Source organism: Palaemon carinicauda, chromosome 29, assembly GCF_036898095.1.
Source record: "Palaemon carinicauda isolate YSFRI2023 chromosome 29, ASM3689809v2, whole genome shotgun sequence".
NCBI lineage: Eukaryota > Metazoa > Arthropoda > Malacostraca > Decapoda > Palaemonidae > Palaemon > Palaemon carinicauda.
Genome location: NC_090753.1, coordinates 79221111 through 79365289, shown reverse-complemented (window position 1 = coordinate 79365289; position 144179 = coordinate 79221111). Strand labels below are relative to the sequence as shown.

General features: G+C 41.5%; 1 protein-coding gene across 3 annotated transcripts; it reads right to left on the bottom strand.

Moving 5' to 3' along the window:
• Positions 1 to 81625: 81625 nt before the first annotated feature.
• On the bottom strand, positions 81626 to 143345 carry Synd (protein kinase C and casein kinase substrate in neurons protein Synd). 3 transcript variants are annotated; one of them, XM_068352842.1, is made up of 13 exons: positions 143237 to 143345; positions 131514 to 131628; positions 128719 to 128875; positions 128034 to 128182; positions 127478 to 127669; positions 109829 to 109942; positions 108702 to 108814; positions 108014 to 108134; positions 105830 to 105943; positions 100343 to 100500; positions 95035 to 95100; positions 89455 to 89588; positions 81626 to 84400 (listed from the first exon to the last, which is right to left on the bottom strand). In XM_068352842.1, the coding sequence occupies exons 2-13, from the start codon at positions 131568 to 131570 to the stop codon at positions 84294 to 84296; spliced, it is 1482 nt and encodes a 493-aa protein (XP_068208943.1). In that variant the 5' UTR covers positions 131571 to 131628; positions 143237 to 143345; the 3' UTR covers positions 81626 to 84293. The 3 variants fall into 3 exon arrangements, with proteins under 3 accessions (XP_068208943.1, XP_068208944.1, XP_068208945.1); XM_068352843.1 differs by lacking the exon at positions 95035 to 95100; XM_068352844.1 differs by lacking the exon at positions 105830 to 105943.
• Between the last annotated feature and the right edge of the window lie 834 nt (positions 143346 to 144179).

Here is a 144179-nt window from a genome sequence, read left to right as displayed (position 1 = left end):
GGTTTATGCAGGGTAACATGAACATCAGGATCCTTTAAGGGTCCTAGGTCGGTGACGTAGGTAATTGCAAAGCTGAAGGCTCAAAACTCATCCCCATCTACCTGCCCGTCCATGGGGTCGTCGTCCAACCTTAGAGAGGACACTCTGAGGAGATAGGGACCTCTAGATGGAGCATTTCTTCCCAACCTTGATACCCAAGGGCGGAGAGCCTCTCTTGCAGGCCAGAGAGATTCATCATCATCCTGACGGGAACCATGTAGGCGAACCTTCTGTAACAGAAAGGGGACATAAGTCTGGATGTTCCTTGAACTTTGGGTAGTGATCCTATTCACAGGCTGGGATCAGCTGTATAACTCATAAAAATCAATTTTTCAATATTTAACTTAGCCGGTGATTATAATAGCTCTGCAACTCTGTTGCTCGACAGAAAAACTCTACGTAAAAATTCGCCAGCGATCGCTACACAGGTAGGGGGTGTACTCAACAGCGCCATCTGTCGTTCAGATACCCATTACTCATTGTAAACAAAGAACTCAATTTTCTCTCTGTCGGGCTACCGGCAAGACCTACTAATTCGCTGTTGCTAACTGGATTTGTTTTCACAACTATTTGGTGAAGTACACTATTCTAGTTTTGAGCTTTCGCTATGCAGGTGTTTTATCTTTATCTTAAAACTTGAACTCGTTTTGGATAGATTTAATTATGGTGACAAAGAGAGTATGGACTTTCTTTCACTTTTAAATGGCCGACCCTTCCCTTAGACGGAAGTGTGTTTAGGCTTTTAGTAATTATCTTATCACATTATAGATTTTCCTATATATATTTTATATCTCTCCGCCTTTATTAGGCCTCTTCGATTAACTTTCCATTTTTTATAAACATATAAAAATAAATTTTAATGCTTTGTTTATATAGACCTTTCCTGAGAGTAGGCGGTCCTAACTTGGAAACCGAAGTTAATCAACGTTGAGCCCTTTATATCGTCTTTAGCTTTTAAAGAGCTAAGGATTTAAAACTTTTTAAATGTAATTTTTTATGAAAGAATTTCTTTGATAGTCTTCGTACTGTTTTCAAAGATGAACTAACGTTTAGTTTTTTATGCTACGCAGTTGTTGACGTTCAGGACGTTCAACATGCGCTCTATCGTTACGATAGAGAGAGAGTGTATCACGGTTTCACTTTGCAGTAAGAGTAAATCGATTCTGACGTTTTGTTCATTCTTTCTTAGCTTAAATGTTTTAAATTTTAATTTAAAGGAACTTTTTATTTGAAAAACCTTTCAGTTTTTTCCTTTAGTCAAATAACATGTTTTTTTGACGATATATAATTGGGCTCTTCTCTTAGGTGCGAAATCAAGAGAGAAAGAGAGAGAGAGAGATAGAGACGGAGGGAGAGAGAGGAGAGAAAACGTTCCGTTCAGGCGGGTAACGTTGTTCTCGTGTTACTCACGTCCCTAGTCGCTGTACGGGGAGGAAGGATAAAACGTTTTTAGGTTTTTATTCTCGTCCCCAGGCTATGTGCGGTGAGAGATTGAAAACGTAGTTATATGAACTAGTGTTTAGTCTCTTTCCCAGCCACTGATTTTTCTTTTTATCTTAAAATATGTTTTCTGTTTTTTGCTGGTATTATGAGCCTGCATTATACGACTAATTTCGCAATTACTACCTTTTAATGAAGGGTAGAATTGCGTGTTTCAGGTAGAAATAAGTGCAAAACAGAAAATCGAAGTGATAAAGTGATATGCGCAAAGTGTTACAGTGTTGCGTCCGAGGCGCAAAGTGTTACAGTGTTGCGTCCGAGGGTTCGTCTGTTTGTGCCTGTCGTTCACCTAGTCCGGGACCTCTTACAAGCTCCCAAGCCCAGTGTAGAAGTAATGTCAAACGACTTATGGGTTCGAGAGGCCTTGACCAACGAACAGACGTTTTCCCTCTATGGTATCCGGTGTATCTTACCAAGATCTCCCCTACCATAAGACGAGAGAGACGTTGTTTCTCCTCGCCATCCGTAGGCTTTTCGCATAAGAAACCTGTCACAAGGTTTCGGAGCCCTTAAGCGAAAGTCAGTCCTTTCAGGACAGGTCCATCGTCCTGGTTACAGCCATGAGGACAGCTCTGACCCTATGCAGTCATCGGATAACTTCTCGCCGCCTAACAAAAGCGTAACACAGACTCCGAGAGTCTTTTTTTGTAGGCAAAGTGTTGCGGTCACAGACGTTACCCTCGTCTATTACCACAACCATTTCCGTTGATCCTTAAGGGGTTGTATGGCAAAACATGCAGTATATGCTTGCCTCCCTTATGGAAGACTATTCTGCCGATTAGTCCGTTGAGTCTAGCCGTTTATCTCATCGATATCCTGGCTTTCAGCCAACCTAACGTTCCTTGGTGCTTACTGTTGACGTTGGCGTAGCTTAGTCACGTCAGTCAGGTTGTTTAGAACCACACTCGATGCGGTCTCGTGTGGATTTTCAGCCGCATTTGGACGTTAGGCCACTGGCTGATGCTCCTGTTGACGTTCAAGACGTTCACTAACAATCGGAGTTGACTTGTTTTGACGCTGTGCGTCAACCTCCGCATTCTAGAGTTGTTTTGACTGCTCAGTCTAGGCAGTCAAAGCAGCTCGAGTGGACGCTGTGCGTCCTCACGCATCTGTTGTGGTTGACAGTTCAGTTGTTGACAGTTCACAGACTGTCAAGCAGTTACATGACGTTGCGTTCTGGTCCGCTACTAATGCTCCAGTGAGAGACTCAGCTTTTATCGGACAAGGTTCCTGTAAATGAGGAAGTTGCTGTTCTCCCTCCTACTGATATTCCCTTGAGGACTCTGTCAGATGGAGAGGAGCCTAAAGCTGCTTAGCCTCCTATGGACTTTAATTAAATCAGGATGATTTTTTTAAGGATCTTCGTCCGGATCTTTTTGTAACTGCTGCTCCTCGTTCGCCTAAACGTCAGAGCTTACACTAGGCCTAGCTACTTCGAAGCCGTTGTTTTTAAGCTAGTGCTCTCTCGCTCTCCTAGAGAGCGTTACATTGGCTAGGCGACTGGTTTTTCACCAGGAGGAGTTTTAGGGATACAGCCTTTGCTTTCCCTTCTTTTAAACTGGTTTATAGAGCGAGAGTCTGATATGACACGAGAGAAGTTCTCGGCTTGGGAGTTCATGCCTCTGCCCAGATAGACTTCTCAATTCTGGTAGACTCTCCCTGGCGCCTAGCCAGGAGACGCTCCAAGTTGTTTACAGGTCAACTTCACAGCTGTTGTCGAGCCTTTGAAGTTTTGCTGTACTATTATGTCACACATAACAAGGCTTTCAGGGATGGTAAACGGTTCCGCCTCAGTAGCTAACCCCGTCTGTTGCCACACCTGCTCCCGTAGACCCTAAATGGGCTTTGCTGCAAGACATGCAGTCCAAGCTTGTATCCTTGATAGAGGACTTAAATGCGGAAAAGAACCTTCTGGCCAACAACCTTCCAACCGGTCGGTTGTGCGCCCTGTTGACCCTGAGGTAACCTACTCGCGTCTGCCAGTTGAGGTGGTTACTCCACCGATGCGACCCAGTGTGGGTTGCCAGCCGCACGTTGACATTAAGCGACGCTCGGAGGTGGTTTTTGACGTTCAGGACGTTCAACAACCAGCAGAGGTGACTTGTTTTGACGCAGTGCGTCAACCTCAGCAACCCGGTAGGGTGTTGACTGCACAACCCAGACGGTCTAGACAGTCTCGGGTTGACGCTGTGCTTCCTCGTGCACCCATGGTTGTTGACAGTTCACAGACTGTGCAGCAGTTCCATGATATTGCGTCCGGCTCCGTCACGCATCCACCAGTGCGACCGGATTCAGCGAGCCAGACGTTGCCCACTTCGTTGCCGTTTCCTCATCAGTTTCGGATGAGGAACCCTCTGATGAGGACGTTGCTGAACAACAAGACGATCAGCCCCCAGCCCTGCTATCCATCCAGAAGATGCTGAAGAAGGAACGCTGCTCAGTCAGGCTGTGGATGAGTCTGGTAAGGACACTGTCATCCGTGGATCAATTTGTGTCACTAGGAAGACTACACCTCCGTCCTCTTCAATACCATCTAGCTTTTCACTGGAAAAAGGACAAGACGCTAGAAGCGGTCTCGATCCCGGTTTCCGAAAAGATAAAGTCTTGTCTGACTTGGTGAAAGGACAATATCAACCTAAGAGAGGGTCTTCCCCTGGCTGTTCAGACTCCCAACCACGTTCTCTTCTCGGACGCATCGGACGTAGGCTGGGGTGCGACATTAGACGGTCGGGAATGCTCGGGGATATGGAACTCGAGTCAAAGGACAATGCATTTCAACTGCAAGGAGCTACTGGCAGTACGTCTGGCCTGGAAAAGCTTCAGGTCTCTCCTTCAAGGCAAAGTGGTGGAGGTGAACTCGGACAACACCACGGCTTTGGCGTACATCTCCAAGCAAGGAGGGACCTACTCTCTGACGTTGTACGAGATCGCAAGGGACCTCCTCACCTGGTCAAAAGGTCAAGACATATCACTAGTAACGAGGTTCATCCAAGGCAACTTGAATGTCATGGCAGATTGTCTCAGTCGGAAGGGACAAATAATTCCAACAGAATGGACCCTCCACAAGGATGTATGCAAGAGACTTTGGGCCACCTGGGGTCAGCCAACCATAGATCTCTTCGCAACCTCGATGACCAAGAGGCTCCCAATATTTTGCTCTCCAATCCCGGACCCAGCAGCAGTTCATATAGATGCCTTTCTCCTAGATTGGTCACATCTAGATCTATATGCATTCCCTCCGTTCAAGATTGTCAACAAGGTACTGCAGAAGTTCGCCTCTCACGAAGGGACAAGGTTGACGCTAGTTGCTCCCCTCTGGCCCGCGAGAGAATGGTTCACCGAGGTACTTCGATGGCTAGTAGACGTTCCCAGAACACTTCCCCTAAGGGTGGACCTTCTACGTCAGCCACACGTAAAGAAGGTACACCAAGGCCTCCACGCTCTTCGTCTGACTGTCTTCAGACTATCGAAAGACTCTCGAGAGCTAGAGGTTTTTCGAAGGAGGCAGCCAGTGCGATTGCTAGAGCAAGGAGAACATCCACCCTTAGAGTCTACCAATCGAAGTGGGAAATCTTCCGAAACTGGTGCAAGTCAGTATCCGTATCCTCGACCAGTACCTCTGTAACTCAAATAGCTGACTTCCTCTTATATCTGAGGAAAGAACGATCTCTTTCAGCTCCCACTATCAAGGGTTACAGAAGCATATTGGAATCAGTCTTCCGTCACAGAGGCTTAGATCTTTCCAACAATAAAGATCTACAGGACCTCCTTAAGTCTTTTGAGACCACGAAGGAGCGTCGTTTGGTTACACCTGGTTGGAATTTAGACGTGGTACTAAGATTCCTTATGTCAGACAGGTTCGAGCCGCTACAATCACCCTCCCTGAAAGATCTCACCTTAAAGACTCTTTTCCTGGTATGCTTAGCCACAGCTAAAAGAGTCCGTGAGATTCATGCCTTCAGCAAGAACATCGGATTCTCATCTGAAACGGCTACATGTTCTCTACAACTTGGTTTTCTAGCCAAAAACGAGCTGCCTTCTCGACCTTGGCCAAAATCGTTCGATATTCCAAGCTTATCGTATGGTTGGAAATGAACTAGAAAGATTCTTATGCCCTGTAAGAGCTCTTAAGTTCTATTTAAAACGAACTAAACCTTTACGAGGCCCGTCTGAAGCTTTATGGTGTTCAGTTAAGAAACCATCTTTGCCTATGTCAAAGAATGCTTTATCCTATTTTATCAGACTGTTAATACGAGAAGCTCATTCCCATCTGAATGAGGAAGACCAAGCTTTGCTGAAGGTAAGGACACACGAAGTTAGAGCTGTCGCAACTTCCGTGGCCTTTAAACAAAATAGATCTCTGCGAAGTATAATCGACGCAACCTATTGGAAAAGCAAGTCAGTGTTCGCGTCTTTATATCTTAAGGATGTCCAGTCTCTTTACGAGAACTGCTACACTCTGGGACCATTCGTAGCAACGAGTGCAGTAGTGGGTGAGGGCTCAACCACTACAATTCCCTAATTCCATAACCTTTTTAATCTTTCTCTTGAAATGTTTTTATTGTTTTTGGGTTGTCCGGAAGGCTAAGAAGCCTTTCGCATCCTAGTTGATTTGGCGGGTGGTCAAAGTCATTTCTTGAGAAGCGCCTAGATTAGAGGTTTTGATGAGGTCCTGTTGTATGGGTTGCAACCCTTGATACTTCAGCTCCTAGGGGTCGCTCAGCATCCTAAGAGGATCGCGAGGCTCCGTAAGGAAGACGTACTTAAAAAGGCAGAGTAATTGTTCAAGTCGACTTCCTTACCAGGTACCTATTTATTTTGTTTAGTTATTTTGATAACTTCTAAAATGAAATAAAAATTCTTAGCTCATATGATGTAAACATTTTTCAATATTAAACTTACCCGATGATCATATAGCTGTCAGCTCTGCTGCCCGACAGAAAAACCTACGGGCGGAATACGCCAGCGATCGCTATACAGGTGGGGGTGTACATCAACAGCGCCATCTGTCAAGTAGGTACTCAAGTACTCGATGTCAACACAGAACCAATTTTCTCTCTGTCGTGCCACTGGCAAGACCTACTAAATACGCTGTTACTAACTGGATTTGTTTTCACAACTATTTGGTGAAGTACACTATTCCAGTTTTGAGCTTTCGCTATGCAGGGGTTTTATCTTCATTTCAAAACTTGAACTCGTTTTGGATAGATTTAATTATGGTGACAAAGAGAGTATGGACTCTCTTTCACTTTTAAATGGCCGACCCTTCCCTTAGACGGAAGTGTGTTTAGGTTTTTAGTAATTTTGCTTAACACGTTATAGATCTATATATTTTATATCTCTCCGCCTTTATTAGGCCTTTTCGATTAACTTTCCTTTTATTATAAACATATAAAAATAAATTTTTATGTTTTGTTTATATGCGACCTTTCCTGATAGTAGGCGGTCCTAACTTGGAACCGAAGTTAATCAACGTTGAGCCCGTTATATCGTATTTAACCTTTAAAGAATTTAAAACTTTTTAAATTTAATGTTTTATGAAAGAATTTCTTTGATAGTCTCGTACTGTTTTCAAAGATGAACTAACGTTTAGTTTTTTAGTCTACGCAGTTGTTGACGTTCAGGACGTTCAACATGCGCTCTATCGTTACGATAGAGAGAGAGTGTATCACGGTTTCACTTTGCAGTAAGAGTAAACCGATTCTAGCGTTTCGTTCATTCTTTCTTAGCTTAAATGGTTTAAATTCTAAATTAAAGGAACTTTTTTTTTTGGAAAACCTTTCAGTTTTTTCCTTTAGCAAATAACATGTTTTGACGATATATAATTGGGCTCTTCTCTCAGGTGCGAAATCTAGAGAGAAGAGAGAGATAGAGACGGAGGGAGAGAGAGGAGAAAAAACGTTTCGTTCAAGCGGGTAACGTTGTTCTCGTTTTACTCTCCTCCCTAGTTGCTGTAGGGGAAGAAGGTAAAACGTTTCTAGGGTTTTATTCTTGTTCCCAGGCTATGTGCGGTGAGAGATTGTAAACGTAGTTTATTTGAACTAGTGTTTAGTCTCTTTTCCAGCCACTGAATTCTTTATCTTTATATATGTTTTCTGTTGCATTATACGACTGTTTTCGCAATTACTACCTTTTAATGAAGGGTAGGATTGCGTGTTTCAGGTAGAAATCAGTAAAAGTTTCGATTTCAGTGAAATAAGTGCAAAACAGAAAATCAAAGTGATAAAGTGATATGCGCAAAGTGTTACAGTGTTGCGTCCGAGGGTTCGTCTGTTCGTGCCTGTCGTTCACCTAGTCCGGGACCTCTTGCAAGCTCCCAAGCCCAGGGGAGAAGTAATGTCGAACGACTTATGGGTTCGTCAGGCCTTGATCAACGAACAGACGTTTTTCCCTCCGTGGTTTCGGGCGTATCTACCCAAGATCGCCCCACCCACACAAAGACGAGAGAGCCCATTTACTTTTCGTCTGCGGAAGAGGTTTCTCGTAAGAAACCTTGGACCAAGGTCTCGCAGCTTATTAAGTGCAAGTCGGTCCCTTCCGCGCAAGTCCAACGGCCCAGGTGTAGCCACTGGGTCAGTTCGGACTCGCTGCAGTCTTCCGATGACTGCACACCTCCTAAGAGAGGTAAAGCGGTACCGCAACAGGCAGTAACACCGTCTGTTGCCGCACCTGCTGCTGTAGACCCTAAGTGGTCTTTGCTACAGTCTATGCAGACACAGTTAGCATCATTTTTGCAGGAGTATCGTGCGGAGAAGGTTGACGCTGCACCCGTTAGCCTACGACCTACCACGGTTGTGCGCCCAGCAGGCGCTGTGGCTGCCTGCTCCCACACTCCAGCTGTGAGAGCTCCTCCACCCATGCGCAGTCGACCCTGCCAGACGCATGCTGACGTTCACAGACGCACCCGTTAGCCTACAACCTACCACGGTTGTGCGCCCAGCAGACGCTGTGGCTGCCTGCTCCCACACTCCAGCTGTGAGAGCTCCTCCACCCATGCGCAGTCGACCCTGCCAGACGCATGCTGACGTTCACAGACGCACGGAACCCTCCGTTGACGTGCGTGTGCTACCACAACAACAGGAGGGTGGAGTTAAGCTGCCGTGTTTTGACACGGTGCGTCAGCCTCCGCAACCCACTGTGGTTACCGCCACTCGCCCGCAGCAGACTAGTCAGTCAGGAGTTGAGGCTTCCCCACACAGCTTTGGTTGTTGCCAGCTCACAGACTGTCAAGCAGTTACTTGAAGTTGCCTTCTGGTCTGCTACTAATGCACCAGTGCTGTATGTCCTCACGCACCTGTTGTGGTTGACAGTTCAGTTTTTTGACAGTTCACAGACTGTCAAGCAGTTACATAACGTTGCCTTCTGGTCTGCTGCTAATGCACCAGTGCTGTATGTCCTCACGCACCTGTTGTGGTTGACAGTTCAGTTTTTGACAGTTCACAGACTGTCAAGCAGTTACATAACGTTGCCTTCTGGTCTGCTGCTAATGCACCAGTGAGACCCTCACTGAGATAACCTAGCTTTTCTCGGACAAGGTTCCTGTAGATGAGAAAGTGCTGTTCTCCCTCCTACTGATATTCCTTTGAGGACTCTGTCATTTGAAGAGGAGCCTTAAGCTGCTTAGCCTCCTATGGACTTTAATTAAATCATGATGATTTTTTAAGGATCTTCGTCCGGATCTTGTAACTGCTGCTCCTCGTTCGCCTCACGTCAGAACTTACACTAGGCCTAGCTACTTCGAAGCCGTTGTTGTTAAGCTAGTGGTCTCTCGCTCTCCTAGAGAGCGTTACGTCGGCTAGGCGACTGGTTTTTGCACCAGGAGGAGTTTTAGGGATACAGCCTTTTGATTTCCCTTCTTTTTATCTGGCTTATAGAGCGAGAGTCTGATAGGACACGAGAGAAGTTCTCAGCTTGGGAGTTCATGCCTCTGCCCAGGTAGACTTCTCAATTCTGGTAGACTCGGCCAGGCGCATAGCCAGGAGACGCTCCAGTTGTTTACAGGTCAGCTTCTCAACTTTTGTCGAGCCTTTGAAGTTTTGCTGTACTATTATGTCACACATAACAAGGCTTCCAGGGATGGTAAATGGTTCCGCTTCAGTCGCTAACCCCGTCTGTTGCCACACCTGCTCCCGCAGACCCTAATGGGCTTTGCTGCAAGACATGCAGTCCAAGCTTGTGTCCTTGATAGAGGACTAAATACGGAGAAGAACCTTCTGGCCAACAACCTTCCTACCGGTTGGTTGTGCGCCCTGTTGACGCTGAGGTATCCTACTCGCGTCCGCCAGTTGAGGTGGTTCCTCCACCGATGCGACCCAGTGTGGGTTGCCAGTCGCACGTTGACGTTAAGCAACGCTGGGAGGTGGTTGTTGACGTTCAGTGTGTCACTAGGAAGACGTTCAACAACCAGCAGAGGTGACTTGTTGTGACGCAGTGCGTCAACCTCAGCAACCCGGTAGGGTGTTGACTGCACAACCCTGACAGTCTAGACAGTTTCGGGTTGACACTGTACTTCCTCGCGTCCCCATGGTTGTTGACATTTCACAGACTGTGCAGTAGTACCATGATATTGCGTCCGGCTCCGTCACGCATCCACCAGTGCGACCGGATTCAGCGAGTCAGACGTTGCCCACTCCGTTGCCGTTTCCTCATCAGTTTCGGATGAGGAACCCTCTGATGAGGACGTTGCTGAACAAGACGATCAACCCCCAGCCCTGCTATCCATCCAGAAGATGCTGAAGAAGGAACGCTGCTCAGTCAGGCTGTGGATGAGTCTGGTAAGGACACTGTCATCCGTGGTTCAATTTGTGTCACTAGGAAGACTACACCTCCGTCCTCTTCTATACCATCTAGCTTTTCACTGGAAAAAGGACAAGACGCTAGAAGCGGTCTCGATCCCGGTTTCCGGAAAGATAAAGTCTGGTCTGACTTGGTGAAAGGACTTTATCAACCTTAGAAAGGGTCTTCCCCTGACTGTTCAGACTCCCAACCACGTTCTCTTCTCGGACGCATCGGACGTAGGCTGGGGTGCGACATTAGACGGTAGGGAATGCTCGGGATTATGGAACTCGAGTCAAAGGACAGTGCATTTCAACTGCAAGAAGCTACTGGCAGTACGTCTGACCTGGAAAAGCTTCAGGTCTCTCCTTCAAGGCAAAGTGGTGGAGGTGAACTCGGACAACACACGGCTTTGATGTACATCTCCAAGCAAGGAGGGACCTACTCTCTGACATGGTACGAGATCGCAAGGGACCTCCTCACCTGGTCAAAAGGTCTAGACATTTCACTAGTAACGAGGTTCATCCAAGGCAACTTGAATGTCATAGCAGATTGTCTCAGTCGGAAGGGACAAATAATTCCAACAGAATGGACCCTCCACAAGGATGTATGCAAGAGACTTTGGGCCACCTGGGGCCAGCCAACCATAGATCTCTTCGCAACCTCGATGACCAAGAGGCTCCCAATAGTTTGCTCACCTATCCCGGACCCAGCAGTAGTTCATATAGATGCCTTTCTACTAGATTGGTCACATCTAGATCTATATGCATTCCCTCCGTTCAAGATTGTCAACAAGGTACTGCAGAAGTTCGCCTCTCACGAAGGGACAAGGTTGACGCTAGTTGCTTCCCTCTGGCCCGCGAGAGAATGACTCACCGAGGTACTTCGATGGCTAGTAGACGTTCCCAGAACTCTTCCCCTAAGGGTGGACCTTCTACGTCAGCCACCCGTAAAGAAGGTACACCAAGGCCTCCACGCTCTTCGTCTGACTGCCTTCAGACTATCGAAAGACTCTCGAGAGCTAGAGGCTTTTCGAAGGAGGCAACCAGAGCGTTTGCTAGAGCAAGGAGAACATCCACCCTCTGAATCTACCAATCGAAGTGGGAAATCTTCCGAAACTGGTGCAAGTCAGTATCCGTATCCTCGACCAGTACCTCTGTAACTCAAATAGCTGACTTTCTCTTATATCTGAGGAAAGAACGATCTCTTTCAGCTCCCACTATCAAGGGTTACAGAAGCATGTTGGCATCAGTCTTCCGTCACAGAGGCTTAGATCTTTCCAACAATAAAGATCTACAGGACCTCCTTAAGTCTTTTGAGACCACGAAGGAGCGTCGTTTGGTTACACCTGGTTGGAATTTAGACGTGGTACTAAGATTCCTTATGTCAGACAGGTTCGAACCGCTTCAATCAGCCTCCCTGAAAGATCTCACCTTTAAGACTCTTTTCCTGATATGCTTAACCACAGCTAAAAGAGTCAGTGAGATTCATGCCTTCAGCAAGAACATCGGATTCTCATCCGAAACGGCTACATGTTCTACAACTTGGTTTTCTAGCCAAACTCGAGCTGCCTTCTCGGCCTTGACCAATATCGTTCGATATTCCAAACTTATCGTATGGTTGGAAATGAACTAGAAAGAGTATTATGTCCTGTAAGAGCTCTTAAGTTCTATTTAAAAACCTTTACGAGGCCCGTCTGAAGCTTTATGGTGTTCAGTTAAGAATCCATCTTTGCCTATGTCAGAGAATGCTTTATCCTATTTTATCAGACTTAATACGAGAAGCTCATTCCCATCTGAATGAGGAAGACCAAGCTTTGCTGAAGGTAAGGACACACGAAGTTAGAGCTGTCGCAACTTCCGTGGCCTTTAAACAAAATAGATCTCTGCAAAGTATATTCGACGCAACCTATTGGAAAAGCAAATCAGTGTTCGCGTCTTTTATCTTAAGAATGTCCAGTCTCTTTACGAGAACTGCTACACTCTGGGACCATTCGTAGCAACGAGTGCAGTAGTGGTGAGGGCTCGACCACTACAATTCCCTAATTCCATAACCTTTTTTTTTTTTTTAATCTTTCTCTTGAAATGTTTTATTATTGTTTTTGGGTTGTCCGGAAGGCTAAGAAGCCTTTCGCATCCTACTTGATTTGGCGAGTGGTCAAAGTCATTTCTTGAGAAGCGCCTAGATTAGAGGTTTTGATGAGGACCTTTAGTATGGGTTGCAACCCTTCATACTTCAGCTCCTAGGAGTCGCTCAGCATCCTATGAGGATCGCGAGGCTCAGTAAGGAAGACGTACTTAAAAAGGCAGAGTAATTGTTCAAGTCGACTTCCTTACCAGGTACGTATTTATTTTATGTTTGTTATTTTGAATAACTGCTAAAATGAAATACGGAATACTTAGCTCATAATAATGTCAACATGTAATGCTGGTCTCTACCCACCCCCCTGGGTGTGAATCAGCTATATGATCATCGGGTAAGTTTAATATTGAAAAATTTTATTTTCATTAGTAAAATAAATTTTTGAATATACTTACCCGATGATCATAAATTAAAGGACCCACCCGTCCTCCCCAATAGAGACCCAGTGGACCGAGGAGAAAATTGGTTCTGTGTTGACATCGAGTACTTGAGTACCTACTTGACAGATGGCGCTGTTGATGTACACCCCCACCTGTATAGCGATCGCTGGCGTATTCCGCCCGTAGGTTTTTCTGTCGGGCAGCAGAGCTGACAGCTATATGATCATCGGGTAAGTATATTCAAAAATTTATTTTACTAATGAAAATAACATATTTTGCTGGTCTCTACCCACCCCCCTGGGTGTGAGTCAGCTATTATAATCACCGGCTAAGTTAAATATTGAAAAATGTTATTTTGATAATAAAATAAATTTTTGAATATACTTACCCGGTGATTATAAATTAAAGGACCCTCCCTTCCTCCCCAATAGAGACACAGTGGACCAAGGAGAAAATTGAGTTCTTTGTTTACAATGAGTAATGGGTATCTGAACGACAGATGGCGCTGTTGAGTACACCCCCTACCTGTGTAGCGATCGCTGGCGAATTTTTACGTAGAGTTTTTCTGTCGAGCAACAGAGTTGCAGCTACTGTATTATAATCACCGGGTAAGTATATTCAAAAATTTATTTTATTATCAAAATAACATTTTTCAATATTTAACTTAGCCGGTGATTATATAGCTACAACTCTGTTGCTCGACAGACAACTCTACGGAAAAACTCGCCAGCGATCGCTACACAGGTTGCGGGTGTGCCCAACAGCGCCATCTGTCGACCAGATACCCAGCTCTCATGTAAACAAAGACTCAATTTTCTCTCTGTCGAGGTGTCGACAAGACGTACTTTACTCGCTGTTGCTAAACTGGAGTTTTTCACATCTAATTGGTGAAGTACTATATTCTAGTTTTGAGCTTTTGCTGTGCAGGGTTTTTCTTCACACAAATCCTTGAACTCTTTTTGATATCGGATTCTTTGTTGATGACATTTTGATCGTTTTTTGGAATTTCCCTTGACCAATTCAAAATGGCTGACCCTTCACAAGTCCCCAAATTTAGGAAATGCAATGCTAGGGACTGTTCTAGGCGTTTTCCGAAGGCTTCTATCGACCCTCACACTGTTTGTTCCAATTGTCGGGATAAAACCTGTCAATTGGAAGTTCGGTGTGAGGAGTGCGTTGGCCTTTCGGAATTCGATTTTATCGAATTTCAAAAGTACACACGTAGGCTAGAGAGAGATAGAGTTAGGAGAAGTTCTTCTCGTTCTATTGATATATCCTCTCCTCATGCCCCACAACCTATTCCTTCCCCTGTAGTGGTTGCTCCTAACCCCCCTCCTGGCACTCAGGAACCATCGATGGCTGATATGATGCGTGCCATCCAGGCTCTGGGTGAGAGAGTTGAGTCCCTTGCTAGTGACCGTAATCAGCTCATGGCGGATGTGAAGGAGCTTAAGTGCCAAAGTGCAGTGGGAAGTGCTAAAGTGCCAAGTGATAGTGTTGTGGACAGTGTTGCGCTTGAGGGTTCATCTGTTCGTGCCTGTCGTCCTCCTAGTCCGGGACCTCTTGCAAGCTCCCAAGTCCAGGGGAGAAGCAATGTCGTACGACGCATGGGTTCGAGAGGCTTTAATCAGCGAACAGACGTTCCCTCCGTGGTATCGGGCGTATCTACCCAAGATCGCTCCTACCTACCTAAGACGAGAGAGCCCATTTATACCTCGTCTTCTGAAGGTGTTTCTCGCAAGAAACTTTGGACCAAGGTCTCGCGACCGTTAAAACGTAAATCGGTCCCTTCAGCACAAGTCCAACGGCCTGGTTGTAGCCACTGGGTCAGTTCGGACTCGTTGCCGTCATCCGATGACTGCTCACCGCCTAAGAGAGGCAAAGCGGTACCGCTTCAGACAGTAACACCGTCTGTCGCCGCATCTGCTCCTGTAGACCCTAAGTGGTCTCTACTGCAAGACATGCAGTCTAAACTTACGTCTCTGATGCAGGACTTTCGTGCGGAGAAGGTTGCTGCCGTACCAGCTAGTGCAGTACCTAGCCTACAACCCTCCACGCGATCGGTTGTGCGTCCTGTGGACGCTGAGGTAACCTTCTCACGCACACCAGTTGAGAGAGTTCCTCCACCCATGCGTTCCAGTGTGATCTGCCAGCCGCATGTTGACGTTAAGCGACGCACGGAGGTTGCCGTTGACGTTCTGGATGTTCAACAACCGTCAGAGTTGCCTTGTTTTGACGCGGTGCGTCAACCTCCGCAACCCAGTGTGGTTTCCACTGCGCAACCCCATCAGTCTAGACAGTCTGGTGTAGACGCTGTGCGTCCCCGCGCTACCATGGTTGTTGCCAGCTCACAGACTGGGCAGCAGTTCCATGACGTTGCGTCCGGCTCAGTCACGCATGCACCAGTGCGACCGGACTCAGCGAACCAGCCGTTACCCACTCCGTTGCCGTTTCCTCATCAGTTGTCGGATGAGGAACTTTCTGATGATGATGTTGCTGCACATATAGATGAACCACAATCAGAATTGGACGAGCCTAAGTCTACTCAACCCTCTTTGGACTTTAGAAAAGTTTTGGCCATTTTCAAAGAGCTGTTTCCTGACCAGTTTGTTTCTGTGGCTCCTCGTTCTCCGCCTTCAGAGTTTGTTTTAGGCATGCCGTCTACTACTCCTGCCTTTACTAGACTCGTCCTCGCACGCTCGTCCAAGAGAGCTCTGCGGGTGATAGGAGAATGGTTGCAGTCCAAGAAGAGCTTAGGGAAGACAGCCTTTGCTTTTCCCCCTGCTAGACTCTCTTCTAGATCGAGCGTCTGGTATGCCACGGGAGAAGTTCTCGGCTTGGGAGTTCCTGCCTCTGCCCAGGGCGACTTCTCAAGTCTTGTAGACTCTCCCCGCCGCCTTGCCATGAGACGCTCAAAGATATGTTGGTCATCATCGGACCTGGACCACCTTTTGAGAGGAATCTTTAGGGCCTTTGAAGTTTTTAACTTCTTAGACTGGTGTCTAGGAGCCCTAAGCAGGAAGATCTCTTCGACAGATAAAGAGACTTCCTTGCTCATTATGTCCTGCATGGACAAGGCCGTACGTGATGGGTCTAATGAGCTTGCTGCATCATTTGTGTCCGGAGTCCTAAAAAAGCGAGAAAATCTCTGCTCATTCCTTTCTGCTGGAGTTACACCGTGCCAGAGATCTGAGCTTCTCTTTGCTCCTCTTTCCAAGTGCCTTTTTCCAGAAGTCCTGATTAAGGAAATAGCTGCTTCGTTAGTGCAGAAGGACACTCACGATCTTGTTGCGTCCTCAGCTCGCAAAGCTCCCCCTTTGCCTACCTTGTCAGCTAGACCAAGGATGGACACTCCAGCGTCTCGATTTATTCCGCCCTTTCGTGGCAGAGCCTCCAGCAGAGGAGGTGCTCGTGCCGAAGGGAAGCGAGGGAAGAAGAAAGGATCCAAGTCCTATAAGGGCAGAGTCTGACTGCCCGCATCTTCAGACAGCAGTGGGAGCCAGACTCAAGAACTTCTGGCAGACCTGGGAGAAGAGAGGCGCAGATGCACAATCTGTGAAGTTGCTCAGAGAGGGGTACAAGATCCCTTTTGTACGGAAACCCCCTCTAGCAACGTCTCCCATCGATCTCTCTCCCAGGTACAGAGAGGAAGACAAGAGACGAGCCTTGAAACGGGAAGTGTCTCTTTTGCTAGAGAAGGGAGCGGTGGTCAAAGTCTCGGACCTTCAATCTCCGGGATTCTACAACCGCCGCCTCTTGGTTTCAAAGAAGACAGGAGGGTGGAGGCCGGTGCTAGACGTCAGTGCTCTGAATGTCTTTGTCACAAAGCAGACGTTCTCCATGGAGACCACAAAGTCAGTCTTAGCAGCGGTCAGAAGGGAAGACTGGATGGTCTCGTTAGACCTAAGGGACGCCTACTTCCACGTCCCCATCCACCCGGACTCCCAACCTTTTCTGAGATTCGTTTTCGAAAAGGTGGTCTACCAGTTTCGGGCCCTGTGCTTTGGCCTAAGCACAGCTCCTCTTGTGTTTACGAGGCTGATGAGGAATGTAGCCAAATTCCTCCATTTATCGGACATCCGAGCCTCCCTTTATTTAGACGACTGGCTTCTCAGAGCCTCTTCCAGTCGTCGCTGTCTGAAGGATCTAAAGTGGACTCTAGATCTGACCAAGGAATTGGGTCTCCTTGTCAATATGGAAAAGTCGCAACTGGTCCCATCCCAAACTATTGTGTATTTAGGGATGGAGATTCACAGTCTAGCTTTTCGGGCTTTTCCGTCGGCCCCCAGAATAAGCCAAGCCCAGTTATGCATCCAGAACATGCTGAAGAAGGAACACTGCTCAGTCAGGCAGTGGATGAGTCTGGTAGGGACGCTATCATCCCTGGAACAATTTGTGTCATTAGGAAGACTACACCTCCGTCCTCTTCAATACCATCTAGCTTTTCACTGGAAAAAGGACTAGACGCTAGAAGCGGTCTCGATCCCCATTTCCGAAAAGATGAAGTCTTGTCTGACTTGGTGGAAGGACAGTATCAACCTAAGAGAGGGTCTTCCCCTGGCTGTTCAGACTCCCAACCACGTTCTCTTCTCGGACGCATCGGACGTAGGCTGGGGCGCGACATTAGACGGTCGGGAATGTTCAGGACTGTGGAACTCGAGTCAAAGGATCATGCATATCAACTGCAAGGAGCTGCTGGCAGTACATCTGGCCTTGAAAAGCTTCAGGTCTCTCCTTCGAGGCAAAGTGGTGGAAGTGAACTCGGACAACACCACTGCCTTGGCGTACATCTCCAAGCAAGGAGGGACCCACTCACTGACGTTGTACGAGATCGCAAGGGACCTGCTCATCTGGTCAAAAGGTCAAGACATAACACTAGTAACGAGGTTCATCCAAGGCAACTTGAATGTCATGGCAGATTGTCTCAGTCGGAAAGGGCAAGTAATTCCAACAGAATGGACCCTCCACAAGGATGTATGCAAGAGACTTTGGGCCACTTGGGGCCAACCAACCATAGATCTCTTTGCAACCTCGCTGACCAAGAGGCTCCCAATATATTGCTCACCAGTCCCAGACCCAGCAGCAATACATATAGATGCCTTTCTCCTAATTGGTCACATCTAGATCTATACGCATTCCCACCGTTCAAGATTGTCAACAAGGTACTGCAGAAGTTCGCCTCTCACGAAGGGACAAGGTTGACGCTAGTTGCTCCCCTCTGGCCCGCGAGAGAATGGTTCACCGAGGTACTTCGATGGCTAGTAGACGTTCCCAGAAGTCTTCCTCTAAGGGTGGACCTTCTACGTCAGCCACACGTAAAGAAGGTACACCAAAGCCTCCACGCTCTTCGTCTGACTGCCTTCAGACTATCGAAAGACTCTCGAGAGCTAGAGGCTTTTCGAAGGAGGCAGCCAGTGCGATTCCTAGAGCAAGGAAAGCATCCACCCTTAGAGTGTACCAATCGAAGTGGGAAGTCTTCCGAGACTGGTGCAAGTCAGTCTCTGTATCCTCGACCAGTACCTCTGTAGCTCAAATAGCTGACTTTCTCTTATACCTGAGAAAAGGACGATCCCTTTCAGCTCCCACTATCAAGGGCTACAGAAGCATGTTGGCATCGGTCTTCCGGCATAGAGGCTTAGATCTTTCCAACAATAAAGATCTTCAGGACCTCCTTAAGTCTTTTGAGACCACGAAGGAGCGTCGTTTGGTTACACCTGGTTGGAATTTAAACGTGGTACTAAGATTCCTCATGTCAGACAGGTTTGAGCCGCTACAATCAGCCTCCCTGAAAGATCTCACTTTAAAGACACTTTTCCTGGTATGCTTAGCCACAGCTAAAAGAGTCAGTGAGATTCATGCCTTCAGCAAGAACATCGGATTTTCGTCAGAAAAAGCTACATGTTCGCTACAACTTGGTTTTCTAGCCAAAAATGAGCTGCCTTCTCGACCTTGGCCGAAATCGTTCGATATTCCCAGCTTATCGAATATTGTAGGCAATGAACTAGAAAGAGTCTTATGCCCTGTGAGAGCTCTTAAGTTCTATTTAAAGCGAACTAAACCTTTACGAGGCCAATCTGATGCTTTATGGTGTTCAGTTAAGAAACCATCTTTGCCTATGTCAAAGAATGCTTTATCCTACTTTATCAGACTGTTAATACGAGAAGCTCATTCACATCTGAGTGAGGAAGACCAAGCATTGCTTAAGGTGAGGACACACGAAGTTAGAGCTGTAACAACTTCCGTGGCCTTTAAGCAGAATAGATCTCTGCGAAGTATAATGGACGCAACCTATTGGAGAAGCAAGTCAGTGTTTGCGTCTTTTTATCTAAAGGATGTCCAGTCTCTTTACGAGGACTGCTACACACTGGGACCATTCGTAGCAGCGAGTGCAGTAGTGGGTGAGGGCTCAACCACTACAGTTCCCTAATTCCATACCCTTTTTAATCTTTCTCTTGAAATGTTTTTATTGTTGTTTTTTGGGTTGTCCGGAAGGCTAAGAAGCCTTTCGCATCCTGGTTGATTTGGCGGGTGGTCAAAGTCATTTCTTGAGAGCGCCTAGATTAGGGGTTTGATGAGGTCCTGTTGTATGGGTTGCAACCCTTGATACTTCAGATCCTAGGGGTCGATCAGCATCCTAAGAGGATCGCGAGGCTCCGTAAGGAAGACGTACTTAAAAGGCAGAGTAATTGTTCAAGTCGACTTCCTTACCAGGTACCTATTTATTTTGTTTTTGTTATTTTGATAACTTCTAAAATGAAATAAAAAACTCTTAGCTCATAAAAGTGTAAACATATATTACTGGTCTCTACCCACCATCCTGGGTGTGAATCAGCTATATAATCACCGGCTAAGTTAAATATTGAAAAATGTTATTTTGATTATAAAATAAATTTTTGAATATACTTACCCGGTGATTATAAATTAAATGACCCTCCCTTCCTCCCCAATAGAGACGCAGTGGGACGAGGAGAAAATTGAGTCTTTGTTTACATGAGAGCTGGGTATCTGGTCGACAGATGGCGCTGTTGGGCACACCCGCAACCTGTGAAGCGATCGCTGGCGAGTTTTTCCGTAGAGTTGTCTGTCGAGCAACAGAGTTGCAGCTATATAATCACTGGGTAAGTATATTCAAAAATTTATTTTATAATCAAAATAACATTTTAAAGAAAAGTCATTCAATGTACTATCTTTTGGGGTATAGTTCGACACTTGTATTCATGAAATGTGACACTGTTGGCGCATTCGCCACAGGTTGGCCACCCCTGACTCAGACGTTCAGAACCGGGTCTAATATATTTACTGGATATTAGTATTCTATTGATTCATCTGTTCACTGACCAGAGTTTCAAGGAACAGTAGATAGCCTCTCATGGCATGGTTGGTCTCGACCCGGCCCTTCATTAGAAGGGGCCAACGTTCGGTTCCCAGTACTGAGTGGAAACTTATTTCTATTTGAACACTATGTTGTATGGATATTTATTCATATTTAGGCATAGTTAGAATTGAATATGCATAAATATAGGCATAATCAATTTATTTCTATTTGAACACGATGTTGTATGGATATTTATTCATATTTAGGCATAGTTAGAATTGAATATGCATAAATATAGGCATAATCAATTAATTCTATTTGAACACGATGTTGTATGGATATTTATCCATATTTATACATAGTTAGAATTAAATATATGCATAAATATAGGCATAGTTATGTTCATATATTTTTATTAGGACTTTCAAGAATAGCTAATGAATATTACCAACGCAAATTCAAAGTGTCATTAAAGTAAGTACAGTTTACTTTGTATTCATGTTAAATCCTTTCCTTTACAGCAAAACAAAAGATTGGCCACCCGTGGTCTGAGTGATCTCTGTCTGTACCGGAGCTCCGGTAACAATCTCCGGTACAAAGGTCCGTCATAGTGACAACGTGAACACCAGAGGAAAACTAATATTAACCTCAATGCTGATCGCCTGTACGATATCCGGTTAAGCCGGAGATTCGATGAAAAGGATCATAATAACGATATTGTGATTATTCATGAAAAAGGGTTCATACCCTGATTCTGATCGACTGATTGATCTCTGTTTGTACCGGAGAACCAGTGACAAAGGTCTGTCATCGTGAAAACGTGATCCTCAGCGGTACGATAACATTCTCTAATACTGAATGTCTGTGTTATCTCCAGTGAAGCCGGAGATTCGATGAAAAAGGGACCGTAATAACGAAACTGTGAAATCTTCATCGGTATCACATTGTTAACTCCGGTTCTGGACGTCTGCTTGATCTCTGTTTGTACCGGAGATCCGGTAGCAAAGGCCCGTCACCGTGATATCGTGACCGTCCCCGGTACGATAACATTAACCTCAATGAATGTTTGTGTTATCTCCAGCGAAGCCGGAGATTCGATGAAAAAAAGTTCTGGACGTCTGCTTGATCTCTGTTTGTACCGGAGATCCGGTAGCAAAGGCCCGTCATCGTAATATCGTGACCGTCTCCGGTACGATAACATTAACCTCAATGAATGTGTTATCTCCAGTGAAGCCGGAGATACGATGAAAAAGGGAGCCGTAACGGTGTAATTATGATCAAACATGACAAAGGTTCGTGTGTAAAAGGCTTCAGCCGGAGTCCGAGTGCCGGATTTCACTGTTGCACTCCAAAAATCTGCTCCTGTACGATAACTAGTTCTCACCCAATGAGTATCCATTATAGCGGAGCATAACTCAAGGCGGAGCTAAGGGTGTCGGTATAAAACGACCCCAATTAATGACTCATACACTAACGTACCTATTAATAGTGTTAGCTATATTAACAGTAACCACATCAATAAAAACTTTTATAATATTAAACGTACTATCATCAACTCTGATACTAAGAGGAGGCCTGAATAACTCGTGATCGTATAAAAACGGAGAACGGGAAATTCACCTCTCTTACTCGAGCTAACAAAGAAAACTAGAGAAGGGATAACTCATATCTGTAGAACAGGGAACGAGCACTCTCTGTTTTCGCTCTCAAGGTTACATAATATAAAACTAACATCACACAATAAAACAAGAAAATTAATAAAATTGATTGCTTTTCTTAGTAATCGTAATAACCAAGAACGAAGAATAACGACAACGTAACAAATAAACAAGGATATAGTCTAAATCGAAGCCTCTGAGGCGAGTACAAACTAACAGACTAAATCGCTAAACTTTAATTCGCTATTCTTTAAATCGCTATTCTTCGTAGGTCCAAATTGGACTTGCAAGCAAATAAATACCATAGTAAAAACTAATAAAAATTAATGATAACACAAAAAGGCCATAAAACGTAAGTGATATAACCTAGATGACAGAGTACCAGATGGGCAAAAATAACTAGAATATTTACCGAAGCGAACATAACCCAAAATGGCTGCCGATACCTCGGCAGGACAATCGCTTCCAAAACTAAAAACCACCATATTGGAAACAGAACAAATGCCCGGTACTGTCAAAAGCTGCCAAAACAAACTATGGTACTTAACATTGGTAAGGGTGAAGTAGCAACGTCAGTCATGTTGAAATAACGAGAAACTTCGAAAAAACAGTGCCCAAAAAACTCAACTTGTTTGCAAGTTCCAAATCAGAAGGATGACCTGGTGAGCTCGAGTGGTAGGTGTCGGTAGGGTAACCCAACTGTATTCTCTAGGGCCTGTCACGGCCCTCCCCCTTTGATGAAGGGATTATCTAAATGGAAGACAGCCTGTGAATAGTGTTTTACAAACGCCCTTGTTAGATATACGACACCAACAAGGTGCTCACGCGGGGGTTGTAACCTCTGCATTCCATGCTTTTAATTTTCTCTGGTATATTTGGAAGATTTATATCAGAAAAAGTACAAAGAAGGACTTTTCACCGGCCGTCACAGGTCGACCCAGAACATAGTTTTTTCATCCATTTTGCAATGGAATTGTCAGGGTTTGAGGGCCAAATATGAAGAACTTAAGCTCTTAATTCACGAGCATTCCCCCATAATTGTATGTCTCCAGGAGAGCAAGCTTGATGCTAATACCCCTTGTCCTCGCGAATATATTAGTTATAAGACACCTGATGATCACGGAGTAGGGAGCCATGGTGGAAGTCTCATGTACATTCGTCGAGATGTTCCCCAAATACCTATATCTATACGTACAACCCTGCAGGCAGTTGTTGTACAAATTGATATAGGGAGAAAATATACAATATGCTCTCTGTACTTACCTCCAAATGATAATATTTTATATGATGATTTAGCAGAGGTCATTCAACAACTCCCTCAACCTTTTCTCTTACTGGGAAATATGAATGGTAGACATCCTTTATGGGGGTGATGTTTTGGCCAACACAAGGGGCAATATTATCTCATCAATTGTGGAGAATGAGGATGTGGGACTCCTTAATACAGGAGAGCCCACACACTTCCATGTTCAGACAGGTACTTTTGTCATGCATTGACCTTTCAATTGCAAGCTCTAACTGCCTTCTTGATTTTGATTGGAGGACATTAGATGATTGGCATACTAGTGATCATGCACCAATCATTATAAACACCAACAAGGGTCCGCCTTTGCAAAGATCGTCACGTTGTAATCTAGACAAGGCAGACTTGGTTAAATTCTCTGAGCTAAGTGAAATCGAAGGGAGAGCAGAACAGTTTGAAAGTATTGATGATGCCATAGACCTACTGAATGGAACTCTTCATACAGCAGGAATCAATTTGATTCCCAAATCCACAGGACTATTCAAAAGACGACCAGTCCCGTGGTGGTCCTCAGAATTAACAGCCTTGCACAGAGCCACCAGAAAATCCCTGACTAGATTGCGTAGACGCCGTACTGATGAAAATTTGATTTTTCAATATTAATATTACCCGATAATCATGTAGCTGTCAACTCAGTTGCCGACAGAAATCTACGGTCGGGATACGCCAGCGATCGCTATACAGGTGGGGGTGAACACAACAGTGCCATCTGTGGTCAGGTACTCCAGTACTTCTTGTCAACACCACCTCAATTTTTCCTCTGTCGTGCCTCCGGCTAAACCTACATGGATACGCTGTTGATTCTGGAGTTATTGCTCACGATTTGGTGATGTATTTGCTCTAGAGTTTAGCCTTCGCTATTCAGGAAGCTTTATCATTAGCTTAGCAAGTTTTTGGAATTAATTTGATTTAATTTTTGATTTAATTTTGGTGACGAAGAGAGTATGAACTCTCTTTCACTTTTAATGGCCGACCCTTCCCTTAGACGGAAGTGTTGGTGTCGAAGAGAGTATAGACTCTCTTTCTTAATTTTGCTTAACAAAAGTTATAGATTTATTTTATATCTCCGCCTTTTATAGGCCTCTTCGATTAACTTCCTTTTATTATAAACTTATTAAAATTAATTTTTATATTTGTTTATATTCGACCTTTCCTAATAGTAGGCGGTCTTTTCTTGGAACCGAAGTTAATTAACATTGAGCCCGTCATTTCGTTTTTTCCTGTTAACATATTATGCTATTTTAATGTTTTTGAAAGAATTTCTTTGATAGTCTCGTACTGTTTTCAAAGTTGAACTAACGTTTTGTTTTGTCTCTGCAGTTGTTGACGTTCAGAACGTTCAACATGCGCTCTATCGTTACGATAGAGAGAGAGTATTTCACGGTTTCACGTTGCAGTAAGAGTAAACCGATTCTAGCGTTTTGTTCATTCTTTCTTAGCTTAAATGGTTTTAATTCTAATAAAGGAACTTTTTATTTGGGAAATCTTTCAGTTTTTTTCCTTTAACAATAATATGTTTTAACGATATATAATAATTGGGCTCATCTCTCAGGTTCTAAGTCAAGAGAGAGAGAGAGAGAGAGATAGAGACGGAGGGAGAGAGAGGAGGATAAACGTTTCGTTCAAGCGGGTAACGTTGTTATCGTTTTTGCTCTTCTCCCTAGTCTCTTGAGGGGAAGAAGGTAAACGTTTCTAGAGTTTTATTCTTGTTCCCAGGCTTTATGCGGTGAGAGATTTTAAACGTAGTTTATTTGATCTAGTGTTTAGTCTCTTTTCCAGCCACTGAATTATTTATCTTTCATTATGTTTTTCTGTTACAGTACATTGTAATACTGTTTTCGCAATTACTAACTTTTAATGAAGGATAGAATTGCGTGTTTCAGGTACAAACCACTTAAAGTTTCGAGTTCAGTGAAATAAGTGCAAACAGAAAATCAAAAGTGATAAAGTGATAAGCGCAAAGTGTTACAGTGTTGCGTTCGAGGGTTCGTCTGTTCGTGCCAGTTGTTCGCCTAGTCTGGGACCTCTTACAAGCTCCCAAGCCCAGGGGAGAAGTAACGTCGAAGGACTTATGGGTTCATCAGGCCTTGATCGACGAACAGACGTTTCCCTCCGTGGTTTCGGGTGTAACCAACTCACGTAGCCGACGTGATCACCCCACCCACACAAAGACGAGAGAGCCCATTTATTCCTCGTCTGCGGAAGAGGTTTCTCGCAGAAACCATGGACCAAATCTTGCAGCTTTTAAGTGCAAGTCGGTCCCTTCTGCGCAAGTCCAACTCCTAGGTGGAGCCATTAGCGCTGGGTCAGTTCGGACTTGCTGCAGTACGACAACTGCACACCTCCCAGAGAGGCAAGGTGGTACCGCAACAGGCAGTAACTCCGTCTGTTGCCGCACCAGCTGTTTTAGACCCTCAGTCTCAACGGACAGTAGCTCCGTTTGTTGTTGTCTTTCTTAGACTCTAGTGGTCTATGCTGCAGACAATGCAGTCTCAGCTTGCGGTGTTGATGCAGGAGTTTCAGGCAGAGAAGGTTAGCACACCTCCTCCTGCGAGCGCTCCCCCACCTCTGCGCAGTCCATCCTGCCAGACGTATGATGTTGAGGCTCCTCCTGCCTCCATGCGTGAGCTGCCGCATTGGGAGTTGCCAGGTACCAGCGCTATGCAGCAACCTCCACTTTCCTTGAGGCAGGAGCCTCTTGCTATGCGGCAACCTCCTCAACCCTTGAGGCAGGAGCCTCATGCTTTGCAGCAACCTCCTCTTCCCTTGAGGCAGGAGCCTCATGCGTTGCGGCAACCTCCTCCATCCTTGAGGCAGCAGCCTCATGCGTTGCAGCAACCTCCACCATCCTTGAGGCAGCAGCCTCAGGCTATGCGGCAACCGCCTCAACTCTTGAGGCAAGAGCCTCAACTCTTGAGGCAAGAGCCTCAACTCTTGAGGCAAGAGCCTCAACTCTTGAGGCAAGAACCTCAACTCTTGAGGCAAGAGCCTCAACTCTTGAGGCAAGAGCCTCTCTCTGCGCAGCTACCTCCTCAACCCTTGAGGCAGACGCAACTCTTGAGGCAGGAACCTCATGCTATGCGGGAACCTCCTCTAACCATGAGGCAGGAGCCTCATGCTATGAGGAGCCTCATGCTATGCGGCATCCTCCTCAAACCATGAGGCAGGAGCCTCATGCTATGCGGCATCCTCCTCAACCCATGAGGCAGGAGCCTCATGCTATGCGGCATCCTCCTCAACCCATGAGGCAGGGACCTCATGCTATGAGGAGCCTCATGCTATGCGGCATCCTCCTCAACCCATGAGGCAGGAGCCTCATGCTATGCGGCAACCTCCTCTACCCATGAGGCAGGAGCCTCATGCTATGCGGCATCCTCCTCAACCCATGAGGCAGGAGCCTCATGCTATGCGGCATCCTCCTCAACCCATGAGGCAGGAGTCTCATGCTATGAGGAGCCTCATGCTATGCGGCATCCTCCTCAAACCATGAGGCAGGAGCCTCATGCTATGCGGCAACCGCCTCAACCCATGAGGCAGGAGCCTCATACTATGCGGCATCCTCCTCAACGCATGCGGCATGAGCCTCATCCCTTGCAGCATGAGCCTCATCCCATGCAGCATGAGCCTCATACCAGCATGAGCCTCATCCCATGCAGCATAAGCCGCACGCCATGCAACATGCTCTGCTTACCTTACAGCATGCTCTACATACAGCATGCTCTGCATACCTTACCGCATGCTCCTCAGTCACACATCTTTGGTTGTTGCCAATTCACTAGACTGTCAAGCAGTTTCATAACGTTGCCTTCTAGTCTGCTGCTTTTGCACCAGTGAAACCCTCACTGAGAGAACTTAGCTTTTCTCGGATATGGTTCCTGTAGATGAGAAAGTGCTATTCTCCCTCCTTCTGATATTCCCTTGAGGACTCTGTCATTTGGAGAGGAGCCTTTAGCTGCTTAGCCTCCTATGGACTTTTATTTAAGCATAACATGCTTCCAGGGAGGGTAATGGTTCCACTTCAGTCGCTAACCCCGTCTGTTACCACACCTGCTCCCATAGACCTTGAGCTTTGTTGCAAGACATGCAGTCCAAGCTTAGTCCTTGTTAGAGGATTTTTTTGTTTACGGAGTCAGTGTGTCACTGGGAAGACGTTCAACAACCAGCAGAAGTGACTTGTTGTGACGCAGTGCGGCAACCTCAGCAACCCGATAAGGAGTTGTCTGTACGACCCAGACAGTCTAGACAGCTTCGGGTTGTCGCTGTACTTCCTCGCTTCCCCATGGTTGACAGTTCACAGACTGTGCAGCAGTACCATGATCTTGTGTCCGGCTCCGTCAGACGACTAGCTTTTAAGAGCTCCCACAAGTCGTCGCTGTCTGGAGATTCTCAGATGGACTATGGATCTGACCAAGGAACTGGGCCTCCTGGTCAATTTTGAGGAGTCCCAGCTCGTCCCATCCCAGACCATTGTCTACCTGGGTATGGATCTTCAGAGTCGAGCTTTTCGGGCTTTTCCGTCGGCCCCAAGGATCTACTAAGCCCTAGAATGCATCCAGAGCATGCTGAGAAGGAACCGATGCTCAGTCAGGTAGTGGATGAGTCTAACAGGGACACTTTCATCGCTGGCCCTGTTCATCGAGTTAGGGAGACGCCACCTCCTCCCCCTTCAGTATCATCTAGCGGCTCACTGGATAAAGGACATGACGCTAGAGACGGTCTCAGTTCCTGTTTCCGAAGAGAGGAGGTCTACTCTCACGTGGTGAAAGAACAGCTTTCTTCTCAAGGAAGTCTACCTTTGGCTGTTCAGAAACCCGACCGCCGTCTCTTCTCTGACGCATCAGACACGGACTGGGGTGCGACTTTGGACGGACAGGAATGCTCGGGAACATGGAATCAGGAGCTAAGGACACTTCACATCTATTGCAAGGAGCTGTTGGCGGTTCATCTGGCCTTGATAAACTTCAAGTCCCTCCAGCTTAACAAGGTGGTGGAGGTGGACTCTGACAACACCACAGCCTTGGCTTACATCTCCAAGCAGGGAGGGACTCATTCGTGGAAGTTGTTCTAGATCGCAAGGGACCTCCTCAACTGGTCAAAAGATCGAAAGCTCACGCTGGTAACGAGGTTCATTCAGGGCGATATGAATGTCATGGCAGATCGCCTTAGCCGGAAGGGTCAGGTCATCCCCACAGAGTGGACCCTTCACAAGAATGTTTGCATCAGACTTTGGGCCCTGTGGGGTCAGCCAACCATAGATCTGTTCGCTACCTCGATAACCTAGAGGCTCCCGTTGTATTGTTCTCCGATTCCAGACCCAGCAGCAGTTCACGTGGATGCTTTTCTGCTGGATTGGTCCCATCTCGACCTGTATGCATTCCCGCCGTTCTAGATTGTCAACAGGGTACTTCAGAAGTTCGCCTCTCGCAAAGGGACACAGCTGACGTTGGTTGGCTCCGCTCTGGCCCGCGAGAGAATGGTTCATAGAGGTACTGCAATGGCTGGTCGACATTCCCAGGACTCTTCCTCTAGGAGTGGACCTTCTACGTCTACCTCACGTAAAGAAGGTACACCCAAACCTCCACGCTCTTCGTCTGACTGCCTTCAGACTTTCGAAAGACTCTCAAGGGCTAGGGGCTTTTCGAAGGAGGCAGCCAGAGCGATTGCCAGAGCAAGGAGGACATCCACTCTCAGAGTCTATCAGTCTAAAGGGGAAGTCTTCCGAAGCTGGTACAAGGCCAATGCAGTTTCCTCAACCAGTACCACTGTAACCCAGATTGCTGACTTCCTGTTACATCTAAGGAACGTAAGATCCCTTTCAGCTCCTACGATTAAGGGTTACAGAAGTATGTTGGCAGCGGTTTTCCGCCACACAGGCTTGGATCTTTCCACCAACAAAGATCTACAGGACCTCCTTAGGTCTTTTGAGACCTCAAAGGAACGTCGGTTGTCCACTCCAGGCTGGAATCTAGACGTGGTCCTAAGGTTCCTTATGTCATCAAGATTTGAACCTCTCCAATCAGCCTCTTTTAAGGACCTCACATTAAAAACTCTTTTCCTCGTGTGCTTGACAACAGCTAAAAGAGTAAGTGAGATCCACGCCTTCAGCAGGAACATAGTTTTCACATCTGAAACGGCTACATGTTCCTTGCAGCTCGGTTTTTTGCTAAACGAGCTTCCTTCACGTCCTTGGCCTAAGTCGTTCGAGATCCCAAGCCTGTCCAACTTGGTGGGGGACGAACTGGAGAGAGTACTTTGCCCAGTTAGAGCTCTTAGGTACTATCTAAAAAGGTCATAACCTTTACGAGGACAATCAGAAGCCTTATGGTGTGATATCAAGAAGCCTTCTCTTCCAAGGTCTAAGAACTCAGTTTCTTACCTATTCAGGCTCCTGATTAGGGAAGCACATTCTCATCTGAAGGAAGAAGACCTTGCTTTGCTGAAGGTAAGGACACATGAAGTGAGAGCTGTGGCTACTTCAGTGGCCTTCAAACAGAACCGTTCTCTGCAGAGTGTTATGGATGCAACCTATTGGAGAAGCAAGTCAGTGTTCGCATCATTCTATCTCAAAGATGTCCAGTCTCTTTACGAGAACTGCTACACCCTGGGACCATTCGTAGCAACGAATGCAGTAGTAGGCGGGGGCTCAGCCACTACATTCCCATAATCCCATAACCCTTTTAACCTTTCTCTTGAATACTTTTTATGGGTTGTACGGTCGGCTAAGAAGCCTTCCACATCCTTGTTGATTTGGCGGGTGGTCAATTCTTTCTTGAGAAGCGCCGAGGTTAAAGGTTGTGATGAGGTCCTTTAGTATGGGTTGCAGCCCTTTATACTTCAGCACCTAAGAGTCGTTCAGCATCCTAAGAGGACCGCTACGCTCAATAAGGAAGACGTACTTAATAAAGGCAGAGTAATGGTTCAAGTCGTCTTCCTTACCAGGTACTTATTTATTTTATGTTATTTTTTAATAACTAATAAAATAAAATACGGGATACTTAGCTTCTTTGTTAACATGTATGCTGGTCTCCACCCACCACCCTGGGTGTGAATCAGCTACATGACTATCGGGTAAGATTAATATTGAAAAATGTTATTTTCATTAGTAAAATAAATTTTTGAATATACTTACCCGATAATCATGATTTAATTGACCCACCCTTCCTCCCCATAGAGAACCAGTGGACCGAGGAAAAAATTGAGGTGGTGTTGACAAGAAGTACTGGAGTACCTGACCACAGATGGCGCTGTTGTGTTCACCCCCACCTGTATAGCGATCGCTGGCGTATCCCGACCGTAGATTTCTGTCGGCAACAGAGTTGACAGCTACATGATTATCGGGTAAGTATATTCAAAAATTTATTTTACTAATGAAAATAACATATCATACAAAAAGTGTAGAGCACAGTTCCGTCGTGCCATGAAAGAAGCTAGACGCCAATCTTGGGTGGCTTTTGTTTCCTCCATTAATAGTAGAACACCACCATCTTCTGTATGGAGGAAAATAAAAAAAATTGCAGGAAAATTTACCCCGAACCTACCACCAGTGTTGAAAGTGAATGGTCAGTTTGTGACTGAAGGAAATGAAGTTAGCAATGCCCTGGCTGACCATTTTTCAAATGTATCGTGCAAGAGTGTAGCAGCTCCTGGTCACCAGTACAGGAGCATTGAAGAAATGAAAATTTTAAATTTTGCAACAGGAAGGGAAGAATCGTATAATTCTCCTTTTACTGAAAGAGAACTTGATTCCGCACTCGCTACTTGCAACGATACAGCTCCTAGACCCGATGAAATTCCATATGCAATGGTTAAACATGTACATTTTAATACAAAGTTATTTATTTTAAGTATTATTAATAGAATATGGCATGATCATAGTTACCCAAGTGTTTGGGAACTAGCCATTATTTTAGCCTTTTTAAAACCCGGTAAGGACAAGTTTTTAGCAGCAAGCTATCGACCTATTGCATTGACTTCGCGTTTATGTAAAATCATGGAGATGGTCAATGTAAGGTTGATGTGGTAAATTGAAAAGAAGGGTATTTTATCACCGATTCAATGTGGATTCAGAAAAATGCACTCAACAACTGATGTGTTAATAAGACTAGTCCTCTATTTGTGAAGCCTTTGCTTCCAAACAGCACCATGTGACAGTTTTTTTCGACTTTGAAAAGGCATATGATACCACATGGAGATATGGTATACTTAAAACAATTCATGAACTAGGATTAAAAGGGGAACTACCACTATTTATTCAGGCATTTCTTTCACATAGAGTTTTTCAAGTGAGAGTGGGGGAAACTCTATCAGAGAGTAAGTGTCAGGAAGGAGTTCCTCAGGGGAGTGTGCTGAGTATAACCCTGTTTGCACTAGCAATTAATGGGATATCCTCAGTCATTCCCCGGGATGTTCTCTCAACATTATTTGTGGATGATCTCTCAATATCATTTGCTGGCACTAGAATGGCAATGGTTGAGAGAAAAATCCAACTCTCTATTGATAAAATTATCCAGTGGGCTGACATGAATGGATTTAAGTTCTCGACAAGTAAAACTACTATTGTCCGTTTTTGTCGTATCCGGGGAGTACATCCAGACCCGGATATATACATTAAAGGTCAACGGATACCATGTGCAAGTGAAGCTAAATTTTTAGTTGTTCTGTAACCGAAATACAAACCACGCTATTTACATTGGGTTTACCTTTTAGCGCAGCTGAAATGACGAGCCAATAGTTTTAACGAGGGTTAATTACCCCCGCGCTAGTTAGCGGGGGGTAGGGGAAGGGTAGCTTGCTACCCCCCCTCCCCCCCCCCCCCCACACACACACACACACCGGTGACTTGCCCCACTTCACTTTTGGCTTGGTGGTGATCAGACGTGTATGTTCATCGTCCTCGTGACAGCCTTTAATTTTTCTGCTTTTTCTTTCTACAGCGTGTGTGTTGGTTGGAAGTTGACCTTCATTATTATTATTTTACAATGCGTACATGCCCTGGTGTTGCCGGTCGTCCTTGTGGGACCTTTATGTCGGACGTAGCTACGGACCATCACACCCTTTGCCCTCAGTGTCGGGGCCGACGGTGTGACCAGGAGAACATGTGCCGTGAGTGCAGGGAGTGGTCTGCCTCCCAGTGGGAGAGGTTTGGCCGCCGGCGTAAGAAGAAGTCCAAGAGAGACCGTTCTCCTTCGGGGTTTGCCTTGAAGGAGGAAGGTTCTCGGGATTCTTCTTCCGCCGCCCAAACCTCCTCCGAAGCTCCCCCTTGTCCGGCTCCTAAGGAGAGTCGGCCGAGTGGTAGCGCAGGCCCTAGTTCTGTTTCCTGACCTTGGGTGGGGGGAGAGGGCGTCGCCTCCCATAGCGAGGCGGTTCCCCCTCCTCCTCCGGGGGAGGTTGTTGATAATGCTTTAACTAATGATGATCTTTTGCAGATTTGGTCTTCCCTGGGGCTTAAGGGCTTGCCCTCCAGGGTCGCCTTTATTGGCCTTGTCTCGTTGGGGGCCGCTGTTAAGCAGTCGCCGGCGGTAGCAGAGGTAGACCCTCTGTCTATCGTCGACGTCGTGGTGGCAGAGGCCTCCGATGTGGCTGGGCAATCCTCCGCAGGTGCTGTTGAGGATGATGGTGCTGAGGGCTCTCCTCCCCCTTCCGTACATCCTTTGAAGGGGGAAGTGAGTCCTTCGGTCTCTGCTGCTGCTCAGCTTCCTTCTAAGGGAAATGCTTTGACTGAGACTCCCCTTCGGAGGACCGATGGTCCCGATGATCTTCCCCGAGGCCGCCTCCGCCGTAAGGCTCACCGTCCGCTACGTCGCAAGGGCCTCCCTTCCCCTTATAAGGGGGTTAAGAGGCGCCTTTTTGGATCTTCTTCCTCCGAAGGGGACTCTAATCGTCGGCCTCAACCTACAGCTCCGTCTCCCTTGGACCTCTCTGCAGACCGTTCACCAACTCCTGCCAGATCTTCACCTTCTGCAGAACTCGTCACCCGACGGGCAACGGTCCCTTCGGGGCAAAGGGATTCTTCCCTTCCACGAGCAGTGCTAGCGCACAGGTGCTCTCCTGCTCGTCAGCGCTCTCCTGCTCATCAGCGCTCTCCTGATCGTCAGCGCTCTCCTGCTCGTCAAGGCTCTCCTGCTCGTCGGCGCTCTCCTGATGTTCACCCTCCTCGTCAGCGCTCTCCTGCTCGTCAGCTCTCTTCTGAGCATCAGCGCTCATTTGAGGATCATCGCCCTGCGGTCTCTGACCATCCTACAGTTCCTGCTGAGCTCCCTGCACGCCATCAGTCTTCTGAGCTCTTTCATCCTGTGGCTACGCAACATCGTTCAGCACATGTTCGCCAACGCGCCTGCGATCTTCCTGTTCCTGCTCATGAACGCGACGCGCCACCTGTCCCTTCACAGGATCTCTCGCGTCGACCTCCTGCTCGCCAGCGATCACCTACGCGCCAGCGATCACCTGCTCGCCAGCGCGCACAGGCGATTTTGGTATCGCCTATTCGCCAGCGTTCTCCCACGCGTCAACGATCGCCTGCACGCCAGCGTTCACCTGCTCGTCAGCGCGCACAGGCGATTTTGGTATCGCCTATTCACCAGCGTTCTACGCGTCAGCGATCACCTGATTCTCGGCGATCTCCGGACCGCCCGCGTGTGTTACACCCTGCGCACCTACGTTCTCCAACGCTTCGTCAGCCGGCGGTTCTGAAGGGACATGGTTTGCCAGCTACTAGCTCGCCATCGCGCGATCGCTCACCGGCGCATGCTGCTCGCTATCGCTCGCCAACGCGTCACCATGCCACAACGCGCCATCGCCCACCTGCGCGTCAGCGCTCACCAGCTCACCCCCGATCGCCTGTTGATCCACATCGCCAGCGGTCTTCCTCACCCACGCGGCAACGCGTTTTCTCGCCATCGTGCCAACGCTTGCGTTCGCCGCCTCGGACACGCGCTCATTCACCTGCCCACCCTCGCGCCCACTCGCCTGCGCGCCCGCTCGCCTGCGCACCCGTGCGACCGCTCGCCTGCGCGCCCGCGCGATCATTCGCCTGCGCGCCCGCGCGATCATTCGCCTGCACTCCCGCGCGACCGCTCGCCTGCGCGCCCGCGCGATCGCTCGCCCGCGCGACCATTCGCCCTCGCCCGACCATCGTTCGCGGCAAATTCCGCAGCCGGTGGTAGCAGCAGGAACGCGTGTTCCTAGACAACGCTCGGGATCGCCTCCACCCAAACACAGGATGGTAGTGCAGGACAAGGATACTACTGAGGAGAGGTTAGTACATCATTCTTCCCCACCTTCTTTTCAGGCAGGTACTGTGGTGTCCACTCCAAAGGATCGCCCGATCCCTTTCCCTTTAGCGAGGATTTCAGACTCTGTGTCCTTGGAGCAACAGACTTGGCTTGGTCCTCTGGCGCGGGCGTTGGTGACGGTTATGAAACCAGCATTCGCCGACCAGGGTAACAAACCAACGGCTATCTCTCCTACGCTGAAGAGAAAGAGAGGAGTGGACTTCGTGGTGACTTCCCCCAGGGCGAAGTTGGTTCCCAAGAGGTCGGTCGCGAAGGCCCCTTCTCCTGCTCGAGTGCTTTCTCCTTCTCCCATGGACGAGGCCTTTCCGTCCTCAGGTGAGTCCAGTGGGGCGGTAGTCTTCCTCTCGGCACCAAGGGGGGAGACTTCGCTTCATGGAGGAGAATCATCTCGTGTGGAAGGGGCCCCTCGAACCTCTTTGTTGGGATCCTGTATCCCTCCCAGGAGGGAATCCAAGGATTCCAAGACCGTCCCGAAATCCTCTTCAAGGATTCGCCAGGAACCCACGGCTACCCGGGGGAATGTCCACGTTTCACCCCAGGAAGAGATCCCTGGGGCAGGAGACTTAGCTGCCAGCCCGCAGGGAGGAGAACAGCAAGAATCCGAACATGCCTTCTGGCAGGTCCTAAGCCTGATAAGGCAACTTAACGGGCTTATGGATCCAGTCATCGCCCCCCGTGAAGGCAAAGACACGATCTTGGATGAAGTATTTGACGTTCGGGAGGCCCCGAAGTCCAGTGCGGCTCTGCCCTGGTCTCGGTGTCTGAAGAGTGCCAGAGCTAGGGCCAACGCTCAGCTCGCGCTTCTTGCCTCCTCCAGTCGTTCCGCTGCCGGGAACAAGCTCATCCCTCCTCCTCGTCTTCAGCAGAGGAGGTACTTCGAGATTCTGGGTGAGCCCAACCTCGCTCTTCCTCTCCATCACTCTGTGGAAGAGCTGGCGAAGGGAGTTCCCCTTGAGAAGCTCTCTGCCCGGCAGGTGTCGTTCTTGGCGGCAGAGATCCTTAGCCACGAGAAGGTCGCTAAGTGTGCCATGCAGGCCACTTCGTGGCTGGACTTTTGGCTAGGATCTTTGGGCATCCTATTGCGATCGGAGGACTTGTCCAAGGAGACCAATAGGAAGGCCCTGGAGACCTTCTTGCTCTCGGGCACTCGCTCCATCGAGTTTTTGGCGCACCAGGTTACCACCCTGTGGGCCAACTCGGTGTTGAAGCGTCGCGATGCTGTGTCCGAGAGATTCCATCCGAAGGTCCCCGCCGTGGATGTGTGTAGGCTCCGACATGCTTCCCTTCTGGGGGAGAATCTATTTGAGCCTCAAGACATGGAGCGAACGGCTGAGAGGTGGAGGAAATCCAGCACGGATTCCCTCCTCCATAGGGCCCTTACAGCTCAGCCCTATAAACCTCCAGCTCCACCGCAACAGCAGCATCAGCCTCGTAAGGCTCCAAAGCAGGCACCGGCAGTTAAGAAGGTGGAGTCTAAGCCCCAGCCCTTTCCAGCCAAGGTCAAGAGGGGTGGTAAGTCCTCCAGGGGAGGCAAGACTCCTAGGGGTGGCGGCCGCGGCCGCAAGCCCTAGGGGTGGCAGTCCCCCTGCGTGTCCACCTGTGGGGGGATGCCTTCAGCGTTGCGTCCGCAGGTGGCAGCAACACGGGGCCGATGCTTGGACGGTCTCAGTGATCGGCCAAGGCTATCGCGTCCCATTCACAACATCTCAACCTCCCCTGACAGCGAATCCAGTGTCGTTGAGCTCCTATGCCACGGGATCGGCAAAGGGGCTGGCCCTTCAGGCCGAAGTCAAGACCATGTTCGAGAAGGGTGCTCTCCAGGAGGTCGCCGACGGCTCCCCAGGCTTCTTCAGTCGACTCTTTCTTGTAGAGAAGGCTACTGGAGGCTGGAGACCTGTCATCGACCTTTCAGCTCTGAACGGATTTGTCAAGTAAACCCGGTTCAGCATGGAGACAGCAGACACGGTCAGACTTGCGGTGAGACCACAAGGCTTCATGTGCACACTGGATCTAAAGGACGCGTACTTCCAGATCCCAATCCATCTGTCTTCCAGGAAGTACCTGAGATTTTGCCTAGACGACAAGATCTACCAGTTCAAGGTGCTGTGTTTCGGTCTCTCCACAGCTCCTCAGGTGTTCACCAGAGTGTTCACCCTTATTTCATCTTGGGCGCACAGGAACGGCATTCGTCTCCTTCGTTATCTGGACGATTGGCTGATCCTAGCAGACTCGGATTCGACCCTTCTTCGGCACCGAGACAGGCTTCTGGATCTTTGCCAGGATCTGGGGATCGTGGTAAACCTCGAGAAGTCCTCTCTGCAGCCGTCCCAATGACTGGTTTATCTAGGCATGCTAATAGACACCAATCTCCACAAAGCCTTTCCATCGGACGACCGGATAGCAAGGCTGAGGAGGGTGGCGGAACCCTTTCTCAGGCGAGAAGAACTCCCCTCCCAATCGTGGTTGCGCCTCTTAGGTCACCTATCCTCCCTGGCTCGTCTGGTTCCAAACGGCCGCCTCAGGATGAGATCCCTTCAGTGGCGGCTCAAGTCCCGGTGGAATCAAGGATCCGATTCCCCGGACATTCTGATCCCAATAGGGTCTCTGGAACAGGCGGACTTGCGGTGGTGGCTGGTCGACGAGAACCTGCGGAAGGGAGTGAGTCTTCTCGTCCTCCCCCCGGAACTGACTCTGTTTTCGAACGCGTCAAAAGAAGGGTGGGGGGCGCACGTTCTGAACCCGAGGGCCTCAGGCCTTTGGTCAGAATCAGAAAAGTGCCTACACATCAACCTGCTGGAATTGAAGGCTGTCTTTCTGGCTCTTCAGCAGTTCCAACGGTCCCTGGCGGGTCACTCCGTGGTGGTGATGAGCGACAACACCACGGTAGTGGCTTATATCAACAAGCAGGGAGGCACTTTTTCACAGCAGCTATCCCATCTTGCAGTAGAGAGACTGAGGTGGACCGAAACCCACTCGATAACACTATCAGCTCGCTTCATTCCTGGCAAGAGGAATGTGCTCGCTGACAGTCTGAGCAGGGCCTCGCAGATAGTGAGTACCGAGTGGTCTTTGGATCCTCAGATAGCCAACAAAGTCCTGACTTTGTGGGGTTCCCCGACTGTGGACTTGTTCGCGACAGCTTTGAACTTCAAGCTGCCCCTGTACTGCTCCCCAGTCCCGGACCCCAAGGCACTCTGGCAAGATGCTTTCCAGCAACGGTGGGACAACCTCGACGTGTACGCCTTTCCACCGTTCTGTCTGATGAGAAGGGTGCTCAACAAGACCAGACTATCGGTCAACTGTTCAATGACTCTGGTAGCTCCGCTATGTCATCACGCGGAGTGGCCCCACAGATGCTGAAGCCTTGATGAGGATGGGGGCTTAGGGATTAGCAGCTGGGCTCTAATGAACAGTGGGAACTACTTCCCATTGGACCTCGGTGCCCAGCTGTCGATCCAACTAAATCAGTCAGCACTTTCTCTTTTACTTTTGATTATTTCTTTTTTTTCTCCCATCTCTTCCTTTTGGGCTCGATATTGTTGACGACTTTGGCATGTTCGATTTTACTTTGGATGCTGCTTTGGATTTGGCAGTGTGTGGGATGGATGTCATACCATCTCAACCTGTGCCAATTTAGACGCCATCTCCCTCTGGCAGACCCCATTGGGTGCAGACCAAGTCTGTTAAGAGTCGGGCTCCAGTGATCCGGTCTTAAGTCACCCATATTTGCGGGTAATGGGTGACGCCAGGCATTGGAGTCGACGGTGGGAGGGGCTAACTACCCCCACTGACCAGTGTACGCCCACCTTAAGAGAGGCAGCCCCTCTCTAATAGAGGACTGGTCCCCGCTGAAGCCTCTTCTCGTGTTGGGCCACATGGGATAGGAGGACTGACATCCTCCGATAAGAGGTGGATAACCCGGCTTGCTTTTTCAAAAAAACCCAACACCTCTGTTGACGACCTGGAAAATACAAACATGGACCTCGGTACAGACAGCTCCAACTCGGGTTCTAACATTGTAACGTTAGAACCTTATTCACGTCATGTGAATAATAAAACGCTAGAGAAGAAGAGAGAGAGAGAGTGAAAAATGATGACAGTACAGAAAGATATAGAAAAGTAGAAGTATTACCTGGTCACTATGAAGTAGTGAATTATGAAAATTTTTTTATCTTGGAATTTGAAAATGGAAGAAATGAGCTTATAAATGTTTTTAAAGCTAATAGGGAAATAGTTACTTTATGTGGAGGGCAGCCAAAAATTTTACCCCAGGGAAATGGAAGTCTCTTGATAGAGACACTGTCCCCATTACAAGGTGAAAGGTTAAAAACACTTACAACATTGAATGGTCATAGCGTAAAATGTGTTTTGCACCCTACTTTCAACCAGAGTAGAGGTGTGATATATGCTCCAGAATTGTTGGATATAGAGGAAAAAGAAATAGAGGATGAACTGAAAAATCAAGGAGTAGTTAAAGTAGTCAGAATGAGAAAGAGAGTTGGAGAACAACGTATCCCTCTTGCTACTCTGATTATAACATTTGATCAATGCCGATTACCAAATGTTATAAAAGCTGGTTGGTTATCTTTGAAGGTAAAACCATATATCCCTTCACCATTGCGATGTTATCATTGCCAAATGTATGGCCATTTAAGCCAGAAATGTAAAGAAAAACTAAACAATAAGCCAGCTGTTTGTGCCAACTGTAGAAAAAGTAGTCATGGAGTATGCATCGAAAACCCTAATTGCATACATTGTGGGGAAGCACACCCAGCTACATCTAAAAGCTGTGTAAAGTTTATTTTTGAACAAGAAATCCAGGCCATTAGGACCATGGAAAGGGTTACTTTTAAAGAGGCTCGTAAAAGAGCTCTTGAAAAGCAAATAAGACCAGGGCAACCTTTTTCGATGGTTCTGAAGAAAAACTTGCCAAACCACACCGACGAAAATTATATCTCTACTTCTAAGATAAAGAAACAAATTGTGGAAAAATCAAAACGGACACTTAAAGATCTGAAAATTATTCAAAAGCCAACTACTCCGATTTTAAACAATAGTACAAACCTCTCACAGGCCGTTTCCTTGCCTGATCTGATGGAGGTTGCACTCGAAACCAATTTACCTGGTGAACCCGTAGTGGGGAAGGTGCAAAAACCTGACAGATCACAACCTTTTAATCGAAAAAGAGAGAGACCTCCCTCCCTCTCGCCTCCTACCATAAGAAACATTAAAGTCACGACTTCCAATAAATATGATATCTTGTCTGCTGATGTTTCTGAACAACTAGAAGGTAAATTGAACCAATCAGAAATTCAAGTTGAGGCCCACCATCCTCCTCAACAATTAGATCAAAAGGACACAAAGAAAAAGAGAAACACAAAACCCACTATATCAAGATCCTCTCTAGAGTTACCTCCGGGAAATATTGTTAGATCAAATATTGCCAATGGGAAGACTTCATCCAAGGTGTCTTCCAAAAAATAAAACATAGTTCTTTCCTCCATTCTGCAATGGAATTGCCAGGGTTTAAGGGCGAAATATGAACAACTTAAGCTCCTCATACGTGAGCACTCCCCTATAACAGTATGTCTACAAGAAAGCAAGCTCGATGCTAATACTCCTTGTCCTCGAGAGTATGTTAGCTATAGGACACCATATGATCAACGAGCAGGGAGCCATGGGGGAAGTCTTATATACGTTCGTCGAGATGTTCCCCAAATATCTTTGTCTATCTGTACCCCTCTGCAGGCAGTGGCTGTACAGATTGATATAGGGAGAAAATACACAATCTGTTCTCTTTACTTGCCTCCAAATGATAACATCTCATATGATAATATAGTAGAGGTGATTAAACAACTCCCACAACCCTTTCTCTTACTAGGAGACCTTAATAGTAGACATCCTTTATGGGGTGATGTTTTAGCAAATGCAAGGGGTAATATTATATCGTCAATTTTGGAGAATGAAGATGTCGGACTCCTCAATACAGGAGAGCCCACACATTTTCATGTACAGACAGGTACCTTGTCCTGCATTGACCTATCAGTTGCAAGCTCTAACTGTCTTCTCGATTTTAATTGGAGAACATTAGATGATTGGCATACTAGTGATCATGCACCAATCATTATAAACACCAACAATGGTCCACCTTTACAAAGATCACCTCGATGGAATCTTGATAAGGCGGACTGGAATAGATTTCGGGAGTTAAGTGAAATTGAAGGAAATGCAGAACAGTTTGAAAGTGTTGATGATGCCATAGACTTACTTAATGGAACTCTTCACACAGCAGGAGTGATTTCCATTCCCAAAACAACTGGGATATTCAGACGACGACCAGTCCCCTGGTGGTCGTCAGAACTAACTGCCCTGCACAGAGCCACAAGAAAGTCTTTAACTCGATTGCGCATGCGCCGTAATGAGGAGAATTTAGTCATATACAAGAAATGTAGAGCACAGTTCCGCCGTGCCATGAAAGAAGCTAGGCGCCAGTCTTGGATGTCCTTTGTTTCCTCCATTAACAGTAGAACACCAACATCATCTGTGTGGAGGAAAGTAAAAAAGATAGCAGGAAAATTCACCCCAAACCCACCACCAGTGTTAAAGATAAATGGCCAGTATATGACTGGAGCAACCGAAGTAAGCAATGCCCTGGCTGACCATTTCTCAAATGTATCGTGCAAGTGTGAAGCAGCTCCTGGTCACCAGTATAGGAGCAATGAAGAAAAGAAAGTTTTAAACTTCGCAACAAGAAAGCAAGAGTCATACAATTCTCCTTTTACTGAAAGAGAATTTGATTCTGCTCTTGCTACTTGTAACGATACAGCCCCTGGACCCGATGAAATTCCATATGCAATGATTAAACATGTACCTTTTAATACAAAGTTATTTATTTTAAGCATTTTTAATAGAATATGGCATGATCATAGTTATCCAAGTGTTTGGGAACTAGCCATTATTTTAGCCTTTTTAAAACCCGGTAAGGACAAGTTTTTAGCAGCAAACTACCGACCTATTGCATTGACATCTTGTTTATGTAAAATCATGGAGAAGATGGTCAATGCAAGACTGATTTGGTACCTTGAAAAGAAGAATATTTTATCACCCATTCAATGTGGATTCAGGAAAATGCACTCAACGACTGATGTGCTGATACAACTTGAGTCCTCCATTTGTGAAGCCTTTGCTTCCAAACAGCACCATGTGACAGTTTTTTTTTATCTTGAAAAGGCATATGATACCACATGGAGATACGGTATACTTAAAAGAATCCATGAGTACGGATTGAGAGGTGAGCTACCACTATTCATCCAGTCATTTCTTTCACATGGAGTTTTCCAAGTGAGAGTTGGGGAAGCTCTATCACAGAGTAAATGCCAGGAAGAAGGAGTTCCTCAGGGGAGTGTGCTGAGTGTAACCCTTTTTGCACTAGCAATTAATGGGATATCCTCAGTCGTTCCCCGGGATGTTCTCGCAACATTATTTGTGGATGATCTCTCCATATCATTTGCTGGAGCCAGAATGGCAATGGTTGAGAGAAAAATCCAACTCTCTATTGATAAAATTATCCATTGGGCCGATATGAATGGATTTAAGTTCTCAACAAGTAAAACTACAATTGTCCATTTCTGTCGTATACGGGGAGTATATCCAGACCCGGATATATACATCAAAGGTCAACGGATCCCATGTGCAAGTGAAGCCAAATTTTTAGGGTTGATATTTGATTGTAGGCTTACATGGGTTTCTCACTTAAAAACATTAAAAGCTAAATGTGTTGAAGCTATGAATCTTTTAAAAGTCTTGTCCCATACATCATGGTGGGCAGACCGCAATACAATTTTAAAATTATACAAGGCCTTGATATTTTCCAAAATTAGTTATGGATGCGAAATATACTCCTCAGCAACCCCAAGCCGGTTAAAAATACTAGATTCAATACATCATGCTAGCATTCTATTGTCCACAGGAGCCTTTAGAACCTCCCCTATCACAAGTCTCCTTGTTGATGCTGGGGAGTTGCCTCTGGACCTTTACCGAATGTCCTCTATTATTCGGTATTGGTTTAGATTGCAAAGACTCCCCAATTCTTCAGCCTTTCAAACTGCAAGCCTTGTAAGGCACTCAACCTACTTTGAGTTGCACCCAAAATCTCCTCAACCTTTTGGGTTTCGGGTTAACCAATTATTAAACAATCTGGATATAATTAGAAATAAGGTGCTTCCATTCAAGGTATCATCAACGCCTCCATGGAAATTACCTGACATATCTTTTTGTAGATACTTTATTGGAGTTAAGAAGAATTTGACTGACTTAGAATCCAGGTCTCTTTTTATGGAACATGTTGAAGAACATAGAGGATCGACTTTTATATATACTGATGGCTCCAAATCTGATGCTGGCGTTGGATTTGGAGTACATAGTAATGATTTTAATTGCAGAGGTGCACTTCCTCTAACAGCTTCCATATTTACTGCCGAACTGTATGGCATATTAACCGCTATTGAGAAAATAGCTTTGGAAAAGGAGGGTAATTTTACAATTTTCAATATTTAACGTAGCCGGTGATTATATAGCTGCAACTCTGTTGCTCGACAGACAACTCTACGGAAAAACTCGCCAGCGATCGCTACACAGGTTGCGGGTGTGCCCAACAGCGCCATCTGTCGACCAGATACCCAGCTCTCAATGTAAACAAAGACTCAATTTTCTCTCTGTCGAGGTGTCGACAAGACGTACTTTACTCGCTGTTGCTAAACTGGAGTTTTTCACATCTATTTGGTGAAGTACTATATTCTAGTTTTGAGCTTTCGCTATGCAGGTGTTTTATCTTCATCTTAAATCTTGAACTCGTTTTGGATAGATTTAATTATGGTGACAAAGAGAGTATGGACTTTCTTTCACTTTTAAATGGCCGACCCTTCCCTTAGACGGAAGTGTGTTTAAGCTTTTAGTAATTATCTTATCACGTTATAGATTTTCCTCTATATATTTTATATCTCTCCGCCTTTATTAGGCCTCTTCGATTAACTTTCCATTTATTATAAACATATAAAAATAAATTTTAATGTTTTGTTTATATGCGACCTTTCCTGAGAGTAGGCGGTCCTAACTTGGAAACCGAAGTTAATCAACGTTGAGCCCTTTATATCGTAATTAGCTTTTAAAGAGCTAAGGATTTAAAACTTTTTAAATGTAATATTTTATGTAAGAATTTCTTTGATAGTCTTCGTACTGTTTTCAAAGATGAACTAACGTTTAGTTTTTTATGCTACGCAGTTGTTGACGTTCAGGACGTTCAACATGCGCTCTATCGTTACGATAGAGAGAGAGTGTATCACGGTTTCACTTTGCAGTAAGAGTAAATCGATTCTGACGTTTTGTTCATTCTTTCTTAGCTTAAATGTTTTAAATTCTATTTTAAAGAAACTTTTTATTTGAAAAACCTTTCAGTTTTTTCCTTTAGTCAAATAACATGTTTTTTTTGACGAAATATAATTGGGCTCTTCTCTTAGGTGCGAAATCAAGAGAGAAAGAGAGAGAGAGATAGAGACGGAGGGAGTGAGAGGAGAGAAAACGTTCCGTTCAAGCGGGTAACGTTGTTCTCGAGTTACTCTTGTCCCTAGTCGCTGTACGGGGAGGAAGGATAAAACGTTTTTAGTTTTTTATTCTCGTCCCCAGGCTATGTGAGGTGAGAGATTGAAAACGTAGTTTATATGAACTAGTGTTTAGTCTCTTTCCCAGCCACTGATTTTTTTATCTTAAAATATGTTCTGTTTTTTGCTGGTATTAATGAGCTTGCATTATACGACTGATTTCGCAATTACTACCTTTTAATGAAGGGTAGAATTGCGTGTTTCAGGTAGAAATCAGTAAAAGTTTCGATTTCAGTGAAATAAGTGCAAAACAGAAAATCGAAGTGATAAAGTGATATGCGCAAAGTGTTACAGTGTTGCGTCCGAGGGTTCGTCTGTTCGTGCCTGTCGTTCACCTAGTCCGGGACCTCTTGCATGCTCCCAAGCCCAGGGGAGAAGTAATGTCAAACGACTTATGGGTTCGAGAGGCCTTGATCAACGAACAGACGTTTTCCCTCTATGGTATCGGGTGTATCTTACCAAGATCTCCCCTACCATAAGACGAGAGAGACGTTGTTTCTCCTCGTCATCCGAAGGCTTTTCGCATAAGAAACCTGTCACAAGGTTTCGAAGCCCTTAAGCGAAAGTCAGTCCTTTCAGGACAGGTCCAGCGTCCTGGTTACAACCATTAGGACAGCTCTGACCCTATGCAGTCATCGGATAACTGCTCACCGCCTAACAAAAGCGTAACACAGACTCCGAGAGTCTTTTTTTGTAGGCAAAGTGTTGCGGTCACAGACGTTACCCTCGTCTCTTACCACAACCATTTCCGTTGATCCTTAATGGGTTGTATGGCAAGACATGCAGTATATGCTTGCCTCCCTTATGGAAGACTATTCTGCCGATTAGTCCGTTGAGTCTAGCCGTTTATCTCATCGATATCCTGGCTTTCAGCCAACCTAACGTTCCTTGGTGCTTACTGTTGACGTTGGCGTAGCTTAGTCACGTCAGTCAGGTTGTTTAGAACCACACTCGATGCGGTCTCGTGTGGTTTTTCAGCCGCATTTGGACGTTAGGCCACTTGCTGATGCTCCTGTTGACGTTCAAGACGTTCACTAACAATCGGAGTTGACTTATTTTGATGCTGTGCGTCAACCTCCGCATTCTAGAGTTGTTTTGACTGCTCAGTCTAGGCAGTCAAAGCAGTCTCGAGTGGACGCTGTGCGTCCTCACGCATCTGTTATGGTTGACAGTTCAGTTGTTGACAGTTCACAGACTGTCAAGCAGTTACATGACGTTGCGTTCTGGTCCGCTACTAATGCACCAGTGAGTGTGGACTCTGCTTGTAAAGCATTGCCACCACGGTAGGTCTCTCCCTTGCTTGAGACTCAGCTTTTATCGGACAAGGTTCCTGTAGATGAGGAAGTTGCTGTTCCCCCTCCTACTGATATTCCCTTGAGGACTCTGTCAGATGGAGAGGAGCCTAAAGCTGCTTAGCCCCCTATGGACTTTAATTAAATCATGATGATTTTTTTAAGGATCTTTGTCCGGATCTTTTTGTAACTGCTGCTCCTCGTTCACCTAAACGTCAGAGCTTACACTAGGCCTAGCTAATTCGAAGCCGTTGTTTTTAAGCTAGTGCTCTCTCGCTCTCCTAGAGAGCTTTACGTTGGCTAGGCGACTGGTTTTTCACCAGGAGGAGTTTGGGGGATACAGCCTTTGCTTTCCCTTCTTTTAAACTGGTTTATAGAGCGAGAGTCTGATATGACACGAGAGAAGTTCTCGGCTTGGGAGTTCATGCCTCTGCCCAGATAGACTTCTCAATTCTCGTAGACTCTCCCTGGCGCCTGGCCAGGAGACGCTCCAAGTTTTTTACAGGTCAACTTCACAGCTGTTTTCGAGCCTTTGAAGTTTTGCTGTACAATTATGTCATGCATAACAAGGCTTTCAGGGATGGTAAGCGGTACCGCCTCAGTCGCTAACCCCGTCTGTTGCCGCACCTGCTCCCGTAGACCCTAAATGGGCTTTGCTGCAAGACATGCAGTCCAAGCTTGCGTCCTTGATAGAGGACTTTAATGCGGAGAAGGTTGCTACCGAACTTTCTTGCCAACAACCTTCCAACCGGTCGGTTGTGCGCCCTGTTGACGCTGAGGTAACCTACTCGCGTCTGCCAATTGAGGTGGTTCCTCCACCGATGCGACCCAGTGTGGGTTGCCAGCCGCACGTTGACGTTAAGCGACGCTCGGAGGTGGTTGTTGACGTTCAGGACGTTCAACAACCAGCAGAGGTGACTTGTTTTGACGCAGTGCGTCAACCTCAGCAACCCGGTAGGGTGTTGACTGCACAACCCAGACGGTCTAGACAGTCTCGGGTTGACGCTGTGCTTCCTCGCGCACCCATGGTTGTTGACAGTTCACAGACTGTGCAGCAGTTCCATGATGTTGCGTCCGGCTCCGTCACGCATGCACCAGTGCGACCGGACTCAGCGAGCCAGACGTTGCTCACTCCGTTGCCGTTTCCTCATCAGTTTTCGGATGAGGAACCCTCTGATGAGGACGTTGCTGAACAACAAGACGATCAGCCCCCAGAATAGATCAAGCCCTGCTATCCATCCAGAAGATGCTGAAGAAGGAACGCTGCTCAGTCAGGCTGTGGATGAGTCTGGTAGGGACGCTGTCATCCGTGGAACAATTTGTGTCACTAGGAAGACTACACCTCCGTCCTCTTCAATACCATCTAGCTTTTCACTGGAAAAAGGACAAGACGCTAGAAGCGGTCTCGATCCCGGTTTCCGAAAAGATAAAGTCTTGTCTGACTTGGTGGAAGGACAATATCAACCTAAGAGAGGGTCTTCCCCTGGCTGTTCAGACTCCCAACCACGTTCTCTTCTCGGACGCATCGGACGTGGGCTGGGGCGCGACACTAGACGGTCGGGAATGCTCAGGACTGTGGAACTCGAGTCAGAGGAGCATGCATATCAACTGCAAGGAGCTGTTGGCAGTACATCTGGCCTTGAAAAGCTTCAAGTCTCTCCTTCGAGGCAAAGTGGTGAAAGTTAACTCGAACATCACCACGGCCTTGGCGTACATCTCCAAACAAGGAGGTACCCACTCACTGACGTTGTACGAGATCGCAAGGGACCTGCTCATCTGGTCAAAAGGTCAAGACATCTCCCTAGTAACGAGGTTCATCCAAGGCGACTTGAACGTCATAGCAGATTGTCTCAGTCGGAAAGGGCAAGTAATTCCAACCGAATGGACCCTCCACAAGGATGTGTGCAAGAGACTTTGGTCCACTTGGGGTAAAACCATCCATAGATCTCTTTGCAACCTCGCTGACCAAGAGGCTTCCAATCTATTGCTCTCCAGTCCCGGACCCAGCAGCAATACATATAGATGCTTTCCTCCTAGATTGGTCACATCTGGATCTCTACGCATTCCCACCGTTCAAGATTGTCAACAAGGTACTGCAGAAGTTCGCCTCTCACGAAGGGACAAGGTTGACGTTAGTTGCTTCCCTCTGGCCCGCGAGAGAATGGTTCACCGAGATACTTCGATGGTTAGTAGACGTTCCCAGTAGTCTTCCTCTAAGGGTAGACCTTCTACGTCAGCCACACGTAAAGAAGGTACTCCAAAGCCTCCACGCTCTTCGTCTGACTGCCTTGAGACTATCGAAAGACTCTCGAGAGCTAGAGGCTTTTCGAAGGAAGCAGCCAGTGCGATTGCTAGAGCAAGGAGAGCGTCTTCCATTAGAGTCTACCAATCGAAGTGGGAAGTCTTCCGAGACTGGTGCAAGTCAGTTTCTGTATCCTCGACCAGTACCTCTGTAGCTCAAATAGCTGTTTTTCTCTTATACCTGAGAAAAGGACGATCCCTTTCAGCTCCCACTATCAAGGGCTACAGAAGCATGTTGGCATCGGTCTTCCGGCATAGAGGCTTAGATCTTTCCAAACATAAAGATCTGCAAGACCTCCTTAAGTCTTTTGAGACCACCAAGGAGCGTCGTTTGGGTACCCCTGGATGGAATTTAGACGTGGTACTAAGATTCTTCATGTCAGACAGGTTGGAGCCGTTACAATCAGCCTCCCTGAAAGATCTCACTCTTAAGACTTTTCCTGGTATGCTTAGCCTCGGCTAAAAGAGTCAGTGAGATTCATGCCTTCAGCAAGAACATCGGATTTTCGTCAGAAAAAGCCACTTGTTCGCTACAACTTGGTTTTCTAGCCAAAATGAGCTGCCTTCTCGGCCTTGATCTAAATCTTTCGATATCCCCAGCTTATCGGAGATCGTAGGCAATGAACTAGAAAGAGTCTTATGCCCTGTTAGAGCTCTTAAGTTCTATTTAAAGCGTACTAAACCTTTACAAGGCCAATCTGAAGCTTTATGGTGTTCAGTTAAGAAACCATCCTTGCCTATGTCAAAGAATGCTTGGTCAGACTTTATCAGATTGTTAATACAAGAAGCTCATTCACATCTGAGTGAGGAAGACCGAACTTTGCTTAAGGTGAAGACGCACGAAGTTAGAGCTGTAACAACTTCCGTGGCCTTTAAGCAAAATATATCTCTGCAAAGTATAATGGACGCAACCTATTGGAGAAGCAAGTCAGTGTTCGCGTCATTTTACTTGAAAGATGTCCAGTCTCTTTACAAGAACTGCTACACACTGGGACCATTCGTAGCAGCGAGTGCAGTAGTGGGTGAGGGCTCAACCACTACAATTCCCTAATTCCTTATCCTTTTAATCTGTCTCTTGAAATGTTGTTTTTTTATGGGTTGTCCGGAAGGCTAAGAAGCCTTTCGCATCCTGGTTGATTTGGCGGGTGGTCAAAGTCATTTCTTGAGAGCGCCTAGATTAGGGGTTTGATGAGGTCCTGTTGTATGGGTTCTAACCCTTGATACTTCAGTTCTTAGGGGTCGATCAGCATCCTAAGAGGATCGCGAGGCTCCGTAAGGAAGACGTACTTAAAAGGCAGAGTAATTGTTCAAGTCGACTTCCTTACCAGGTACCTATTTATTTTGTTCTTGTTATTTTGATAACTTCTAAAATGAAATAAAAAACTCTTAGCTCATAAAAGTGTAAACATATATTACTGGTCTCTACCCACCATCCTGGGTGTGAATCAGCTATATAATCACCGGCTAAGTTAAATATTGAAAAATGTTATTTTGATTATAAAATAAATTTTTGAATATACTTACCCGGTGATTATAAATTAAATGACCCTCCCTTCCTCCCCAATAGAGACGCAGTGGGACGAGGAGAAAATTGAGTCTTTGTTTACATTGAGAGCTGGGTATCTGGTCGACAGATGGCGCTGTTGGGCACACCCGCAACCTGTGTAGCGATCGCTGGCGAGTTTTTCCGTAGAGTTGTCTGTCGAGCAACAGAGTTGCAGCTATATAATCACCGGGTAAGTATATTCAAAAATTTATTTTATAATCAAAATAACATTTTTTAGTGATGCAAGGAGTGTTCTTCAAGCTTTAGAAGTTTTTAATTCTAGTAACCCTCTAGTTTTAAAGATTTTAGAATGGCTTTTTATTATTGGACGGAAAGGTATAACTGTTCGATTCTGTTGGGTTCCAGCACATGTAGGTGTGTCTGGGAATGAGAAGGCAGATTTACTGGCGAAGAATGCGGCATCCGAGTTGCTACCAAGGAGGTATCCCATTCCATGTAACGATTTCCTACCTTACATCAAGAAATTGGTTTGTGATAAATGGCAACAGCACTGGGATAGTCAAGATGGCAATAAAATGAGGGAAGTAACAAATATCATATCAGCTTGGAGGTATAACATGATTCCCCGAAAATGGGAGACGACTCTTTGTCGTCTCCGTATTGGTCACACACGGTTGACACACGAGTTTATGCTGAAGGGCCAACACCAACCGTATTGCGAGGACTGCTTAGTACCTTTAACAGTGAGGCATTTGTTGACTGAATGCCCTAATTTTACTAACTTAAGAAATAGATATCTGTTTGAGGGTCGAGGTGAGGATGGCAGGTTTATCCTTGCCAAGATTCTTGGACATGATGTGTCTTACTATGCGAGCGGAATTTTTAGATTTATTTCAGAAGCAGGTCTTCTGAAAACTATTTAACTATTGTAAGGACTTCTTAATTTTTATGGTTTTAATCGAATTCTCTTTTAATTTTCATATACAGTAAATGGTATCGGCGTCAATGACCTTAGATGTCAGGATGCCAGAAAACTTTCAATCAATCAATCAATTAATCACGCGGAATGGTTTCCGGATCTTCTGCAGCTCCTGACGGAGCTCCCGAGAGAACTTTCTCCACGACACGGGCTTCTCAGACAACCCCACTCCGGCGTCCCTCACAGGGCCGTAGCCTCGCTTCGGCTTCACGCTTGGAGACTATCCAGCGTCTCCTCGCGGAGAGAGGCTTTTCGCAACAGGTTGCGGAGAGAATGTCTCGCCACCTGCGAAGGTCCTCTGAGGGAGTCTACCAAGCAAAGTGGAGAGTCTTTTGTGGTTGGTGTTGTGGAAGGGGTATCTCTCCACTCGATGCCACTATCCCAGCAATAGCGGACTTCCTCGTTTATCTGCGAGAAGAAATGCGCCTTTCTGTCTCGACAGTGAAAGGCTATCGCTCAGCCTTAAGCCTGGCCTTCAGACTGAACGGCGTGGATATTTCTTCGTCGCTAGAGCTCTCTTTACTCATACGTAGCTATGAGCTTACCTGCCCCCAGTCGGAAGTGAGACCTCCTCCTTGGAACGTGGTTCGAGTCCTTAGGTCTCTTAAGCGACCTCCCTTCGAGCCATTACGCCAGGCCTCCGATCGCCACCTGTCTTAGAAGACGGCTTTCCTACTCGCTTTGGCTTCGGCCAAGCGGGTTAGTGAACTTCATGGTCTCTCGTACGACATCGCCCATTCAAGGGGATGGGGGGAGGAAACGTTCAGGTTCGTCCCTGAGTTTGTTGTCAAGACTCAGAATCCTGGAGTACCGGATCCTCGCTTCGACTCTTTCAGGATCGCGAGTCTCCGCTCTGTAACAAGCGACCCAGACCAGCTACTACTATGTCCAGTGAGATGTCTGAGGCACTACCTAAAGAGAACGGCTGCAGTCCGTCCTCAAGTGCGAGCTTTGTTTGTGAGCACAGTCAGGACCAAGAGGAGGGTCACCAGGAACACCATCTCAGCTTGGATTCGAAGGGTTATCCACCATGCCTTGAATCCTGACCCTCCTCCGTCACGTCGCCCTCGGGCCCACGATGTCAGGGGTATTGCTACATCCCTGGCCTTCAAGAGAAACTTCTCTGTGACGCAGATACTTCAAGCTGGGGTCTGGAAGCATCAAACGACCTTCACAGCCCACTACCTGCAAGACGTGACCCACAGGAGCCTCGATACGTTTTCTATCGGCCCTGTGGTGGCTGCACAACAGCTGGTCTAACCTCAGGCTCCTTATTGGACAAGTAGCAGTAGGTTGAGGGCGTTGTTACCCGGTCTTAGTCTGCGTGAATGAAAGAGTATGTCTGACCCTTACTTCTTTCTTCATTCTCCCCTCTCTTGGGGAAGCAGCATCCTGGTCCTCGCATAGCTGACCTCGACCTCTGCAGGTAACCCATGCTTCTTTGTGCTCCTAGTATTAAGCTTAATACTGTTGCGTCTCCCATACCCTGACGAGGTGGTATTGGGAACGTCCTATCCTAGAATTCCTATCTGAAGGTCTCAAGGTCAACTTCATAGGACGTGTCACACTCTCCTCCACACACTGCTTATGTAGGCCACTCATTCCTAGAATGATATACTAAAAATCAAGGAAAATCGAAGCATTGGCACATTTCCAAATTTTGCAATCATTAAGAGAAGGTTTGAAGAAAAAAAATCTGCATAAAATTTTCAGTGTATATTCTAGAGTCTAGACAAACAACTGTATACATGTTACATTACGACACCGGCATTCACCTTAGCTAAATTAAGATGACCATGACCAAGGATCAAGAGTTGAATGAACTGAGAGTCAAATCTAATCATGTTGCCAAGACATCTCCATGTACCAGACCACACTGACAAATGTTTATTCATCTTCAGGACCAGCAAGAGCGCATTCTTCTTCTGGATCACTTTCTGGTTCTGGCAAGGTCACATTAGAACAGTGAAGTCCTTTGCATTCACTGCAGGCGGAAGAGCATTCCAGGTTGTACTTGCGACAGCTGCATCGTCGGGTGCTGCAGTCTGTATTGCAGCCACAGTGGATGGCATCTAGCAGGTAATCTGGAGCAGGCTTCATCTCGGTCATAACGGGAACCATTCTCTCGTCACGGATAGCCCATCCCCAACCATTGGCATCTATGCCAACTCCTTGCCACTGCTGAACCTGAACATACACCCGTAGGCAATGTTGCTTTGCAGATGCTGATGTAGGGGGCAGGGTACGAGGCTCAACTCTTGACAGTGCTTGTTGAAACCTTCTGGCAGAAGCGCTGAAGCCTTATTATGTCCAGTGTTTCCCCGGGCTGGCCATTGTACAAGCAAACCACGGCATTCTCTCCAGCTGTCATGACATCCTCTTTCGACGCTCCAGGAAATACGCACTGGAGTTCAGCTTCTTCAAAGCTGCTGATTTGCCAATGGAGTACAGTCTTGACGTGGTATCACAACCCAGGAGTCCATGTGCCACAAGGAGCTTGTCACACACATGGCGTCCAAGTGTCTTTTGCACTTGCTCGATATTCCAACATCTTGCTTGCCTCCTTGACGTCAGCTTAGGCTCAGGTTGGAAGAACAGGTTGTGTGATGTGGGCCCTGCACGACTACATAGGAGAACAAGAAGATCGGTGTCATCGCCAACTACCACGGTGTCCTTGGTGTTTGCACATGCAATAGCTGTCTCCACTATGAGGACATCTGCATCTGCCCTGGCATGAAGAACATCGTTGTGCTGCTGTTGAAGGTCATCACTCAGTAGATTGATGAAGCTTTGTTTATTTGTTTGGTTGGCAAGGAAGTCATCTTTCTTCATAGTACATACCATGTCCTTTGTGAAGTTGACAAGGGGACTGCTGTGTGATCGAACGCGCCTGCTGTGCACTACATCTTTGGTGGAGGGTGCGCTCACATATCCATCAAACACTATGACAGCTTTACCATACCTGTCTCCAACATATCGTATGTAGTGACTGGAGATTCCTTCATAGGTCTCGCCAAAATTCCAAGGAATTCTGTGTAGCAATGCCCCACCATCCAGAACATATTGCACATTCTGTGGCAGCACTGTGTTGCGAACAGCAAGGGGGAGTTGTTTCTAAATGGCCTCGGCTAGCGCTGGCTTGTCAGCCTCAAGCAGGATATCAATGGTCTGAAACAGTGCTGGTGGGTAACTGCATAGTTCGTACTTGAAGACATCAGTGAGGTCATCACAGCGTGATCCTGCTGTACTCAGACATTGGAACAACAGTTGTGGATCTATCAGAACAGATTCTTTGCCATTTGAACGTGTGTCTAAAGTCACAACCTGATTTTTTTTCTTGAACGTGTGATCAAGAACCTTTTTGCCAACCATTCCATCTAAGATCTTCCTGCCCACTGACGCTGCTTGGTCAGCATTGACCGAATCTCCAGCTGTGATGCCAGTGTCAATGCTTTGCAGAGTTGGATCGTTTCCAAAGGGATCCTTTGATGATAGGTAGCCAATGAGTTTGTGCGTGTCATCTGTGTCCCGTGCTTGTCGAGCTGCTCTTTGTTCTTTGTGCTGGTCACTGGTCCCATACGGCACTGATGTGTAGTCTTGCAAGGCCATGTTGACCTCTGCACATATGGGGGTGGACAGCAGCCACGTGATCCTTTGCGACTCGCTCATGCCATGGCCCCTTGTCAGTCCCCCTGTGGTTTTCACACTTCAAATGAGCACTTGCTCGATCAGAAGATCTGTGGACAAGCCGGCCCAGTACCGATCTGAGCGCCGCACTACGTGATATCCATTCTGGAACTGGTGGTGGACCTCGGGGTGCTGAATAGACAGTTGTGCCAGTCGCTGCAAGTAGACGTAAATAGATTTGGTGTAGAGATTGTGGCCTGCAGCTGCCAGGTAGGGCAACATGTCGTGCAAAGCGTGCACGTGCAGACGCCAGTCACCAGTGCGTTCCGACCTCAGGAATGTCCTCAATATGTCAATCATGTCCATGTATTGCAGCCATAGCTGTGCAGTACGTAGATCCTTCATCGATTGTCGGGCAACATTCATGATGTCACGAACAGAGTCCAGAACCGGGGCTGAAAGGATATCTTCAGTAGAACACTCACCCTTCATCAATGAATCATACAGGTCTCGCAGCTCACACAGGTCAATTGGTCCAGCTCCCACACTTTGCGACCCTGACTCGGTATCATGTGGATCTATGGCTGCCTGTGCATCATCTATGCCTTGCATTATCTCGTCTTCACTTGGTTCGTCATCTTCTACAATACCCTGAGGACCATCATTCTTAGCCTGCGAACAAGTAGGCACTAGCGTACCAAGTATCCTTTCTGCGAGGAGAGTGTTCAGTGCTGCATCAACCAAGAGATGCCCACGGATAGCTCGGTCATATGCCTTGCCAGACAGCATGTGCATTACAGTGTTCTCGGCATACACCAGTTCCAGAACAGAGCGCAGTCCAGATCCTGACATGATATTTCCAATACTCCCCAAGAAGCTCATCAACGTGTGGAAGCCCCCCATGCGCAGTACAATCTTACTCAAGTCACTGCCCTCCGATTGACTTTCGATGATGGTGAGCGCCTTCCACCAAAGTGGTTGGTCTAATGTGATGATGACCTTTGCGTTGTACTGTTTGGCGTGCTCAGATAGAAATGTCAATGTTGAATAGATGCAAGTTGGATCACTGCTGTTTATGTCGATCATGGGAAGCAGGAAGACTTTAGACTGACCTAGATGTACACCAGTGTGCACGGCTTGCATCATGCCAGACCATGCTGGTCGTGGTGAGCGTAATGTGAGGGACAGCTTCCAGAGGAGGTCAAGGTTGGTAGATCTGTCCTTTTCCATCTCATCTTGTAGAACCTCATACCTCAGAGTATCTAGCCCATCGTAAGGTGTTGTCAGATGTCGGATGTTTATTCGGCCCACAGCTACAACATCCTTCAGTGTTACAGACACACGTGGCACTCTTGTTGATGTCCTGGTACCTGGAGTGACAGACGCAATCATTCCCATCCCGTGGAATGTCTTGAGGCCATCTATTGTACGGATGTTGTGATCGACATTGTCCGCCATATATTGGATGAACTGCTCTGGCCGGTAGTTTGAAATGTCTGTCCCTAGTACAACTGCTGCACTCCGTTCATACCTTTGTATCTCACGATAAGAACAGCAATATCCGTGGGCATGGAGCGTGTCGATCAAGAACTTTGATGCAAAATGATGGTGCATCTGTACACCCAGTCCTATCTGTAAGGGTGCCAGCAGCACTCGGGGCTGAATTGCCTGCATGATAGCTTGCCCTAGAGAACCGACTTTTCTATCAGCATCTCGGCCCACAAAGAGTGTTTGAAGAAGGAGTTTTAGTGATTCAGGTAGGAACGACATGGCTTCTTCTGTTGAGGACATTTCAGTTGTACATGGGTACATATATATCGACTGTTGTACGGATTTCACATCACTTTTGATCAGTTTTGCTGCTGTCTTAATCAGTCTCATCTTCTCAGCTTTATATGATGTCTCCTTTGGCCTTTGATGGAATTCGTGAATAATCGCAGAGGCCCTGTGGCGAAAGGTCACAACATTCTCTTTGCCATTTATTTCTGCGATGGTGATATCCTGACCAAAGTGCTTTTGGATACATTCCTTCATGTAGTTGAATCCATAAGGTGTGCAATCAGTTCCAAGAAGAAATTCCCCATTTTTCCTATGAGATCCGGTATCGTTGTCTGTTCCTCGTCATTGGCTTTGAGGTACTCTGCGACTTTTATGAATGCATCATTCCGTGTGTCATCATCCGGTCTACCATACTTAGGTCGCTTGCTTGGCACTGTAAGGAACTGGCGTGGAATCTGCTTCCCAGTTCTGAAGTTTATGCTACATATATTGTGATAGACTGCGTCAGCGGCATGCAAGTCCTGGACGAATTCTACTCGAGCCTTTACTGTCTCTGACTGTGCATCATCGTGTTCAACACAGCTCTCTGTAACCTTCCTCTGGAAGTCCATTGTTCGGACTGGTATAAGTTTATGCGTTTTTTGTCTGCCCTGGTACTTGTCTGGTGTTCCACAGAACAAACAGTGTTTGCTCTAGTGAAACGCAGAACTGGCAGATCGACGCGCATGCACAGTGCGCTGAAACCACCAGTACAGTCATATCCGCATTTTCTGATGTCTCGCTCAATAAACAGTTGGGAGCAGAAGTCCTTCCTGCATCTGGTGTGTACAACTTGTCCAGGTGCGACACTGATATCAGCCTGCCGTAGGTCATTTGCCTTGTTTATTCCATCACACCCCTTGGCACCTAATTTCGTGGTTTGTTCGCCGTTGCCGAGAGACTCGCTGCAGAAAACGCAATCGTTCATGCTACTGGTTAACCTAAAAAGAAAAAAAAACAAGGCTATTAGACGTTAATTATCTCAATTTATTTATTTAATAATAAAAATGTTTGACATCTTTTGAGAAATGTGAAAGAAATAACAAAAGCACTGTTATAACAAAAAATGTTATGCCATTTCTATTAGCGTATTTTCGTGCATAATTTTCAAAAAGTGGTTGCTCGAAATGAATGTGTACCAATGCTTCGAATTTCCTTGACTTTTACTATGTTATTACATGGGTCAAAAGAAGCAAAAATGCCAAGTTTCATTACTATTGCAATTTGTGGTGGGTATATCCATAAAATGACTGGCTTTTGCCCTTAACAAATCTAGTTTGGAACATATAAGTGTGGGACATGCCAAAAGACTATTAAATAAATCAAATAGCTATGCTAAGGCATTAAAATCAAACCCACATACCACTGCCAATAGTAGAAAAAGAAATATACCATCTGATAAAATGTCAAATGACCCCACACTTTTGTGACAACAGAGTTTTGGCATGCCAGAGATGAATCTTCTTTATTGTCTATTGATTCAGCGATTGCAGTGCTGACAACATAGAACCAATGGAAGGCTCTCGCATGAGGTCATACAGTTCTCGGGGTTAGAGTCGCTTCCAGGACCAGCCTAAATAGTTTCCTGTTACAACCACTGGTTTGGTACAGTTGTATATTTAGCCTAGACACAGATTTTGACAATCCCGAAACATAGAAGTATCCACACTTTACCTTATCAGACAGAAGAAAGGCACTTTTTTGACACTGCAGCCAGGTTACCAGTGGTCTTTTGGGTCCCAAAGAAACGTAAGGGATAAAAATGCACTTAAAGTCTTCCGTATGGCTCTCTGGGCCTTCACAGACAACTGAGTGCCAGGAACCAACCATCTTTCCCTTTGTTTGACTCTGTTCAAGAGGAAGATGCTAGTACCATACAGTCTGCTGTAAGGGAAGACTTCTCACTCTCAGTGAACTTGAAGAAAACGTTCATCTAGATAACCATCTTTTGGTGCAACAAAAAGTACCACCTCATTCTCAGGGCTTTTAATTATCAGTTCAAAGCCCAGAGCTTCGGACTATCTATCCCCCTCCTGAGCTTTCTCACTCGCCTTTTCTGGTGCCTGCTTGATTGAGATTTGCTTCTCTGATTTTCTTGACACTCAACTTTTCCTGTCTCTATCCAGGAGATAATGCACCATGACCAAGACAATTTAAAGGTTTAAAGGCCGCTCATGAATGGCAGAGGCAAGGGACAGTGACAATGCCCTAACTCGAAGGGCAATGCCTGACCAAATATACTCATGATCAGTGCCCAAGCCCCCTCTCCATCCAAGGTTGGGCCACGCAATGGCTGCTGATGACTCAGCAGGTAGACCTATAGGTTCCCCCAACCCCACCATCCTTAGCCCACAAGGATGGTAGGTTTCAGGTTACAGACACTACTAGAAATTATCGAGTAAAAATGGGACTCGAACCCCAGTCTGGCAATCGCCAGGCAGCGACGTTTCCTTTTGCAACAATCAAAGAATCAAGTTCAATCAGTAAACACAGTCACAATCACTCCAGGTATGTTAGAAGTATCATATGTCAGCAGCTAGTAAACATTTGATGATTAGGGTTGATGGCTGATTGACAAGATCCTTTCCTGGGGAATTTCCTTCGAATCCAACTTCCAGGGATCCTGCTGTTCCCATACAGATCAAAGGAGGGTGGGTCACCCCTAGGTTACCAGAGGTAAGCCCCTGATTTTAAATATTAAACTTAGCCGGTGAATATATAAATAGCTGACGTCTCCGACGGTCGACAGATTCCAAAAACTCGCGAGCGATCGCCATGAAGGCTGCCGGGTGTGCCCACCAGCGCCGACTATCGGCCAGATACCGCATATACTTCTCAACCAAACCAGTTCTTCTCTGTCGGTGGTCAAGACAACATTGGTTCCGCTCGCGCTTAACCTCAAGTTTCTACCGTTTGGTGAAGTACTTGGTTTTGGTTTTATTGCTTTCGCCGTGTTGGATTATTCAATACTATCTTCAAAAGAAATGCTTTTGAAAGGAGAGGAAAAGTTTTGCCCTTGCTTTTTTTTTTAATCTCGCTCTGGTTTTTCCATAGAGAAAAGATGGCCGACCCTTCCTTCAGTGTACGGAAGTGTGTTAAAGGCTTTTAGTGATTATTTTATCACTTTATAAATTATTGTTGATAATTATAGATTTACCTCTATATATTTTATATCTCACCCGCGTTTATTAGGCCTCTTCGATTAGCTTTCCATTTATACTAAACACCGAGATAAATTTTATGTTTTTTTTTATTAGCGGCCTTTGCCTATTCTTTGTAGGCGGTCCTGACTTGGAAAACGAAGTTAAACAACGTTGAGCCCATTCAACTTTTATTTTTGTTTAGATTGATGAGATGAATATTTTTAGAAAATATTTTAAGAAATTTATTCTTTGAATAGTCTTCGTGCTGTTTTTCAAAGATGAACTAACGTTTGGTTTATTTATGCTACGCAGTTTGCGCTCTATTGTTACGATAGAGAAAGAGAGAATCACGGTTTCACTTTGCAGAAAGAGTAAATCGATTTTGACGTTTTGTTCATTCTTCTTACAAACTGAAGTTTTTTAGATACTAATTTAAAGGAACATGTTAATTTTCAATTTCTTAGTCCTTTTAGTTTTTTCCTTTAGTCAAATAACCTGTTATTGACGAAGAGTGAGTGAGCCAATCTCTTGTGAGTGACAAGAGAGAGAGAGAGAAAGAGAGAACGATCCGATCTTTATTCTCGTCCCAAGTCTCTGTACAAGGAGTTTGGGAGCAAGTAACATTGTTCTCGATTCAGATTTTTACTCTCGTCCCAAGTCTCTGTACGGGGAGAGAGGATAAAACGTTTTAGTTTTTATTCTCATCCCAAGGCACTGTACGGTGAGAGATTGAAAACGTAGTCCTTAGTGAACTAGTTTTAGGCTCCTCCCCAATCACTGATCTTTTTAACTTTATATATTTCCGTTTTATTCGATATATACAGTATGTATATGTTTATTAATTTTTGCATGTGTGTTTCATTTTGTACTAATGTGCTTACATTATACGACATATTTCGCAATTCTAACCTTTTGATTTAAGGGAGAATTGCGTGCTTCAGGTAGAAATCAGCCTTATTCATGTCTAATGTGAAATTATTAAAAATGCAATTCAGTGAACCCTCGCTACTTCGCGGTTCGACCATCGCGGATTCACCACTTCGCGGATTTTTTCCATAACCCATATATATACAGTAATATATATATATATATATATATATATATATATATATATATATATATATATATATATATATATATATATATATATATATATATATATATATGTATGCATGTATTTATGTATATATGTAGGTATGTATATGTGTATACATATAAATATTTATATATATATATATATATATATATATATATATATATATATATATATATATATATATATATATATATATATATATATATATATATATATATATATATATATATATATACACACACACACACACACACACACATATATATATATATATATATATATATATATATATATATATATATATATATATATATATATATATATATATATATATATATATATATCTAAAGTAGGAAGATGTGATGTAGTTCTAAGGGAAAAGTATGAGAAATATGTCTGGGTAATAAGCAAAGCTCTACCTCCAGTTTGTTTCTACATTATGATCAGAGATAAATGTAAACAAAACATTGGTTGCCATTTTTTATTGTGCTTTTTAGCATGTTTAGGAAATGCATGATATAAAATCACCTTTAATATTTGTGCCTGTTTTAGTTTAGGGTACTGTAGTACATGCATTAAGTGTTCTGTACATTAAAGGGTAGTTTGTTAACAGTACTACGTACAAGGGAAGGTTTTAAAAGTCTGAATATACATGTTGAATAAATAGGTAAATATGGTGTCACTACTTCGCGGATTTTCACCTATCGCGGCCGCGACTGGAACCTATCTACCGCGATAAACGAGGGTTCACTGTATCAGTGAAGAAAGTGCGAAAAACATGTTCAGTGTTGCGGAGGGTTCGTTTGTTCGTGCTTGTCGCTTGCTTAGTCCGAAACCTCTTTCAGGCTCCCCTGCACTAGGGAGAAGGAATGTCGTAGGACCTAAGGGAGTGAGAGGTGTAAACCAACAAACAGACGTTCCCTCAAAGGTATCAGACGTTGCTCGTCAAGCACGTCCTTGCTATAAGACAGGAGAGACGAAGTTCTCCTCGTCTTCCGATGATTCGTCTCTTTAAAAACCTGGGCGTAAGGTTTCGAGACGGTTGAAACGTTTATTAGTTCCTTCAGAACAAGTTCAACGTCCTAGCTATAGTCATCATGAGAGTCCCGTTCATAGCGATGACGTTCATGTACAGACGTTTCCGACATCACGATCTATTCAGAGTGCGCAGCGTGACGTTGAGCTGCAGTACCACAGACTCGACGTGACGTTGAGAGGTAGACACTGTAGACACGACGTGATGTCGAGTGTCAGTCACCGTAGTCACGCTATAGCATCGATCAGCAGTCACCGCTGTTACTACGTGACGTTTGAACGTCAGCCACCGCAGTCACAGGTTGATCCGAAGTTAAGTGTTTTGCAAGATATGCTGTTAAAGCTTTCTTCTTTAATAGAAGCTTACGATCCTGTTCCTGTGCGAAAGGATCCTTTGCTTTTTGTACGTCACGGTTCTGGGATACGTGATTCAGGTCTTCAACCTTCTAAACGAGCTTTGTTACGTCACGCTGACGTTATCCCTAGTGTCAGCTTTGCTGTTAAACGAGATGCGGAGCATAAATCTCGATGTAACTTTGATCGCTTTGAACGTCAGCCACCGCAGTCACAGCGTGACGTTGAGCTGCAGACACCGCAGACACGACGTGACGTTGAGCGGTAGACACCGTAGACATGACGTGACGTCGAGGGTCAGTCACCGTAGTCACGATATAGCATCGAACAGCAGTCACCGCTGTTACTACGTGACGTTTGAACGTCAGTCACTTCTGTCACGACGTGTAGTAGAATAACATTCTCTGCAGTTACAGTGTGACATCGACCCTCCAACTTTAACTTCTGTTCATATACAAGTTGATGTAGCCTGTCAGGCTTTTCCTTTACGTCATTCTGAATATAAATCTCCTTCCCGCAAGACTTTAGATTTATCAGATGATGTGTCTTCTGAAGAAGTTGATGACCCCCTTTCAACTAATGTACCTTTGGGAAGTCATTCAGAAGAGGAGTAACCTAGGGTGGTCCAACAATCCCTTGTTATATAATTATGAATTTCTTTAGGGAAATTTTGTCCTACTCGTTTTGTAACGGCTGCTCTGCCGTCTGAGTTTACTCTTGGCATGACTTTCTTCGACTCCTACATTTACGAAGTCAGTTCTCTCTTGTTCTTCCAAGAGAGCCATGCTCTTACTGGGAGACTGGTTGGAATCCAGGAGAAGTTTAGGAAAGTCTGCTTTTGCTTTTCCTCGTTCTTAATTAGCTTCTCGCTCGAGCGTCTGGTGTGACACAGGAGAAGTTCTCGGCTTGGGAGTACCTGCCTCTGCCCAGGGAAACTTCTTAAGCCTAGTGGATTCTCCTCGTCTAGCCATGAGACGCTCCAGGATTTTATGGTCTGCTTCAGAGCTAGACCATCTCCTGTTAGGAGTTTTTTCGAGCGTTTGAAGTATTTATTTGTTGGATTGGTCCCTGGGACCCTTAAGTAAGAAGGTCTCTCCAGCTGTCAATGTATTGCTATACAATTATGTCATGCATGAACAAGGCTATCAGGGATAGCTCCAATGAACTGGCAGCCACATTCACTGCAGGAGTACTTAAGATGTAAGTGCGCTCAATGTGTTCATTGTCAAGACAAACTTCACGATGAAGACTACCAAATCTGTCTTGGCAGCAGTAAGGGAAGGCGACTGGATGGTCTCTCTCGACCTTCAGGATACATACTTCCACATCCCGATTCATCCAAACTTTCAACAACTTCTGAGGTTTGTGGATGGGAAAGTAGTGTACCAATTTCGAGCACTGTGCTTCGGCCTCATTCCTGCTCCTCTTGTTTTTACAAGGCTCTTGCAAAATGTAGCAATCTTTCTACATTTTTTGAGGATTCAGAGCCTCCCTTTATTTTGACGACTGGCTAATCAGGGCGTCGTCATTAAATTGCTGTCTGGAGAGCCTCTAATGGACATTAGACCTAACCAAGGAGCTAGGTCTCATAGTGAACGTAGAGAAGTCGTAACTTACAGTACTCCATCCCAGACTATTCTTTATTTGGGGATGGAGATACAGTGTCGAATTTTTCGGGCCTTTTCGTCTCCCACAAGAATGGAACAAGCTCTGTTAAAAGTCCGTCACTTGCAAGAGAAAAACAGTTGCTCTGTAAGAGTTTGAACGAGCCTCGTGGGAACTCTTTCATCGCTGGAGTAGTTTATCTCTCTGGGGAGACTCAACCTTTGCCCTCTCCAATCTCACCTAAACCATTGGAACAAGGAGAAGGGCTTAGAGAGTATCTCTTTCCCAATCTCCAACTCAGTCTAGACATGTCTGACTTGGTGGGACAGCAACATCAGACTTCGAGAAGGTCTTTCTCTTGCGATCAAGAACCCAAACCATGTGTTGTATTCAGATGCATCGGATTTGGGTTAGGGAGCGCCACTGGACAGTCTGGAATGCTCGGGTCTTTGGTTCACGGATCAGAAGGAACTCCAGTTAAGTCAAGTAACATCTCTCTTTTGTCGAGATTTGTGCAAGGAGAAATGAATGTCTTAGCGGACTGCCTCAGCAGAAGAGGACAAGTCATTTCCATGGAGTGGACGTTGCACAAGACTGTGTGCGAGAAGCTATGGATGACATGGGGTCAACCCACCATAGATCTTTTTGCGACTTCACTGACAAAGAGGCTCTCGACTTACTGCTCTCCAGTTCCAGATCCAGAGGCAGCCCACATAGACGCTTTCCTGCTGGACTGGTCTCACCTGGACGTTTATGCCTTTCCACCTTTCAAGATCCTAAACAAGGTGCTGCAGAAGATTGCCTCTCACGAAGGGACCAGGTTAACGTTGGTTGCTCCCCTCTGGCCCGCGAGAGAGTGGTTCACAGAGGTACTTCTATGGCTGGTAGACATTCCACGAAGTCTGCCGTTGCGGATGGATCTCTTGCGACAGCCTCACGTAAAGAGATTTCATCAAAGCCTCCCCGCGCTTCGTCTAACTGCCTTCAGACTATCGAAAGACTCTCTAGAGCTCGAGGGTTTTCGAAGGAGGCAGCTAGAGCGATCGCGAGGGCTAGAAGATCCTCTACCATCAGGATCTATCATTCGAAATGGGAGGTATTTAGAGACTGGTGCAAGTCCTCCTCTATTTCCTCTTCCAGTGCCTCTGTAGCGCAGATTGCGGATTTTCTGCTTTATCTGAGAAACGGTCGCTCCCTCTCTGCATCCACCATTAAAGGCTACAGAAGCATGTTAGCTTCTGTTTTCAGGCATAGAGGTTTGGATCTTTCTAATAACAAAGATCTCCAAGACCTGCTTAAGTCTTTCGAGACTTCCAAGGAGCGTCATATTTCGACTCCTGCTTGGAACTTGGACGTGGTCCTACAGTTCCTTATGTCAGACAGGTTTGAACCATTAAATTCAGCCTCCCTGAAGGATCTTACCCTCAAGACACTTTTTTTGGTGAGCTTGGCTTCGGCTAAAAGGGTTAGTGAGATACATGCTTTTAGCAAGAACATCAGCTTCTCCGCTAATAAAGCAGTATGTTCTCTTCAACTTGGTTTTTTGGCCAAGAATGAACTTCCGTCTCGTCCTTGGCCTAAATCATTAGAAATCCCCAGTCTTTCTGAGATTGTGGGGAATGAAGTTGAAAGAGTGCTGTGCCCCGTTAGAGCTCTTGAATTTTATTTATCCAGAACTAAACCGCTACGAGGTTGTTCAGAGGCTTTATGGTGCTCCGTTAAAAAGCCTTCTTTGCCCATGTCTAAGAATGCGTTGTCTTATTTTATTAGACTTTTGATTCGGGAGGCACACTCTCATTTAAGTGAGAAGGATCGTAATTTACTTAAAGTCAAGGCTCATGAAGTTAGAGCGATAGCAACTTCAGTAGCGTTTAAGCAAAATAGATCCCTTAAAAGTATTATGGACGCGACCTTTTGGAGAAGCAAGTTGGTGTTCGCTTCATATTACTTGAAAGTTGTCCAGACTCTTTATGAGGACTGCTACACACTGGGACCATTCGTAGCAGCGAGTGCAGTAGTGGGTGAAGGTTCTACCACTACATTCCCTTAATCCCAATATCCTTTTAATCTACTCTTGAATTTTTTAATCTTGTTTTGGGTTGTACGGGAGACTAAGAAGTCTTTCGCAATCTTTTTGATTTGGCGGGTGGTCAAAATATTGTTTCTTGAGAGCGCCCAGATTAAGGGTTTTGATGAGGTCCTGTTATAGGGGTGTTCGCCCTGGATATAGCAGCTCCTGGGAGTCTTTCAGCATCCTAAGAGGATCGCTGGGCTTCGTGAGGATAGCGGACTAATGAGGCAGAGTAATCATCAGAGTCAGCTTCCTTACCAGGTACCTATACCTAAGTTTGTTTTTTTAATATTTGTCAAAAACTCTTTTGCATATACGCCTTTATTGTTTTAATACTGGTCTCTACCCACCACCATGGGTGTGAATCAGCTATTTATATATTCTCCGGCTAAGTTTAATATTTAAAAATGATATTTTCAATTTAAAATAAATTTTTGAATATACTTACCCTGTGAATATATAATATTAAAGGCCCTCCCTTCCTCCCCGATAGAGACCCTACGGACTGAGAAGAACTGGTTTGGTTGAGAAGTATATGCGGTATCTGGCCGATAGTCGGCGCTGGTGGGCACACCCGGCAGCCTTCATGGCGATCGCTCGCGAGTTTTTGGAATCTGTCGACCGTCGGAGACATCAGCTATTTATATATTCACCGGGTAAGTATATTCAAAAATTTATTTTAAATTGAAAATATCATTTTTCAACCTACTAGAAGTCCAGGCAACACTATTGTATTGCTAACTACTCGAGAAGATTTGACAAGTCACCCGGTATCATGGAAGAACAACTTAACCTTCGTGGCTTATGTTTTTACAAGCAAAAGAGTGCTGTTCTACAGACCCTTTGTGATTAGGCAAGCAGGTACATACCTTGGCATCCAACAACATGATAGAGCTGTATGGAAGATCCATTTCAAATAAGAGGAATGTTCTAGTAGACATGCTCAATCACTAGGGAAATCCAGTAGAACCAGTGGAATCGCTACATTCATATATGGCAAAATGGCTTGCACTTTGGGATTCATTATCGGACATATGTGCCCCTTAAGTGATCCAGGACTTTTCATTATCGGACATATGTGCCCCTTAAGTGATCCAGGACTTTCAGTATACTGCTCTCCATAACTAGAAAATTTTCCTGTTGGCTGATCTCCAGTTACAGGAACATCAGCAGGTTTTAGGACACCTTCCAATACACCAGATACTTTTGGAAGCCAAAGCCTTTCTACGCATTTACCAGGCTAACCGATTACTGTACTCACAATCTGGTTATAATACTAGTCTCAGGATATCCCGGTGGCTCCCAAGTGCCAGTCTTCAGGTGGTGTCCGGATTTGCTGAGGCTCCTCTTTGAAGTACCTGTAGAAATATCCTTCTTTTGCTATTGACATCGTAGAAGGGGTATTTTTTTTTTGGTTGCAGCCTCTCTGTATTGGATTGGAATTCTCCTAATCTTCCTTTGTCGAGGAGCTTCTCTCATTCTTTGCAGTAGAGGCTGTCACTTAGCCTTTAACCAGATCTCAGACTTAAGAATTCGGACTCTTTCCCTTTGAATAATTAACCTGGGCTCAGGAGTAGTTCTAAATCCTCTTCTCTCTCCAGGAACTCAAGCCCCCTTTTGGGATGTCACTCGGATCCTCAGGTTTCTCAAGCAGACCTTGCTGTGCCCTTGATTAGGTAATTTCTTTGGTGAAGTAGGGGCAAGATAAAATTGATCAGGCTGACAGTGGAGGTAAGGTCAAGATCAGTCCTAGTCAAATGGTACTCTTCTCATAAAACATTCACTCTTAGAAGATGTTGTGATGCGAGGATCTAGAAGCCGCTTGTCAGAGACTTTTGAAATCGGAGAGTACGAGGTCTAATTTGCCAATCTCTTTCGAAGAATCCCCCTGGGAAACGGAGGAAAGGCTCAGGACGTCGCTCTCTTTCCACACAATGTTGAAGGGGGACCACCTTCATAGCAGTAGGGACTGCATCTCTTTGGAGTTGACATAGGATATGGAGTACGGTGTCTAACCTGCAATACCTCGACATATTCCAGCAAAACAACTGAAGGAGAAAAGGTATCTGTATAAGATACGTTATATTCCATCACTATGGGTAAGATTATACAGGTAGAGGGCGCGCACTGTGAGGGACCGCAGTGCGCTCCCCCTAAACTGGGGGTTGAAGGATGAACTTCTGAACTGTGGTATGGTGTACTTGTCTATGAATTGCGGTTTGGCGGCATGCCTCGGGCTCCCATGGAGTGTAGGTAGACAGACATGCCTCGCTCACCTACATCTTGTGGGAGTGTGGACGTATAACAACTCTACCACCTAATCGCTGCTGGTGGTCTGGTCCGGAGATGAGCTATTGTAACGACATTGATCTCTCCGAGCTTTGCTTAAAAGCATACCACTTTTAATAACGCCTTTGGAGAAGGTTTACAAGACATACATATATTGACTGTAATGAACCTTTGACCCTTGTGACGTAAGTGGAAGACAAAACTTCTTTGCAGGAGGTGATGAGGAATAAGATGTCAAAAATGGTAATGGTATGAACTCGGGTGGGTTCAGCGATAGTGGGAGCTCAGGCGATGGTTGGACACTAGCGTGTGCTCTAGCAAGTACTCAGGAGTGTGCTTTGCAGAATTTCCTGAAAAGCGCAGAGGTGAACCCAGAGGTATATAGCCTGAGAACTCACTTTGAGAACCAAGATCATAGAGAGATGGTTGTACGAATCCAGAGCACTGAAAGGTGGTTAAAGCGATGGCACATCATGGCCCATCTCAGCCATCGTATGGCAAGTATCAGTTGGAGAATTCTCAATGACTGGAAACAAAGACGTAGTAAGAGGCGCAGCCTCTACACAGGATCCTCTACCTCACTATGGAGAGCAGAAGAATCTACATCTTCAAAATAAACCTGGAGAAATATGGCCGCCGTCTTCCATTGGTTGGCCTTGTGAAAGACCCGATGACGAAGGCTCAGGGAGGGGAATTTCTGGAGTCAAAGTCAGAGATCTGGGGTTCTTATTCTCCTTCAAAGCTGAAGCAATCAAAGGAGAACGGTCTCGCTTAGATTTCTTCTTCCTACCAAGAAATTTCTCCCATTGGTAGGACGACCGCTCCCTACAATACTCACAGGGGGACTTAGTGGAGCATCGATATCCTCTACACACCAGAGGACTTAATAGACGAGGATCCACATCTAAAAAACTTGTGAAAGTCCCACAGGGACGTACTTCCATACCACGACAAGTCCTCATGCATACTTTCTTCGCACTCATTCTGAAAGATGAAAAAAAAACAATTGATACAATAGCAAGGAATACTTCAAGGGCCAACAACAAACATCTGAACGTCACCATGACCTGAGATAGTGAGTTCCCAGCTTCATACCAGAGCCTGTTCACCCAACATGCAGATGAATAGGGTATGCAATACTGGCTGCCAGATCTTTGATGATTCTTCATCAGTCATAGCGTCTTGCGAGCCAGAGTAGTGTATACCCATTTTAAATGACAAAGGTTTTTTTCGTGTAGGAACAAACGCCTGTTAATGTTTACGCCTATTATATGTCATCTGTTCGATAAAGGTAGTGTCCAGGGTATAAGATAAAGTTGATTCTACACCAAAAGGATTTGATTTCACACACTCTTTGTGCTACATGATTTCAACCTCATCCATATAAATCCACAAGTTACTTATCAACCTTCTTTTAATTTATAACCTGTTGGCTTATATAGTTGTAGAGGTTCTGTTTTCCATCCCAAATATTCAAGGTTCTTACAACTAAGGGACTATTGACAAATATGTATTGCATATCAATTTTTTTTATTTTTTCATTCTTGTAAATTTAAACTTATTTTTAGCGCTGTATTGCAGATGTGAACAGGTTTCACTCATTCCTCCCCTAAAATTTTACTCAATTTTGTAGGGTGGCAGACACAAGATAATTTAAAGTAAACATCAAGCCAAATAAGACTATACAGCATACTGCAATGAATTGAACGTATGTGTAGATTATTGGCAATGTTGCCATTACTAGGGTAGGGGAAGCATTTCCTTTTTTTAGTTTGTCTTGTACTAAATTTTGCCTTTAGTTCAGTTTAATGGGTACTTTGTGAATTTCAATTTTTTTAAAGGGCTTTTGTGCATAGTTTATTGCTCCATCTGCTTAGTGTGCTGTAAGTGTGAACCAGCAAAATATTGAGCTTAGGTCCTCAGTTTGTTTCTTGTGTTTGCCCTACTTTCTTCTTACGTTACTTTACTTAAACATTCATATAAGTGATCATTCAGTTGAGGCTGTAGATCCATGTCGTCACTTGACAAGGATCTTTTCTTTCATGTCTGACTTGCAAGGCCAGACATTATTGTAACAAATGTGTGCGGGAACGTCCCCAGATAGAAGGTTCTTTTTCTTATGCTCCTCTTTGTTTTAGATGTTATTGTCATGCACTGCCTTTTATACATCTCTTTCCTCAGTAACTTGAGCCCTTCCATTCCTCGTTTAGCAGTTTACATCATCATGGAAGTCTATCTTCCCCTCCAAGGAATTGGGAAGCCTCTTAGACCCGATCATTTCTTCTCCAAAGCATACAAGAAAGGTGAATAATCACTTTCAAATTAAATTTGTGCTTTTCTACAGGCTCTGATTGCATTACATTACAATAATTATTCTTGTGGCTTTGATGTGGATTGCTCTCCAATTGAAGACATAGTTCTTCCAGTTAATAGAGAAGGAAGCATCTTAGCTCTTGCTGCAGGCGCGACAACTAGGATGATTACCATTACTTGAGGGCTTAATAGCTTCTAACTAGATCACGTCTTGTGATTTTCTCCATTATCTATTAGTTCTATCATCTGCCGCCCTCTATTGATTCATTGCCATCTTGCCGTGGCAGCCACTTTTGTTCACTTGCCAGTTGTCAAGCAGATAAGTTTAATTGAATATTTAATTTAGTATGAGTAAACAGTATACAGTACTGTATTAATTTTAAAGATACAGAGGTACATCATTTACGGGCTTTCAACGTAAGAGCTCGTGAGGCAATTGTAACCAAACTGAATAGGATTATCATACACAGAGATACAGAGGTATATCTTACACAAATGGGTTTGATGGAGTAGGTGTATATTTCAGTGAGAACATTTATAGTCGTTAAGTGGGTGCATGAGACTATTTAATGTATTATAGATTATCTAATTAGATGCTGTTATAAAGACAGAAATGCAAGTCAGTGACCTTTTAGCTCATTCCAAACTAATACCACCTGCAGTGTCTATTATGGCCAACACTAAAGGTTCTTTTCGAGGCCCTCCCATCCATAACTTAATTTTGTTCCAACACATGCAAACCTTTGTTCTTTACTTGTAGGAGATAGATAACACAAAGGCTGGAATACGGCAGTCAAAACTTCAACGTGGTGTAACGGACCAACGGGTAATTTTACCCTGTTGGCAGCGGGGAGCCCCCCCCCTCCCCCACCTGTACCTCACTGTAACCTCATTATCTTGTTCCGTAACCAAAATACAAACCACGCATTTAAATAGGGTATTACTTTCGGCGTAGCTGAAATGGCGAGCCATTAGAATTTTAACAAGGGTTTACTACCCCCTTGCTAACTAGCAAAGGGGTAGGGGAGGGGTAGCTAGCTACCCCTCCCCCCTCACACACCGGTAAACTAGTTCACTTTACTTTTGGCTCGGGTGGTGGGCAGACGTGTCTGCTCCCACCCTCGCTTTGACAGCCATTAATGCCTTTTGTCTTTTACTCACTTTTTCTTATACTTAATATATATATATAAACATTCTTTATGTTTATGTATATATTTGTGTATAGAAATATAGTACGTTTCCTTTTCAGTGTTTGTGCTGTGTGTGTAGTGTACGACAACGTCACTGGCGTAGTACCGGGCCACCACGGTTTCACGTCATGGGGCGCGGCCTCTCCCTTGGTCCTTCGGTCGTTACTTCGGCTTCCGATAACTCGGCCGCCGTGGGGAATTGTCATCGCTGGACTTTCTTCATTCATCTGTTTTCTCCGCTGTTCCTCCTTCCCTACGGGGAACTTGGATTCTCAGCGAAGGGAACGTGGGAGTTTAGATTGACTACGGGCTCTCTCTCTACTCGAGGTCGTTCACCCTTTTACTACTACTACGTACTATTACGGAAGCTTCTTTCCCGTGCGGGTTGGGTTGCTATTCCGTTTATTTGTCACACTTATTTTGAATGAAATCTAATTGTTTTTTAACTTGTCAGCATTCTGTGGAGAACACTTTCCTTCGGGGGTCAGTGGTTTTTACTATTTTTGAACATTCTTAGATGAATTACATAATTTCTGGGTCGACCTGTGACGCCCGGTGAAAAGGGTCCTTCCTTACACTTTTCTGATATTAATACTTCCAAATACTGTACACTAGAGAAAGTTAAAGTATGGAATGCAAAGGTTACTACCCTCGCGCGAACTCCCAGTGGGCGTCGTGTATAAAGCAGGGGCGTGTGAAAACCACTATTCACAGGCTGTCTTCCATTTAGATAATTCCTTCATCAAAGGGAAGGGCCGTAACAGAGGCCCTAGCTACCTTACCTGAGCCACTCTACCGACGCCCGACGCTAGCGACATCTGTACAACATCCTTCTGTTGGACTTCGTAAGCGTCGTTTTGTTCTTTTGTGCCGCTTGGTTTTTTCACTGTTTTCGTGAAGTTTCATCATGACCGAGGCTCTCCTTGCTCCTGCACCAATGTTAAGTACCATAGATTGTTTTGACAGACTTTTTAGTACCGGGCTAGTGTTATCTTAATTCATTTTAGTGTTTTTAGTGCGCCCGGCTTTTGCCTTTCACGGCGTTGGCGGCCATTGTTATTGTTTACGCTTTTACGTTTAACTTGTTATGCCTGTTTGGTACTTTTGTCATCTTAGGTTCATTATCTTTTATATTCTTTTGGTCTTGTGCCATTTATATTGTTATATTTTGAACCATATATATTTGTCTTGGTACTGTACTTTTTATCGCTTACGAGTCCATAATCTAGTCGAACCAAGAATAGCGTTCGGGGCTTTATTTTAGTTGAGTTATTCCGTTTGGCGTTATCATAATTTCGTGATTTTTCACTCTTGTTCGTTCTTGTTTCGCTGTTCTTCGTTCCTCTCTATTTATTGTTTTTGTCGATCATGGACTATTATGTTGGTGTATTCCTCCAAGATTGGAGAAAGAGAGCTACAATACATTTACGAGACAAGATTTCGTCGATCCCCTCAGTCCTGCAAAAGAGACTCCGGCCATGGTCCAAACCAGAGAACCTTTCCAAATCGGTTCCTCTGCAATTCCCTCCTCCACAAGTGACGATTCATACAGACGCGTCTCTGAGTGGTTGGGGGGGATATTACGACCAACAGATGTTTCAGGGCTCCTGGTCCCCCGCCATGAGACACTTCCACATCAATGTACTAGAAGCCATGGCAGTATTCTTGACCCTGAAGCAGCTATCCCCTCCACGGTCCACTCTTGTCAGGATAATCTCAGACAGCACAGCAGTGGTGCACTGCATAAACAGAAGCGGATCGAAATCTCCCAACCTTAACCAAGTCCTGGTCACAATTTTCGCCTTGGCAGTAGAAAAAAACTGGTTCCTGTCGGCAACTCACCTGGCAGGAGTCCAGAACGTGATAGCGGACTCGCTATCCAGGACGAAACCACTGGAGTCAGAATGGTCTCTGGACATGAATTCTTTCCGGTGGATTTCCAGGCTGGTTCCCAGTCTCCAGGTAGATCTATTCGCGACACAACTGAACCACAAACTTCCTTGTCATGTGACCCCAAACCTGGACCCTCAGGCATATGCTATGGACGCTGGTGTATTCCTCCAAGATTGGAGTCGGTTTCTGGAAGGAGGTCACTGCTGGAGGTGGAGATCCTTGTGACCATTTCCAACCTAGGCCTTTTGATACTATGCTGTGGGCCCAAGGACTGAAGGTCCATTGGCCCCGGAAGTGGTATAGTCTCCCTCCTACCTGATTCCCTTCTTTGAGAGGGGGTGAATTTAGATCCCTGTCCTCCACGAGGACCCCTGCCTCTTGGCCCGCCGCGGTGGCGAAACTGACCTCTACCCCTGTTGCCGCCTCTAGAGTATCCTCAAAAGGTACTAGAGGTTTCGTAAGCTGGATTGAAGGCCGGGGAGGGCATCCAAGGAGCCATGGGGGTAGGATGGGTACCTTGGGGAGCAGGAAGGTAGACCACCTGCGGTGGAGGAGCTGTATGCGGAGAAGCCGTCTTAGAGGTAGAAGGAGTTTACGAGTGAGGGCCTTGATGGAACTGACCACGGCTGGTCTTGTATGGGGTGAAGCGTTGTTTCTTTTTGAAGAAAGACTGCTTCCCTGAATATAATTCTGTTATAATTCTGTTTTTGTTACAGTTCTCCGCCCTCCCCCTTCTCCCGTGAATGTCAGTGGGGGAGGAGGGCGCATACTTAATTTATAACTCTTATGTTTTCTATTCCCTCGGGGTTTTCTCTTCGCAGTTCCTCCCGGGGGAATTTCTGTTAACTAATTATTTATTCTATTTTCCCAGTTGACGATGCAGTTTTTCTTCGTTTGCCTAAAGTGTGCCAACGAAGCAAAGCTGCCCTGTTGGTGCCTGGAGAGTCTGCTGTTGCTGCCGTCTCTCTAGGACTTCGTCATGGGCATATTCCCTTCTCTTAGAAGTTCTCCCGTGACAACTGTCAGCTCTTTAGTTCATCTTAGAACGCTAAGGAGGTTCGCCTCCAGGGGTAGGTAACTTCCCTTCCGAGGGAGGTTCCCTTCCCAGGTGTGAGTTTTTAACCCTGCAGAGGGGGAACTTCTCATACCTTAATATTCCTGGATGGGTTTTCCTATCTAGATCTAGATCAGGAATAAGAAATTTAATAGACCGTAAGTTTCTGTCCAACAAATTAAGATGAGAATCAGCAGCTGAACACCAGACAGGAGAACAATACTCAAAACAAGGTAGAATGAAAGAATTAAAACACTTCTTCAGAATAGATTGATCACCGAAAATCTTGTAAGACTTTCTCAATACTGTAAGCCAATTTTTTGTGCAATTGAAGAAGACACAGACCTAATGTGTTTCTCAAAAGTAAATTTGCTGTCGAGAATCACACCTAAAATTTTAAAAGAGTCATACAAATTTAAAGAAACATTATCAATACTGAGATCCGGATGTTGAGGAGCCACCGTCCTTGACCTACTTACAATCATACTTTGAGTTTTGTTAGGATTCAACTTCATACCCCATAATTTGCACCATGCACTAATTCTAGCTAAATCTCTATTAAGGGATTCACCAACCCCAGATCTACATTCAGGGGATGGAATTGATGCAAAGAGAGTAGCATCATCTGCATATGCAACAAGCTTGTTTTCTAGGCTAAACCACATGTCATGTGTATATAGTATGAAAAGTAATGGGCCAAGAACACTACCCTGTGGAACACCGGATATAACATTCCTATACTCACTATGGTGCCCATCAACAACAACTCTTTGAGATCTATTTCTTAAAAAATCAATAATAATGCTAAGAAACGACCCACCCACTCCCAACTGTTTCAGTTTGAAAACAAGGGCCTCATGATTAACACGGTCAAAGGCAGCACTAAATTCAAGGCCAATCATGCGAACTTCCCGACCACAATCAAGGGATTTCTGTACAGCATTGGAGATTGTAAGAAGAGCATCACATGCTCCAAGGCCTTTACGAAAACCAAATTGCAAACTAGGGAGTAGATGATTACCCTCAGCAAAACTATTACGACGTTTTGCCAGAGGACGTTAAAAAACTTTAGATAATATGGGAGTTATGGAAATTGGGCGGTAATCAGTGGGACTTTAGCTACCACAAACACATTTACATAGAGGAGTAACATTACCAATTCTCCAACAAGTGCTAAAAGCTCCCCTTCTTGCTAACTTCCGCAAAATAACATAACTTTGGAGCTAAGAAATCTGCTGTCTTTATAAAAAACCAAAGATAAATACCATTTGGGTCTACACCTCCATAAGCATCAAGGTCCATCAACAGAGCTTTAATCTCACAAGATCGAAAAGCTAAACTAGTTAGTTTAGCCTCAGGAAAACAGGAATGAGGAAGTTCAAGTTTTTCATTACTCTGTTTACTATCAAAAACATCAGCCAAAAGGGTTGCCTTTTCCTTTGGATAGTGAGTGACTGAGCCATGCGGTCTAAGTAAAGGAGGAACTGTTGCATCTACACTAAAGAGTGCAGATTTAAGGGTAGACCACCATTTATGTTCCTGAGTTGTACCAGAAAGGGTTTCTTCTTAGGGTTAAATTGTACTCCTTTTCAGTTGAGGCATAAACTCTGAGCAAAAGCTCAAAGCTAAATATTGTTGTTCCAGGTAAAATCTGATCTGTTACCCTTCCAAATAAGATAGGCCTCTTGCTTCTCCAAATAAGCACGTCTACAATCACCATTGAACCACAGTTTGTCCTTTACTCGGTACCTTAGCACACGAGAAGGGATACGCCTATCAATTATGTTGCCTAGATTCTCATTCAAAGGGACAACAGGATCTACACTACTATATAATTGGATTTCAGCCTGAGACTGAACTTGTTCCTTTCTGTCTGGATTTTTTTTGGCAGCTTCTACTTTTTTACTTTGTATTTAACTTTTTCTCTATCTTTTCCAGCTTGTGTGCATGTTTATCATTATGTGGACGTATCCAGGTGTGCCGCCTAGATCTTGTGGCACATTTATGAGCAGTGTTGAGGTTGATCCTCACAGGTTATGTCGGGCATGCAGAGGACATGCGTATTCAGAAGCCTCTTCATTTATGGAGTATAGGGAGTACTGTAGTCATCTTCCCAGTGGGTGCTGTTCGGCGGGAGTAAGAAGGCCAAAAGAGATTCTTTGCCTTTGGGTTGATCCTCGACGTCTAAGTGGCTTCCTCAGGAGGACACTCGGGAAAGAGCGATGGTTTGTTAACACTTGGTCAGGGCCAGGACCAGGGAGACGACGCCGTTACCCCAAGAGAAACGATGATACCTCCTCCTCTGGGAAATTTATTGACTGTTCTTTCTTTTCAGAGCTGATTCCCTTTGACTTCTGTAACCTTCCCCAAGTATTAGTGGCCTCCTGTCAGAGGATAGACTGCAACAGTTCCAGGAAAAGAAATATCACCAACAAGCACACGATTCTGATATTTCTTACCATTGTCAGTCTGCCCTTGCCACAGTTGACACAGCAGATCTCTCTTCGAGGTGTCTCTTCGGAGTCTCTTCCCAGTCAAATGTCTCCTTCAGTTGCCGCTCATCCGCCTTTAAGGTCATTACCTAAAGTACCCGCAGCTCATGCTCTCTGAGTGAGGCCTCTTTGGATGGAGATCTTGGCCCCTCTCCTAGTCGGCGTAGACCTCCCCCGGCTGACTCTGCGGCTAGATCGTTGGGTGTCTTCTGCTACCAAACCTTCCAATCTTTGCTGACCTTTGGACCTTGGACACTATTCCTCGCTCTTAGCACATGGGGCACTCTTCCTTAGGGGATCATTGTTCCTTGTGCATGGGGCATTCTTCCTTAGGGGATCATTGCTCCTTGAAGAGAATTGGAGCCTCCTCTTATCACAAGCTTACCTCGTCCTCGCCACCTAGGAGGCATTCAATCAAGCGCCTGCTGCATCGTGAGGATCGCAGGACACCTTGTAGCAGCCATCGCAGTATACCTGTTCTTCGCTGCTCTCTCCGGATGCTCCTTGCTATCATGCTTCAGACATTTCTCGCATTCGCGATCCAGGCATTCGTCTGTGTATAACCAGCATTCTCTTTCATCTCGTTGCAGATGGCCATCAGGATCCATGCCCTCAAGCTCTAGGTATTCTTTGCCTTCACGATCGAAACATTTGTCTTAGTTGTGCTCTAGCCACGCCTCTCCAGTTTGCTCCAGACATACTTCCTCCAGTGCTTTGTGCTCTCCTTCGTCGTGCTACGAGTTTTCATCGCTTTCTCTCGTTAGCTGAGCCTCACCCTTGAGTACTAGGTGCCCTTCACATTTCACCTACTCTTTCCTGTTACGAGGTGATCAAGGATCTTTTTCGGCTTTGAGTTTGACCTCTTGCCGCCTCATCAATTCACACCTCTCAGCGTTCCAGATCTCCTTATTTAAGGAAGCATTCATCATCAGGGATTAGAGGTTGATCTCCCTCACCTCTCAGTTGCCCAGCTCCTGTTTTGCACAGCAATTGGACGAAATCCAGGATTTTTCAAATTCCCAGTCTTCTAAGATGACTTATCAGGTGCCAGAAGCCAGATTTTCTGCAAGAGGAGAGGCATCTAGTGAAGGTAATATCCCACCAAACCCAACTTATGTGGAGGAAACACAGGTACGTACTTCGAGAAGCTCACTGAAGTTGGAGACTCATGGCCCTGCAGAGATTGTCCCCATGCAAAACGCAGACATCGACAGTGCTTATCCAGAGGCTGCAAGACCCTCTCCAAATTACATCAATATCATTGACCCCTTGGTCACCACCACACTTGTCCAGGAAGTTTGTTTTGGTCAGACATCACCTGAGCAAGACACAAGTTACTCCACCTCGGGGGATACCAAACCGAGGTATCACAAGTGCTCCCTTTTGCCGAGAGGAATTGCGTTGACAAAGAACTATAAGCTGATCCCAATCACTTTTTCGGGGGAATGTCCAGTGCCCGGAGACTCTCGTGTCAGACTTTCTGCCCTGTTATCTCCCTTTCATGCAGGCACTCGAAAGGAGAGAGCCAAAAGACTCTAAAGTAACCAAGGAGAGTTCCTGTTCAGCCCTCAAAGAGCTGCAGTTTTCCTCTTGTGAGGCCGCCTCGTCTTCTCAAGCCACTTCTTGCGACACAGTCGTCAGGAGGGAGTAATTCGTCAGGAGGGAGTGGATGTCCAGGAGGATTTCCCTTCTGAGGAACTGTCAGAGGAATCAGCGGAAGCATTACCTTTGTCGGCAGGCCCTAAGACCTCCTCAATCAAAGAGGGAGAACCCGAGCTACATTTGTAAGGGTGATTAAGACAATTCGATCGGTGAACGGGATTGGGAAGCTTTTTTCCATCACCCAGGAGCAGGAGGTCCGTAATTAACCTCCTCTGTCACTCGCTTCCTAGCGCCAAACCTAAGTTGGAGCTACCATGGACCCTGTTGGCCAAGGATGTCGTGCAACCGGTGGAAGAACAGGCCTCAGGGGAAAAAGATACTCGGGAAGGTCAAGTAAGTCCCTGCATTTGGTCTCCGTTCCCTTACTGAACCAGAAGAAATACCACAAGGTCCTCCTAGTCAATCCATCACCTCTTCCACTGGATCCTACTGTTGTCATGTTGGTGCCAGGTTGTTCATTGGATAGGCTGTCATCCATCTTGGTTTCCTTTTCTCAAGCAACTTCAACCAACATGTAAGCGTCCCTGATGAATTCCATGTAGACAGTCTCTTGGATCGACAACTGGTCTGCCACAGTAGGATACTTGAACACGGAGGAACTCACAGATTCTAAAAAGAAGGCGCTCAAGGACATCCTCCTCACAGGTACCAGGTCTGTGGAGTCCTCGGATAGTGAGAGAGGTAATAACTGTCTGGTTCGCTGACCATTGACCTTTTTTTTGTGACAGCCCTGAATACAAAGTTATCATTGTATGGTCTCCAGTGCCAAACTCGGCAGCCACATCCGAGTCCGCATTTCAACATCCTCGGGACAGACTAGACGTTTATCCCTTTCTCCATTCTGCTTTTGAAGGAGGTTCATCTACAGTCAGAGAGTTGCCCAACCTTTTAATGACACTGATAGATCCAATGTGGCCTCACTGGGAATAGTACCTGGACCTTCTACAGCTGTTCTCAGAACCCTCGAGAGAACTCCCTCTCCTTTCACATCTTTAGCAACCCCCTGTCAGGATCTTCCACAACGCAGTAACTTCCCTGCGACTTCAACTCGTGGAGGTTATCCAGCAAGTCATTTATCAGAGAGGATTTTCTCAGGAAACTGGTTTCCAGATGTCTGGATACCTCTGAAGATCCTAGACAGCAGTCTGTGTCATGGGAGGGTTATCAGACACTATATTTCTCCTCGCCTTAGCCCCTGCCAAGCGAGTGATTGAGCTTTCTAGGTTTTCTTTCGATATTACCCATTCAAGCGGGTAGAATGAGGTCTCTCCATTGCTTGTCCCCAAATTTATAGCAAAGGCCCAATCAATATCTGTCAATTTCAGACCTTGGTGTTCATCTTTTCAAATTTCAAGCTTTCGTATGGTTCCGAGGACCCGGATCAACACCTCCTTGTCTGGTTAGAGCATTAAGGTGCTATCTAAAGCATACCAGGCCATTCAGGCCCCACCCGCAGAATTTGTCCATCAGCACAGAGGACAAAGATCTCAAGAAATTCTATTCGTTTTGGATTTGTGAAGTTATCTCCCGTTCCTTGGAGCCTTTAGCTATAGGAAGATCTAGAGTAAAAGCCCACAATGTTAAAGGGATGGATGCCTCTTTTGCTGCTCAGTGGGTTGGGTTATTTAGCTGCCCGAGCTCCCTAATGGGACTAGTATCTATAGATCAAGGGCTAGGCTTTCTAGTAAGTCTTGAATGAAAGAGGAGAGTGACTGGCCTTCTTTTTCTTTTATCATCCCCTCTTGAGGTACAGCCTCGGAAACCTCGCCAACTGGACTTAATCTAAAGATAGGTAAGCTCATTCTGCTTCCAGCATACAAGTGTGTAACACGTCTTTTCCCACATTCATGAGGGGTATGTTTTGTGACCAAACAAACAATTTTTAAAATGGCTTCATTCTCGACTATAGGCTCGAGTCTCAATACAGTACAGAGTTTCTGCTGTAGATCAACATAACCCTTGGTTGCTTGAGCAGTGATTCTAGTTGGTTCTCTGGATCATTTAGTGTAAGAGCTCAAGGCTTATGCAATGACCCAAATGCTAAGCCTGTTAAGCTTACAGGTATGTTTTCCAGCCCGTTAGATTGGGTGCTTCCTCCCGCCTAAGGATAAGTCTCTTATAAGTAAACGATAGTAGTTTATGTGTGTTGGAACTAACGACAAATTTAAAAAATAATTAGTATTTTTCCAAACTACAGTAAAAACCAGAGTCCTTTACTCAATATTTCCCACCATCACCAACCCCTGACATAGTCCTGGCTACAATCCAAGTGAGATTACAGTGAGCCACAGGATGGTTAGTTGCCTCCCTGCTGCCAACAGGATAATTACCTGCCAGTTGTTTACATCATATTCCAGCCTTCGCTGTTATCCATCTTCTATAAGTAAAGGACTCAGGTTTGTATAGTTGGGAAATATACAAATTATTTTTAAAAACTCCCATATTTGATTTCATATATAGTGATCTCACTTCCATCATTCTTGTCCATATTTTTTTTAAAACCTTTTTTGGGCTCGAGCCATGTCTCCCTGATGGAAGTTCCTTCTGGCAACTTCTACAGTATATTTCTGCGATTGATATTAGAAGAGAATTACTGTCGGGTATCACAGGGTTCCAACCCCTGGAAACGACTATCCAAAGATATCGTGTATAATCAGGGATGTATCCTAAGATAACCATAGATATCTGCACTCCAAACAGACCTTAGCCAGTCTAATCGACTAAGGGGAAGGATAAGTAAGGAGCCGTTACACATCCTATCACCTACGAGTGCCCCTATACGTTCCTGCTTCTCATTCCTTCGAACGCAGGTGATGGCTACAGTTTGCTTGATTTTTGGGGGGTGCTTTTTTCGCAAACTTTGACGATTAGTTTTGTGAATTGGCTTCCCCTTTTTCACAAAAGTTGAGTATCTACCTCTCTTTTGCTTTGTTTGTGCTAATTTTGATTTTAGCTCCCTTCGGGGACTTAGTTTTTAGCATTTGGTTAGAGGAAGCCTGAGCGCTTCGAGTCCTGCTAGTATGGCATCGGGCTTAGTCCCTGATGGCCTCTTATTTGTCGTTTTTACTTAAATTTTTGGGTACGTTTCATGTTAGCTAGTTTTGGTTTAACATTACGATGCTAATGATTCAATTTTATATATAATTCCATTACAATTTATTAATTTAGTCTTTTTGTGAGTTTGTATCAGTTTCGGTTAGCCTAACCTAGGGTTGGCAGTTTTGTTGGGAGCTCCTGGCCATCATGCTACAAACGTCATACCCTTTGCGAAGGGTGAGCTCATTTTTCTTGCTCAGTTGGTTCTCTGACTGGCTATGCCCAGAGTTTCTTCTTTCGTCTTGTGGTATCTGGCCAGGCCTATACTTTAACGGCAGGTCCGTCGTGCTACGTAAGCTCTATAGTTTGTTTACGGTATACTTTTCGAGTTCCTCTTTGCAAAGGGTGAGCCTTTTTTCCTGTCGGTGCGCTGACAGCTGCCGTTTTCTCGGTTAAAAAAATCTTTCGGTCGAGCTACATCAAGAAATGGGAGTTGTAGTCTTTTAAATTTTTTGTTCAGTTATTATTCAGATGGAGGATAAGTGTAACATTCTTCATAAAATCATCAAGAAGTACCTCTTATATACTGTATATACAGTATCTCCTTGAAATTATTAATGAACATCTCTTAGTTTCAGGTTAACAATGTTATCACTAGGCAGTATAAGAATTATCATAGCTCACTGCCTTTAGCTCAAATTCTGCATTGTCTTGAAACAAGACTATCTCCAGGAAAAATTGTGACTTAATTCATTTATGTGACTGCTACATTATTAAAATATTATTTGATGTTTAGGTGCAAATAAAAATAACAATTCGTACATTTATTTTAATGAGATGACAGTCATTAAAAGTGTTTCTTGAAGTCTGGTATTGAGCAGAAATCTGGGTCTGTTGTAATTAGTATGGCTGCATCAAGCAGAAGAAGAATGAAAGCTTAAAATGAATCTTAAAATACTAGCACTGATATCTCGACAATCAGAATGAATGATTAAACAAATGATCCTAGTAAATGATCTCGTAAAATTTTACTGATTAAACATGCAAGAGGCAGCTATACTTTTAGGAATGTTAAGGTATCTTTTCCATTTCTTACCTTAACCATAAAATAATACTTTCTTGGTATTGATACTTCACTTATATAAAAAGGTATACAGACACAAATTTACTTGTCTTGTGGAAGTTACTTGGCTTAAATTGTTTCTCATCTGATTTTCATGTTAAAGCAAAGATTCATTTGATTATCAAAAACAGCACAAAATATATGTCTTTGCAAAACCTAAAAAAAAAAAAAGTGATTGACAACTGGCATACAAAATTATTGTACACATATAATCTGCTTAAAGAGAAATGCTTAGAAAATGACTCTGAACATAAAACAGTTTGCCTGCACTAAAACTCGTATCAAATCTTGATGAGTCAATCAGTGATAATGAAATAAAAAAATAGTAAATTAAACTGAATATGAATCTGAAAGGGACAAAACTTTTCTACAAGAAATAATAGTAATACAGGCACTACATAATCAATAAACTGCCTAAGCTACAAATACGTACTTCTTTAAAACTTAGACCAGGCATTTAAGACTTCTTCATACTGACAGAAGCTGTGCAGTATGACACTTCGTGGTGATGTCATAATTTTTATGACATGGACAGGACTTATTGCTACACAACAGTAACTTACACTCTATTATCTTAGTACATTAAACACTGTAGGACCCACAATTTCATTTTATTCTAAGCTGAAACTCCAGTACTTTCACTTAGCTATAGCTGACACAAGAAAAATCATTGTTCTTTGAAACACCTTGAGGCCACCAACTGCTGATTTGATCTAAGACAGCTTTTTGTTTAATATATGCATTATGTATGGAAAGAATATTGAAGAAATTATGTACAGAAAAATAAATACAGTAAAACAAAATAATCTGCTTTCAAATCTTGCAACAAATCTATCAATCTTAGCCCTTAAGAATTTTTACTTACACACCATAAAATATTAATACTTGAGAAAAATCCATCGGAATTTTGTATTAAAATTGCCAGTGAACTACTTGTTACACTAATAATGGGATTCTTAACTAAATATTTATTTGATATACATACTCTGGCAAACAACCCTGTTGATTTCAAAACTACTGTTGCTGAAAACTAAGTTGCAAAACTTTGGAAATGCAAACTTTTAATGGTGCAAATTTATTTTAGTGTAATTTTAATATTCTCCTAAATCTTAATACAGTATTTAAGTGGAGCACGACTGCAGGAACTTTGATTTCCTAAAAGACCAAAAGAGATGAAACACTGAAATTTACTATATACAATAATTTGAAAAGCATATATTGCAAAATCTGAACTGGAAACAAACCTATATTTCAAATGGTTTTATAAGGCTGGAAAATAAGGTGATATTCTATAAAACAGATCAGACAAGAATTTATCAGTATTAAAATAAATAAACAAACATCCTAAGAGATTATATAACAGTGTGGGGCCTACACCAACAATACTATTTACATGATTCTTATTGGAATAAAACAAGTGCTATGTACATTAGATATACTGTATATGCATCATTACCGTAACATACAGAAGACACTTTCCTAAACTACAAACTTTACAGACCAACATTTCTTGCAAGACTTTATTTCAGTGTTTTCAGAAATATACCCCATATAACGGAGCAATGAATGAGAGGCGACCAGTTGTTCACTGTGTTAATATTCTCTATAAGAAATGTACAACTATGGATTTGGTCACATTTCTGGCTTACAATTACCGGTACTTATATCTGCCTGATTAGTTCCACTATTATCTAAACAGTATCATCTATTCAATAACATGTTGCCACTATCTGCCAGCCTTTTCCTTCTTTCAAGACCAATAAAGTAAGTGTACATACAAACAAAATCTTCCATTTAAATGATAAAAGTGTCAGTTTGGTACTGTATAATACAAGTTTCATCAACAGATGACTAAGAAAATAGTCTATCTTACAGCTAAATGTTAAGCAATTCTTTTTAGCTCAACAATAAAAGCCAAATGATCACAGGTTTGTAATAATATACAAACTGATTTTTTTATTTTTTGTCAGTGTTCGGTCCTTATCATAATCTCGCTGTACTATGAAAGACCATTTATGCAACCCGAAAGATAGCTTGCTAAAAATTACACTGAGCTATGGAAAGATGGGCTGGAGGAGGAGGGGAAGGGGGCAAGGTCCCATCATAAAGAAGGTCTGTACCCTCAACAAATACAACTGTTCAAAATAGCACTTCAATTTATAAACAATTAACCATAATCACCGTAAAGCCAGTCACGATACATAATTTCCAGAAGCCTATTTCATTCAGTTGTACTGAGGAAACTTCATGGCACATCCCTTTGTATGTTAACTGGGGTAAATAACTCCAGTAAGACTACCAGTTACATTCCGCTTACTGGTGAAATTCAAGATTCAAACCTTTATATATATAATCTAAATACATTCCACATAATTGGCAGGATATAGACCGATACGCCCATCTTTGCGACCCGTACACCAGCCTTGTTCGTCTTCGTCTTCCAGTTTTTCGAAAACCTCGCCTGAAAAAAAAAAATGCTTTGCATTAAAGAGTGGTAAAACTGATACAGTAAAAAATGTTCCCTGGATAAGAAAGAGATGCATTATAAGAACGGGTTCTCAAGTCCAATATAATTACTCTAGCCATTTAGCTCACAAACACCCCCCTTCTACCCATGCTCACAATGCTAGTGATCTAGCATACATATACACAGAGAATTATTACAACTATCAGTACAGAATAAAATGTTTTGAATAATTTTAATCTATTACAGGTTCATTATTTGAATATTGCAGGTAGTAGGTTGACCAGAGCACCAGCCACCCATTGAGATATAACCCCTAGAGTTATGGGGTCCTTTGACTGGCCAGGCAGTACCACATTGGATCCTTCTCTCTGGTTACAGTTCATTTTCCCTTTGCCTACTCAAACACTTGAATAGTCTGGCAAATTCTTTACATATTCTTCTCTGTCCTCATACACCTGACAACACTGAATTTACCAAATAATTCTTCTTCACCCAAGGGGTTACTGCACTATCACTGTTCAGTGGCCACTTTCCTGTAGGTAAGAGTAGAAGAGAGACTTTTACCTATGGGAAGGCACTCTTTTAGAAGGACACTCCAAAATCAAACCATTGTTCTCTAGTCTTGGGTAGTGCCATAGCCTCTGTACCAAGGACTTCCAATGTCTTGGGTTAGAGTTCTCTTGCTTAAGGGTACACTCGAGTACATTATTCTCTCTTATTTATCTTCCTCTTGTTTTGTTAAAAGTTTATATAGGAGATTTTTATTTTAATGTTGTTACTGTTCTGAAAATATTTTATTCCTTTCCTCACTTGGCTATTTTCCCTGCTGGAGCCCCTGGGCTTATAGCATCCTACTTTTCCGATTAAGGTTGTAGCCTAGCAAGTAATAATAATAATAATAATAATAATAATAAATTCTTATATATTACCAATTTTACCATAAACAAACATTTTTATTTCTCACAAGTAATTTTATTTACCGTAAGTATGGGAAAATTTAAGACATGGTTACAATTTAACTAGTTTAGCCTAATCATTATAGAGACAAGATAACACACAGGATTTAGTATCATCTATTACAGTGATCAATCGTTTATTGCAGTAGATAGGTTTGGAACGGCCGCGACTTGAATTTCTGCAAAGTACGGACACCAGATTTATTTAATTATTTAACGTGTATTTGAACTAATTTAAACCCTCCCTGTACTGTTAACAACCCACTCTATACTCTATTAGTAACATGGACAACTGTTAAGCAATATGAAATTGGTAAGGAAGTTTACAGTACCATACAGTATAACAAGAGCTAAATAACAGTTGTCAGCTATTGTTAAGTCTACCATACAGTAGAGAGTTTACTGTACTTTAAGGCGAAGTCGTCGGCGCCCACTCGTGTCCGAGTATTGGGTTCTGTCGTTAGCCACCAGCCTCCTATCTATGGGGTGGGTGCTTATACGACAGAATGCCAGTAGCTGGGTATATTGTTTTGGGTGGTCGTGGCTTTGCAACGGCCATGCACACACACTTGGCCCACACCGTTTTCACCGCGGCTCAAGACATATGAGACAGGCGGCTTCTCCGATGTTGGTTGCATCGGGCTGCCGGGTTCTTGTTATGTCAAGACCCGCCTTGTTGCCAGCCCGACAGGCATTTCCCTCTTCCGCCGGCGCTGGGAAGCTCCGCCGTTGGGGTCTTGTTTGGTTTGATTTTGGAGTTTTCCTTCTCCTAGCCTTTGCCTATCTTAAATAAAGGTGAAGGCCTATAGGGGTCCAGTCTTGGTCTGGTCTCTCAGAACTGGCCTTAGCAGTATAGTTGAGCCTGCCAGGGTGGATAAACTACCCCACCGCCATTGCCCAGCCCATCATTGAGACACTCAAGCCCCTCTACTGCAGCAAAGTGCTGGACCATCATAAAACCATGGTTTTATGATAAGGCGAAGTACACACAGCTATATATGAAGTGATCGGCGAGCCTTAAATTTTAAAAAATTTAGCACCGTAACACTTAAGGTTAAAAAATATTGTTACTGTACTCGCCACGAAAAAAGTTGATGTAAAACTTCCCTGGGACACTTATGAAGCTGCAACCGTAGTTGTAGCAGCAGCAGTAACTGGCTTTATTGTGAGGCTGTAAAAACATTGTGATCGGCATTTACTGCCCATTTCTTTTTCTGTTCAAAGAGCATCTTGTAGGGATTCATGACCATCAACCATGTTGCAGAATTGTACAGAACGAACCATATCGTCGTCCCATTCCTGTAACCCTTCTTGAAATTCTTTAGCCAGGTTGCAGAGCTTGGCGAGCTGTTCCAAAGTCAAGCCAGTTTGGTCGACAACTTCTTCCGTTTTTGCTGCGTTTCTTCTTCCTCGCTCGCCGACTTCATCGAGTCTTTGTGGTCTGCGTCGGTTAGTGGCTGGGAGTGGCAGTCTAGTAATTTGTCGGTCTCCCATGGTTATGACGACAAATCCCTCCCTTGCAATGATCGCAGCCAACTGCACAACTTTCTGTAATGTAGTGTTGAATTTTATCAAGTGTACATTCTTTGTTGTTGTAAACAACCTCGGGCCACAACTTCTTCCAGCTGACGTTAAGGGCGGCAAGCTTTATTTCTTGCAATACCTTCAGGATATTTTGGAAGCACATAGCAATTGTGTACGGCCACCAGATTGCCTTCAAGTTGGAATCTTTGTCTTCTTGGACGGCATCCCCGGAAGCAACCAGGTTCGCCAGGGCGTTCCTCGTGTATAGGGCCTTGAATGGCCTGATAACCCCCTGGTCCATTGGCTGAATAGGAAAAGTCATGTTGGGCGGCAGGAACTCGATCTGAACCCCCTCATACAACAGATCAGTAGTGTGGAAATCAGCGTTATCCATAAGGAGAAGGATTTTGAATGACAAGCCCTTCTCTTAGATAGATACACCGTGACTCACGGGAGAAAACACTAGTGGAACCAGTCAGGGGTCAGCATCTTTGTTATCTAGGCCTCTGAAATGTGCATTCAATGTATGGTTAGCAGATTCTTGTTTTTCTTTTAAAGCTCTTTAGTTTTTAGACTTGTAAATAAGCCCTGGCTTCAAGAAAAATCCTAGGAATATTCACGACGGCCTTCTTTTCAAAACTTACTCGGGCTTATTTATCTTCTTGAAAGTTTCGTTGACATATGTTTCAGCAGCAATTGTGTCAGCGGAAGCAGCTTCGCCATGCAGGGAAATGCTTTTTAGGCCGAAGCATTTCTGAAAGTTTGCAAATCTCCCTTTTATTACGAGCCGTAACTACTCTCGCCAACTTGTTAAGGTGATGGCAGCTGTCGTCTTAATGTTAGCCTCGTCCGGCTTGATGTAGCAAATGGTGGATTCGTTCTTGCTAATCTGGAGGACCACAGCCGTGAAGGTTCTCCCTACCTTCAACATATCAAGAAGTTTCACCTTCTCAGCAATTGTCATCATTCTTTGTTTGTATTCAGGCTCGGTACCAGCCTCGGAAGAATCAGCACGCTTGGGAGCTATTGCAGTGGGTGAAAATTGAAGCGAAGTTCAAAACAGAGAAACCACAAAATATCACAGAACGGTGTAAAGTAAACCGCTCAGCGAAAAAGCTTGAAGTGAAGCGGCCGCGAGATATAGAAAAGGGGAAATGCTGCGGGATCGGTCAAAGCACCAATCACAGGCCCGATTACATAAAGGGATGCTGTGATTTGTCGTCTCCCTCCCATGCACCAATCATAGCTTGTCTTACAACGCACTTCATCACCGAAATGGTATTTTACGCTTGTTTTGTTGTTCCTACACCATGAAATAATATTTATTGATATTTCAATGGATTTAAGGAGAAATTTTGGGAGTTCATATCTCGCGATTTTTCTAACACTTTCAAGAAAGTTTGCGATATGTTTTATTAATATTTTAATGGATTTAATGAGAAATTTTGGTTGTTTATATACCATGATTTTTCTAGCACTTTCCAGAAAATTTGCAATAAATTATTCATATAAAACTAAAAAGTCTGCAAAGTCATGAATTTGCAATAGTTGAACTGCAAAGTAGTGAGGTGTAACTGTTAAAAAAAGTATCTTCATTATTGGCAAGGGGTCCCCTAACCACATTTTTTTAATATCTGAAAACTAGACTAACCTAACCTACTACAGCCTAGTAATGGCTAGGCCTTGAATACGATCTAAATATAATATACCCCTTTCTGTATTTGTTCAAAACACTGAAAAATTATGTTTGATTACATGATAAAAAGTTTTATTCGTGCAAATAAATTAATCACACTTCTACAATTGTGGAATCTCAGTCATTTCATATACCTCTTAGTCAGCTTGAAAAGCCTCTACTCCATATATCATGTCCTAGGTATACTACAGCATACTCTTTCCTCTCTCTTTGGGCAGAGAAAAATTACTAACTTCATGGTTATTTGGTTTACATAATAAAATGACTTTAGAATAGCAAAGCTAATTTTACTAAGATTCCATAAAAAAAAAATTTTATGATAATATGCATTATATGTTTGACGACTGCACAATGAATTAAAGTTGTTCATTCTCAGGACAGAGTTCCTGAGTGCTAAAAAGAAACTGAGAAGAAATATTTTTCAAATCAATATCGTGACCATAACATATGAGCTATAATTTTTTTTAAATGGTTATATTTTACAATGGAATAATCAGAATTGTGAAAAAACATGTCTATATTTTGAGAAAAGAAGGCCAAAAAATGCTACTTGCGTAAAAAAATATTTGTAAAAAAAAAATAATTGTTGCATATCATTGAGATTTGAATTTAAGAGTTATTGTATTTTGGTGATATACATTACATCCATCCGTCATCAGAGTTAATAATAAATATTTTTTCCCGCTTAAATCCCAGCATGTGTCACAAAATTTATATGGTTGATTGCACCATTCTATACCATGAATAAATTGGATAGTTTAAATGACACCGACCCTTTCTGAAGTACCTATAAATCATGGGTGGACTTTGACACTAGGCAGTCATTAAATAATGTATTCCTTCCAGTACTTCCTTGGCTTAAACATACTTACCAACTTTGAAGGAAAGTTCATCAGATTCAACACCTTCGTAATCGTATAGTGCCCGCACTGGTACTCCCGGTTTACTGGTGTCAACCATTCTATCACTGTAGTCCCATTCGTCATCATCACCACTTACACCATTGCTGAAAAACAGATCCCAAGCCATTTTAGATTTCATTCTACTATTTGGTAGATGAAATGAACAAAGTACTGTATAATAAAATATGAGTATGAAAAAAAATAGTTGCACTGAAAAAATAAAACCTGTTAGGGTCTTTTCTACAAGAAAAAAAGTTATCACACTACAACTATGACAACCTAAAAGTATTTTTGGGACTAATACCACAAATTTAATTACACAAACATTTTATCACTACCAAAATAAAATTATTCCTACTTCTGATCACACAGAATCTCTTAATCATTTTGTAAACTATTAAATGATAGTATTACAAAAAATGGTCAAAAACAGCTACTGAAAAATAATTCTGCCTCTGACACTTCAATATAACAACTACTGACATGAAAAATTGCATAAGCCAAGATTAGTAAAAAGAAGTTACCCTAGGCTTGAACATATTTTCAATAAATACTACTATATAGAAGATTTAAATCTTTGAGAACAGCAATGAACTTCCTTTTCTTGAGCGAATAAACAAATTATAAACCATTCACATACTGGAAACTTGCTATGAATTCAATTAAGCAAAGGAAATGGTATAAAGTTACGGAATGGTAAAGTCTAGAGAAAATGTAGTGGTTATCATAAAAAAGTAATGTAGTGTACGTACATTAACCCTTTTACCCCCAGGCTATTTGGAAATTTCCAACCCTTAACCCCAAGGGGGTTATTTTTTTCCCAGCACATTTTGCAGTATATATTTTTTTAAATTGCTCTAACAGCCTTAATGTTTGTCATAGAGAGGTCAGGTTGGTCTCATTCTCTTGGAAAATGCCTGAATTTTCTCAAAAAATTACCAAAAATATATTAAAAAAAAAATTTTTATAGCATTTTTTTGCAAGGACGTACCGGTACGTCCATGGGGGTAAAGGGATGTCTTTTGTGAAACGTACCAGTACGTCCTTTGGGGGTAAAAGGGTTAATATCAATAAGAATTGTAGAGGAATAAATGCTGGAACATAAATAGGCAGCAAGAAGAAATAAGTTATCAAAGAATACTATGGTGTAATGTATATCAATAAAGTACGGTCAAGAAAATCCTGATTGAATTAAGACTTGGAACAGACAAGTTCAGCTCATTCACTTTCTACAATTAATCTTATTACTGTCCATGCTTTCGATTTAATGCAAATTCATATACTGTACTGTAATGAAGAGAATAGACGACACGAATGAAATATATTGCCGACACAGGAGGAAGAATACACTTAAATTCTAACCTCCTACAATGATCAACCTTCCCTGGGCACAAAGTTGGCATTTAAGTCTAGTATTCTTTCCTTTTGTATGAAGATTCAAATCATACAATATAGTATACTTCTCTTTGTGTCAATACCTAATGCCCTTTGAGCAATCTTACTTTATCATTTGCATGTTAATATACTTTATTTCTATCAGTTAAGATATTTAAGATCTACTACAAAGAAAGGTCTTTTCATAGAGAGGTTACACATTTACAGATTCCCAGTCAACCAATTATTCCTATTTCCCATGGGAAATTTCATTTTGAATTACTGTATAATACTTTTATTTACTTTTTTGGAACCCATCTACTCAAAAGCTAAACTCACTGAAGTTTGAGTTACCAATCCTATACTCATCATAAAAGTAGTTTTTTTTAGTAAAAAGAAAAAAAAATGAGGGACAATGATGGATTACAAAATACTGTATAGAAAAGGTCAGGTGATTATCTAAAAAACTTGGTCATCCATTGTAATTCCTTTCAAAGGTATAATCTGTAGAGAATGTCTCATTTTATATTTAAAATTTATTTCCTAAGTTACTATGTTGAAATCGCATTTGAAACCTTTAACTAATAAAAACTAACAGTTAAATATTATGTAGCCACTAAATATTATATTAAATAGTATATTAGAGATAAATGCTGGTAGTCAGTTTGTCAAAAGTAGAATCTCCTCTCAATCATATATTTTAGTCAAGTTAAAATTTATCTTGATAGATTCTAGCATATATATAAAAAAAAATGATTTAAACTACTTATTTAATGATAAATCATTTATATATATAAAATTTGAAGAATATCTTTAGCGTAGCTTGATCAATCCTTAACACCATTTATAATTATAAATTTACTTCCCTTCAAATGTTAATATGATTCAATTACATTAGCTATAAAAAAGATATTTTGATTTTAAATAATAGGGATACCTGTACCAGCATTTTGCTCTAGTATAAACGTTGTTATGACATTGTGGTCTGTCCACGATTCTCATAATTTAGTGATGTTTTCATGGAAGCCATAAACTTGAAATTTTAAACTGGCACCTTTTATTGGTTAACTGCTTAACAATGGATGATAAACTTGATTGCTTTGATAAACTAGATAAATCTGAATGTAAAATTGAATAGTTTCTTCCCTGAGTTTGCATACTGATGTAAATTTATGTAAACTACTTATACCAAATCACAGCTTTAGCAATCGGCTATTATGATGAGTAAAGTATCGTTTAGTTAGTTGAATGTAGGTACAGCATACAGAAAGTCGATTCAGCCTATTGTATAAAATATATAACCTGATTTCTGATATCTTTTTTTTTTAATTTTATAACTCGTATTATTGAACATTTTATTTGATTAATTTAATTAAAGTATTTAGACTATTTTCCAAGATATATGTACATAAATTGGGGAAGACAATAATTTACCTCGGCATTCTTGATGCCAACTGTTTTGTACTTTTGGGTAACTTTTGGGTATCAATAGCAGGAATAAGGATGTACAGCATTCTTTAATAAAAGTAATATTTTCTTGCTTTCTTATATCTCAAGCATTTCCTCTCTACTAAACGTATGTACACACACACTGGTAACCATTTCCCATCAATTGGAATGTTTGAAAACTAAAACATGGACTGCATATATATGTTTAAACAAGTAATTAAGGATTTATATACGGTATCTAAGTTTGCCTACACCATACAAATTACATGTTTTTGTGGTTATTACCATAAGAACTACTAAGGAATTGTTATAGCAATTTCTAAACATAAAAATGCAGTCTCACAATAGAAAAAAACACTTTCTGTAGCTAGGTGAGCCCTATAAGAATTTAAATGAGATTCATTGTGGAAAAGTAGTTTTGAAGGTATAATACAGTATTTTAAGAATTAAAATTAAATTTGCTATCAACAGAATATCTGATATTTTAAGTGATAAAAAATCTACTATTTACAGTAGCTAAAAAGGAATAAAATTTATAAAATTTGATACAGTATTTCAAATAAAAAAAAAAAAAACTAATCTGAATAAAACCGATAAACAACATAAGACCTTAAAATATAGAAAACATGCGTGTGGACTATTTCCCAACATAATCATTTACAAAATCAAAAGTGTAAAACCATTCTCTATCTGATAAGAGTGCAAGGAAGATCTTGGAAATATATATTCACCTTATTTGTGAGTGTTATTGTAAAATATGTGCATATTGTCACTAAAACATGAGCAAATATAAAATCACCAGAAAACAAAACATCCAATATTCTTACTAACAAAAAGATATTGTCTAAAATAAAAATTATTTTGTGAAATACTTGAAAATATGAATGCAAAAAGCTTAGATGACTAAAGTGATGGAAGCTTGATTAGTTTAATTATATCCTAGATTAAAAATAAAAAAAGACAAAGCTAAATAAAGAGCAAAAACAGCGGAGCAAACAATTTTGTATTTGGAAAGAATATTTTCAATAAGCACGAAATTAATTAATAAATAGGCTGTATATTAGATCCTGTAACAAGACTTTGCAATTAGCTACGAGTTTGGTACATTACGAATTGATTATTAATCATAATCATTTCATTTCTATGAGCTTAAATGGCTTTTTCAGTCCAAGCCAGACCCTTGGCAGTTCCTTTATACAGTACTGAACTGTACTTGAAAAATAAAATAAACTGCCTGTCGAACAGATAACAATTTTTTCTTTGAACCAAAAAAAAAATAGAACCAAAAATAAAAAAAGCAAAAAATTCAAATAAATATGCTTAATGAACATTGGAACTTTACATTTAAAGAATTCCAGGCATTTATCTCTTATAAGGGTTATTACCATCATAATCAACTGCCTAAGTCTTTTATCTACAGTACTCAAACTGTATTGAATATTAACCATATGAATGAAAAAGGGGGGCAACTATTTAGTGTAAAAACAAAATGAAAACACAAACCATTCAAATTTTTCTAATCTTACTTCAACTAAGCTACACGAGGAAAACCATGCAGATTCCTGTGGTCTTCACATGAACATTGGAAACGTAAACAAAATTTCATTACCACAACAGTGTGAATTCCATCCATGCTTCAGTTACAAACAGATAACCTAAATGAACCATAAATTAGAATCATTCATAAAGGAAAGAAAATGTGTTTGCAGACTGATTTATGGTGATGGTATCTGGAGAGAGAAAAAAAGTCCTGTAGTGCAAAACTCGAGCTATTGAGAGAAGGCATTGTACTGAACTCTCTTGTGCTTTGAAAAGTTTGTCACTGTTAGCAATAAGCCTTTCCATGTTAGAATAAGAAGCAGTTCTTACATGACTAGCAAATCTTCCTTGTGTGTAACAAAGTAACAAGCAATTAAGGCATAATGAATGTCTCTATGTCACTTTTTCTAACAAGAAATTACTTGAAACAATGCGATATACATTTACAATTCTCTGTAGTACGACTACTTGGAAAATTCATTAAGAAAAGTTCACTCCAAGTTGTTACGGCTTTTTCCATGTTAAGATTAAGGTGAGGGTGACAAAATATCTAGATCTAACATGGATTAATGATTTCCTTTATGGAATTAAAGTTCACTTGTAATTAGTAAAGGAATGAAATACTACGCTATACAAATTTTTCCAAGTTCGGATATTGCAAAAACTACATTTATACAACTGTAATATTCAAGCTTATACTTATACCATTACAGAAGTTATTAAATTTTACCAAATTCAAAATGGAAAAGTAACTCGATTTCTTGCACCATTTTGATAACAATAGTTGCTATATAAATAAAAAAAAAAAGTATTACAATGGTTGCTATGACTTTAAACTTTTAATGATAAATTGAAGAATGAACATACCACATAAAAAAAAAAATATATATGCTTTACTGCCAAACAAACTTGTGACTAAAGAAACTGCATTAGCATGAAGCCTCTGATGCTAAATAAATAAAATATAACTGCACTTCAGGCGATGTTATAAAGTACTGTAACTGGTTATAAAAACCACTCAAAGAAAACAGCAAAGGCCAGTAAAAAAAAAAAAACAGCTAGAAGGACCTTGAAAATGTTCTTGTGAATTTATGAGCGCACAAAGGCAAACAAAAAAATTTGGGAGCAAGTTGGCATGAACATAACCAAATACCACCATTCATAACCAAGCTTAATGTACTCCCTCACTTTTGACTATGGGGATCCTCATCTTCGTCGAAAGGATTTGACGCTTCCTGAGACTCCTGTGGGTCACTGAGGGTTTAGGAGAGAGGTCAGTGGGTCAGTTTTGTAAGGAAGGTGCCTTGCCCAATATTACCTACACGAATTTAACGAATTTTTAAATACAATAAACTTACCTCGGCCAGATTGAGAAACACCCTTGCTTTGCTAAAGTCATCAAAATGTCAATTAGCATATAATTAATTATTCCAGAATTATAAAATTGATAGAATCATAAAAAACATGGTCAAATTGTGATTCTAATCTACTATACTGTCAATGGACATGCTAAATAAATTTTGTGACGTTCTAGCAAACTCTTGGGTGAAGTTAACAGTAAACGTTTATATTGCCTTAATGAATGTCTTGACATAAACAAGAGGGTAGTGCATTGGGAAAAGTGATACAGTACATTTAATATTACCCCTATCCTTATGGTTTTTATACAAGTGGAAACCAAGACAGAAATCAAAAGTGGCATATTTACCTTGACTATTTATATAAAGGCACTTATATTGGAACACCAACAATTGGTACCGCTAATCAAAATTTAAGATAAATACATATATAAAGGCATTTAGGTTAATCAACATAAAAATCATCAGACGGTTGAAAGCTAAAGAGAGAATTCACAACCCTGGAATGCTTCAATATATGGCGGCAAAAGATAAGCTTGTGCATTTAGATTGGCTTTTCTCTGTGTGTTGTAGGGGGTGAAATTAATTTTCTACAATCACTTCAGTCTTGTGCAGTTTCTGCCATCGGGGGGTAGGTTGTCTTCAAAGTCCTCTTTCCCAGCCTTTTCTACTAAATGCATATGTCTTTGTTACTTCTATATCTATTTCTTATCTGACGAACTGTTCCTTGGTTGGCCTGGGCACCAGCCACCCGTTGAAATACTACCGCTAGTGCGTTATTGGGTCTTTTGACTGGTCAGACAGTAGTATATTGGATCCTTCTCTTTGGTTATGGTTCATTTTCCTTTTGCCCCCCCCCCCCTCCCCCCCCCACACACACACCGAATAGTCTGGCCTATTCTTTACATATTCTCCTCTGTCTCATATACCTGACAACACAGATTACCAAACAATTCTTCTTACTGCACTGAGGAAGATTGAGATGGCAACTAGAAACAGCGACCCTTGTTCAGTGGACACTTTCCTCCTTGTAAGGTTAGAAGAGACTCTTAAGCTATGGTAAGCAGCTCTTCTAGGAGGACACTCCAAAATCAAATAATTGTTCTCTAATCTTGGGTAGTGCCATAGCCTCTGTACCATGGTCTTCCATTGTCTTGGGTTAGAGTTCTCTTGAGGGTGCATTCGGGCACACTATTCTATCTTAATTGTCTTCCTATTGTTTTATTAAAGTTTTTATAGTTTATATAGGAGATATTTATTTTAATGTTGTTGCTCTTCTTAAAATATTTTATTTTTTTATTTTCCTTTCCTCACTGAGCTATTTTCCCTGTTGGAGCCCCTGAGCTTATAGCATCTAGCTTTTCCAATTAGGGTTGTAGCTTAGCAAATAATAATAATAATAATAATAATAATAATCCCATCCATCTATATACCAAGGCACTTCCCCCAATTTTGGGGGGTAGCCGACATCAACAAATTAAACAAAACAAAAAGGGGACCTCTACTCTCTACGTTCCTCACAGCCTGACAAGGGACTCGACCAAATTCAGCTGGTACTGCTAGGGTGCCACAGCCCACCCTCCCCCGTTATCCACCACAGATGAAGCTTCATAATGCTGAATCCCCTACTGCTGCTACCTCCGCGGTCATCTAAGGCACCGAAGGAAGCAGCAGAGCCTACCGGAACTGCGTCACAATCGCTGGCCATTCGTTCCTATTTCTAGCACGCTCTCTCGTCTCTCTCACATCTATCCTCCTATCACCCAGAGCTTCCTTCACTCCATCCATCCACCCAAATCTTGGCCTTCCTCTTGTACTTCTCCCATCAACTCTTGCTTCATTTATACGGAAGAAAAATTGGCAGGTCAGCAGGCTCTTACCCTATTAAAGGTTAACTAAATTGATTAGACAAAACTTTTTCAAATACAGTGAATCTCAAAAGGCTACACCTTTTGTGAGTTGTGGAGTTAAGATTAGGAAATGAGTGTGTTTCTTTATGGTCGAGACTATCTGGTACGCAGATACACTTCGATCACTCTCCAAGTATTGGTTCCCCTATTAGATGCTAAGAAGAAAACTGCTACTTCTAGATTTCTCTTTAGTACTGCATCTCCAAGGATCTTTTTAATAAGTGATAACATTGATTTTATGGCAGGAGGTCTGGCTTAGATGACAAAAGGTTATGTCAGCTTAAGGATAACATTAAGGTGGTTCTTTACTTGAGATCCCAGAATGTGGAAGGTTTTCTTAATTCAGGTATGGGGAAACCTTCTGCCCAAAAACTGGTTCCTGGCTTTGATCTGAGGGATATCGAATTCCTCTTTCCTTTCGATCCTTCCTTGTCAAAGGAACCATAACATTTTCAAAATATCTAAAGAGAATATTATGGTAGAGGAGGATTTGGATCGCCAGGGTTTTAACATGGGAAGGTTTTGAATCCAGACGCATTTAGAGTTCTTACAAAAGTTTCCAATGCAAATCCTTCGTTTGTCAGGAGGCCAGTGCGGAAACGAGTCTGGATTTTTCAACAGTCTTGACACTTGATAGCTTACTCATTCCTATTCTTTGGGATTCTATAACAATCCTTTGATTGATAACTAATTTGAATATGCCTATTCTGGAACTTTTTCAGTCCTCGTTCAGGTTCTCTGTATTCATCAGGATAATAGCGTACGTCTAGGATAAATGGGATTTCTGGGGATGAGACTTTTGTTACTAAGTTTTAGAAACTAGCTTCTTTTGCCATTTCTTTTAAAGGATTTAGGTCAACTAGTATGGTTACATAGCTTAACGAAGAAGGTGGAGAGTCATGGTCACTTTGGAAAGTTTCTCCACAGAGTCTAACTCAAACAAATCTTTCTTTAGGAATAAAAAACAATAGTTTTATTTCAAGCTTCTTCAGGGGAAAAGGGGATTTAGTTTTCGATTTTGTTGGCGAATTAAAAAAATATACACATCTGTTGGTTTGGATGTAGAGAATTTTCTAAAGACTGTCTTCTTTAAAGGACTCCATTCTTTGAGTTTTATTGATGAGGGATTTCCAGTTTCCCCTCTATTAACATTAATATATGACCCTTGATCTGGCCTCAATTTGTAGTCAAGTGTATTAGATATATTATAGATGAAAACCCAACTTCAGCTAGTCGAAAGGTGGGACGACGATCATTGTTTATCCCAGGGAGTCTTCTTGGCAGTAAGAGTTCTTGACATCTCCGTTTTCATGAATTCTTCCCAGAAAGGGTGGGGTGCAATTAAAGATTTTCTTCTTTGGTCAGAGAAATGGCTAAAGAGAGGATCAATTATTGATCTAGAATCTTCAGGCTCATATATCTCTAATAATAGGTGAGTATGCGGTAGTGTTTTCAGACAGCACTAGCATATATTCGGTTCTACCTCTTTTGAGAGATCCCTTTCAACCATAACAAGGTGCTTTCCCTTTCTTGCCAATTTCCTCGTTAACACCAACATAAAAAAACCTCAGCCTCATTTAATCAGTACACTAATGAGTTCCCTCTCACTCACATTTGCATCCACTAAGCCACTTTGATGACATTTAAAGGCATAATGCTGCTCATGAATGGCAGAGGCAAAGGGTAGTGACATTGCCCTATCAAGCAGGACAATGCCCTAGAGACTGACCATATTACATATGATCGATCAGCACCCAAGCCACCTTTCCACCCAAGCTAGGACCAAGGAGCACCAGACAATGGCTTCTGATGACTCAGCAGATAGACCTATAGGCTCCCACAAATCCCCCATCCTTAGCTCACAAGGATGATCAGGTTGCAGCAACCAAAGGAACTAACAAGTATGAGCGGGACTCTAACCCTAATCTGGCAAACACTAGGCAAGGACACTATCACCAGGCCACTAAATGTTCAGTAGTTTAGTATTTTTTTTCACTTAAACCAGAAAGGACGATGCTTGCTCAATAATACAACTTCAACAGACCCACCACAAAACAAATGCCTCTACCAGATAATTCTAAAGTACCATTCTCTAGTATTCGTAGCTTATGTCGCTGCTGAAAACCTTAACTTCCATTTCTCAATTAATTATTCTTGTTATTAGTAATATTTCAGAATCAACAATCTGATAATTTTGTTTCCTAATGCTATACATAACATTTCCGGTTCATAAAATCCAAAGAGTGCCCATTCCCTTGAAAAAAAAAAAACTAAGTACAGTATTAACAATCTTGACAAGCCGATAGCAACACAGAGACTAAAGATAAAGACAGTATGGTTTTCACTAGCCATTGGTTATTGCTAATAACCATTAGATTTTCTCATTTCTTTATTAGAAGCATAAGTTTACCGAAAGGCAAGAAAACAGGAAATATTTTAGGTTCATGAACTTCCAGACACACAATATAGACATCAGAGGAAGTTCATGGAAATGACAAAACATTAAACCCGAAGATTATTATAAACCACATGAAGTGAAGCTGAAGCAATATACTGCATTGAGTAAGTTTCCTATGACTCTGTTACTATAAAACTGCACAAACTTCATAAAACCCATGATAGGGTACGGATAATTGTCCCAGATAATCTGTAACTTATAAGAAATATTTCAGGACTAACTCAAAACTAATATCATTGGTGTAAATTTACAATACTATAATTACAATCAGATAATATTCTGTAGCTCAACTTGTATTCTAAAAAAATGTAAATAAACAATATATAACCTCCAATACTGGCCATTTTACCAAGAGTATTATGGCATGTTTGAACATAGGAATAATGTTGCTGGTCACTTCATATAAATAAAGAAAAACACATTAATTTAACCATATACTATTAAGATACACCTTCCAGCAACATTTAGTAATGCATTGTCCTAAATTATTTTAAAAAAAAATAGTGCCCATAAGATTTCCACTTTTATTAACCATTAATTCTTTAAAAGAAACAAAGGCAAGCAGACTGTTAAAGAGAAGAGAGGTGTTAACCTGGTTTAATAACAATAATGAAACTGTAATACTGTACCTAAAAGCTACAGACATTTATGTGCCGAAGTGAAAAAATTTGTGTCAATTAATCCAACAATTGTGCCACCAAAGGCATTTGTATCAACACCTGCTAAGATGACCCACTTGAAAAATATCTTTATCAGTTTCTACATCATACCTGATAGCTGAATGTCTGTTGTTATCGGAGGCTTTGGAAGTGGCTGGGGAAGTGTGGTTAGGGGGTCCTTTAACAGAAGTCAGCGTTATGTCGCCTCCACCACTGACAGCTCCCTTCGGTCCTTTCTTGCTGATTCGATGTAGCTCGGGAGTGTAGTCCTGTGGTGACGAAAATTATCCAACTAAATATTCACATATCTTATTTTGTAGTGAAATAAATTGTGTGGATACGGAGCATGAATCCTGTGATTTTCTATAATCACTTAAAATAAAGCTCCTCTTTGTAGTATAACTACATTTATTGTGACATTGACTGATGAATAATTACTTTATTAACAAATAATAACCATATTTTACTACTTCAGTACACAAGGATTTTATTATACTAATACTTTTACTGATGAGTTTATACAGACTACTAGGACAAGACAATTGAACAGTAAAAGAAATCTGCAATCATGAACTGATTAACTATACTGATATATAAATTAATAAGACCTTTCATTAAAGTAATAAATACACTCAAGATTAAAAAGATGACTTCAGGGTTTTTCTCACTGCCCTAAGACCATGTCTCCTTTCAAATTTTCATTAATTAATTTACTCTGTACAATATGAGTGAAAAATTTCAAAGCAGCATTATATATTTAGGAATGGTTTAAACTAAGAGTTCTCTGAAATTGCTTTTTAATTAATATAAAAGTAAATAACCAATACTAAAGCCAATTAATGCAGAAATATAACAAAAAGCTACGGAGTGCAGTTACAAGACAAGACTATACGCTAGCAAAGATGAATAAGAAGTTATATCTATTAGGAGTTAACACAAAGTAAAATCATGCATTTAAAAGGATGCAATATTTAAATTTCATCTTAAATATCTAAATTTACTAAAGGTTAGTCCACCTTACCGTAGAAATTTCATCCAGATCATACCACTGAAAAATTTTCTCAAGGACAGTTACTGATGAAAAAGAAAGCCTTATACAATTCTATACTTTACAGCTATAACAATATCAAATAAGGGAACTGCCAGGTGTATCATAACAGCTACAGAAACCTCCAGTATTAACCAAATTATCAGGATACAAAAACAAGCAATATCACAACAGTATACCTCAAAGGTGAAGTACATAATGAATTGAAACAGGTTGATGGGCTTGCAATTTGGTAAACAATTAAAAAAAAATTAGGTATATAGATTTCAAAGACTTCTAGATAGAAATTATCATGTGATTTGGGTATTCTTCCTGAACACCAACTGAATGCTCCAAAAGGGGAAGAACTTATATTGTTAATATTGTAGTTATTCAGACCTCAAGTTGAAATACTTGTTTCTCATAGGGGTGGCCATAAAAGTCAATTGGTAATTAATCTGGTATCTTCCTTAAGCTAATTGTAAAAAAAAACAATATCTTAGAATCCCTCTTTAGAAGGGGACTATAACTTCTTAACATATGCTTCCCACGAAAAATACTTTACAAAATAGGAGCTTTAAGTTTCCTTCAAAACATTCATTCTAAAAAGCTTGACATACAAGAAGAGGAAAAACATCTAATTTAACTTAAAACTGATCAGTGGCATCTATGAGTAAAATGGCTGCACAAAAGTCTCTTCATAACTGATATGATGTTTAATAATACTAAGTAAAAACACATTTAATGTTGATCCTAATTTTATGAAAACAGGCAAAATTGACAGAATTTCTTAATGTCAGAGAGCTAGAAAACAGAGTAATGTTAAAATTGGTTCCTATTAAAATTATAGTTGCACTATTACTTGACATCCTTGACGAAGAAACATTGTACAGCACTTTTACTAAACTTTTGTTAGCCTCATTGTGATAGGTTTAAGGTTGTCCCAAGACAACTGCCACACACAAAGAAATCAAACAGTCATGAAATTATCAACAATAAAGAATTTGAAGGACCAAATGATTAAGAATGAATCATAAATGTTTTAAAGTTTTTTTTTTCTAAAGCTAAATTAACTGCTTGGAGATATTTTGTTAAATACAACATTACAACTGCCATCTGAGGGTAGCACTAATACTAGCCCTACATATACAGATATGGTACACCTATTGTATTATTAAAAATGTGCCATTATACACACATACAGTATATATGTCTTGAACCATAGAAAGGATGACCTTGCCACACACAAGGTAAGGCCAGAACAGGATTGTCTTGCAAAACAAAAGTTCAATAAACAGCAACAACAATAATCTAAATCTAAATCTGCAATTTATTATAAATCCTATTTTGATACAGCATAAGCCTCTTATGTCTGTTGTCGAATATCAAAGCATTGTCAAGATCTCCATTTCAAAATATCTAAGAAAGTTGGTGACATTTTGAAAAAATCCTCTCGTAACAAACTCGTGTCCTGACCTAGCCTATCTAGAAGCCCAGAAACTAGAAAATGAAGTGGAAAAAAGCCTCTAACAATGTCAAGATCCAATTTATGGAAAGTTGTGTTTTAAAACACAATCACAGAAAGACTCCCCCCCCCCAAAAAAAAATATATATATATATACTCGTATATATTTTATCAACTGATTCTAAAATTCACAACAATAAATCAGTAATGGTGGATTGCACTGCATAAAAAAGGAATATTTATCCCAATTAGTATATTAAATTGACATTTTGATGTTACTACTTCTATCATTAATTCATTATTAAAACATCCTTGACAAGACCAGCTGCTATTTTCAAACAAATCTTTACACATACAAATCCTTATAATCAACCATAATACAAAGAAAGTTTTACTTACTGCCCAAATGTTTCTCTAATATTGTCATATTTAACACCTAGAAAAATCTAGAGTTTCAAAACTTCGAAGTATATTAGAATGTAAATAAAATAGAAATTAGATTACCTAGAAGAGGAAGATTTCTAAAATCTCCAATATTGAGGAAGCTTTATTTTAATGAAGCACTCTCAGCAACAGTTATCAAACAAAATACTAAACAACAGGTGTTAATTCACCTTTAGTCACCTAGATTTTATTTCAACTAGAGCATACCATGCAGATTTTCAAGATAAGAGAGCAAGATGCACTCTATATCATAAAATTGAGAAGTTCAAATTCAATTTAAGAAGCCATGGCCTTTTTACTTTGTAAATATCAAGATCTATTTATACAGAGGAGAATTTAATGGCACAGAATGAGATTAAAAAGGAATATCCAGTCACCAAACAACTGCAGTGACTGTCTCCTCAATAGTGCATCCACATACCTCATGTTCGTCACTTGCAAACTACTGGTGTGGGTCCTTGAGCTTTATGGGTAAATTTGTACCCAAATATTCTAATGAATGAACAAATTTTCTTGAAAGTGATGGAAATTGGCAGTGGAAGTGATGAATGGCCAATCTTCCAAATGAGTATAATCCTTAAGATCTTTTGAAATGCAACTTCATTCAGAGTTCACCTTGCCCCGAGAAGCTTTTGCCATCATATTTTAGGGCGTAATTGGTAGTGTAAATCAACCCTGATGTAAAAGCCTGCAATCTCTTGAATTCAACTTTTTCATATGCAGCTTACATACAATTAAAACAGGGTTAGCCACAGCTGGTCAAGAGGAGGAGTTGACTGTAAAATCCCCTGTAAGTTTTACAGTTGACATATCACAGGCAAATAATTTTATATGATCAATAACTCCATTCCAATAAATATGGCATCAGATATTGATCCAATATTACTTCAAAAGCCTGTTATTGTTGTTGGAATCTGTCATCGAGATTATTAAGTTCCTCGTAAATGTAGAAGGCAAAAGATAGACCATAGTTCCACCAGGGCACCATTATTACTTTTAACAACAAGTTCAGCCCAATTGTTTTTCCTTGTTAATAAATATATTCACTTTAACATGTGACTTATTTTTTTTAAAAGAAGCAGCATCAGTAATAGTCTTGGCATAGCTAATTTGCAGTCAATTATACAAAATATGGTGACTAACTAAGGTGTTCATTTCCTTATACCTTTAGTCAAAGGATGGCCTATGACAAAGTCATTCTGAAACACTACTTATATATTGTACCGTCCCTTCATTCTAAATATATTGTCAATCACCAACAAGCAGAACAATCTTCTAATCCACAAAGTGTTCTTCATCATGGGCAAAACAGAACAAACACTATTTTTCTACCACAGACATAAGCACAACCTGGAGGATATGAATACAAGCCATGATTACTAAACTCCACTGAATTATTTAAAGTATCTAATATTTACTAAATCTAATAAAATATGAATGTATGGTTACTTTAATTCTATTTGTTAGTTGATAGTTGAATTAAAACAAAAGCTACAAACAACCTCCACAAAATCATTTAACATCATGAATGAATTCACATTAACCAAGCAGATAACTTTTAAACACAATGAACTATAAAAATACAAGAACAAATAAAAAAAAGAATCCATACTTAATAGCACTGGCAAAATCTCTCTTAAAAAAAAAAAATCAGTTACGCAACAGTGTTCTCTGTATATGACTGTTAAGTGGTGATTATTTGAAGCTATCCTAAGGTGAAATGTACAGAAGAGAGAAATATGAGTGGCATGAGGTATGTAGAAATAGTTGTGCCCAGAAACAGACAACCTTTCAATGCAATGAAATCTAACGTATTCAGTGTTAAAAGTCCCCGGATGAGAAGATCTATATTCCCCAAAATAACTTCACCACACCAGTGAACAGACAAGAAAGTATGTGCTTGGCAAAAAAGGGAGGAAGAAATAACCAAAGGCTTAAAAAAGTGACAATGCAACTTTTGCAAATTCAAAGAACAAACAACAAATACAAAACATCTAGACTTTATAACTTTATTAACCTACTGTAGTTTTGATCAGTACTAGTAGTAATTGATTTGATGATTAAATATGTTATCATTATCCAAATTGAACTTAGTACGTAAAAATATTTACAAATTTTTCTCAATCGTACTAGCACTGAAGCTACAGTAAGTTTTCAAGAGATTTGTCAACAGTGAGTTAAACCATGGTTTTAACCTTGTAGATATTTAGATGCCAGTAACAATTGCTTCATACCAAGTACAGAAGATGACAAATGCTGAAAACTGCACAAGTTGTTCTAGATTACTAGACACTTTAATGACAAAGTCAACTCAGCTAGAGCATGACATACCATAAGCAATATACCTTAACACATATCTAGCTTCTCATACTCTTATTTCAATATTATACTCTATAAAAGAGGAAGACGAAGGGTTGTAAAGGCCAAGAGAATATTATAAATACAGTATTTTACATTATACGTACATAAAAGAGAGCCATATAAAGTACAGAAATAAGAAATGTAATGACAATTAAGGTGATAATGTAAAATATGCTTTACATTATACAGCATAAGATTACATGTAAAATGAAAGTTGGAAACAAATGAAGGGAAAACTTTTTGGGGCTGCTGAAGGTGATTAAGAACAAAGACAAAATAAACTAAGTAATGTGTGAATTACTGGCAAGTCATCGCAGACGGTGCGCTGGTTCAGCAAAGTAATCGCTCCTTCGGGTATCTGTCCGCCACCGCGCTTGCCTTTGCCACTAATGTCGCGGAATTCCTCAGAATAATCCTGTCCATACATGCATGGGGGCAATAGGTAATAATAGAAAAAGAAAAACAAACACAAACAATACAAAGAAAAAAATCTTAAATTAAAAGATACTACGTTTGTAGCAGTTTAATGGCTGATCAAGATGGAAAAGCAAAGCAAGTTAAGCTTCTACTACAACAAATAGGTTAAGCTTTTGTAACTTGTTAGTTCACACAGTACATTACAAGGGAGACAACAATTACTAGGGTAGCTTGCCCTATCTTAGCATTTAATTCTTCGAAAGCACTTTTTAAAGTCTCATATTTACATAGGATTTCTGCTCTGAAGCTACAAAATCAAATTACATATCAGTTTTATCCATTTTTTAAAAAAATACATAATTATTTCTTCATGATTTACAAAACACTATGCAGTTGAACTAAATCGTAGCACCACACTTCTCAATAGATTTTACGAGCATGACATAAACATCACTAAATTCATGAACAACTAGCAACGAGATAACAAGTGTGGTCTGCAATTACATTGTTAGCCAAACTAGTGCTGACCCAAGACAATCCCACATTAGTATTAATATCGACAATCAGTACAACTACAATTTTCTATTTACAAGATACATGGAAGCATGCAGACTGCTGTTAAGCATGGTGAAATTTTGGTTGCTCTCAATATTAATTCCACAAAGGCTGTAATCACTGCAACACAATCTTTAAAACTGGCCTGGATACCATAACAAAGAGCAGGTAACATGAGCATACGAAGTGTCGTGTACTTCATGATCATATGAACAGCAATCAATTCCCCATTTTCCAAGTACAACCCATCACATGACCACCAAAACAATTAGTGATAATCTCGTATATGATAAAAGATTGGGCAAGCTCAAACATTCACCATAATATTTTTAAAAATATACTTCAAGTATTAGTTTACAATACTACATGAATAGTTTCATTACAAAATTTGAATAAGTTTAGTTTTAGAAAGCTAAGTCATGCAATTCTGGGTACAGATTAAGCCTCAAATGATAAATGGCGAGAAGACAAAGTGATGCAAAAATCTCGCTTGTAATCTGTCTCCATGCGGTTAATAATACTTACATCATAAAAGTGCAAAGTGCAGTGCAAAATAAGCACACCATCTAATTTTAAAGGGAGGCATATTTATGCATTGGCTGATGAAATATTACTGACCGGGCAAGAATTAAAACCAGAAGAAGTAATAAACAATATTTAGTAAACAATTTAAGGAGGGCAAATATCAATATTTGAATGACCTTGCTCCTAAGATATTTAAGAAACAAATTGAATTTAAAAAATATAAACTGATTTACTTGAAGACTAATATGAATTATAATGTAGTTTGAATGAGTAAAAATAAAATACCTTAATTAAATAGTTCTTAGTCAGGAGAAATACATATTATAGAAGCCCATATTCAGTAATAGAGGGATTCTCTCCACCATCAACTTTAATAAATAAAGCAATAGATCCAATCTGAGGAATTTCTGAAATATCCTATACTGTACTGACATTGAAACCATCATTTACTAAGAATTACATCCTTCTACTTCAAAACTATGATAATACCTTTCAGGTAGTTCTAATTTTTTTTTTTTTTTACACAACCCTTACAGCAATTTAAAATCAAAGGCTATGAATATGCTGTATATTTTCAAACTAGATCATGTAAAATAACTGAGCAAAATTTTCATTTCCCATTCACTTTTAATGTAACAAGGTTTCAGACTAAATTTTAGAACAGGTGAGGAACATGAAACTTTAATCTTCACTCCATATTAAGCGACCGACTGTCATAAACGTCTTAGGATAAAACATCGTAGTCTCCAAAAGTGCGGTCTTCCTTCTCCACCTACATGCCAAGTTCCGAACTAGATTACCTCAAACAACATTTCACAAAATTAATCCGGCATTCCCTGAATTGCTAGGCAGAAATTCAATGAAAAATAAAGATTGAAAAGGCCTCAATTTGTATCTATTGCTTGTGCCTCTCTCTCTCTCTTTCACTCTCCTGAAGCTAAAATAAAGCTAAAACAAGAGCACACACCATGATAAATTAATAACATACCTCAAACGATGGCCAATTCATTGGCATATTGACACCGTGATTATTGCTCCACCATTTAAGATCTTTCTCATAGTCAGCGTTTGCTACTGTATGGCTGAATTCCTCGTAGATTCGTGGCAAGCTGGATGAAAATATTTAAATTCAAATTGTATTTCCTTGACCTACTTCATAAAAAAACTCAAAAAAGTCTAAATTTTAATAGGAACCTATGTATCCAATTATTAATACAAATTAATATAAAGGAATAGGTTTAGAATTGTATTTACTGGATGAATATACAGTATCTTTTTTATATTATGTAAAGTGAAGCATATTAAAAAATAATACAATAATGTATATAATACATAGAAGCTGCATTTTGCAATTATAAATCACTAACCTTAGACAATTTGGAATATTTAATATAACTATTGCATACGTGTCCATACATAAGATGGATGTCACTTATCTTCCATGAACAGGATCAAAATCAAAATGAAAACTCCATCTCATCAAGATTCGTTTTAGAATTATTGTACAAATTTTCAGACTTTTGAGAAATACAACCATTGATAAAGTATGTTTTTTTTTTTTTACACAAATGCCAACACGATATTTTTATTTTCCTTTTGTAAACAGTGATAAGGAAACATTAATATCTCCACAATAATGTACAGTCATGATAAAAAATTATATACAGTACACTTACCTTGGGTCATTGGAGATATTGAGACACTTGTGAGTTCCAAAGAGCATATCTTTAAAGAACATTAATCTCTTTGATTCTGCTTCTTGTGCTTTCTCAAACACGTGCGTCATTTCCTGGAGGAGAATTGAAATATAAACCGTGCTCAAATGACTCACATAAGTCTTTTTATGAAAGTTTTTGTATGTACAAGAAAATTAAGAAATAGATACTATCATTTTGGTGATCCATACAAAGTCCCATTCAATTCTAATTGTCCCCCAGAAATATTAAATAACACATGCTAGAATATTTTGGCCTGTAGAAACTTCAGTAATTAAAATGGGCAGCATCATAATCAAGGTGAATTTCATCTCTAAGAATTCAGGGGGAAGCCCAATCTATGGTCAGTAGGTGAATAACTTACTACAGCTGAGAATCCACATTCTATGTTATCAACTTAAAGATTACTATCAATTTCTGTTTAACACTTCAATTTATTGACACCAATATTCAAACCCCAACCCTTTGAGGGGGTCTTTTTCCAGATGGAATAAAAACTGGTCAAGTCTAAATGCCTTAGCTTGGAACCTTACCACATATAAGGGAGATCACCTGAGCAGTGTATCTTACCTTCATAATATGTTCACCTGTGGTATCTTGTTTAGGATTTATAATGTTTAGCCATTAGTGAAAAACTTGAATGTTTTTATTGGATATTGTCAATATAATATTAACAATCAGAAGAAGAGGAGAGCATCAGGAAATAAACGTGGTAGCCTGTGTCTCCATTCTATTACACTAGATCTGCAGAATCAGTGTAATTATTTCCCCAACCCATGTTTACTGTGTGCATTATTCAACACACTGTGTAGGGAACTAAAGGCTCTTAGAAACATCTTTCTAGTCCCAAAAGCATTACTTTAACTGAACTTTTCCTCTTCCCTTTAGTGTCTCAATTTAACTTTTTTATCATTTAATAAAAAAAAAAAACTTTGAGCAAGTTCTATGAGTATTCCATTGTGACTTAGTGATTTCAATAAACAACATTATGATAATACGGTAAACCACACCAGCTCCCAATTTATAAAAAAAGCTCTTTATCTTGCAATGCAAAAACAAAAATTTAAATTACATACAGTAGTACTAACCTCTATATATTTTGGATTATATTCAGATATATCTCTTAGAGCTGCATCATATTTTTCTCGGCCTCTTGATACCTCTTCGCTGGCTTTAGAAACCCTGTCACGCAGTTTTTTAACCTAGAGTAAAAGAAAAGGTGTTAGAAAATTACCTTGACCTGAAAATTCATAAATAAAACAACGTAAATAATCATTCATATTTCAGACTATTTCATGATACTCAAAATTCTTTAAAAACATAAAACGGCTTCAAAAGAAAGCTTTTTGCTGCTTAAAAGAGGTTATGATAATTTGCTAGACCGCTGATACTGAACCAACATTTGCCAAGTGACTGAATCTAAGTTTCCAACCTACAGAATTTAAGGATCTGAAAACTAACATTTTTAAAAAAGTCATACATGGAGTGCATGTCAAACAACTCTTGATTTTATAAAAACCCCAAATCGATAGGCAATCGAGTAATAACCCTCCTCGCACCATTTCGCCTTTACGTTGCAAGTCCTTAAATATCAAATACTAAAACAAAATCCCTTTCTTAGAAAAAAAGAACTACAAAACCCTATTCATAAAATTAGAAAATTCATACACTCAATATGAAGAAAGTTTTAAATATACACAGAAAATATAAATACAAATGACAACATACGTTATGGCTAACAAAAAGGAGGAAAAAGTGACACGGCAACAAGATTAATTTGTCATTTTGAACTCTACTTTATTTTATGTCCAATAAGTAGATGACTTGCCAAGTTTAATATAAAGTGAGCGTCGAGTTATAATGATACAAGATATACACCTACTTTTAAACATGTTTAGCAGAAAAACTTAATCCTTAGGCATAGACTCAAAATCTAAAAGGTCCCCTTAAAGGCCATCAATTAAAATTGACAGAGTTTGGGCTCTTAAATAAATATATATAAAGCAATAGGAAAAACTCGAAATGGTTATCTTCCAGAAACTATGAATGGCACAAGAGAATATTTCATTATGTACTATATTGCATAATACCTTGTGGACAAAAATCTAAAGCACCCTTTCAAGGTCTTTATTTCAAAATTTGCGATACTATAAAATCAATCTGTTTAGGAATCTTAGATTCAATCACCCTGGAATAGATGTTGTCAAGAGTATCATAAGTCAAGCAGACTACCAAATCACGACCTCATAAAATAGAATGCTACCTTACATAAAACCATGCACTGCTAAATAAAATCTCGGGTATTGACGGTGAGAATTGTAATTGTCAAACAAAACATAAATGTGAAGTTTAACTTAAAAAAAACTTTGGAGGGATGACATAAGTCAAATTTAGAGCCTTTAACCTGAGGATATAATATTCTATTCGACCTTCTGAATGTTTTTGGTAGAGACAACAATGAAAAGAATCAATTCAAATAGATTGCGATAAAAAGGGCTGTCTCTGATAAATAAAAAATAACTTAAATCAGAGTTAAAACCTCCTCGACTGACAAAAAAAAAATGTCAATCCTTAAGTCTGTGTCAGGTCAGACAAGGAGAAAAAAAAAAAATCTTTCATAATTAACAACCATAATACAGTACATCATCATTACTTAAATAAGAATACAAATAGAAATTGCACCGCAGTACAGTATTAAGAAAATCACACCAGTGACTTGTGAAAGAAATGAAAACTTTACCTCAATCTGTTGTAAATCAATACATTAATGGAAATTTCCTTGAAAAGAAAGAGCATATAAATAGCCCATGGTAACAAACATGTGTAAAATTTAGATTAATAATACATAAAATTGTTTTAGATTAGTTCAAGTAAAACAAACTAAAAACATTTTCAGTACTTTACAAGAACTTCAAAAAATGTACATTTATACCAGCTACTATAATTGATGAATTGAAAGTGTAAAGCAGTAGACAACCGACTCGTGTAAAATATAAGTAAACCACTATAGTCAATTCTTTTTAGTAGGGCAGATTTGCACCGACTCGCAGGGGTGCCCTTTTAGCTCGGAAAAGTTTCCATTTAGTTGATTGGTTGGACAAGATAATTCTAACCAATCAGATAGCAGGATACTTTTCCGAGCTAAAAGGGTACCGCTGCTAGTCAGTGCAGGTGCACCTCAATAAAAAAAATTGACTATAGCTACTGTATCAATATACAGTACTGCAAAGAATACAGAGTAATAGACAAGAATTTTTTTTTCTCAAAAATATACAAAGATGAGTGGCCATTCAAGAGATAAAAGTTCAATGAAAAAAAAAAAATGACAAATTCCTTCTATATTCGTAACCAATAATGAAAACCATTTTACACTGGTAAAACAGGTCTTCATTTTACTGTAAATTTCATATTTACAAACCAAAGAATTAAACATTCCTCCAGCAGAAAACATGTCAACAAATTTCAGCTTAATTTCAAAGAAAATACAAAAGCCTTTAGGAAAATAAATACAGCCATTCGGGCAATCTGAGAATCAATTAAAAGCTTATGGTTAAAACAAAATACTATACTACAACTATCAATGGCAAAAATTAATCATACTTGTCATGCTATATTTAATAAAAATCATTCATACCAAAATATTTATTTGCCATAACATATTTTTTCACCTTTAAATGTAATTAATTATTTGCAACACTGAAATGAAGTTTCTCAAGCTAATGAAGATGTACTGTATTCAGTATCTAACTAGAATATTTAAAAAAAAATCCAAACAATGCAAAATGTTATAAGTCCAAATATACTATCTGTTTGGGAGAAATAAACTAAAAAACATATTTAACAAATAAAGGAACAAAAACAGAATAAAATTTCAATCTTCCAACGAAAGTTATTAGAAATGGGCAAAAAGTACAAGCATTGCAAATAGGTACAGAATAAAATAATTATTCCTTGCATTATCAATTCAGCATCCATGCACACTAGTAAGCCTTATCTGCAATTAGTTTCCAGAATACAAATAATGATGCAATCATGGAAATCAGCGCTAAGTTAACGTTACAGATTTACTGATGTAAATTATATGAATTTACCTAAAACGTTTCTGAATTAAAAATTTTGTAAATGCTTCAAAAGTCATACTGCAGTAGTTTACTGTACAGTATAAAACGATAATTGAATATTTATGAACTATTACATAATTGTTTATATAGATATACAATAAATAGGGCTAGACAATTAGTAGGTACAATGGATGGGAGATACTTGTAAAAGAACGTACAGTAACTAAAATTCTCCAATTTTTCTTATTTAGTAGTTTTAAAAATATCTTACAAGGGAAAAACTAGTTTCAGAACCTTGTCAATTATATAAACCAAGAGTATCTTCAGGTCGTAACTACAGCATTATGTATAGCAGAAAATATTGTAGTCTGGAAACCAGTTACTCCATTTTAATAAGATTCACTAAATATCTCATCATCATGTCAATCATCTGGCATTATTATATACAGCACTGAGCAAGTGTACTGCATTTCAAGTTGTAAAAACAAAATATTCATCAACCTATGAAAAGGGAAACCCACATAGAAATGCGAGTACAAGAGACAAAAATCCTTAGCCTTTAAGTACATGAAATTTCACCCGCACGTCTGAGTCTGTGATGAGATATTCAATGCCCACAACAAATTCTTAATCCATGCTTATGGCAATATTCAATCTGCTTCCTAAACTCAGTACTACAAAGTAGATGTGAAGGTCATCCACAGACATAAGAGTGAAATGATACAAACATTGCTAATCTCAGTACTATACCTATAATGAACTCTACAAATACAAAGAGAAAATCTGGATGCAATTTTTCTACTTAAGACAGAAAAATCCCCCAAAACTTCCTATAAATAAATACAAGTTCTACACTTTAACTCTGCTTCAAATGTATAGGACTTTAAGACTGAGTTTTGACATACATTAAGACAGATAATTTAGTTCTAAACCATTAAACAAGTTTTAAGAAATGTTTGGGCCATTCACACATTAATATGGCGATGGGATAAAATGAAGTAGTTGGAAGAATAAGAGTGAGGTTTCATTCACAAAAATAAAACAAGGAGTGAGCTACCATTCACTCGCACAACATTTCATTCATACCTTCATATTGTTGTGCTGTTCACACCAGAGGGGGAAAAGAATAGCAATTTATTCTAAAGTTTCTCTTTTGAAGAAGCTAGCGGTGTGCTGTTTAGATTGGGTAATGAGCACTGCCTTCTAAAATTTAAGTAAAAGGTGCTTCATCTACCCAAATATAAACAAATTATAAACTAATTATAAAATAAGTACATAACTGACTGGATGTTGAAGTTAGAAGAAATTGTGTTCTATAAACAATAATTGTCATTACCACATCAAAATAGTTAAAACTCTATTCATACTTACAAGAATTTAAATCTAAATAAAGGTGATATACCCTGAGTAGGTAAACAAAAATATATACCGGTAACAAGTTTCAGCGCCAATGTTACCATTACCCAGTTTTATCCAAGATTATACAAGCAATAAGTCTGGACTCTAAAATCGCACAAAACAACAACATAACTACTGTCAACTAATAGGATGAATCAGTTCGCTACAAATGTTATTCAAATCTTTATCCAATCTAAATAAATTACTGTAAATTTCTACAAAATAGTTACGGCTGTACACTAAACATAAAACAATCCTATCTTATAGAATAGCTTCAGTTAGTGTGTAACAAACTCCATGTGTTCTGAAATTACTGTCACTAAATTACTTCCACAAGTTATTGTTTTTTAAACAATTTGAATATTTTAGCCATTTTCAAATGTTCAGACTAGTTTTCTACCACTCCATGCTAAGAGTTTATGGATCATACTCTCGTTAAAACTCAAAATACGATCTTCCAGTTCTTTTCAAATCTTTAACAGCCTCTTCCAGTCAAAGCTCTGTCAAAGATACCCCTATATAATAAGCCTGTATCATCAAATATTGTACTTGAAGGTAAATTTCAGATCATGATTAAGGTGACCTTTTTAAAGATGTAACTCGACCAATATGTCCAACAACATAATTCCCTGATGATTTTTGTTTCTTTATACTGTATAACTATTTGGCTTTCTCTCTGACAAGAGGAACTGATCTAGCATTTCCTTTGGCATGTTGTATAGTAAGCCCCTCGTGTAGTTAACTTAGTCCACCTAGGTTAACTTTGACTTTTTTTTCTTGTTTTTTCTCATAGTTGAAATTCCCTAAGTCACAAATACAAACGAATGGTGGTACCGATATCAAAAGCACAGTTGAGCTTATCTAGTATCCCTACATAAAACTTGCTGGTAAACATTAGCATCTACTTGACTTTTCATAACAATTCTATTGCTTTAAGCCCTTTTCTGGCAACCTCTTAAGTCTCTCCTCTTCACTTCCAATATGTTTCCCACCTTTAAAATATATTCTAGAGCAAAGATACAATAGCACTAAAAATTTTTTAGTTTGTCAACATTGTCAGTGTGAATAGTAAAGTCAACGTCTACCACACGATAATCACTTCGAAAATTTACATCCGTAAGTCACCCAAGGTTCATAAAAGCGATAAATTTGTTTCATCTACAGTACTGAACTACTGCATTCCCCTTTCAGATGGTGGAGAGTAGTTACTGAACATCATGGTGGATGCCAAAATTTTATCTTGTAATATCACCGACTTTGAATTATCAAGCAAGTATCTTCCTGCAAGCTGAACAAGATGAAATAGGTTAACCATCCAAAAATTTCGTTCCAAACCTTTTTCTAGTCGTAATTAGAGAATTGTCGGAATGGGATTATTGATGTAATATGCCCAAAAAGAAAGGTTTTCCAAGATATTGGGTTCCACATAAACATACTTTTACTGTACTATATTTACTTTACAGTGTTACCAAAACTGCATTTTCAAAAGGAAGCTTAGGTATTATTTAAAATTTCCATTACAACATACTGGTCGACAAGTACGGTATTTGATTATACAAAAAAAATCTTGCATCACAGTCAGTAAGAACAAAACATAACTTCATCCCATCCAAGTCTAAAGCCCTTATTAACATATTTTTGGTAATAAGTGGAAGTAACCAGAAAATTAGGTGCAGAACACATGGATAGTTTGGTAGAACTTCATGCTATGCATGGCTCAGTGTAATATTTTATGGCATTCAACTAATTTACTTGAAATCAACTAATACATGTAATCCAGTTAAAATATCTTAGTGATGAAGTTTATAATTTTCAAAGTATTTCCACGAATTCAAAGTTATGCAGTCTCAGTCCCATGCACTAGCTTCAAATATGGATTTATAAATTCATCCCCCCTTTTTATCCAAAAGAAAAATTTTGTCTGTTATGAAGAATGCCATTTCTCAAATATCGAAAAATTACGTTCAAACTTAAAAAGGGTCTCCTGGCCGTAGTTAACTATCATTTACAAGATTTTACCAAATAAAACACCTACACAAAACTGTACACCTGAAATTCGCTTACTCTCAACCAAAGAAGAAATAGCCATTACTGTAAACTTTCAGGTATATAAATAGCAAATAACATTATGCATCAAATACATTATCAACAAAATAAGCATATCTAATTCCACATTAACTTTTTATCTGACTTACCAACTGGGACCTCTAAGACAAAAAAAAGGGGGAAAACAGTCATCAATAAACAAGGTTATCATCATGCAAACACTTAAAACTTCAAACCCATGGAAACTGTTCACCTAACAAATGACGATCTCTTTGGAGAAACTGTTAAGAAGGATTATTACAGAATGCTGCTCATGTCAAGAATGACAGAAACCACCCAAAATCTGTGTCAGGCAGTTGAGTGAAGGTTTAGTATCGTCAAACTTACGAAATAGTACGTTTATAGACATGCAAGTTATCTTGATAATACCCATAAAAAACATTTAGTAACCTAACACTTTAGATACATATATTATATTAAATATTGACTTAATGCTTCTTTTTGCATATATAAAACCTTCTCATTTCTACAAGAGCAACAGTTCATAGAAGTTTCTTTAAGCAAATGTTCTTAAATAACATTATCTCTACATAAAATTGTCAACCCCACTAGTATTCAACATATACAGAGACTGGACAGCAAATCAGAATGAGAGAAATCAATATAACTTAAACGATAATTCAACAATGAAACCAATTAAACATTTAACTCAAACAGATACTTTATATACTTCTATCTGACTCCAAACAATTCTAAACATACGAAATTTTACCTTTTAAAAGGATAAATTTAATGACGGCATCACTAAATAATTAGTAATTTCTTAAAAGGGGGATACAGAGAAAAACAAAAATGGGACACACTGAGCATTAGCCAAAGCCTACCATAATGATTATGCTGTTTGTCTTATAATCCGGGTACTGTAAATGAGGAGAGAACAAAAGGAAGAAAATACTTTCAATTAGGATGCTTTGCGTTTTCAATCGTATCAAAGGTAGAGAACGAGAAATAATTCTTGAAATTAGTTTAGATAGAAAATTAATTAGAACCTAAGGAATAAAATGAAAAAGGATTTTAAAATCCTCAAAGTAGTAATAACAAAATATGGGTAGTGATTCCACTCTTGCTGAAACTAAAGATGTTATCAGATACCTATAAAAAAAATGCACAGATGAGAAAAACAAAGTATAGATATTACATGTCCAGGAGACTGTATGTGTATACTGTATTCCATGTGCACACACATGCAATATACATATCTATACTGTACAGCTATGAGCAAAAAAAAGAAAAAACATTAATTATCATTATGGTGGAAGACGAGAACCAATAAGTACAGTAATCAAAATGTGACAATATAGAAAACAATTTTGTTAATGCTATTGAGGTTAAGTGTATCACACCACAGCCCACGTGCGACGCTATGGCCAAGTTCAAATCGCACCAGAACCAAAAGAAACATAATTGAACTAATGGGCTGTTCATTTTCAAGGTTCTCGTTTTGCTAATTAAGATTGTCCGAGGGGCCTCGTAACAAATATGACAAATTCGAAGATAATTTGTATTTTTCCTAACCATACAAACCTTAGCTATTTACAAAGGGTTACCTTTTAGCGTAGCTGAAATGGCGAGCCATTAGAATTTAACGAGGGTGTATTACCCCCGCGCTAGTTAGCGGGGGGTAGGGGAGTGGTAGCTAGCTACCCCTCCTCCCCCTCACACACAGGTGAATACTCACTTTCACTTAGAGGTAGGACTTGTCTTGGGGGACAGGGCTGGCGGGCAAATATGTGTAAATAGCTAAGGTTTGTATGGTTAGGAAAAATACAAATTATCTTCGAATTTGTCATTTGTTCCGTAACCGAAATACAAACCACGCTATTTACAAAGGGTGACTTACCCCTTAGGAAGGGTGGAAAGTCCCCAGCCATACTGGCTTTGGCTTTACCCGGGGACTCAGAATCCGAGTGAGTCGCACTCGAGAAAAGGAGTCCCTGCACCTCACAAGTTCCTTGCTCCGCAAGGAACCATGTGGCCTACGTAAGCTTGTGTGTGAAGGAAGAAGTGTGACCCGTCCTAGGCAGTTGACCTGGAGTTCCAGAAGGAACTCTGGGTTAGGACGTTCCCAATACCACCTCGTCAGGGTATGGGGGACGCGACAGTATTGACTCAATACTCGGAACACAAGGAAGCATGGTTTACCTGCAGAGGTTCGAGGTCAGCTATGCAGAGACCAGGATGCTGCTTCCCCGTAGAGGGGATGATGAAGAAAGAAGTAAGGGCCAGACATACTTCTTTCGTTCATGCAGACTAAAACCTGATAACAATGCCCTCAACCTTCTGCTACCTGTCCAAAAAGGAGCCTGAGGTTAGACCAGCTGTTGTGTAGCCACCACAGAGCGATAGAAAACGTATCGAGACTCCTGTGGGTCACGCCCTGCAGGAAGCGGGCTGCAAAGGTCATTAGACGCTTCCAGACTCCAGCTTGTAGCACCTGCGTCACAGAGTAGTATTACTCGAAGGCGAGGGACGTTGCGATGTATCCAACATCGTGCTGTAGGGCGACGTGACGGGGGAGGGTCTGGAGACAGGTCGAGATGAATGTCCTTGAGTCCGGGCTGAAGAGGTATACTGGTGACTCTCCCCCCATGTCCTCCTTGTGCTCCCAAATCGGCTGCAACTGAGGACAAACTGCAGCTGTTCCCAGCGCTAACCTCTCGATTCCTTTACTGGCAAGAAAGAGAAGGTCTTGGGACATCAGATACAGAATGGAGACTCGAAATCTTGAAAGAATCGGACTGAAGGGCCGGGACCCCCAGATTCTGAGTCTAGCCAACAACTCAGGAGCGAGCCTGAATGTTGCCTTCCCCTCTTCCTTAGAAAGGGGGGAGTCGTAAGAGACCAAGAAGATTGCTTACACACTGGCCGTGGCCAGAGTGAGCAGGAGACCCAAGGCGGAATACAATCCGAGGCCTGTCGTAAAGGGTCTTGAGAAGATCTCTTAAAGGACTAAAAGTCCGAGCCATGCTCCAAGTTGGAGGTCTTCCTCCGACTAGGGCAGGGACGATCGTAGCTTCGCATGAGCGAGGATAGATCCAGCGGGCAGGAAAAAGTTATTCCTTTAAGCCTGAAGGTCAGGGAAAGGCTGAGCGACAGGCTTCATTGCTGAGAGCGGAAAGGAGTTTCCTCCCGCCGAAAGGCAATAAGACCGTTATTGCTGGAGAAGAGGCCTCAAGGGAAGAGGTATATCTCCCACGGCACCAACCACCTTAGACTCTTCACTTTGCCTGGGAGACCCCTGTGGATGACTATCGCAGATGACGCGACCTCCGTACCGCGACTGTAGCGGGTTGTCTCTTCTTGAGGAGGAAGCGTAGTGTCTCCAGGCATGAAGCCGAAGCGACGCCCCGGTTCGGGAGAGATGTCGCAGTGTGGTTGCTTGAGTAGTCTGCGCCGTGGGAGAAGCTCTCCCGGGAGTTCCGTCAGGGGAAGCAGAGGGTCCAGAAACCGTTCTGCACATAGTCCCACTGTAGCTCTCCCATTGAAAGGTTGACAGACAACCTGGTCTTGTTGAGACCCATTGTCCACAGACAAAAAGGAGGGAAGACGCAGGCGTCGAAGTTGTCCCACCATCACTGGAATGCATCTTGCCAGAGTCTCGGGGTCTGAGACTGGGGGGAAGAATAGTGGAAGCTTGAGGTTCCAAGCTGTCGCGATCAGGTCCCCCAGACCAGCACTTGCTGGTTACCCAAGGTCAAAGACCCCCAGGTACACTCTCTCTACGAGGCTCTGCTCGGATAGTCTGAGAGAACATTCCCCTGCCTGGAATGAGAGAGCCGATGGTGGTATTGAGAGAATCTCAATCATCCCGGTATCTCTACTGCAAGATGTGAAGGTGTGAAAATGTGTCCCCTGCTGGTTAGAATACGCCAGAATCATGAAGTCGACGCGCACGGGGCGACTCGGCAGGAGCTGTAGGATCTGTAGAGGGGCCAGACTAAGGCCCCTAAGCCTGCCTGAATGATGGAGAGGTATCCTTCAGGTCTTGACCATAGGCCTGTACCGGAACATGCCCCCCCCCCCCCCCTTTCCTTTGACGAGTCCGAGAACCGCATCAAGAATGTGGGGAAAGGACGAGAATATCCACTACCATCAAGAGGCTCCATAGGTCAACACCCATTGCAGGTCTAATAGTTCCGCTGGTCCCATAGGGCCAGGGAGTCCGGTTAAACATTGCCTGAAGCCACCGGAACTTGGATCGCCCCACATGGAACTTATCCTGAGGCGACCGTTCGGACTATAGAAGGGTCAATGAGGAACGGAGAACTAGGAAACGTTCCAAGGTAGGGCTGAAAGCTCTGCTTGACTGAGAACAGGTACTGCGACTCTCCTCAGTCTTGCCACAGTCAACCGAAAGGAAGGCTCGGAGGATGTGGTAACAGAATCTGGCGTCCCCAGGTGGTCACCCATCCAAGTACCGACGTTGCTTAACCTCGCTGGACGGACGAGAAGCGGGGTTTCCAACGTGGTAAGGCCGTTGACTCAATATCATGGCCAGATACTCCAGATGTTGAGGCAGAGGAAGAGAAGGCTCCAAGCAAAATACCATGAGCCCACACTCATGGCAAGCATCCGGAAGCTTGTCCCGGCGCTGAAGAAGGTCGAACCCGAGCCTACCGGAGTTGACCAGCCCTCCAAACAGCAGAGGAGGCGGAAGCCTGCACCTGAGCGGCCAAGAGGAAGGCAGGGAGAGTTCTCTGGGGAAACAAACCTGCTATGCCACGGCGGGATAGCCACACTGCATCATATGCAGGAATACTTGCAGTCTAGGCTGAATTCGACGAGCACCCTGGAAGATGGATGGAATGGAAACTGAAAGTACCCGTCCTTCCGATCCAGGGTTTAAGGAGTCCTGTCGCCTCGTTACCAGTCTGATCGATTCTGCTGGTCTACGCTAGCCGAAGTTTGTTCCACAAACTTGATCAGGGCTGAGAGGTCTACTACGGACATCCCCTCTCAGTTCCTTCCTTACAAGAAAGGATCGACTGAGGGGGCCGGGGGTGAAGCCGTCGATGATCCTAAGGAAGACCTTCGCCTAAGGTATGGATCATTCTGCCCAACCGGGCAACTCTGCTGACGCTATGGCATAGAGGTTCAGAGACACTGAATTCGCTGACAGAGACGGCAGGCGCGATATCCTTGGCTAATCACAGAGATTGTGCGGGAATGGGCATCGGGAAGCTGTCATTCGGATGAGTAACCTTAAGCAACCTCCCAGCGAAAAACTTGCAATCCTAGAGTTCGTGAACTCTTTTTAGGACTATGCCCCCCCGGGGGAGTCTCCCGTGCCATCTGTTCTTGACAGGAGGAAACTGCAATTGGACACCTTGTCCCAGTTGTCGTAGCCGATAACTTAGGCCGACGTGGTTGAAAGAAAAGGGCGCTGGAGCCCTGCAGAGTCTGGAAGAAAGCGCCTTGGAGGGGTGAAACCGGAAGTCGATTTCCTCCGCACAGCAGCTGTCTAAGTCTCTGTCCTTGGGCACAAACAAACTCTTCTCAAGGATGGAAGGGTGTCTGAGGTCGTCGACCTCCACAGATGAGACACCCGAAGGAAGCCCTCAGTCAGCGCGTCCAGATGGTACATCGAGCTTGTCCGCAAGTTAGATACTTAACGACGAAAGGCCAAGGTGCCTGAGCTCGAGAGGAGGAAAGTACCCCTGATCTTCCTGTAGCTTCCTTGAACCAAACCTCGGGCCGTAACCGAGGAGGGAAAGAACCTGGTAAGCTCCCAGAGGAAGAGGTAAGCAGTCACCCCTTGTCCGAAGGAGAAATCTCGAACGGAAAGCACCCCCGCCAAAAATCCTTCCAGGGAATGACGGGGAAGGGCTAACCCAGGTTCAGGAATGAGGAGTGTTGCTCATATCTCCCTTAAGTTTCTCCTATTCTTGCAAGTGCCATGCTCTGCGTTTACAGGGTGAGGCCGTGTTCTGGAAATATGCTCCAGAAGAACTCGCCAGGCTGGCCATGCTGCGAAAACCCCATTGGGAATCGTGGTCGCAATCGCCCTGGAGCTCGCGCGACGGAAATTCAAAGATTTTCGCGTGGGCGAACGTGGAAGCGTCCATGCGCGGTAACGCAAACGAAGGTGAGCGAAGCAGCGCAGGAGGAGGGCGAGCTGGTGGTCGGCGAGCGATAACCCATAGACGAGCAATGGATACTGCAAGAAATAAGCCGACGTTTGTGCGAAGAAACACTGTAGGTTCGCGCGACGGAACACCATCCGTCCGCGCGATGGAAAAACTGTTGGTTCGCGCGTGGGCGAACATTAGAGAGCATGGGCGCGGACGCGCATGAGCGTAGACGTGCAGGCACGTGGGCGTGTGGGCGCGCAGGCGAGCGGTCGCGCGGGCGCACAGGCAAGCGGTCGTGAGGGTGGGCAGGTGGATGAAAGCGAGTCCGAGGCGGCGAACGCAAGCGTTAGCGCGATGGCGAGGAAACGCGCTGCCGCGTGGGCGAGGAAGACCGCTGGCGATATGGATCAACAAGCGATCGGTGGTGAGCTGGTGAGTGCTAACGCGCAGGTTGGCGATGGCGCGTTGTGTTATGCCGACGCAATGGTCGAGCAGCATGCGCAGGTGAGCGATCGTGCGTTGGCGAGCAGTATGCAAAGGTGAGCGATCGCGAGCAGCATGTGCAGGAGGGCGATCGCGCGATGGTTATCAGCATGCGCCGGGTCGCGCGATGGTGATCAGCATGCCCAGGGTCGCGCGATGGTGATCAGCATGCGCAGGGTCGCGCGATGGTGATCAGTATGCGCAGGGTCGCGCGATGGTGATCAGCATGCCAGGGTTGCGCGATGGCGATCAGCATGCGCAGGTGGGCGGTCGCGCGATGGTGATCAGTATGCGCAGGGTCGCGCGATGGTGATCAGCATGCCAAGATCGCGCGATGGCGATCAGCATGCGCAGGTGGGCGGTCGCGCGATGGCGAGCAGTATCTGCAGGTGGGCGATCGCGCGATGGCGAACAGCATCCGCAGTTGAGGGTCGCGCGATGGTTATCAGCATGCGCAGGGTCGAGCGATGGTGATCAGCATCCGCAGGTGTGCGGTCGCGCGATGGCGATCAGCATCCGCAGTTGAGGGTCGCGCGATGGCGATCAGCACCCGCAGTTGAGGGTTGCGCGATGGCGATCAGCATCCGCAGTTGAGGGTCGCGCGATGGCGATCAGCACCCGCAGTCGAGGGTCGCGCGATGGCGATCAGCATCCGCAGTCGAGGGTCGCGCGATGGCGATCAGCATCCGCAGTCGAGGGTCGCGCGATGGCGATCAGCATCCGCAGTCGAGGGTCGCGCGATGGCGATCAGCATGCGCAGGTGAGCTAGTAGCTGGCGAACCATGTTCCTTCAGAAGTGTTGGAGAACGTTGGCGTGCCGGCTGTAACACACGCGGGCGATCCGAAGATCGCCGAGAGACAGGTGATCGCTGGCGAGCTGATGATCGCTGGCGAGCTGATGATCGCTGGCGAGCTGATGATCGCTGGCGAGCTGATGATTGCTGACGAGCTGATGATCACTGGCGAGCTGATGATCGCTGACGAGCAGAAGGCTACGCGTGGAAGCCTGCGCATAGAAGAAGAGTCCTTGACCCCGACCTGAACCGAAGTTCTAGATCGCGAGGGCGAACGTGGGCGCACAGGGCGCGTAACAGGAACCAACAGGAACAGCAGGGATGATCATCTTGAAAGCGCTGACGAACAGGAGAGCGCTGATGAGCAGAAGAGCGCCTGTGTGCTAACACTGAGCAGGAGCAGGAGAGAACACAGCAGAAGGGCGCGCAGGGAAACCCTGACACGCAAGGGAAGAACCCCCGTGGGGGCAACCCTTTGCCCCGAAGGGATCGTTGTCCGCCGGGAGACTGATGTCCGTCGGAAGACCGCTGTCCGTCGGGAAGACCGTTGCCCGTCGGAAGACGAGATCAGACTGCTGTCCATCTGCACCAAGGCGGAAGATCGAGAAAAAGGAGTTGTAGGCTGCAAACGGAGATCCAAAAAGGCGCCTCAAGCACCCTTATAGGGAGATGAGAGGCCCTTACGACGAGGCAGACGGTGGGCCTTACGGCGAGGGAGGCCAACAGCAACAGCAACAGAAGAAACCTCCGAAGACGAGTCTCTATGAGTGTACTCTCTCGCGAACGAAAGAGAAACACTTCGTGGAAGAGACTGGTCAGCCAGTGACCTAAAAGGAGCAATCCTCCGAAGAGGAGCTCCTGCAGTTGCCCAGCCCCTTGAGCGAAACTGCAGGTGCGACCGCTCAGCACCAAGAGCATAGTCGCACGAAAAAAAGGCAAGAGAAGAACCCCCCAAAAGGGGAAAAACTCAAGCCTGGACAGGAAAAACTTCCCTCGGAAGGAAAGTTACCCGCCCAAGGAGGCAAGCCTCCTGAGAGTTCTAAAATGAACTGGAGAGCTGTCCGTCGTCACGGGAGTACTACCAGTAGAAGGAGACACGCCCCTGACGAAAATACAAGGGGGGAGGCAGCAACAGCCGAATCCCCAGGACTCAAGAGACAGCTCACACCGTTGCCATATTACAGAAACGAACTAGATCGGTAACTGTAAAAAAATAAAACAAATAATATTAGTACACATTCATTCCCCCGGGAAGGCTCCGAAGAGGAATCCCGAGGGAAAGGAACAAGAATTACACAACAGGCACGTGCCCTCACAACCACTTACACTCACGGAAGGAGAGCTGTAACCAAAACAGAATTATAACAATTATAATTATGTAACTATGTAATTATGTAATTTAAAAATGAATGAACACTAAAGAAAGAACGAAAACCCCGAAAGGAATCGTTCTACAAGCTGAAAAACAAAAAACAACTACAATTAGATTCATAACTAATTGAGACAAACGTACGGCGTAGCAACCCCCCCACACGGAAAGGAAGCTACAAGGGCGTAGTAACACGTAGTAAAAGGGTGAACGACCTCAAGAGAGAGAGAGAGAAAGACATAAGTCAAACTCGATCGCCACCCATAAAATTACGCCGTGGTGGCCTAACTGCCGAGGACTCCACGTAGATATCGTACACTACACACACAAATCTGAAAAGGAAACTTACTTATTTCTATACTCAAATATATATACAAACATGAAAACATGTTTACATATATATTGAGTAAATGAAAAGTAAGCGATTAAGTAAAGACAAAACAAACAATGGCTGCCAAGAGAGGACCAAGACAGAGACGTCTGTCACAGTCCGAGCCAAAAGTGAAAGTGAGTATTCACCTGTGTGTGAGGGGGAGGAGGAGTAGCTAGCTACCACTCCCCTACCCCCCGCTAACTAGCGCGGGGGTAATACACCCTCGTTAAATTCTAATGGCTTGCCATTTCAGCTACGCTAAAAGGTAACCCTTTGTAAATAGCGTGGTTTGTATTTCGGTTACGGAACAATTGCCATTTTGGGTATTTTTGCTGTAATAATGACATACAGCACCACTCTGTTACATCCCTTGGGTACGAATTGAAGTTCATGCGCACATTTTTTTTTCGCGTTTACAGTTACACTAGGTCTGGATTGACAGTGTGTTAACCCCTTTACCCCCAAAGGACGTACTGGTATGTTTCACAAAACACATCCCTTTACCCCCATGGACGTACCGGTACGTCCTTGCAAAAAACTGCTATTTAAATTGTTTTTTTTGCATATTTTTTATGAATATTTGAGAAACTTCAGGCATTTTCCAAGAGAATGAGACCAACCTGACCTCTCTATGACGAAAATTAAGGCTGTTAGAGCAATTTAAAAAAATATACTGCAAAATGTGATTGAAAAAAATTAACCCATGGGGGTTAAGGGTTGGAAATTTCCAAATAGCCTGGGGGTAAAAGGGTTGAGAACCAACTGCTATAGTGAAGTACGTCAACACACGTACAGTATGCAAATCTTATCTGGACGGATGCTGTGCACAAGTTGCTACAAAGCCGAAAAAAAATTTAAAGAATATCCTCCCAAATAAGAAAAATATCTTTATTTCTTTCAAAATAAAAAATAAGCTACATTCTTTCTCAGTACATCAACTTACATACAGGCAATACATAAACATCAGCAATTTTCTATGAACTTCTGGTTAAAATAATTTTGGATTTACCTGAAAACAGTTGTAGGATATTTTTGAGTACAGAAATGTTTGAAGAAAAAAGCTTCATACTAAGAATGCCCCTCCCACCCTTATCAAACTATAGTATATTGTAAATTCAAGGTATCTCAAGACATACCAGCAATGGAGAAGGTGCTATTGCAGACATGTTGTCTTTGTTTTCCATTTGTTCAGATACAATAATAATAGGTCAAAATCCATTAGGTGGACTGAGTACTAATGGGAAATATAAGTTATAAAAGGTATTTTGACGAAGGAAAAATCTATTTCTGGGCGAGGGACCTGTGTCGCTCCGTGAAATGCTCCTTAAAGCACCATTTCAAAGGTATAAATACTGCTAAATATACCAGAGAAAAAAGTTGCATGGAATGCTAGGAATATATCCAGCTCGCTCACCCCTAAAGGGTGTTGGTATTAAAACTGGGGCGAGTGATACCACTACCAGAGATCCCTCTCCAATTAGACTTCTCCCTCCTCAAAATCCCCCGTTACTACAAGGTGGCGTTCACTAAAAATTTCTATTTACAGTTTGAACAAATAATATAAATGTTTTACCCCATGTACTTAAGAAACAATGATTTATTTTTTTTTTAAAGTAAAACATTCACCCTCTTTCTTTAAAATATTCTGTAGATCAAAACCAGGTATCTATACAATTTACACAAAGCCTTATGGATGGCTAGAAAACAGCTTAAAATAACTGTTGCTAACCTGAAATGAGATTAAAATTTCCTGCCATTCTTTGATATAACTCTATATACTTTCTCCAATGCACCCTATCATAAAAACAATAACTATTGAGGGAATATCAGAAAATTAAGTTCTCAAAAGATAAGAAAATTTACATTGCATAGGTTGTGTAATAGCAAATTTGATTTGCCTTCCAAGCTGTGACAAGACGAAAGCACCAACTATCTCCTATATTCCTAAAACACTAAATCACACATATAAATAAAAATAGTCTTTATATAGAAGAAAACCTAATCATGCATATCTAGAGACCTAATTTAAAAACTTCCAAAGGAAGAGAGAGGAGAGAAATTTTCTCGGAATCACAATCTTACCTGGTCCGGAGAAAGCGACGAATCGCCACCAGCGTTTCTTTCCTGATTCTGGGCCGACCTTTCGTTTTTGCAAGCGTTGTGGTAGTCGGCTCTTTGTTTGTTCACCTTTTCTAAAAGCTTGGCCCAAGGTTTCTGAGCCTTTTTAAACATATCTTCGATGTCCTTCTTTTCTTTTAGTTGACCCATCATAGACTGTAAAGTGAACAAGCAGAAAGAGTTTATACCAAATTCATTCTTTTGATTTCATTCACTGTTCTTCAGTATTGTATTTTCATTCATGTAAAACTCGGTTCAAAATATTGGTTTGCCATTAATAATTTCTTTAAAATTTTACTTTCAAGACTGCCTGATACAGTTAAGGAAAAAATTAAAACAAAATACTGTTCTTACATATAAGAGGCTTACTTAATACCCAACACAAGCCATTTACAGTACGTTGGGCCTAAAAATACCATCAGCCATTATAAGTGTGAAATATATCGGACATAATCATATTACAGTATACATACAGTACTATTGTATAATATATTCATAAAAAAAATCATGCTCCTCTTACCTTGTGGTAATTATCCCTTTGCCACTGCTTAACATTACTATGAACTTCATTGATAAGATTTTCTCGTACACGCATGTGCAGATCACACCTCTGTTCAGCCTCCATTAGCACTCCTTTCCAAGCTGCCTCAGTGGTGCCATATTCGGGTCCTGAGAGGAAATAAAATGGAATCAGAATTATTCACCTTCAGTGAAGACTGTGGTGGCCTGTGCGGTAATGTCCCTGACTGGTGATCACTAGACTGGTGTTCGAGTCCCACTCAAACTCGTTAGTCCGTTTTGTCGCTGCAACCTCACCATCCCTCACCAAGGAGGGGCGGTTTTGGGGAACCTACACCTAGGTCTATCTGCTGAGTCATCAGCATCCATTGCCTGGCCCTCTCTGGTCCTAGTTTGGGTGGAGAGGGGCTTTGGTGCTGATCGTATGCATATATTGTCAGACTCTAGGGCACTGTCCTGCTTGATAGGGCAATGTCACTGTCCCTTGCCTCTGCCATTCACGAGCAGCCTTTAAACCTTTAAAAGGACTTCTTATAAGTATTTAACATTATCTAATATAGAACGTTCAAATAAATATAGAGGTACTTAGATGTAAGGTGAATATATGAAAACAATCAATTTAATTTAGTAACATGATAAGTTTACTTTAATTTTGTCAAGTCATGATCATGGATGAAAACACCTACCCTTCTCTATAGTATTATTCCATTTTTTGGCCCAATCTTTTAGACTCTTGGCATACATCTTTTCAATCTCCGCTCTCTCGGAGACTAATTTCATTAGGTCTTCACACAGTCTGTTTCCATCTTCTATACGTTTTGTAGTTCTTTTATAATTTCCCACCTGAAATATTCAAGAGGAAAAATGTAAAACAATGAAGAAAAGACAACATATTTTGTACAAAATAAATTAAGCATTAAAGCTAATTTTTCAAATAAACTCTTCCATTTATGTGGAAGCAAGAATGACTGCTTGATAGGCTAAATAAATTCAATGAAATAAACTTTCTTTAAGACCAAGCTCAATGCTAATTTTTCAAAGGAACCAAAACAATAACATGCCAATAAAATCTTAAATGTATACAGTACTACTGCTGTATACTTAAATATCTTAATTACAAAAACTAATTGCAAATATCTAAAGATTTAGTATTAAAATTTAAAACCACAACCCGAACCCTCAAACCCTTAACCCTTTCAGTGGCAGCGGTGAATTCACCGATACTTCTGATGTAGCAAAATCTTTCTCAAGACTACACAAACCCTATAGTCAATTCTTTTTAGTGAGGCAGATTTGCACCGACTCGCAGGGGTGCCCTTTTAGCTCGGAAAAGTTTCCCGATCGCTGATTGGTTGGACAGGATAATTCTAACCAATCAGAATGCAGGAAACTTTTCCGAGCTAAAAGGGCACCGCTGCGAGTCAGCGCAAATGAGCCTCATAAAAAAAATGAGTATAGATTGTTGATATTTACTGGAAACTTTTCATAAAACCTTTCCATTAAATACCAGCTTTCTATAGTTTGGGTGATTTTAAGAGTTTCCTTTTTAAAGTTTTAAATAAGTCAGCAACGGCTGTGAAAGGGTTAAAATTAAACAGAAAGCTGATGAGAACCATTTAGGGGTAATTCTATCGGCTTTTCTATTGAAATATAAATGCTCATTGATTAACTCCATCATGTAGCCTAGACGAATTTAATCCATCAACTCAACTGTTAAGTTTAAATAACCAAATAAATAGCCATAAATTATTCTATTACATCATAAATTCAATGACATGGAAAACAAACTTCCAATTAAAAAATGTTACATTGATTTTATAGTTAGAATTATGTCATTAAAAGACCATAAAAGTATCCAATTCAGTTTCCTAACATGAATTCTAGAAATCATTAAAAGTATAATAGCTAAAATTCCTTCATTTCCTAGGTATAAAACTTGAGCCAATCATCATGGCACAAATTCTACCAGTTTTGAACTATCTTCTTGTTAAAAGCATTCCAATGAATGAAATCATCCAGATTATGCAAAATGATCATACATTGTACGTGGTATAACCAGAATACTGCTTCAGCTGGGCAGAAGTTGCAATGACAAGGGTAGTAACAGACAGGAGGACAATCTCCCTCTGTGCTCATGGAATTTATAATTAGTATTTTTTTACCCAATTTGATTGAAATGTCTTGAACCTTGTGGAAGTTGTAATAAAGAAAGTGTGGCCAACGTAATGATAGACGGAGATAGACTACCTCAAATCATGCACATCTTTGCACGATGGTCTACCTCTGTGAAAAGTTTGACTGAAATACGTACCTTCAGCCATGTATAAGAGGAGTTATGGTCACAGGTAAGCATGACAGGCATACTAAAGGGCAGACATACAAATGGATAGACAAAACAAAAAAAAGTTATAACAAAAGGGACGGAAAACTGTGACCCCAACAACTGACCCTTTTGCAGAACAACTACTAAAAACATAATCATGCTTATGGGAACATCCCAACACAAAACCAAAATTTTAGACTGTGGTAGGTCTCTTAACAAATGAAGAAGACAGGGATGAGAAAATTTACATGGAGTAATGGATTTCTTATGCTCAGCATTTAAATGAAGAGTTAACCACCAAGAACGAATAAGGATACCGTTTCACCGGAGGGACAGAACTTGGAGCAAGTACATTTTCGTTACCTTAGCGAGATACTGGATTATGCGGCCAGAAATGAGAAATGACATTTCTGAATTTCAGTTAAGTGAGGGTACCTCATCAGTGAACAAAGTTCATGATAAGATTCATGCTTCGAATGCTCTGGAAGCATACTATCACCGATATGTTCGGAATAGTACGAAATGGTTTCTGCATGCAATGAGAGGGGGACGAAGAACAATCAGGGAAGTGGTTCATTTTTAGAAGTAGGAAGCCAATCAAAAAAAAAAAAAAAAAAAAAAAAAAAAAAAAAAAAAAAAAAAAAAAAGAAGAAGAAGAAGAAGAAGAAGAAGAAGGAGGAAGGACCTAACTTAGATGGAAACATCAATAATGATGATTATGTTATGAATGGGATTATGGCACAAGATCATAACTGCCCCATTCATCAGCATACATGCTCCGTCCAATCGTGAGAGATACCAGACAGAACATGAATAACCCATGAACAAGCAAAGCTTTGAAAATTATGAATGCCAGCATATTGCATAAACAAATTCAATAAATCACAATCCAATATATGACAAAAATAGTTCTTGTGCTTTCTCATAATATGCTATTTCATGGCTTCATGGAAATTCCATAGGTGACTGTGTAATACACTTTTAATGGGTGTAAACTGGATACCACTATCAGGACCTATGCACCTAAAAGGTAATAATCTTACTTTCATATCACCAGGATACTAAAACTATTCAATATTTGTTTTTAAGAGATTAATTAGAATGACTAGATTACTTTCTTCAAGTCTAACATATTCTTTGACCCAAGTATATACTGACCTCCCAGAAGGAGTCTGTGGAGGTGTAGACGGCATTTTCATCGCTGTGGTGTGACATTTTGCCTGTGCCTCACCACTGCTGACTCAACAACAGCTGCTTGGCTTCAAGCACACTCCTGTAAAGAGAAATAAATCTTTGTTATTTGATGTGCAAAAGGGTAAAACATATTGGACATACAATATGAAGGTTTCAAGATAAATTTTTGTTATTTGATGCGCAAAATTGTAAAACATATCACAACATACAATACCAAAGTTTCATATTCTACCAAAATGTACTGGTAATGACCATCATATACCCATAATATATTCTTTTTTACAAATTAATCATGTGGTTGTCTCTTTTTAAACAAGTAATTGGTAGAATGGTGTAGAAATAAGTATAAAAATAAATAAGGAGTTAAAATACTAGCCAGCCAATCTCTGAATCCTGTAAGTATCAACAGAAACTAGCTAAAATCTTTACTTATGAGCAACGGAACTCATAAACCACAGTAATAAACGGTTTACTATTTCATTGTATTTTATAATATATGAACCTTAAATTCACACACTTAAGTATGGTAATAAGAACAATGGCCCAAAGATTAAATGAAGTGAGATAGCTAGAATACTTGCAAATATGTTCCATTTATATAAAAAAAAAACTTCTGAATAATAGTTACACAAGGCCCTTGCTATTCTATGTAGCAGAAATGAGCAATAGTAAGATACACGAAGTGGTGGGACTACAAGATGTTAATTGATCAGGGTACAACTGGAATTTTAAACTAAAAATTAGAAAGAAGCAGGCATATAAGGCATCTGGATAAGAAAAGAGGCAAATGTGCAAGACTTCAGATGATTTGACATGTGAACAGAAGTAGAAAGGAACCACTGCTCAAAAAAGCAGTACATATAAAACACTTGGTTTAAAGGCCGCTCATGAATAGCAAAGGCAAGGGACAGTGACATTGCCCCATCATGCATGACAATGCCCTAGAGACTGACCATATATACATATGATCAGTGCCCAAGCCCCCTCTTCACCCAAGCTAGGACTAAGGAGGGCCAGGTGATGGCTGCTGATGACTCAGCAGATAGACCTATAGGCTCCCCTAAAGCCCCCAGCCTCAGCTTACAAGGATGGTGAGGTTGCAGCAATCAAAGAAACGAGTTTGAGTGGGACTCGAACCCCAGTCTGGCGTTCACCAGTCAGGGACGTTACCACATGGGCCACCAGAAATAAGGTGATAAATGAAGACTAAGAACTGATGAGTATTTAGGGAGGAAGAGCACAAGGCAAAGATATTGCTCTGTGATAGGTTTGTAAGAATACTACCACCGTATGGCCTGCGTGTCATTGAAAGCGACTAGAAGGACTGCTGTTGACTTGCAGTTTTGCTTTTTATCAAAATACTAGGCCCACTGCCATAACTGGAAAATGTTGCTTTGCAGTTGGACTTTTTAGTTGAAGGTTAGGCCTACCACCAATAACTGGGGTTCATGACTGCAAGGGCATGTGATTATAAAACGCCTCTGACAGATTATAATTCATGGCTAGGCCACCCACCCCTTATTGTAAGGATAACAATGGAAAAGAAGAGCACAAGTCAAGGATAATTATGGAGAATTTATTTACCGTTTAGCCTCATAAAGCGGAAAATCTAACATAAAACAATAATTATTTTGATTATGGGGAAAAGTGTTTGTACGAGTCTATATGGTAAAATATTTCCTTTTGGTAAATTAACCAGCTCTATTCTCGTGCTAAAATAACATCTTTAAGAAGTGTAACATGTATTAGTTTTAGATAAAAGTTGATTATCAAATGAACTTGATACTTTTACCCTCCTCACTGGGCTACTTTCCCTGTTGGAGCCTTTGGGCTTATAGTACTTTGTGTTTTTTTAGCCAATGGTGTAGTTGGGCTAATAATAATAACTAACCAATCAAGTTATATGATTCATTTATTACCTTAACAGTAATTGATTTTTATTGTACTTATGAACTGATAACAAATTGTTATCACCACTGCACATGTATACTGCTGAGAGAAAATACTATGCTGAATAACTTGTAAAAAAGGGAAGCTGTGATATATTCTATGAATGTAGGGTGCGGAGATCCAGTAATAATTTCTCTTTATATGAAAATCTTCAGAATAACTTCAATAAATACGAACAAAACTACACGAAATTGTTTATAAAACATATTAAAGGAATAACCAGAGACAAAAATAAAAAAAAATTGTTTAACTAATGTGTAAGTATATGTATGTATACAGTACTAGTGTATGCAACCCGTAAAAATAACTCATAATTATTTTGATAAATATGCATAGATACACGCACACAGTGTAATCAACCTCACCAGGGTATGCCTACTCTCCACCCTACACGAAGGACGAGGAAAGACCGAGTAGTTATATGACTGGCAAGATATATATATATATATATATATATATATATATATATATATATATATAGAGAGAGAGAGAGAGAGAGAGAGAGAGAGAGAGAGAGAGAGAGAGAGAGAGAGAGAGAGAGAGAGAGAGCGCCAGTCACCTGTTCTTTATTATATAAGGGAGATTAGCATATGAAATAATGTATACATACCACACCAGTACATGAGCAATTAAACCACATCCACAAGATTAAATACAAAGATAATAGAAATTGAGATTAGGGTAACGTTATCATCACCACTGATAATGGTTGGTCTATGACACAAGGGGACTGTATTCACAAAATACATTTTTACAGATGTGACTGATGGAATTACCACATTATTATTATTATTACTATCAAAGCTACAAGCCTAATTGGAAAAGCAAGATGCTATAAGCCCAGGGGCTCCAACAGGGAAAAATAGCCCAGTGAGGAAAGGAAATAAGGAAATAAATAAATGAAGAGAACAAATTAACAATAAATAATTCTAAAAAAAGTAACGTCAAAACAGACATGTCACATATAAACTATTAACATCAAAAACAAATATGTCATATATAAACTATAAAAAGACTCATGTCCGCCTGGTCAACAAAAAAGCATTTGCTCCAACTTTGAACTTTTGAAGTTTTACTGATTCAACTACCCGATTAGGAAGATCATTCCACAACTTGGTAACAGCTGGAATAAAACTTCTAGAATACGGCGTAGTATTGAGCCTCGTGATGGAGAAGGCCTGGCTATTAGGCTTGTTGGTATTATACATTTTATATTATGAATATTTCAGATACAGAATGAATGTAGTATTTTATGAACCGTTCACTCATAGTCACTATTCATTGCTTAGAACTCAAGAGAGCCCTATCTCTGAAAATCAGCTCCCTGGGGAGATAACTTGTGTGTTAAAGACAAACATATTTCAGTGCTGTAAATGTTTATCATCACTTGTTTACATAAAATTTTTACAAATTATGTTCATATTCAAACATGGTACTGCCTACCTCTCATAGAAATGCACATATTTGATTAATATTGTAGAATTATATCATCTTAATTACTTGCGTTTATTATAATTATATTACTCTGTTTAACGCAGCTTTGTTCCACAGCAATTGACTAACAACCAGACACATAGGTTATTGCTTTGATCATCATAACCATAACTGATTTTTTGATAGTGGTATGTGACGTTCTGGGACTACTATGTGAGCAGAGAGAACTACCACTTGCACACAAATGCGAGAGAGAGAGAGAGAGAGAGAGAGAGAGAGAGAGAGAGAGAGAGAGAGAGAGAGAGAGAGAGAGAGAGAGAGAGAGAGAGATCATAATCATCTGAGCTATCTTAAGAGTGGTGTTTATGAGTGTGTAATGCTAATCTTTATACTGTAGCCCTAAGCTAGCCAACCACTTATTAAGTTACGAAAAATCGTCTGGGAGAGAGAGAGAGAGAGAGAGAGAGAGAGAGAGAGAGAGAGAGAGAGAGAGAGAGAGAGAGAGAGAGAGAGAGAGCTTTCAATTAATTAAGTGTAATACCATCAAGCCAAGAAATTACAAGCCCAAAGAAATAAAATTATTAGACATACAACAAATTAAAACTTCGATCAATATGGCATTTTATTTACAGCCTCATTATAAAAGGTTAACATCATCAAGATTTTTTTCTATTGGTTATTATTCCAACACTTCAGAATAAAATTTGCCAAATAAACTTTTCAAATACATATGTTGAGACATTACTTACTCAATTTTAGTTTACATGTACAAAAATATAATCAAATATAAAATTAAAATTAAATCATTTAGCATGAAAAGTTATTTACCTCTTATCTATAATGACCAAATGTTTTTATAACCTAAATCATAATTCTGAATAGTATAAATTACATCAACACTCATTAACATACAGATATCAGTTGAATTAGAAAAATTCAACGTGGTGAAATAAAAGATATTTAATCTAAAGAAGTTGGTTTTAATTATCACAATCAATTGTGTTAATTAGTAATTAAATGTAATTAAAAATTTGCTTTTTAAAAGGGTTTGATAAACTAAGTAATATCTCATCCAAGGATTTTTTTTTATATTTCTTTAATTAAAATAAAATAAACATCGTTATAATCTTTAATATATATATACACACATATATATGTGTGTGTATTGCTTTAATCAGTGTGTGTGTGTGTGTGTTGCTTTAAACAGTTCTAGACACGTCAGAAAGATTAAAAAATATTTCCTCCCAAGACTCTGTTTATTAAAATTTTTCATTTCTCCTACACCATCTTATTTTACCTTCTTATATCTCTCATACAATTATTTCTCTTTTTTTTTTAAATTCTCACAAGACCAACAATTCTTTCCAATGACACACCACAGGAAACGAACCTTCTCTAGAGTAGTAAAACTGGCAGGAACAATAAAAAAAAGTCCCATGATTAAATATACCCAATTTAGAAAGACAATGCCAATGCTACCATTTATGACCAACCAATTCGGGTCAACAGCTGAGGAGGACTCCGAGATGCCATCGGGTATGAGCACTCGAGAACAGATTGCTAATCTACCCTTACTGATAACGATGGACATTTAATAAGACACGCAGTGTGTGTGAATGGGAGAGAGAGTATTGGTAATTTCACAGGATTGTTCAAATGATTTTTAGAATTTTTGATATATATATATGTATATATATATATATATATATATAATATATATATATATATATATATATTATATATATAATATATATATATATATATATATATATATTATATATATAATATATATATATATATATATATATATATATTATATATAATATATATATATAATTTATATATATATATTATAATATATATATATATATATATATATATTATATATATACATATATATATGTGTGTTTATATATATAATTATATATATATATATATATATATATATATATATATCTATATCTATATATATATATATATATATATATATATATATATATATATCTATATCTATATATATATATATATATATATATATATACACACACAGTATATATTTCTAGTGGGGATACATTATGTATCGCCATGATCAGCAAATCTGTATTGTCAGGGACACCCATTCTAGGTCGGTTTGCTGTGAACGATCAGACAAAAGTCTCCCATCATCACCAATCTGCAGTTGGCCAGTGCGGCGATGAAAACTGGCCTAACCCCAAACATGAATTGAGATATCTGAGGCTTTGTCCTGTAGTGGTCTAGAAATAGCTGTAGTTGTTTATATATATATATATATATATATATATATATATATATATATATATATATATATATATATATATATATATATATATTCAGACTCGATAAAGTGGTATGTTATTCCTCCCCAAAAAAGAAGAGATTCTGATAAAGAAGGGAGTATAAACAGGTCGAGCCCTATCAGAACACCACACGGCCAGATAAAGAAACCTATCAGTGGTCCTTGTTTTATTGTCTGGTCATAAGCCTTACCACATTCCATACCACGAAGCCTCCTATATGCACGCAAGTCGTGGAATTTATGGGGAGAACAATTAATCTAAGGGAATAACAATTAATTTAAGGGAAGAACAATTGATTTAAGGGAGGAACAATTAATTTAAGGGAAGAGCAGTTATTGTAAGGGAAGAACAATTAATTTAAGGGAAGAACAGTTATTGTAAGGGAAGAACAATTAATTTAAGAGAAGAACAGTTATTGTAAGGGAAGAACAATTAATTTAAGGGAAGAACAGTTATTGTAAGGGAAGAACAATTAATTTAAGGGAAGAGCAGTTATTGTAAGGGAAGAACAATTAATTTAAGGGAAGAACAATTAATCTAAAGGAATAACAATTAATTTACGGGATGAACAATTTAAGGGAAGAACAATTGATTTAAGGGAGGAACAATTAATTTAAGGGAAGAGCAGTTATTGTAAGGGAAGAACAGTTAATTTAAGGGAAGAACATTTATTGTAAGGGAGGAACAATTAATTTAAGAGAAGAACAGTTATTGTAAGGGAAGAACAATTAATTTAAGGGAAGAACAGTTATTGTAAGGGAAGAACAATTAATTTAAGGGAAGAGCAGTTATTGTAAGGGAAGAACAATTAATTTAAGGGAAGAACAATTAATCTAAGGGAAGAACAATTAATTTAAGGGAAGAGCAGTTAATTTAAGGAAAGGGCAATTCATTTAAAAGAGGAGCAATTAATTCAAGGGAAGAACAATTAAATTTAAGGGCAGAACAATTCAACTTTAGGGAAGAACAATCAAGTTTAATATAAAAACCTTGAAATTTCAAGGCAGAACCTGGAAATTTAAGGGAAGAGCACTTGAATTTAGGGGAAGAACACTTCAATTTAAAGGGAGAACACTTAAATTTAAGGAAAAAAGTTGAAATTTTTTTTTTCTGGGACTAAATCCAGAAACTAAGATTCTGTGAACGTCCACCTCTTGGGGCAATGACAAGTTCTCTGGAATCAGGTGATCAACGTTAATGCTTTTAATGAGTAATCTATGCATTAAGTTTCAAAGAGACACTGGTCGCATTGTAGGTATCCATCATTAACGCGCGGGGAGGGGGGGGGGGGGGGAAGGAGGAAGAGAGGGGAAGGGGAAGGGGAAGGGGAGTGGAATGGAAACAGAAATTATGTAAATGGAAAGAGCCTTCGACTTCCCGTTCCAGGTAGGCACCGCTGATTTATTGAATGGGTAAACTTGGCATCGGAAGGTCAGAATGTTATCTAATACCTCTGCCCTCTGGGAGGGAGAATCAGTGATTAGAGATGATAAACATCACATATGGAAATTGTAAATACTTCGATTAGATGTAAATACAGTGAAAAATAAAAAGCCAATTTATTTACAATAGTAAATTTTTGCAGTTTAAAATCTACAAAGAACCCTAGGATATTTTTTTGCTGAAAGGATATGTGGATAAAAGAATAGTGAAGGGAGTTATCTAGCTAACCATGGTATGGGATTGTTTGGAAAGTCAAGTATCAATAAGTGTAATGTAAAGTGTGTTTTACAAAGGTACATTTTTTCCTAATTTCGTTATATCACATACGAACATAAACACATTTCACTTTCTTCATCTTTAGCTAGTCATTTGAGATCAGGATTCTTCCAAAATTCCCATCTCCATCCTGGATAATGATCATTGTATTTAATATAGAAGTTATGTCACATACAGAATGAAGAAACTGGAGGAAAGAAGATAAAAAAGAATGACATATTGACCTGATTACGTTCTTGAAGTTTCACGTACAGTAGCCAATCACAGATCAAGTAATTAGACGGTATATGAAGCAATGGACAGTGTCTATCAATAAAGTTGTCCCCTATTAAGATATCAGAATAATATACATGCATTAAATCTTTCAATGAAGCTCCAAGCTGGGGTGCCCTTTTAGCTCGGAAAAGATTCCTGATCGCTGATTGCTTGGACAAGATAATTCTAACCAATCAGCGATCAGGAAACTTTTCCCAGCTAAAAGGACACCCCTGCGAGTCGGTGCAATCTGCCTCGCTAAAAGAAATGGACTATAGTTCGGAACATTTAAACGTGACTAACAAATGGAACTATCTGGGAATTTCAAGGATCTGATAGGAGTCGATATCAAGGAGGAGGAGGAGGAGGAGAAGCTGAATCTGAAGGGCCCTTGAGGTCTTATCACTGTCGTTTAATTCTGTCTCGCTTGATGATCAGATAATAGTGAAAGATGTCTCGGTCGTTTCAATATTCTCTCTCTCTCTCTCTCTCTCTCTCTCTCTCTCTCTCTCTCTCTCTCTCTCTCTCTCTCTCTCTCTCAGAAGATGGACTCAAGTCACGAAATTGGATTCCTGATTCAATCATAAATGTGTTATTTCACAAGTCACGAAGAAGGGGAACAGTACGGCATGACTATCACAGACTATTTCACCTATCTACCTACTTACAACTTATCACGGGTTAGAATATTCAGACTATTTCACCTATCTACCTACTTACAACTTATCACGGGTTAGAATATTCAGACTATTTCACCTATCTACCTACTTACAACTTATCACGGGTTAGAATATTCAGACTATTTCACCTATCTACCTACTTACAACTTATCACGGGTTAGAATATTCAGACTATTTCACCTATCTACCTACTTACAACTTATCACGGGTTAGAATATTCAAACTAAATATATTTAAATCCATAAGTAAAAGAGAAGCAAAAACAAACTTCTTACTGATAATTGTACCCAAGTCACTCCACTCCTTGGCTGGGAGCATTCCACTCATACCGAAAAGACCAACAATTCTGGCTATTCATTTCGTGGACTGATTTGTTTTGCCACTAAAGAAATAATTGGGAATCTCTCCTCCCTCTCTCGTATTCTCTAAGCACAACAATGGCTCCCCTACTCTTTTGGCGAGCTGGATATAAGTTGAAGATTTATTTTCTTGGTTTGTTAGAAATTTATATGTTCTCGTTTCGGATAATAATAATATTAATAATGATAATTATGTTCCCTATATAATAAAGAGTACGTGTCTGTCTATTTATTTATCTATATATCTATATGTATGTATATATATACATACATACATATATATATATATATATATATATATATATATATACACACACACACACATACATATACCTTTACAGTCACAATGAACTCTCCCCATCCCTCGGATAGAGGGAGAGATAGTAGTCATACCCTGGTGAGAGGAGGTGAGTGTGTGCATATCTGTAAACATTTGGAAGTAATTTTTGACGGGTCGCGTACACTAGTAATATCAATAAATGTAATTTTCCTTATCTTGAATGAGAAGGGCAAGTGGCACGTCCTTTGGAATATCATAGCCTACGCATAGATTATTATTATTAATTGCTAAGCTACAACCCTAGATGGAAAAGCAGAATGCTATAAGCCCAGGGGCTCCAACAGGGAAAAATAGCCCAGTGAGGAACGTAAAAATGGAAAAAATAATTATTTTAAGAATATTAAAATAAATATCTCCTATATAAACTATAAAAACTTTAACAAAACAAGAGGAAGAGAAATTAGATAGAATAGTGTGCCCGAGTGTACTCTCAAGCAAGAGAACTCTAACCCAAGACTGTGAAAGACCATGGTACAGAGGCTATGGCACTACCCAGGACTAGACAACAGAGCTTCCCCTAACCCCCGGATATAGGATACCTTATATCATTATCTCCCCAAATTCACACACAAGTATTTCTTCGTAACCTTGCAAACAGATACAAAGACAGACACCCAAATAAACAGGGTCGAAAGCTAAACACCCCGGCTAGATCGAGTGACCACAATATGTAAGAAATGAAAACGGGGTGTCTGCAACAGTTCTTAATAAAACCCCCAGCTGAGATAATTAAAGCGAAAGGAGGTTGCAACAATAAAGAAGGGCTTGGATTTCAAACAACGATAAGATTGGTATCTCTGCTTTTTTTTAGAATGCTCTAATAAAGAAAGTGGTCTCTCTCTCTCTCTCTCTCTCTCTCTCTCTCTCTCTCTCTCTCTCTCTCTCTCTCTCTCTCTCTCTCTCTGAAAGTGAAATCTAAAGGTAAATGATAAAATAGTTAGATTTCAATCGTTTCTTGACTTTCTCTTGTCACAGTTTGTGTGGTTACGAAAAAAAATGTAATTCAAAGACATTATCAAAAGCTAAATAACCAGAGAAAGTTAACTTACTAAAATTATTATTATTATTATTATAGTATCATTATTATTATCATTATTATTATTATTATCACTATTATTAGCTAAGCCAAAACCCTAATTGGAAAAGCAAGATGCTGTAAGTCCAAGGACTCCAACAGGGGAAAAAAAGCCCAGTAAGGAAAGGGAACAAGGAAATAAACAAACTACAAGATTAGTAATGAACAATTAAAATAAAATATCTTAAGAACAGTAACGTTAAAATATATCTTTCATATTTAAACTATAAAAACTTAAAAAAAGAAGAGAAATAATTATATATTAGTTAATATAGCTAACATTTAAAATACAATATATCCAAAAATACTGATGACTTTGAAAACAGCCAAATAAGCATAAAAGATTAAAATATATTAGACGAACCAACACGAAAATAAAACCCATCTTTTCTGCTCGACTGTTCGACATCAAAGATTTAATAAAACCACAAATTAGTCGGTTAATCTTTTGACTTTCAATGACTCTCAAAATACTTGGAATTAAAAAAAAAAAAAAAAAAAAACTATAAGCTTTCAAATGCACGCACGAACGAGTTAACCTCACGAAGAAAAAGTTAGCCAACAAGAGGAAAGTGAAAAGTTCTCAAACGCTGGATGCATTTCTCAAGGATCTGAAAAAAGATGCATTGTGAATGCTACAGCCATTGATTTACGTGTTGATGATTTCGTGGTATTGTAACTGTAGGCTTTAAATAAATAAATAAATTATACATATGCATATATATGTATGTATATATATATATATATATATATATATATATATATATATATATACATATATATATATATAAACTTATATACACATATATATGTATATATACATATACATACATATACATATATATGTATATGTATACACACACACACACATATATATATATATATAATATATATATATATATATATATATATATATATATATATATATATATATACATACATACATATATATATGTATATATACATATACATATATATGTATATACATATATATATATATATATATATATATATATATATATATATATATCAAATTCCATAAAGATACAACGTCAAAGATGATTCAAGTCTACAAATACTATTAGATTACGCTGTACAAAATAATGATTTCCGAGTGATTTGACAACTTTCAAAAAATCAATCAAAGGTATTTTAGTTGATAATATGTACTTTAATGCTGACACGGTAATAAATCAGCCAATGCGATCAATTGGTCATCATGGTTGAAGTCAAATCATCACACAAATAATATAAATTCTCTAACATTTCATGTTAGGTATAGTCGGACACAATAATTCCTGGTACACCTCGCACTGGGAAAATGCAAACAGGAACACCCTTACTCCGCGGAGAGTTCCTGTGTTTAACCCAGCCCACCACCTCTGCCTGCTCTCAATACTGGCTTTTTGGTTGCTCATCTAGAAGTAAGGGTGTGACCGGGTACACTTCTTCATTAAAAGGTGTACCAAGGATTGTGTTCAACTGTACATTCTACTTTTTTTCATATAGATACCTAACAATAATCAAAGCAACCACGAACAAGGCCATAATACGTACCCAAAGCACAAAGAAGTAACTTAAGCACAAATTTAAAAAACCCTCAAGTCGAGTATCACACACTCACTGCCTCTCTAAAAACACAGCGCTACTAAATGCTAAGTCTCCCACACTGGTTGAATAGATGGCACTTCCGATATCGGCACTGGAAAACAGCTAGTTTTTATCTAATCTGAGATATTGCTGATAATACCAATAGATTACACAGCCACATGAACTAACATTTTACGAATTCCTCAGCTTTACAGATTAAATATGAGCACGGAAGCGTGTGTGGGGTGAAGGGAAGATTTGTGTGGGGTGGAGGGAAGATTTGTGTGTGGGTGGAGGGATGATTTGTGTGTGAGGTGGAGGGAAGATATGTGTGTGAGCTGGATGGAGGATTTGTGTGGGGTGGAGGGAAGATTTGTGTGTGTGGTGGAGGGAAGATTTGTGTGTGGGGTGAAGGGAAGATTTGAGTGTGGGGTAGAGGGAAGATTTGTGTGTGGGGTGGAGGGAAGATTTGTGTGTGGGGTGGAGGGAAGATTTAAGTGTGGGGTAGAGGGAAGATTTGTGTGTGGGGTGGAGGGAAGATTTGTGTGTGTGGTGGAGGGAAGATTTGAGTGTGGGGTGGAGGGAAGATTTGAGTGTGGGGTAGAAGGAAGATTTGTGTGTGGGGTGGAGGGAAGATTTGTGTGTGTGGTGGAGGGAAGATTTGAGTGTGGGGTAGAGGGAAGATTTGTGTGTGGGGTGGAGGGAAGATTTGAGTGTGGGGTAGAAGGAAGATTTGTGTGTGGGGTGGAGGGAAGATTTGTGTGTGTGGTGGAGGGAAGATTTGAGTGTGGGGTAGAGGGAAGATTTGTGTGTGGGGTGGAGGGAAGATTTGTGTGTGGAGTGGAGGGAAGATTTGAGTGTGGGGTGGAGGGAAGATTTGAGTGTGGGGTGGAGGGAAGATTTGTGTGTG

Coding starts and splice junctions, on each gene's coding strand:
- Synd (XM_068352842.1), bottom strand. CDS start 131,570: ATGTCACACCACAGCGATGAAAATGCCGTCTACACCTCCACAGACTCC. Junction 108,135..108,701: donor AATATCTCCAATGACCCAAG/GTAAGTGTACTG, acceptor ATTTTCATCCAG/CTTGCCACGAATCTACGAGG. Junction 95,101..100,342: donor AACAGACATTCAGCTATCAG/GTATGATGTAGA, acceptor CTAAACCCTCAG/TGACCCACAGGAGTCTCAGG.